The 121,896-nt window shown below is 41.1% G+C and overlaps 1 protein-coding gene across 7 annotated transcripts; it reads left to right on the top strand.

The window, feature by feature from the left end:
- The first annotated feature begins 338 nt into the window (after nt 1–338).
- On the top strand, nt 339–90,751 carry CDK8 (cyclin dependent kinase 8). 7 transcript variants are annotated; one of them, XM_074915092.1, is made up of 13 exons: nt 339–706; nt 29,339–29,414; nt 44,934–45,044; nt 48,159–48,299; nt 67,886–67,943; nt 70,738–70,869; nt 73,000–73,143; nt 75,115–75,184; nt 76,237–76,309; nt 83,026–83,123; nt 84,511–84,589; nt 84,712–84,867; nt 89,495–90,751. In XM_074915092.1, exons 1-13 carry the CDS (start codon nt 579–581, stop codon nt 89,618–89,620), a joined length of 1,392 nt encoding a protein of 463 aa, XP_074771193.1. In that variant the 5' UTR covers nt 339–578; the 3' UTR covers nt 89,621–90,751. The 7 variants fall into 7 exon arrangements, 5 of the variants coding, with proteins under 5 accessions (XP_074771193.1, XP_074771185.1, XP_074771212.1 ...); XM_074915084.1 differs by having other exon boundaries at nt 84,709–84,867; XM_074915111.1 differs by having other exon boundaries at nt 615–656; nt 84,709–84,867.
- The last annotated feature ends 31,145 nt before the right edge of the window (nt 90,752–121,896 follow it).

Here is a 121,896-nt window from a genome sequence, read left to right as displayed (position 1 = left end):
ACCTCGCCGCCTGAGGACTACACCTCCCGGCGTGCCTCGCGCTGGAAAGACTACAACTCCCGGCATGCATCGCGGGGCGCCGCGCCCCGCCCTCCCGGACTCCATCTCCCAGCGTGCTGCGGGGCCAGCAAGGCATGCCGGGACAGGCGGGGGCGGGGCTCCGGTGGAGGTCTCAGCCCGCCGCCTTCCACGTGGTGCGCTGCCCGCCGCGCCCGGGGCCGGGGAGGTGTCCGCTGTTTGCGACGTTTCTTTGCGGCAGTGCGGCCAGGCGCGGCTGCCGTATTCCGCCCGGGAGACCGGCTGTTGTGCCGCTAGCTGGCGGGGCGGGGAGGGAGCAGCCGGAGGACGGGGCTCGGGAGGGAAGGGAGCAGTCCCGCCGCCGCCCGCCCGCCCCTGGATGGTCCGCGGGGCGGCTCGGGGGTCTCCTCCTCCTCCTCCTCCTCCTCCTCCTCCTCCTCCTCCTCCTGCTGCTGCTGCTGCCGCCGCCCGGTCGGGGCGGGGCGGGGCGCGGCGGGGTGCGCGGCTGTCGGGGGCGGCTCGGCGCGGCGCGGCTCGGGGCGGCGCGGCGGGCGCTGAAGATGGACTATGACTTCAAGGTGAAGCTGACCGGGGAGCGCGAGCGGGTGGAGGACCTCTTCGAGTACGAGGGCTGCAAGGTGGGCAGGGGCACCTACGGGCACGTCTACAAAGCCAAGCGGAAGGACGGGTGAGTGAGGAGTGGGGCTCCCCTGGACCCCGCCGCGGGCTCTCCGCGCCCCCCCGGCCCCTCCTGGCCCGCCGCCGGCTCTGCCTGCTCCGGCCGCCCTGCCCTGCGCCCACCGCCTCCTGCCTCACGGGCCCTTGCGTCCCCCTCGGCCCCCCATGTTAATGCCGCCCGTTCTCCGGCCCTGCCCCTATCTTCTTTCTCGGTGTCGTGGCTTCTGCTGCCGCCCGGTTAAGCCCCGTGTTTTGCCGTCCGGACTGTGCTTGGGTCCCCGTAGGGCACTCGGAGCGTTCCCATCCCCTCAGCGAAATGCTGGAGTCTTGTTTCGGTACGGGTAGGTTTTGGAGAAAAAAATATGTAGTGGAGGAAAACGCGTAAGCGAACAGGTTTTCATTTTGATTAAATGAGTAGCCGCTTACAACGTTCAACCCGACCATCAGCGTCGTCTAACAGGGTTTGATTATTTATTTTTTTTAATAACGCTTTTTTGTCTGATTTATTACTTGTAGTCACCATTTTGGGTATTCTTGCTGGCTGCTTCAGGAACCAAAGTCTGCTGGCCCTTTCGGGGCTTTAGAACGCCTTAAAAGAGCTTTACGTGTGACCAGTTCTCGGTAGAGACCTGAGTATATGAATTTCTTTGCATAAATATTTTAAAGAAAGATCTAGCAAACTGTCATTTAGGTTTCCTTCGTTCATGACATGGCATCACTTGCTGAACAGCAGAACAATAGGAAGTAGGGAGCAGAAGGAGGAGAGGCACGGGTTGTTCTTGTAACAGGTCCTAAATTTTAAATTACATCCATTCTTTCTCTTGCAGTCTCCTCATAGTGGTGCTCTGTATGTTGTTGTTCAAATAACATGCATTTTAAAAGTCTGGGTGTTATTTTCACATTTGATAAATAAAAAACTTTTGAAGCAGGCTGTGGTCAGTTATGGCTGAAACATGATCTGGTTCTGTTTACATAAGCTTTAATTTTAGAAATGCTTTAGCCTTTACCTACAGAACGGTGTAATGGGACTGGTCACACCTTAACTTGTCTGTGTTTTAAACATGCTGGTATTAATTGTGGCACAGTTACTTCAGCGTGAATTCTGTCTGCTGGTATGAGTCAGCTAACTACTTCTCAGATTTTACATTTGGATGCTTCAAACTCTTCATAGGAGGAATTCTTATCTTGCCTGAATTATTATTTTTTTTTTCTGTGAGGGGAAGAGGAATATACTGTCATCAGTGTGATAAGCTATTGCCTCAAGTCTCCTTACATGCAGGTAGTAACTTTGCTGGTACAGCCAGCCCTGGTTTCAGTGCTGATACACACCCACAATATGAAAAATAGATTGAGGTACTGAAAGATATGACTACATTTCTAATATTTGTGTCAGGCTCTGCGCAGCTGTTCAGCATGTTGGACTGCAGCAGCGTGTAGGGAGTTCAGCATGTGACACTGGTGGAGTATATATTCAAACACATTTTTGGTGAAATCATCAGGCTGCTTGATGGTGTTCAGGAAAGTGTACTGATGGTAGTGTCATTTTGAGAAATTTCAGAAAAATGGAATCGTGTGGTTTAAAAATAGGTAGTTACTCAAAGGTGACTTTAGAGTAGAATTTCCTCACAGTTCTTGTGTGTATGATTTTAAATCCTCTCTCCTCTTGGTGAGGGCAGAAATCAAGATATGGTATTTGATAAATTTTGAAAGAAAGGGTGAGCAATATATAGTCTCCTTTTTTTCCTTTATTGTTCATTTAATGCCTCCATTCCTTTCCCTTTCCCTAATACTTCTGATTTTCCTTCCAGATTTCTGCAAACTTTATCTTTTAAATATTCTAATTGCCCTTGGACAATCACTAAAATATGTAAAAGGGAACATCTGTAGATGTTCTGGTGGCTTAGAGTACACTTGTACATATGTCATATTAAATTAGATAGAATTAGACTTAAAGGTTCCATTTACCCCTTTATCCAAAGGAATCAATTAAATTGCAAAAGCATATAGTAACGTTTTGTTTTCCTGAAGCTATAGTAATCTATGGCTGAATGTTAATATTTTGCAGTGGGGAGCATATGAAACAGTATCTAATGTTTGTACATTGTAATAGGCAAATATTTAAAAAAAAATTCTTACATTGTTTCAGTGTTCTCCAAATGGTACATACTGATGGATGAATAACCTGCTTCTTGTTTGTAGAATACAGCTCAAACTTTCTTTGCATATTAAGTCGTTTGCTATCTTTTAGTTAATTTTCTTATTTTTTTCCTTGACCTTATAAGTTTATTATTTTAAATGGCACAAATCTTTTAAGTCTATTAATGTACCTCATGATATTTAGAGTACTTTGGAGAATGGGCTGCAGGACTGCAAATGTTTTGTTAAAAATATTGGAGCAGGTTTTTCTTAAATGACATCTTATATATACACGAATGTCTAATGAATAGAAGAAGCACAGAAAAGAATTGGACTTTAATAATTCAGTTTGTGCAAATGTATGTTAAAAAGCCCTTGCTAATAAAAATCCACTTTAAGAGTAGTAGGAGCTAGTGTCCACAGTACAACTGCAATCTTCACCTCTTTTTTCTTGATTGCTTTTACAGCTGCCTCTGAGGTGCAGTATGGCAATTCAAAACTAGATAGCAGTTGTGTGTTGTGACTGTAGGAAGTTAATTGTATTGAACTACACAGGAACGTTTTGGAGGACAGTCTTATAGGAATCTTGATGGAGTGACTGAGAATCCTTCTAGTGAGTGAAAGAGATGTTCTGTAGTATGTGCTTTAGTGACCTGCTGAGGGTGTAAGCTGGATTTCACGCTCTCCTTCAACAAAAAAGCCAGTCCTGCCCTGTGGTGCCTTTTCGCATAAGGTGAGGCTTGGTGTCTCGACTAGACCATCTTAGAGGATCACCCAGTACGGCTCCACGGAGGTTTTCTTACATATTTGCTACCAAACTTGACCCAGCTAATGATCAAATTAGCTGAATAACAATGTCAAGCATTGCAGCTGAACTCTACCTGGTACATTGCCTGTAGCAAAATTGCATTCTATTCTCAGGTTTTTATTTTAATCCCTCTTATTTTTAAGTCTATGATGTCAGTGGTTGAATCTTACTGGCTTTTTATTGAATGGTGCTGTCTTTTTCATCAGTGCAGTACCAGCAGTGGGCTCTAAAATCTGTTTAGAACAAGCTCTGTGTGAATTGATGGGGTTTATTTTTATAGCAGAAAGGTGTACAGTACAAGAAGGCAGTTTAACGGCAGACACTGGGAAGGGAATGCAGGCGTGGCATGTTGAATGTCAGTCTTCAGATAAAGAAATTGTTGCTCATGTCTAGTGGTGGTAGGATAGTTTACCTTTTTTGTCCAGAAAATGTCAGTCATTTCCTGCATAAAAGCTGCTTTGAGTGCCATTTGGGTGTTCCTTTCAGAATGTTGCTCAACCCAGATATTAAACCCACCTATTTGACTTATGCTGGACTTGGAAAATATCCCAGCAGGTTTTAGTTTGTTGGACTAAGGTACAGATTTGATTAAAAAAAAATAATTAAATTGACTGAATCAGGCTCTTTCAAAGCTGATTAGGAACAGAGTGCCAGGTTTGGGCAGAGGGAGATGGCAGGACAGTGGGGGCAACTTGTGCCAGCCTGGCCGCCTGTTTCGTGTAGGACACTAGGTACATGATCCCCTGGAGCTGGCAGCATGTACCGGTTGTATACTGATGCCAGACTGGTACCCAATTTTAATGGGATTGATCCTGTACTGTTTTTTTTGTTTGCTCTCCTCTCCCTTTGTGATACAGCTATAGTCAGAAGTCTGAGAGAAGCCTATTCTGTGGAGCAAGGCTGTCTGTTTCAGTGGCAATTTGGAGTGTTTCCAAATCTTATTTTTTCCTGTGTATCGGATGTGGTTTGGATGAGAATAAGAAACTACTGAATGTCACTCTTAGGCAGTATCTAACTTTTTAATTACGACAGCAAAAAATGATATAATTTAAGATCTCGAGCTATGGTAACATCCCCTGGTGCTTTTTTGGAAGCTGTTCTTAATCTCTCAGAAAGAAGCTTGCATGGTGAGCCTCTGTCGGTGGGGAACCAACAGTAAGCAAGCCAGTGCTCTCCTACTCACTCTCAGGAACAGCTAGAGGTGATGTAGGTCCCAAACACAAGTGCAGTTGGAGGTTATATTTCAGCTACCATAGTTCTGTGTCGGAAGTATTGCTGTAGGTGAAGGGACGGATTGTTTCATTTGGACATACTGACACATAATTGTAATCGTAACAAAATAATTGTGCTTGCATGCTTTAAACAATCTATATCCACTTTTTTCCTGGAGGGTCTGTATGAGTTGCGTAAGAAGCAATGGTGGAAAACTAGTGGATGTCCACTAAACTACTGGTTTATTTATTCTCTAATACAGTATGTGGTAGTTTCTACTTACCAGTTAAAAGATATGGCAAGAATGATGATGAATCTTTCTCAAAAACTTATGAATCAAGAGAAACTGAAGAGATTGAGTATTTCCCTTGGGGGGGGGGGGGCGGGGAAGAGAAGGCAGAATATGTTTAAGTTAGATAAAATAATGGTTTGGGTAATGTATAAGATGCTGGTGATATTCTTGTTTCACTGTATTTGAAGAGGGAGACATGGAGTTTCTTGGGTGAACAATAAGGAACTATTTTAATACCATGTGGATAAACTGCATAACCTGTTGTCAGAGGAAGAAGATAAGTCAAGAGCTTAGTGTCTGTTTTGTAATGTTATCAAAAATAGTCACTTCTGACTAACTTGTAAGAATGCTCTTCAGCTGTAGGAGTTAGGCTGCTCTGTTAGAGATCAGGCCAAGCTCTGCAGTGCATGCAGAAGAGCCTACTTTTGTCTACTTTAGAAATTTTTACTGTTTTTTTTTTTTAAACGCTTGACCCCTTCATAAGGATGTTACCAGGTTAGTTCCAGCTTGTTTGTATTTATGAGTATACATTGATTGAGTTACATCACATCATAGGTAACTTATTTTGTCAGTACTGATTTTTAGTGAGAGGTACATGAAGTTTGGGAGTGCCACAACTAGAAGTGGTGTGTCCAGTGAGAAACTTTACTTGGCAAGAAGTGAAATGACACGTCTGGAAGTTCTGTATCAAGCCTTTGCAGGAATTGTATCATGAACTTCATGCTGTTAGTATTCACTACAAACTTCCAAACAACTCTTGTTATCTCACAGTTTAATTGACATAAGGGTTGGTTGGTTGGTATTTTTTTTTTTTGGCTGAATGTTCGTGTGTGTTGATTTTAACTGTTTTGAACTGAAGCAGTTGGTGCAGATTACAGGCAGGCGGTGAGAGCCGTGGAGTCGTCATGCAAGCCTTTGGCTTCTCACTCCTGTCAACAGTAGTGTGGAATTTCTAAATGCCGCAGACTTTATGTATGTAATATGTGGTATTATCTACTTAAAATATATGCCCTGAGTCTCTTTTGGATCCATTACCATAGTAGTTAGAAAGTTCCTAATTAAACTATCTACATAATGAGGTATGCATGCTGTATTTCATGAAGTCTTGTTCTTTTAAATTTTTCTGGTAAACCACTTATGTAACTGTCTTCCCATCTGCTTCCTTCTCTCCTCACCTGGTTAGGTGGCTCCAAGCTTTATAGTTTTTTAAGGGCATATGATCGAGTGAGTCTTCCTGTGGCCCTTGGACTTCATTTGGTGTGATCTTTTGTTACCGTGTCACAGATGTGTTGATAGCCTGCAGCAAAGATGAGTTACTGTTTCATTCTTACCCGAAGCCTTTGGCAAGTGCAGAGAGGAGGGTGTGAGAATAGTGTGGCAGAACACCAGTGTTTTGTATCTGCTTTTATTCTGGATTTGTAAATTAGAATAAAATATGTAAGTAATAGGGTCATATACTGCTGTGCTTGATTTCTTGTGAGGGAATAGGTTTGAGGGCACTGATAGTAGAGAAAGTGCATGTCATCAGAGGATGCTGCTTTTGGCCAAATGATAGTGAGGTAGTCTGTTTACTCTAGCTCTTGGGTATTCTTTGGTTCTTCTGTTTCCAAAGCTTGGTTGTTTGTTTTTGTTTTTTTTTTTTTTTAAAATCCAACAACCACAAAACAACAGAAAAGTCCTTCATTACCACTGAAATCTGAAGAGCTGTAATTTGCAGGCTGTTGTAGCAGAAACTGAAAAATGTCTTGTTTCTTAAGAATAGACTTTTAGTTATGCTGAAATTTGGAAACTACAGTGGCAATACAACGAAGGTACAGTGGCTTGAATTTGTGTAAGGCAAGTATGCAACAGCAGCCAATGTGATGATATGCACTTTACAAGACCTACAAGTTACAGCTCTGATGTGTCCGTTTTGTCATTAAAGTGTGATTGTTTTGCCAATGAGTACAAAATGATGATAAAAATCTGGCTCTTGATTCAGTTTCCTGACTTTTAAGTCATTCATTGCTGTGCCTGAAATAGTGATAGCAGATCATTCTGAATAGCTAGTTAATACCAAGATGCTGCCATCTTCCACCAAAGTAATTTTCCACAGACAAGCAGTGGGACAATGAGAAGCAGGACATCAGTTGCAAATGTCTGGGTTGTGATTATACAGATTGGAGACTGGGTTGCTGTAGTTAAAGGAACTGAATGTGTGAGGCAGCGCACAGGCTGCTGGTGTGGACTGTGTGTTCCCACCTCTGTCACGGTTAACATTGTTAGGTGCAGCTCCAGTTCCAAAAGGGTATAGTCTCCTTTCATCATCTTTTATTTGATTTTAAACATAAAATTAGTTTAGTGAGAACTAGAAACCAGGATCATGAGTATAGGTCTGAACAACAGACAACCAGTATCTTCTTTTATAGCAGAAATGCTGGGCTCCAGCCCCAAAAGGAGACATCTCATGCATTTCATAGGATTTCCTTTGTTCTGTCCCGACAAAATGAGTGCTATCTTCAGTCTTTACCATTTGTCTGGTGTGCTGCTATTTTTGTCTTAGAATAAAATGCTTGCCATTTCTCTATTTTTGCTGTACAGTCTGTCTTGCAAGCTTGGCTCTGGTTCTTAATTTTAGAGGATAACCCTTTCATTTCAAAGTGTGATGTTAATCTGAATTTTCCTACAAGAGTCTGTAATAAGAGTGATAGGTGGACTTCTCTAGCTTCCTTCCATGACTGCCCTTGAAGCAGCAGAAGTGTGATAGTTACTTGTTGCACTGGTGCTCATTTACAGGGTGCTGACTGGGGGTGGAGGGAGGGAGGATCATAAATAACTGAATGGTCTGGTAGTGTCTTCTGTTTGGAGAGTGTTAAAAATGGTTAAAATTTTTTAAACAGAAGTGGCACAGGTTACAGACAGACAATTGAAGTTTCCCAAATAGTGCTTTTTCTTCTAGACTCCTACATACATAAGAAAACTCCGTATTTGCAGTGTCAAACCTAATGCCATCCTAGTTTTTGCACACATTAAGCTAATATGTAACTGAATATGAAGAGAATAAAATGGCAATGGCTGGTAAACACGAATGGCTTCAGAATGTTGAGACTGAAAGCAAATCATTGGGGAGAGTTGGTACTTGTGTGTGTTTGTCTCCTCTTGTATGTGCTAAACATAGGCTCTCATGCATGTACTTTTCAGTAAGCAAGAGGTTTTTTGATAGGCTGCTGCAATATGCTAGAATTGCTTCATTTTTCAGTCACCTTGGAGACTGATTCCTGTGGGGGTTTGTATCCTGTTTAGGTCCCCAAAGTTCTGAAAAATTCAGAGGAAACTTCACTGCTCCACTTCCTTGCTCACCCACATGAAGGTTGCGTACAGTCAGCAGTGTCCAAAAGTGGGACTTGGGGGTGATAAGTGCACTAGAAGTAAGTGGTGGGAATGAAAGACCAACAGGAGCTATCTCTAAATACCAAGATGTCCAGTGGCATGCCAGAAACAATATACTGTGCTGTCTGCTTCTGGGATGGCAGTGCAGAATAAGCGCAGTTGCTGGGTGCACTAAAAAAAAGTGGTGAATGCTATGGGCTGTGCATTGTTGAGGAGGAGAAGATGAACCTGGAGCTAAACTGTTCTTCAGGGAAAGGTGAGAACAGAGGTGGAGGTGGCTGAGAGGCTCTGCAGGGTTCAGGAGCTGAGATCTTAGGCATAGTACCTGCATGGGAAAGCACCTGTCTGTACAGCTAGGCTAGGCCTGGACTATGACAGTAGATTCTTCCTTGTGTTAACAAAGAGTCTGGAGACAGGGAGAAAAATGACAGAAACTTTTTTTGGGACTCAGATCAGTGATCAGTAGAGTACCGTTGGGTTTCTGTCTCAGGAATTGAGCAGGGAAGGAGAGGTGACTCAGGAAACTGGGTCCTGGAGGCCTCCTGGGCTAGGAGAAGATTTTGCAGCTCTTGTTTCCAACCTTGAGTTTTGATAATCCTAATAGAAATTATGGCAAAACCCTAAACTTGGCCTAGAAGGGAGCCCCTTACATCTGAGGGCAGGAATAAAATAGTAGCATTAAAGGATGAATCTAGTTTTGTCATTTTGTGCATTTGAAGAAAAGTACTTGGAGAACAAAAGTTCAGGTAAATAAGCAAGGAAGTGGTAAGTACGCACAGTGCAGGTAATTTGCAATACAGTAGCAGTTCTTTAGTGAGCAAATTGAAAGCAGATTTTGAGAAAGTATTTCTTCATATCTGGTAGTGGGAGTTTTTTTAACAACAAAAAAGAAGGATGATGGTGGTGTCTCCCTTTTAAGGGTGAATGTGATGAGGTTCTAATACCTTCTGTGCTTCGGCAGGTCCTCTGGCCTCTGCAGATTCTAAAAGAATAGCCTGTAGTGGATGAATATCCAGATGCATTCCTTAACATTTTTGCTGATTCTCAACAATAGTTTGTGGCCTGTGCATGTGATAATTGTTCTGTGGAAAATACAGCTTTCAAATATTTCTGCAGAAACATCAGAAATGTCTTGACCATAAGGGAAAAAATATATATATTTTGTAGCTGCACATACTGATAACCTCTATTTCTGGAACCATTAAAACGCAAAGGATTCTGTGGCTATACAGAGTCGTTGTATAAAGACATCTGCAGTACTAGCTGCTTTTGAGATACTGCAGAATTGAGGATGGACTTGTAGCCTTACTGTCTTAAAGTCACATAGGCTGCACTTGTTTTGGTTGTAACTTTTTGTAGCTTGCACAATAGTTGAGTGAGTAATGACGTTTATGAAACCTGATATTTATTTTTTCTTTCCTCCTCCCCAAGACTGTGCTTTATTGTGGAACTATACACTGTCTAAATGCAAATTCAGATTGGGAGTATAGTTGCAGCTAGGACTGTCTCCTAGGATGAGGTAAAGAGCATATTTTGCAAAAATAACAACTTGCATGTTTTCTGCCAGTTTGCTGCCATGAACAATCTTAGATTTGATCAGCTCAAATGATTTGAGTTAAAAAATGTGCTTTCTGGGCATTTGTTGGGAGAGGAATGGCCGGATCTTAAACTTTGGAAACATGACAAAAGGGTCCATGCTAAAGGGATGTCAAATCTCATTCAAAATTCTCATTTTGAAACTGATTAAAACTATGAAGATTATGTTTAATCAGTATATAGTTGTCTCTCTTTTATGTTTAAAGTATTAACAAAGTAACCCAGCAGTTTGTTTTATAATACTATAAAATATTTGGCATTGTGGATTATGACTTTATGTAGATGGTAGTAATCAGTTCACCCATCTCTGGTAACTTAAGTCTTGGAAATGCTCTTGAAAGTTCAGTACAGACAATTTGTCTAACTTTGTTCAAGTAACATAATGAAGCTGAAGCAGGAGTGTCAAGATACTTAGCTTTGCTGCTAATAAAAGGCTTGCTTTCTGGTATCTTTCCACTGTAAAGCAGTCTTGAGTTTAGAGTAGAGAAGCCCATCTTGTGTGAATGGATGGCAGCATAGTTTCAGTTTCAGGCTTCATTCTGCCAGTGCTTTAACTCTCATGCTCCTCTTCCCCCTTGCTGCCCCCCCCATCTTTTCTTTGCAAGCTTGGCAAGTAATGCTGCGAGTTACTGCTATGTGCAGGCTGATAACCATTCAGGAGGGTTTTGTGTTCTGGCTGGCTAGCCTGCTGTTCTCTCTTGTCTCCTCTGAGGCTCAACAAATGGTTTCTGAGACCTTGTCAAACCCCCATAATAGCACTTTCAGGATTACAGCATAGCTTTATTCATAGCTACAATTTTTTGTTAGGTACAAGGCCACTTGTGAAGTAGTTGCTAACTTCTGTGTTGTAGGCTTCCCATTTGAAAAATAGCTATTTGAATAAACATTGAATTTTGTACAGAAGCATATGAAGTCCTTAGTAGCTTATATAGGAAAGGGATTGGATAGACAATATTCTTTTTTTATGGAGAATTCTACTGATATTGCCCTATTGCATGTGTTTTGTATATCCTAGTGAAAGACTGACTTAAGCATATGAAGATCAGGATGCCAGAGTCCTTGTAAAATTATATGCAATACTTGAGCAAAAAGATACTGCTGTTCAAGCAACAGTTTCTGTTTGATTGCATCTGAACTACCCAGAGTGTGAAGGGATAGTATGGTAAAACATATTTTACAGTCAGTTTAGAATTGCACGAAAAGAACTATAAGCCAGGATTAAAGCTGCAGATATTTTCTTTAAAGAACAAAATGTTCAAGAGAACAGTGATTTTTCTCAACTACAGATGATAGCCTAAACATCCAAAATTAAAATTGGTCTTGAAAAAATGCACGTGTTTTGTGAACAGGGAAGAACACAACTAAAGATCACTGAAACAATCTGCCTGTTTTTCTGGGAAAGCTCTGTGCTGTGAGCTTGTAACACCTTGCATACAAGATGTTGACATTTGAATAAAGGACACTTGAGAGTTCCGCTAAAAAAGAAGACTCAATTCATTATTGTTTGTGTGAATAATACGTGCAGCTGAGAACTTGGAATATAAAAGGATCTGAATTGCAGTAAACTCCTGATTCCACCTTGTGTTTCTGGTCAAGATGTGTGGGAGAGTCATAGCCTTACCCTGTAGGGAAAGCCTTAGCTGCAGGTGTACTTTCAATTACAGTTCGCGTTCAGACACTGGATAATCCCACAATGAAGCCTTGGGAAGTCAGGTTTCATCAACTCTGTTGTTCTCACAGAGCTGCTGTGCAAGGTATGGAGCATAACAAAAGCAACTGGAGCAAGCTCTACCTGAGTGGACTTCAAGACGGCAAATTTGTTTTCGAAGGTAATTTGAATCTTACCTGATTTTTTTGTACTTGAACTGCTTAGCGTTCAAACTCTCTCTTTTCTTTTTGGGTGAATGTCAATCCTGTTTAAGCAGGGTTGAACAAAACAATCCCTCACAAGTAAATGTGCTAACAGTGCCATTCACTGTTCTGTTAGTTCAGTGTTATAAAAGCTCAACTGGAAGCTTATATGACTCTGCCAGATGAGTGTCAGATACCAAAAGACTCAAAAAGAAGAGTAGCTATTGCAGCACTGAAAGCTCTGTGGGTAGAATTCCAGGCACATGTAAGGGGGAAGAATAGCATTAGGACTGCATTTCCATCTGCCTGACTAGTTTGCCGATGCTGTGTGAGATCAGAGGGACTACAAAGCAGAAAATAGAGCTATGAATGGCTCGTTAGCCTCATTTCATTTAGGTGGATGCTGTGTCAGAGGTGGGTGCCAAGACAAAACTTCGGGGCAGTGAGTAGCTACTTACTGAAACAGCTAGTCAGGGCACCCACAACGGGAGAATTGACTCAGGACATGGCCTACAGTAGGATGAAAGAGCAGATTCAAACTTAGTACTGAGGGCGGTCTGTGACAAACATGGTCTGTTCAGCATTCCTGGAGGGATGCTGAATCTATAAAAGATTAAGAAATCTGCTTGAAGTACCACTTAACTTCAGTTAAAAAAGACAAAAAAGGGGGTAGTGATGGGAGGAGATGGGCTCTTAAAGCTAAAGAGAGCCAAGAAGGTAAGATGTTGCAAGCTGCTTGGAAACCATTTTTGAAACTTCACTGAGCTCTCAGTGGGTATGTATCACTCATCAAGACACTGTAAGACTATCAACTAAAAAAATCTGACATGGTGAAATAGTAGAATAAAGGAAGCCCTTGGGAGTGAGGATAAATTCTTCAAAAAAATAAATCTATAAGTGATGAATAGAGAAATAGAAGGTAAGTGATGGTAGGCTAAGTGTAAAACTGTAGTATGAGAGCCTCCCCAGCAACCTCCCCCCATATAAGCCTTCAAACGCGCACACACAAGCTCTTTCCACCTTGAGAAACTACTTGGGAAGGGCATGAAATTAATCTTCCTTTTCCTCCCTCTTTTCCTATATATGAGTAGCACAATGCTGTCTGCAGAACCAGGGCACACTGACCTATAAAAGGAGTGTTTAGAGAAGATGAAATGACAGCAAGAGAGAAAAGCTTTGGTTTTTTTCTGTGCATTATGAAAGAACTTAAAAGAAGTGGAGGCGATGGACTGCATTGGGAGATCTGTCTCAAATTGCCATGTTTGGGGAAGGGGCTATTTGAACAAACTGAACTGTGAAGAGCAGTCTGTTGTTAAGGTGAGATGTGTTTGCACATCTGAATGAGTTCAAGAATGAAATAAGCAAATTATTAAACAAACTATAATCCAGTGCTTTAAATTGTGCCAGTCATGGAAGACTGGAAGGAGGCAGATGTGAGACCAGTTTTTAAAAGGACTTTTTGGAAGAGTGGAAACTAGTAAGCTGACCCAGGAGCAGAGACAGTGGACACGTGAAAGGTGCTGAGGTGAAGAGACAACAGCCTTACAAAACACATTCAGCACCTCCTAAGTCTATTAAAATCCTTTGACAAGAGTTAACGTACAGGTTAAGGCAATACAGTTGATGTAACCTATCTAGTTTTCCAAAAGGCGTTCTGTAAAGTCCCCGACCAAAGACTTAAGCTGAACTTAGAGATGGTCCTTCTCTGGATAGAGAAGCTAGCTAGAGATGTCAATTAATGCTGAGACGTCATTAGTGACATCTCTTGGGAATCTGTGCTGCTCAAAAGTTTTCTTTGGAAATCAGTAGTCATAAATAGTTGGGAAACAGCTTTGCTGATGAGTGAGTGTTACTTGGGATAGTGAAGGGAAGGACTGACTGTGGAAGCTTGGCCCTCAATATCACAAAGTCCTTCTCCAATAATGTATCATGCTCATTGATGTGAAGTGTTGTGTATGTGAAAATGATCCTTTCTTTACTCATACAACATTAGCGTCTGAATTTATTATTATGTAAGAAAAAGATCTTTGGAGTTTATAATGACGGTTTTGTAAAAGTGCCAGCTCAGTGCAAGTAATTGCTAAAAAGCAGAGAGAATCACAAGACTTACTAGCAATGGAGTGGAGCACAAAGCACAGTGTCATTGTTGCTGTAAATCCTATTTTCAGTATTGTAGGCACTTCTAATCCCTTCATCCCAGGCAGGGTATAATAGACCTAAGGAGGGCTAACAAGGATACTCAGAAATGTGGAGCAGCGTCTGTATGAAAACTTCAGTCGTTCCCATAGACAAGGACTCTTCTGTCTGTGAGAGTGAGGGACAGGGAAAGTCTCTGAGATCCTGAGTGTCATTGAGAAGATGGGAAACAGTTTTTCAGTGATTGGTTAAATTTATGAAAGATAAATCTATTAAGGGCTATTAAATAAGAAAATATCATCTGTGGACCTGTAGCTTCTGCAGTAGTATGTTTGTGACTGTTAGGCAAATTTGTGACTTAAAAAGCTTATTATCATAAAAGGTTTTCTTTAAAGTGGCCAGTATATTGTTTCTTCCATGTAAACCAAATAATTTCAGACTTGACTACTGAAGCAAAATTTACCAAAACCAGAGGTTACCCAATGAAATTATGGTCTTCTGAAGTTTAGACCAGTGCTTTAGCCCTGATTGTTGTTTGCTTTTTTAGAACAGATGCTTTGAAATGCTGTGCTGTCTTTATGCAACTTCTAGTTTCTGAAGTGGTACAAATACTGAGGTGACTTAAGAGCAATCTGAGAGAAGGAAAGTGCAAATGAAATACAGCAATCTTTTCCTTTATAGAGGATTTACATAGGTACCTCTGGTATTGCTTTATATAAAAATACTGGTAAGACTGCCATGTCCATTATTAAAGCAGCATGGAGCAGTCTGGAGTAGGATATTGCTGCCGTCAACTAGTCTCCTCATAGGAACAATCTTCATAATTGTGTGGGTTTTAGGCTGTCTGTCAAATTACAGTTTTGTGGGAGAAGGGAGGAGAAGATACTTAAGCAAATTCCGGGGATTCTTGCTTCTGTGGAACTTCTGTGCTGGAGTTAATTGCAGGGCTAGGTGGGGGGCTTGGCTTGTTTTTTGGCTTGGTTTGTTTTTAAACTATGTCTAGCCATACTCCCTGTGGTTTCACCACTGCCAGTAAGCAGGGAGTGAAGTGAGCGGCATGGTGCTTTTTCTCTTCCACCTCTATCTGTCTTCTACCAGTTCCTTCATTGTCTTTTGCTCTTACAACATACTGTAGTGCTGGTTTTGATACTCATCATACCCCACTATAGACTAACAGAATTTGTTAATCCAGGAAAAAAGTGGATAACTTTTTGCCGAATGCAGGAGATGAATCATGTCATGGAGGAGTATGACACAGATCAGAGCTGGTGTAAGGGGAGGGATATTCTGGTTAGGAGCCATAAAGCAGAGATGTCAAGAAAAGGCTTTTCTTTCGACAGCAGCAAATTCTTAGATCAGAAGAACCACATGTATCATTGAATTTACTTGGTTACTTTGAACTTCTTGCCAAACTACATGTTGTGGCAAAAGGTGTTAATTTAAAAAAAAAAAAAAAGTAAAATCAAAGAACAAAAGGAAGTAAGTTAATCGGTAATTACCATTCACCACATAGTGTCAGCTGTCTCAGAAGTCCTGGTGTTTGTTGGCTTGCTGTTGATGTTTTTTTCCTCCAGCTGTGGAAATGACCTTTCCTTTACCCACAAAAAGGTCTGATTTCTGAAGCATTTTTTTTTAAGTAGAAGATATTCTCAGCATAAACCTTGCTATCTGATAAGAATAATGATGCTCTTCTGGCACAGCCATCTTGCCATGTCCTGTAAGTATTCTGGGGATGGAAAAAGCATGAATGTCTAAGTTAGACTCTAACAAATTCAGTTCTGTTAGTGCATCTCCCCCTGCAATAATTTCTTTGTGTTAGCGTTTTGGTGAGTAATGACTTTTTATTTTCACATGACATGTTGTAAATTTAGATTCAAGTCCATGAAACGTGCTTCAGTCACAAACTGTGTTCCTTGTACTCTTCTATCCTTTTGTAAAAGGTTTATTTGTCTTAAAACATATTGTATCTAAAAATTGCATATTAAAGTGTTAACAAGACTTAGTCATGCTGAAGCATTACTTTTCTTTCAGGATAAAATGTATGTTTCTGAGGAGAGGGGCTAATAGCATCAAGAGTGAGCACAAACTGGCTTTTTGTGTCCTCCTTCTGAATATGCTGTCTTTCACCTGTTTGCTTTTTTGTGCATTATGTACATATATTTAAAAGGAAAAAACAAAACCCTAACCATGCAAATTTGTTGAAATAATACCTCAGAGATAAGTCTCTACATTTTTTTCTTCTGCTAGGTTGCTTGGTATTTACATTTAAATATGATCTTTCTATTAGTCCTTTAAGTTAAAATTTAATTCTGCTAGAAATTACTGACAAACTTGAAGATAATTGCTGCCTAGCATTAAGATAGTAATATATTTTTGTTACCTTTCTGGAAGAAAAAGAGGGAAAGGAGAGAACAGCAGGGTAATCAAAATTTAAATACGAAGTTTCTGTCAACTTCTGAATTTTGCCGTTTATTTAAATTTAATGATATGACTATGCAGACGCTTCCTAAGGCTCACCAAAACCTCACATGATCATACAGTGCATTGACTGAAACTTGGATTGATGTAGCTGCAATCTACGGCATGTTTTTATAAAATTAAGGACTGTATTGATTAATGGGAATGCTTGCTCTGGATCATATGAAAGATCTATCCAGCTGTCTTTGACATTTAACTCTAGCAGATCTCTAGTCTAAGAACAAAGGAAAAAGAACCGAAGGAGATAAAGGATGTAATGTGTTTTTTTTCTTACACTGTTTTTTTCTATTTCAGTGTGTCATATTCTCTCTGTGAAGCCAAGCAAGATGTAGCTGGTCTTCCTGATAATAGCTACATACCCATATTGTTTGAGAGCCCCTGCACATCAGTAACACCTGCGAAAATGAGGACATGCTCTTGGGCATGTACCTGTTGAACAAGACAGTGGCTCCTCAGGGGTTGTGCTGCTGTTGTGTGGGTCTAGACCAGCACTGACTCCCGAGGTGGTTAGTGGTGTTGCCAGGGGAGTGTGCTGGCTGCTCCCTCTTCCCAGCCATTGCCTCGGTCCTTCAAAACCTGTGCCCAGCGCAGCTCTGCTCCTGGTTGTGTGTGGAAGCCTGGTACATCAGGGCTGCCCTATTGTTTGCAGGCTCCCAGTCCAGCTCTAGCTGATTCTGGCCAGTTGCTCACTACATATTTTTTTAAACATGCTTCTATGCATTTTTTGATTCATATTTTTCTTGCATGTCTCATGCTTGAAGCCAGAGAAGTAGAACATAACACTTTTGTAGAATTGTACAAATTGTAGAAATATAGAAACAGTCTGAAATTTCCCCTTTGGGAGTGAGCACTGTTAGAAGTGTGTGAAACTAATGCATGTACTGGTGCCGGCAGCCACATTAAAATGGGTGTGAGGTGCTGCTTCTACTGGCAAGCACAAATATCTAAGTCACACTACGTTATGAACTGTATTTATCCTCATCTGCAGATTAACTAGTCCCAACTGTTTTTTATTCTCTTCACCTCTTTCTGGAAAGTTATTGCAGGTAACTTGATAGATGAATATGTGAACTCCTCTTGTTAGCTGAAATCCCTGACAAAGTAGCTTGGACTCCCAGCTTTTTCTGACTGGGTTGTATTATTCATGATTGTGCAGGTTTAAGCCCTGCCGGGACCGGAGAGCACGTTGCTGTTGCCCCCTCCCCCACCCGCAGCCGGTCGGGCTGGAAGTTAAACACAGACCCCGGGCTGAAAGAAGAAGAAATTTAATACAGCAGTGTGGTGAACAATCTGAACAACAACAGTGGCAATGATAACAACAGTAAACAGCAATAACAGCGAACGAGACCAAAGATATACAGAGAAATACCGCAAAATGGTCAGGGAGCAAGCCCGCCATGTGTGTCGCAACCCCCAAAACCAAAAGCGAAAGTAAAAAGGCTCCGCCCCTGGACCTGACTCCAGCATGGTATGAATAACCCGGCTGGAGATCCCTTCCCCCTCTCTCTCTGCTGGGGAAAACTTGACACTATCCTAGTTGAACCAGGACAATGATCCTTTTTCATTTATTAATACCTAAGAGGCTTTCATGGCAGAATCTGGGTTTTTATCTGATTTTTGGCAGATTTCTTCTGTGAAAGGGACAAGCTAGAATCTATGATAGGATAAAGCTGGTTGTAAGTACATTTAAATACTCTGGGCTTGAATAAATCTGTAATTTTTAAAACAGTTGTCCTTGGGTTGTATAGCAGGCAGTTTATAATAGAGATGTTAATCTATTTTCTGTAGGTTTAATGCATATTATAGGATTACCCCATTTTTCAGTGTTTCTAAGTCCAGTCAAATGAAGAAGCAGTAATTTGAGCTAACGTTTATCTTCTGGTCTTGCTTTATCCAATTTGTTTTAGCCAGTATAACTGAAATGTGTTTCTTTAGTTGGTCACAAAACAAAGCTCACAACAAATGGCCCTTGGAAAATAAATTATTTTTAGAATAATCTCTTTTTGGAAATTATATCACAGAATCATAGAATGGTTTGTGTTGGAAGGGACTTTACAGATCACCTAGTTCCACCCCCCTGCCATGGGCAGGGACACCTTCCACTCTCCCAGGTTGCTCAAAGCCCCGTCCAACCTGGCCTTGAACACTGCCAGGGAGGGGGCAGCCACAGCTTCTCTGGGCAACCTGTGCTGGTTTCCACCTTCACGGGAAAGAATTTCTTCCTTATCTCTAATCTAAATCTACCCGCTGTCAGTTTAAAACCATTACACCTTAGCTCAGAATACCTCTACCTCCTCTCCCAGCAGCTCAGGGGCAGGGAATGGGGGTGCGGTCAGTGCTGCCGCTTCTGCCACCTCGGAGCCGGGAAGCCTCTGGCACTGCTCCCCTGTCCCAGCGCGGTTCCCCTCTCACAGGAGAGAGTCCTCCACAAACCGGCTCCAACAGGAGTCACTGCCCCGGGCGTGTGGGTCCCCCCGCGTTGCAATCCTCCCAGCGCTGAGCTACAGCAGCGGGCCCTTCTTCCCTCGGGGTCCGGCCTTCCTCGGGCGCAGCCGCCTGTCCCGGCGCGGGGCCCCCACAGGCCGCAAATCGGCATCTGCTCCACCGGGGACCTCCTGTCGCATCCTAGTTTCTTGGGATGACTCCGATTCGCTGATTCCCAGGTTGGGATTAAGGTGAAACGACACCAAGAATTCTTCAGTTCACACAACTTCATTTTTATTCACTCAACAGATAACTGGCATGAAACTTTGTCAGTAATCTTTGCATCCTCTGCAACAGGCATTAGACTTACACTGACTAATGGCAGATTTTATAACATACCCTGACAAGCCTTAAACATGCCTAAACAAGCCTTGCATTATATGTGGGCATACAGAATAAGAATGGCAGAGAAAAGGGGAAAGAGGATGAGAGAGTGAGAGAAAAAGTCATAAAAGAAAATTTCACCAGTCTTGGTTCCACTTTTAGTCCAGTTCTGGTGGGGTGCAGCCCCTTTTATACACTCTTCTTATATGACAATTCCTTGCCCCTCATCCATGTGGGCACTTGGACTTGTTATCATGTGCTGTTTATGCTTCTAGAATTCTCCTTGCTTTTGGTGCATGTGCACTTTGTACCTTCAGATTCCTCTGGAAATGAGTCGGTGGCTCGGGGGCTGTTGGGAAGTTACTCCCCCCTCCCTGTAGGTATGACTGTTGTTTGATCTTTCATGAAAATGGCTTCTCTGTTGGTTCTTCACAGAGTCACTCAAGATAGGGAAGTTCAGCCTCCAAAAAATGTGGTCTCACCTCTGCGGGACCCCCACCTCTTGCTGCACTTCCCTGCATTACCTGAACAGCCCCAGTGTTTCCATAGAAACACTTTAATTTGCCAGAGTTATTTACCACATGGTTGAGACAGTAACTGTGGTTTCATCAGACCTCACACCTCCATTGGTGGCAGGGGGGGTGGCCCTGCCATCTCACCTTCTGCGGCCTCCCCTCATACAGGGGAGTCTCTGCTCTGGCACACCTCCTCAGTTCATCCTCTGTCCTTCAGCAGACCTTGGTGTCTGCTCAAATCTTCTCCTCACAACTCCCACAACTTCTGCCAGGTTTCCCTTCTTAAATATGTTACTGCAGAGGTGTGGCCGCTGTTCTGTTGCTGATTGGCCTGGTCTTGCTGCAAAGGCACGTCTGACATGGAGCTGGGGGAGCTTAGAGAAGCTTCTCACAGGGGGCCACTGCTGTAGCCCCCTCCTTGCTACCAAAAAATCCTCTGCCTCTCAATCAAACCTGGGCAGATCTAAAATGTGGGAAATTTCTGGGAAGTCGTGCTTATAATGCAATTTCTCAGCCTTTGTACCAAGTTGTTAGTACCTATTTTTTCCTGTACAACTTATTTTCTGTTGATGAATGTCATCTTTGCGATTTGGCTGTTACTTTCTATCATCACGGAACTGTTAACATCTTATTCTGCACAGGTATACTTGTCCAGCTTTGTACCTTTAAATGTATGCAGTGATAACCACTGGATTTCACACATTTAAATGTTTTATAATTTGAAACTTTTTCAGTCTCACCTAATTGAGCTGTGACTGTAAACCCGAGTAAACTTAATACTTTGGTGCGTTCTTCAGTTCTAAAGGCTGTGCATCTTGGATGTGCTTGTTGAGATTTAGCCCCCATAGGCAGCTCAGCCCCTCACAGCCGCTTGCTCCCTGCAGTGGGATGGGAGAGAGAATTGTAAGGGTAAAAGTGCAAAAACTCATGGTCTGAGATGAAGAGAGTTTAATAGGTAAAGCAAAAGCTGCACACACAAGGAAATCAGAATAAACAATTTATTCACTACTTCCCATCAACAGGCAGGTGTTCAGCCATCTCCAGGAATGCAGGGCTTGTGATGGTTATTGGAAAGACAAATCCCTTAACTCCAAATGCCCACCCATCATCCTCCTCCCCACAGCTTTTATTGCCAAGGATAACATTGTATGATAAGGGATACAGTCAGTTGGGGTCAGCTGTCCCAGCTGTGTCCCCTCCCAACTTCTTGTGCACCCCAGCCTACTTGCTGATGGGGCAGTCTGAGGAGCAGAAGAGACTTTGACACTGTGTGAGCGCTGCTCAGCTACAACTAAAATATGGGTGTGTTATCAGTGTGTTTTTGGTCACAAATCCAGAACATAGCCTCATAAGAGCTACTATGAAGAAAACCAACTCCACCCAAGCCGAAATCAGTACAGTGCTCTAGCATCCACACCTAGAATACACAGATCTTGCTAGGGTGCAGTGGTCTTTGGGGACATAAGTCAACTTTCTTTAGGGATGGAGGGGTTTTGTTAGGTCTCCACAGTTTTCTGTGTCAAAGTACGCTGGAAGTTTATGGAATCTATGTGAAAGTCCTTGAAATCCAGTAGGTAGAATGCATTTATTCTTAATTTGTGTGGCATCCTTACAAATAATCTACACGATATACTAAGATTTGGAGGTTCAGATACCAATAATTATACTACTGAGGAAAAATATAATTCTGAAGGCTTGTTCTTTTTCACAAAAATGTAACCTTTGGGTTTGTTTTTTATGCTGCTTACAATTACCAGTATCTATGCATTACTTTAGTTTTACGATGAGCCATAGAATTATTTCCTTTTTTAAGAGGCAGTTGCTATTGCACACATTGCAAATACTGGACAAACTTTAAATATTGAATAAAGGGAGATACTATTCCAGTAAGAGATAAAATTCAAAGTTGTGTCCTTGTGATAATTAAATTACATTGAAAATGAAGTTTTAAATCTCTTTGTAGTAAATGGTCCTCAAAGTTATGTATGTATGCATCCAGAATTGCCCTGTTTCTTTTCTTGTGAAGTTCTGGAACTGCTGTCAGACACAGAAAACAGTATTAGGAATTAGCTGTGTGTCTTGAAAATAAATAATGAATGTACTAGACAGCTGTGAAACTCCTTACAGTCTCACATGAATCATAAACAATGTAGTTTATTTTACAATCCCACGTAGAATACTTCAGGTTGGAAGGGTTCGCTAGAAGGTATCTGGTTCAACCTTTCACTCAAAGCAGGACTAACTTTGAAATTCACTCAGGCTGCTTCAGGGTTTTACCTAGCTGAGTTTTAAATATCTGAGTGTGAAGAACTCTGTCAAATCTCTTCTACTTTTTTACTAACAATGTGGGTTTTTTCTTCATACTATCTAACTGGAGTTTCTCTTTTTGCTACTTGGCTGCTGCCTCTCACCAGTTTGCTGGTCACCTCCAAGAAGAGTCTGACTCCTTCCTGTACTTCCCATTACCTAACTGAAGGCAGCGGTAGAATCCCTCCTTAGCCTTCTCTAAAGGATGAACAGACCTGGCTCTTTCTCCTCTCCTTATCTGTCATGTACTTCAGACTCCTGATGCTCTGCTGGCCTTGCTCATTATGTCAGTGTCTTTCATGTATTGGAAAGCCTAAAACTGAATATAGAACTCCCAGGTGTAGTTTCATAGTGCTGAATACAGGGGAATAGTCACTTCTTTCCACCTGCTGGGTACACTCTTGCTAATACAGCCCAGGATTTGGCTGGTTGCCTTTGCCACAGGGGTACATTGGTGTGTCATGTTCAGCTTGTCCACCAAAATGCTCAGGTCTTACTCTGTAAAGCTGCTTCTGACCTACTTGGCAGTGTGTTCAGTTGCGTGGGGTTATTCCAAACTAGGGACAGGTCTTTGCACTTGTCTTTGAACTTTCTGAGGTTCTTGTCTGTCTATTCTTCCTGTCTGAGGTCTGTCCAGATGGCTGCTTGTTTCCTTGGTACATCAACCATTGTCCCCAGTTTAGCATCATCTGTGGGTTGGCTGAGGATGCCTTTCATCCTGTTTTCCATGTGTAAATGAAGATGTTCTATCTGCCCCTGAGGCAGCCTGTTGGGTTTGTACCATTGATTACAACCAACTAAGTCTGGCAGTCCAATTGATTTTTTCAGCTGTTCTGTAGTTAGACTGTCTAAGCTCTCTAATTTGGCTATGATTATGCTATGAGATCGTGTCACAAGCTTTGCTAAGGCCAAGGTAACATCCAGTATTTTCCGTTGTCCTTAGAGCTAGTCCTCTCATTGTATAGGATAATCAGGTTAATGAGGCACAATTCATTCTTGAAGAATCCTTGCCAGCTGTTCCCAGTCATATCTTTTCTTTCATGGGCCTGAAAATAGCTTCCCAGGAGGGTTCACTGCATAACCTTTTCGAGGACTGAGGTTAGGCTGATTGGACTATAATATCATTGAACCTTTTTGCTCTTCTCAAAGAGGGTCCTGATACTTGCCCTTTTCTAGTTGTCAGGAACCTGCCATGTTCGCCGTGACCTTTTGCAGATGGCTTTGCAATGACATTTGCCAGCTTGGTTAAGCACTCTTGAATGCAGCCAACCGGGTCACATGGACTTATGTTTGTATCCAGTTTGTTGAAGTTGTCCCTAATTTGGTTTTCCTCTACTTCCTTTAACCAGGACTGTGCCACTAGCTTTGGGAACGTGGTAGTTCTGTGAGTGGACTGTGATGTGAAAGTCAGTGCCAAAAAGGCACTGAGAATCTCAGCCTCTTTTGTGTCCTTGGTCACTTGGTTCTCCACCACACCCATTTTCTGGATTGGTAGTTAACAGGTACAAAATGGAAAAATAAATAGAACTTCTGGTATAAATATCTTATTCTGGCAAGACTTTGGTGCCATGAATGTGGTGTTGGAAGAGGAAACAAGTAATTCTATTCTTCCAAGTCATCATTTGAATGAGTACCAGTCTGCCCTCATCTTGATGAGCTTTATAGAAAACAACATATTGTTTTGGTGTGTATTCAGGTGTTTGCTGTGTGTACAGCATTGGCATTTAGTGTAATGGTATAAAATCTTTCAGCTTCACAAATTGTGAATTGGGGCATTCATATGCTTCCAAAGAACTGAATTACTACTTCTTCCAATAGACTTCACTGGATATCGTATGTGACTAGGATGATTTTCATTTATTTAAAAGTCTGATTTAAAAACAAAACCAAAAAGTAACACTGCTGTGACATGGAGGAGGAGGCAGGAGTCGATGTCACAAAGTGAAAATGTCAAGTCTCCTAAATGTTAAAATTTGCTGTCATAAGTGTTTTATTTTCATATTCTAACCTATAGCAGTGTGTTTTGCTAAGTTCTTCCTTCCATCTCAAATCTACATGTGGAGCGTGTCCATGCATTTATTATGAATTTCACTAAAACACATAGGGGAGGAGGGACAAAGAAATCTAACTGGAATGCCAGAGTTTAACTCCATGTTATCTTTCTCTTCAATTGTATTTTAAATCTTTTCTGTTGAACACTTTTCTGATACTTAAACTATAATAAAACCTCAGATTCATCTATTTCCTTGCTTGGCATTCTGGTAGGTAATAAAGATTTAGTGTTTTTTGCTTTACCTGGCACCCTAGCATGTACGGAAGTTTGTGTCCATATTTTGCTGTTAATAGAGATGTGCTACTGTTTGTACAGTTTAGGGCTTGGAGTTACTTGGTGTCCATCTAGGTAAGTAGTTCAAAGCTAAGATGCTCTACAGCACAAATTAGTTTTCTGCTAGTAAAATCAAAATTCCGTATTTAATGCTTTCAGGAATTTTGAGTTAGTACTGCTGTGGCAGAATCACTCCAGTAATACTGAGATAGTTGCGCTTAATCAGGATGTGTTACTTCGACTACTGTTGATGTTAATGGAATTCTCAAGGGTAGAATTAAAAAAAAACCCCATGTGTTTTATTGGTAGGCTTATCTTTTAATTATCAGGGTTTGTATTCTTTAGGGAATAAGAACCATAAACAATTAGCAGATTCCTTAGAGTTTTCTGTAGAAGAGCTGCTGTGTTTATAGTTCCCTGTGGTAGTTGTAAGACTGTAGAGCCTATTTCCCTCAGATGTTTAACCGCAGTCAAGTTTTACATTTCCTTGTTTGTAAAGACAAAACTATTCCTAAATTGTGACCAGTTAATTTTGAATTTGAAATATCTTTGTAACTGTAATGTAAATTTAGAATTATTACCGTTGATTTTAAGTTTTTGGTACTTTATTCTGCTATTTTTATTTCTCAACTGAATTTTAAACTCATCTAGTGATCTGAATAAAGGATATACTATAGCATTGTGCCAGTACTTTTCTGCAAACCGTATGATATGAGATAAAATACCCGTAGAACTGATTTTTTTAAAACTGCCTTTTATGTAATAAGACTCCTTTTTCTTCATGTGTAGGATATTTTCTCCCACTTGCTGAACATATTTGTGCTTAAAGTATCCTTCTAAATAAAGGGTAGAAATACCAGGCGTTTTAATACTAAAGCTTTGCAACGTGCTCGCATTCAGCAGGCATCTGTTCTACTCCTTTTGATTTTTTTTTTTCCAGATAGAGTGAATGTTTCTTATGGTGCCATTGTACTTTCAAATTCAATAGAACTTTAAAAAAACAGTATTTGGAAGCAGCATTATAGTAATAGCTTAATTCTCTTAAAGGTGGCATGTTTATTCAAGCGGTAAGAACAAAACTAGATATGGTCTATTATGGTCTCTTACAGTGATTTTGCAGGTATATTTATTCTTGTCATTAAAGTCTTCTGGAAGTTATGTTGCAGCTATCCCTTTTTTTTCAAGTTTATATCCCTGATGTTAATGTTGTCCCTCTGAGGAAATGACACTTTTACACAAGGTTATGTAGCTTGCATTTGACTACAGTATTTCCAGCAGCCATGTACAAAGTGAGTTTTCTTACTGCTACTGCCCTCACAACTGCCTGTTACTAGTGGGGAGTAGTACTGTGCTGAAGATGCCAGCCTACTTCAGTGCAGGAAAGTATTAATATCTCGGTATTAAAATAAGTTTGCAGATTGACCAGGTTTTCTAAGCCTGCTGGTAGGTGGAGGAGCTGCTGAAGTTACTTAATGTCTCATTCCCAGGCAGCAAAGAAAGTGGATGGGTTTGCCCAACAAAACTTCTCTGTTAGAAGCTTGCATTTTAAGGGCACAGTAAGACTCAGAGCATAATTCGACTAAATTCCTTCCTTCTAAGTGGTCAGTTTTGTCACCCACAGTTGCCTGTGGAAGATATTTATAAACAGAGGGGGTTTTTCCCTTCTTTTTTTCTTGTTGTCTGCTTTTTTCTGTCTGGTCATTGAACATCTTTTCATCTTCAGAGAAGGAGATTGCCCATATCCACAATCACGGGGAAGCAGTTTGGGCTGTGTTGACAATTCTAAGCAGACTATTGGCAAAATGTTTTTGGAAGTTGTGTAAAATAAGCTTGGTCACTCTGGCTTTCCTTTTGGCTTTCAAAACACTTCTGTAAACTCTTACTTCTCTTTAAAAGCTGTTTCCCCTACTTCCCTTGGCTCCCAAGGAATTAGAGTGTTTTGTAAAGAAAACCTCGCTTGGCTCAGAGGTAGGACTTTCTTGCTTCTGTTAGTGGAAAAGCTGGTACTAACGGTATAATGGGTAACCATGGTGTATTACCAGCCTCAGTGTAGAACAGATGTTAGAGAGGGTTAGTAATTGATTTACTGCTTTGTATCTCAACTGTGCATGCCCAAGTCAGAGAATTTAAGTCTTGGAAGGCTTTTTAATTTCTTTTCCTTCTTTTTACTATGCTTATATTTCCTCTCAACCGCATGGGTAGGTTGAGGACAGGGCAGAGGCCACTTGCTCTTGGTTCCTGCATGCAGCACCTGGGCAGAGCAAATGAGTGAGTGGTTAATTCCCTGCAGCCCTGGGTTGCTCTAAGGGCAGAGCAAGGTTGGGCATGGGATCTCTGGGTCTTGACTCTTTTAACAGCCTTTTAATGTGAGGTTAATTTTAAGAGACATCTTTCTTCATCCCTTGTTTTGAGGAGACCAAATGGTACATTCTTAAACCACCCTGTCAAATTTCAGCATTCAAGCAATGATTGTAGAAGAGATAACATACACAACTGAAAGTGTGTTCTTCCAGTTTTGTTCTAGGAAACAGCTGAAGTATTTTTTTTCTAAAAATTTCCAGAGAAAGTCTGCCATCTGGTATGGAAAATTTTTGTCCAGACTTAGTTTGGCAAAAATTTGACCAATTAAAAATAGTTGTACAATCTTAAATGTAAGGCAGGCTTCATTGTAGACAGTGCTACCAGAAATGCTTGTAATAATACCAGTTGTATGGTAGCACTTCTCGTTATACTGAGTTCTCCGTCAAATACTTTGAAATCTAAGCTGATAAGCAACAGGGCAATGAGAATAACCTTTAGTCTGACCCGTTTTGCTTTGTATTCTGTTGGTGGTAAATGCTTCTAACAGTAGTTGTTGTGTGGTAGCACTTCTCATGAAATAGGGACCTCCCCAAACACCTTCAAAACTAAGTAGATGAGCACATAGGGCAATGAGAATAACCTCTAGTCCAATCCATTTTGCTTCATATTGCTATCTAGTAACAGCCGCAAAGCATTGCTAGCTAAGGGAGATAGAGGGTAAAATTATTTTTAGCTGACAAAATTTCCCTGTATCTTTTTCCATCAGCAGCATAGGAGATTTTTGTGCTGGAAAGCAGATTGGGGTTATGTTCAGTAGCTGCTCTTGAACGACTATGTAACTCCCCTGTGTGCCATAAATTTGTGTAATTTGATTTGAAATCTGATCCCTACAATATTCTGGTATCATGAGTTGCACACTTCAATGATATGCTTAATACCATGATGGTTTCTTGTTTTCCTCTAAGGTGAGAAATAGGGAGGACTTGTTTCCTGCCTGCACCTTGTTCTGGCCATGTATGAGTCTGTGCTCAGCACTGGCTCTTTATTTGCCAGGCTGGGAAGTTTTAGGGTTTTATTATATGGAAGCTTTTTAATGCCTTGTGTCGTTGTCCTCCCTACTCTTTTTTTTTTTTTCCTGTTTGTGTCAGATCCTGTATCTTTTCCCCTCTTTTATCTTGCTGAATCCATCTAATTGCCCTCTTACTGAAATCTGCTCTCGCCCACTCGCTGTTTTGTTCTTCCTCCTCATTAACTGTGTTCGGATTTTGTCCATTAATCTCCCACTTTTTCTCTCTTCTCTGTTTTGAAAGGTTATTGCTAACAGTGGGTTGTCTTTGAACCCCATGAAAAATCTCTTGGACAGGACCTGATAATTTGAGAGATTAAATAGGTGGTGATGAATAGGGGAAAGTGTGTATTTCAGGTAGGAATACAGCAATTCAAAGCCTCGCAAATATTTAGTGAGAGCTGGAGGAAACAAGTGCATATGTTTTAAATGCTTAACTATAGTTTTGTTTTACTTGCCTTTAGGAAGTTTGAGTTGCGTTTTTTTCCCAGCTTGGCTCTTCACAGCTGTGAAAGATGGATTCATTAAAAATTAATAAGGATTCTTGTGTAACCTGGAGATTTGGGGCTATATGAATGCTCCAAATACTGAAGGCAGTACTGTTAAGTGCCATGTGCCCCAGGAGTGCTGTGGATGCCAGCCCACGAGTGGGTAAGGTCAAGCACTCCATCTCCAACTCTTGAGTTCTTTGAGACTGAGGTTGGGCAAGAGTTCAGTGTCTTCTTTTGCTGTAGTGTATCTCTTCCTCATTTGCTTTTGGTAGCTGGAGTTACTAATGGGTTTGCATTTTAAATAAGTGACTGTAAGGTACATACTGGTTAAACTATGAGGGAATGGTGGTATTAAGTGTTGCACATGTTTAAAGCTGAACAAATATTTCTTTGGATTCTTCAGATGCAGAGAGACCTTGTGTTTTTTTCATTAATCTTGCTAGTTTTATTACTTTGGTAGGGACAAAATTTTAGGGCACTTTTTGTGGCCTAGAGGAAAGAAAAGATAAGATGTTACTGTGATGTTGTTTCTGGGCTACTCAAGAATTCATTACAACATGGGGAAGACTTACTGTGTCCCAGAGTAATACGTTTATGGGAGATGTAGCCCTAGCTAGACTTATTTCTAGTTTGTACTAAAACGTTTGCTTTTGTTTTCTTCTTAAGAAGAGAAGGAAGGAATGGAAGAAATATTGATCATTGGGTTTAAAAAAAGGATTTTTTTTAAAAACCCTATTCATGTAGTGAGAGCAAATTTATATTTTAGCTTTATCAAGGTGGTTAGTTTATGGTTTAGCTGGGTATCCAGACAATAAACTAGTAAAGTAGCAAAAGAAAATAAGATGCAGAATTTGTATTAATTAGAAACTGTCCTGTGAATGGTGGTGAAAAGCACAATTTGAATTAATGGTGCAATTTTTTAAAAAAAAACTTCTTTTCTTCTTTCACAGGAAAGATGATAAAGATTACGCTTTAAAGCAGATAGAAGGTACTGGAATTTCTATGTCTGCATGCAGAGAAATAGCAGTAAGTAACATTAGTTCATTCTACTAGCAAACAGACATTAAAAGTATTGATTTGAGTGCATGCTGGATTTTGTTTGAATCATGTTATTCTATGCTGGGTGCTGTATTTTTATCACAGAAGTATAAAATCAGTACAAATGTCATGGGAGATTTTGCACACCTGTTACGTTTGCTGTCTAAAAATGATAGTGTTTTTAAATTACAATTTACTGCCTGCCTTGGGTCAGATTAAATGCAGCAGTTTAAGACCATGATTAGAGTCAGTGGCTTAAATTATATATTTGATCTGATTTTTGCATTAGCACTTCAGTTATTTTCCTAAAGAGATTAGTTCTTTTTGGCTCGTAATGATTAAAACTTGCTAGCTTCTATTTAAGTGAAGACTTCAAACTAAACTGGCATTGTTGTTGCCTCATAGGTTGTAATACATCCATGAATATTATTCAAACATTTTCTTAAGTGATTCAGGCTGATATTTGAATATGCCATGTTTTTAGAAACTGATGAATAATGTGCTGTACTTATGGTTTGTGACAAGCTTGCAAAGAAATACTGATAAAACCAGTATTCTGAAGTTTAGCTGTTGTATATTCTTACTGCTGCCTGGGATTATTTTTCTTGTAATGTTTCAACTGAAATTGCTTACTAAAAGGAAATGCATGTAACTTCAGGGGGTGTGTGTGGAAGTGAATGGTTTTATTTTCAGTCCATATTCCTCAGAGTGTAAAACTATACCTATCCTAATTTCACTTTTATTGATTGAGGTGAGTACCAGGCTTTCCTACTTCGTCAACTTCCAGTTGGCTTTGTGATTTCAAAGATCTTAGTCCTTGAAGTGAGAGAGATGCAAAAAAATGAAAGTGCAAAGAATGTTCTTCAGGAGAAGCTCTTCCTATCCCTTGAGGAAAGCTGAGCCTCCCTGCTGTTGTAGACATTTATTCTGAACTAAAGTAGCTGAAAATAGAGTCTTAAATTTTGCTTATTTGAACCATTTTGGCAGAAATTTTTCCAAGTACTGTAACTTCTTCAGGCTGAATGCTTTTGGGAAGTATCACCTACCATTTCAGAGGGATTTTGGAAAGTTTTTTGTTAGTCTTCTTGAAGTGGTTTACCTAAAGAGTTTTGAACAGTTTGTTCTTCTTGAATTTCACAGGAGAAGTTTGGCTGCTGTTAGGGAGGTGCTCTGGATATGATCCTAACTCAGTATCTATCTATTAAAAGAGAATCACTAATTTGGCTAGCAGTCAGGAAGGATTTGGCTTTATTGCATGGCTTGAGGAGTTTGTAGAGTCATTCCTCTTGGGCAGCAGGGTCTGTAGTAGTGATGGAAGAAGAGCAAGAAGTAGGGAGGCTTTCTCCTTGCTCTGAGCTGCTGCAGCATGTGCCCTTTGAAGAGAACAGCAGTACAATGCAGGACCCATGTGGGACAGGGTTGGTGGGGGAAGGAGGGGAATGCATTTGTGCTGGGTTTGTGTGGTGGGGTTTTTAGTAGTGGGGGAGGGGCTGCAGCGGTGTCCCCTGTGAGAAGCTTCTTGAAGCTCCCCCAGCTCCAAGTCAGACCTGCCTCTGGCCAAGACCAGGCCAGTCAGTGACAGTGGCTGTGCCGCTGTGATAACGTAGTTAAGAAAGGGAACCTGGGAGGGAGTTGGGACTTATGAGAGGGAATTATGAGAAGGACACCTATGCGAACACTGGGGTCAGTGGAAGAAAGGAGGAGGAAGGGGGAGAGGTGTGCTGTATCCTGTGGTGAGACCGCAGGGCTGCGCCCCGTGCCACCCGTGGGAGGTCTGCAATGGAGCTGAGGCCGACCTGCGGCCTGTAGAGGACCCCTCACCAGAGCAGATGGCTGTGCTTAAAGGACGATGGGACTCTGAGGGGAGAAGCAGCCCCTGCTCTTGTAGTTTGGTGCTGGGAGGACTGCAGCATGGGGGGGTGACACACCCTGGAGCATCTTGGGAAGAATGCATCCTATGGGAAGGACTCATGCCAGAGAAAGTTCACGGAGGACTGTCTTCTGTGAGGGGGACACCACCCTGGAGCAGGGAAAGAATGCGTGGAGTTCCCCCCTCCCCCCAAGGTGGATGAAGAGGCAAACTGACTGCACACCCCCCCCACCCCCACCCCCCCATTCCCTGCCCCCTGTGCTGCTGGAGGGGAGGAGGTAGAGGAATCCAGAGGGGAGCTGAACCGGGGAAGAAGGGAGGGGTGGGGGGAAGGTGTTTTTAGGCTGTGGTAATAATTCTCACAGTCCTACTCTGTTAAGTGGTGTTGTTAGTGGCTGAATTAAAGTGATGGGTTTTTTTTTCTCCTAACGAGAGTCTTTTGCCTGTGACAGTAATGGGTGAGCCACCCCTCCTTGTCCTTATCTCGATTCCTGAGCCTTTTGCTTCATTTTTTCATTCTGAGTGCTGGGGGAAAAGGGGTGGGTGAGTGGCTGAACGGTGCTCAGTTACCCGCAAGAGTACTGAATACACTGAAGAGGTCAAGAAAACAGGCTTCGAGAGCAAAGCGGGGAGTGGAGCCCAAAAGTAGGCATAGGGGTAGAAAGAGTAACCTGAAGCAGCATTTCTTGAGCTCTTGTTGGCTTTGCTTTCAGCTATGCTTCCAGACTTGCAACTGCTCATACAGTGGTTGAGTTTTCCTGCAGTTGAATTAATTTCACCATGGATTTCTAGGGTTTGAATCTCTTTTCCTTAGTATTCTTTTGATGTTGCTGTTTGCAGTTAACGGGAGAATTTTTTTCCAAAAAATGTGTTCATTTTAATTCTGTTCCATATGATTTTTTTCTCCCCTTTCTATCAAGTAATAATGTCTTAAAAGGAAGAAAAGGAACCTCATGTAGATGGGTCAAATTGAGGATAATAGCCATACTGTTTATATTGATTTTGTGGGTATATGTAATGTATATATCAAAATGCCACTGAGGTAATCATCACTGTTGTACCCTAAAATGTCATCTGTACATCTAATTAAAACTATTTGTTGTCATACTTAAAAAGTCAAGGCTGAATGCTAGACTTAGTTACAGTGTATTCTGGACTACCCCAATTAGGCACTTTACTAGCATGGTGATGTTAAGAGGGACTTGGTTTGCATATAAGGTATATCCATTTCAGTTTCTCTGGAGAGCTGAAGCTTGTGTGTTTTACTCTGTGACTATCTGGGAAGAGTGCAGTTTGATGTAAATTCCAGTGAAACTCTCCCTTGCTTTTGCAACTCTACAGTAGCTTTTGTCTTGCTTATGATGGCTAACTTCAGTTTTGAACTATTGAGTAACTTACATGTTTAAAAATGCCCATAGCCTACTCTTCTAAGACATTTATTTGATGCAGACACCTGAGCTGAAGATCAGTAGCTGATCTTTGGAAAAATAATTATTGAAATAGTTGAATTAAAGGGAAAAGCTTGAACTACTACATCAGAGACCTGCATTGAAATGGCTGACTCAGTTACGGGATGAGCTCAATTTATGTATGTATATGAAAGACTTCCTATGTTTAAGTACTTCCTGCAGCATGAGACCTTAAACCTAATGTTCAAGAACCTAGATAGTCTCTTATTCTGTTGAAATAAGAGGGTTTTTTCAATGTCTTCATGTAAACCATTTGTTTAACTGATAGAATTAACAGTTATTGTGCTAATTACCCCAGTCAAATCATCATCTTCAATATGAAGATACTTGCAGTGGTATATTCTTCCTTATCTTCCCCCATTAATCCACCATGATAAGCATTTGTGAATCCTGCCTCTTCCAGCACCTTAACTGGATGTTTGGCTGCTCATCTCCTCTGCAGACTTATGTACTGCCTGGGATTCTGGGTATCTTTTCTGTGATCTGTGCTTTCACTTCTGAGGATTTAAGCAGGCACTAAAACCTGCATGCTCATCATACCAAGAGAGGGATTTCTGTTGGATGGGAGAGCAGAGGGGGATAGAATGATGAGAAGATTTGCACGGAAATCTACAAAACATACAAGCCCAAACACTTGATTCCTGGTCTTCTGATGTAATCACAAGGAAGAAAGTTGTTAATGGTTATACACCTGGAATAGTGCAGCAAATGCTATTTCACCGTTGGCAAAGCAGAAGAATTCTTCAAGGCTGTAGGAAGCTGGAGCAGTTAGCCAGGTTTTAAACAGAGCTTCAGGATTTTGGGTTGGGCAGTTTCCTATACAGGAGTCTTGGGTTTTAAAGTGATAAAGTGACTTTCTGACATTTTTCTTGTTGATTAGCATTTTTCATTCAGTTTTAGCAGGTTTGCAACTACTTCACTGGCCTGTGCTTCCTTTGGCTAGTGAGAAGTTGCTTGTTTTGTTTTGGTTTTACTTTTTGCAGGACTTCCGTGTAGCTTTGTTTTTTTTGGTGCATGGTATGGTTGACAAATATATCCCTGAAAAGCTTGTTTGTATGTAAAAAAAACATACAGTATTTTTATATGATAGCATTAGTTCTTGACTCTGAAGAGGAAGTACTAGATGCTGTGGCAGGCACTCTTGGTGGTGGAAATGCTGAATGGGACAAAGCAGAGCTGGGGTGGATAATGCTGTACTCTGGCTGTCTCCTGTCGCTGTGGTGTCCCTCAAACACCATAGCCAGCATGTACAAGAAAGGACAGCCTTGAGTTTGCTGGGACAGAAAACTACAGAACAGTAAGTAGCTGACTTCTCTGATCATTCCACGTTTGCCTTGGAGGCATATGGGCATTCCTAGGACTTTGTGGTTTCCTGTTTTAACAAATGCAGGCTGTCAGCATAAAAGCTGATATCCTCTGTGTTGGATCTAGTGATAGTGTGGCTGTAGGATGCAGAAGTTCATCTTCACCAAGGGGAAAATGAACAGTTTTGTTAGTTTTCCGTTGTGTGAGCAAGCTGAGTTGAACCAGACTTTGGTTGCACTGTTGCTTAACGTAACTGATGGGAAATGGTAGGAACCTGCTTGAGTGGTTTGGGTATAACAGAGACTTGTATCCTAATGTTCACAAGTCTGAACATTAACAAAAGAAAAGATAGTATTGATTTTTGTCTCCCTGGCAGGAGACTTAGGGCCCAGCTCTGCTGTTAGAAGCTTGCCTGGGTTTGTAGGGAGCAGGCACACATTACCCAGGTGGTGTGAGAAAAAGCAGGGACCGAGCTGGTTGATGACTGCTCCTCTTACCTGAAAGGGAAAGGGACTCTGCAGCAGTTCTGCTCACCTCTGCAGTGACTCTGTCACCCTGGCTTTCAACTTCTGGGCTGGAACGTGGCAGAGAGATAGAGGCAGAGGTAGAGCAGTAGGCCTGTGCCCTTGGGCAGGTGAGAAGGGAGCTGCCGCTGACTACTGCTCTTGGCCAAGTTGACCTCGACAGAGGCTGCTGTAGAAGTGAATTTGTTCTGTTCACACACTGGGGCTTCCATATCCTGGGTGACAAGAACATGTCTTTACACGATTATCAAGCCTTTTTCCCCCTTGCCAGTGGAGGGGATGGAAGGAGGGTATAAGGGCTCTTTCAGAGCTGGTGTGAGGGTGACTAGATATTCTGAGGCAGCATGCAGCAGCTGGAGAGACCCCATTAAGCAGAAGCTGAAACTGGGTTATACCAGGATTCATTCTCTTCAACATCTTCCCCTGGTAAGGAACAAATGACTGTCCCAGTGAACTTGCTGGAAGAGCTTCCATACCAGCTATGTGATAAGGAACAATATTTGGGTGTAGGTTGCTCAGGTTATGGGGGCTATTATGTCCCTTCCAGACTAACAGTGAAAGCAGTTTCCCACAAGACCAAACACTGAAATCATTTAGATGAGTACAATTTTTGTGTCGGAAGACATGTAATGGTTTCTTAGCAATCTTTCCATATGGTGAAAGGCAACAAGGTATTGAGGAATGGCAGATGTTTGATTTGACTCTTTGGCAAGTCTAATGGCTCTCAAATGCTTTAATAGTGGCATAGTATGTAAAATGTAAGTGTGAGTACTTTATCAAGCTATGTTACAGGCCTAAAATGGTATTCTTGAGAGATTTTGTACAAAATGTAGTATTATTTTTAATTCTGTGAAAGTGGGACAAAGGTACTGATTACGTGTTAGAAATTGGAATCCTTAGGAAGCAAGCAGAATTTGATCACGCCTGACATGCAGTGTCTGTCTAATCTGGATTCTTCATCCACCTCCCTTCTTTCAGAGAACCTTTAATAACACCTCTTCTGTTACTTTGAATGTGTTTGGACATAAGACATGCTAATAAATACTGTCTTCTATGTGTGATCACAGAAGACTCATTTGTTTTGGAAACCACAGAAGTTAAAAATAGCAATGTGTATTTTTTTTCTCTTGACATTTTTTGTTGTCAGGCTTCTTTTGCAATATTTATGACTTTAAAAATGAAAACAAAAGAATAAAATAAAGCAACAATTTCACACAGTTGTATGTCTGAGGAACTGGAGCATCAAAAATGTATTGTCAGCTTCATAAATTCTTAGTGTGAGCAGTGTTATAATTTTTTCTGTTATATTGCCTTTGTAAGCTTTCATTTGAACACTTGAAAGGAAAACAGCATGGACTTTCAGCAGGTATTTTGTTCTCTTTTAGTACTGTGGAATATCTGACTCATGAGAATATAAAACTCAAATCATATTTACATTGAAACAAACAGATCTTGAATCTACTGGATGGCAGCTAAGCCAACTTGGGATTTAAGAACTTACATAATAAAATTTAGGTTTTACTTTAAATAACAACATTAAAATACTTGAGTAGAGCTCTAATGTTTGAGAGGAAACTAAGAATACGGAGTTGACTTTTAAAAATATTCTGTGAATACAGAATTGGATGACACCTCTGGAATCATCATATTCTGCTCCTGCTCTTGCAGACAAGCAAAGTGCACCCTCAAAAATTGAGTGTATAAGTTAAACTTGAAAGGAAAAGAAAAATCTCTGAAGGCAGTTTGTGGGTCTCATTCTAGTAATGACTATAAACATTCAGCCTTTAAGCCAAAATTAATCATTACTAGTTTATGCCCATTTATACATATGATAATGTTGTCAGTTAGTTAGAATAGCTCTTCTCTTCCGCTTTCATTTTAAAGAGAAAGAGAGAGACTGTTTCCTTCTCTGGCTTCATTTTATCAGCTATAAGGATTCTGGCTTAGCTTGCTGGGTTCCTGTTGTGCAGTAGGCTCTCCCTTCCCCTGGGTGTAGGTTTGGGCTTTCTTTGCTCTGTTGCAGTTGGAATTAATCTTCCTTGAATTGGCCAGCATTGCGCATAGTGTTTCAGGTAATGTCTCACTACTGCCTATACTCATATCTGTTGTAGCAGTAGTTACACTGGCATCTTATCTGTTACAGGATGACTAAATCTTTGTCAGTCCTCTTCTGGTTTGAAAACTGCCTGCCTTTCTGCATCGACTGCAATCTGCTTTCAGTTCCAAGTCCCTATTTGCCCATTTTCCGTCTAAGTCCACTATTAATATATGATTTGTTTGTTGCTGGATCACTTGGTGGAATTGATGTGAGCCTTTCTGAAGCATGAGATGATGATCAGATTTTGAATTTATGCCATCAAACTAGCAAGATGACACAACAGTGATTTTTGCTTAAGTGAATGTTTTGCTGAATATTTATGTCTAGCTAGTTTTCTGACTGTCCTGAGCTTTAGGAGAAACGGCAGTGAGAGCAAGGAGTTGCCTTTTCTAAAATAGCTCATGTCCTGAGACAGGACATCAGAGAAACTCCTTCTGGGCCAGGTCACCTGTCCAGTTGCTCTAGCAAATGAGTCTGCTCGATTACAGAGGTAAGCAAGCATGGTAGTACTGCAACACTAAGCAGGTTACATTTCCTGCAGACCACATATAGTAGCAAGCATCAAGAGTGGAGGTGGAATGACATTTGCAGTAAAGCTAGAAATCCTCACTTATGCCAAGAGTGCAGTGTCTTGGCTCATGAGAAGTGTCTGTAGTGGTGAAGAGCTGTATGGGAAGTGTGGGAATATCACTGAAGGAAGATCATGTTCATAAAGACTTGCGCTGAGTTCAGCTCATATTTAATGTGACAGGTAATTATTGTTAGTGTCCCTGTGCGAGAAAAGATTTGCCTTAGTCATGCTGCAGTTTGCCAGGCTGCCTTAATGCTGCTGTTGATTATTTAATAACGTCTTGTCTTACCCTGCTTTGTCCTTGTTTGTGAAGTTATTTAACAATTTTATGCATCGTTAGGACACTTTCATTTACTGTCCCTCAGCTGCCCCATGGCTGCGGAATGAGTATTTCTGCATTGAAGAGGGAGATGGAGGAACCTTAGTGTGAGCCCAGGACTTGCACATAGGGATGCTGTTTCCCTGGCTGTGTCTTGAACAATATTCGTGAAAGGAAGGGGAAGATCAGCCAGGGCCAACATGGGTTTATAATGCTCAAGTCAAACCAGATGGATCAGCATCTCCATCATTTGCTGATTTCTATTTGTTTGAAGGTCAGCTGGTTCTTTCTTCTTTATAAGGGACATTCAGACCAACTGATTTAAGGGAAACCTTTCTGGTTGTAGACATGGATTTGAATCATTATGTGATATGCAGATGAAATGGAAGGTAATTTGCTGAGAGCCAAATGCATAGTTCTTGTCTACTTTCTCTGTGTTCTGTAGAGCTGAACTAGGATAGACAGAAGCAATTATTTATCAGAGTCACTAGGCCAAAAAATGGCCCTTATCATTAACAGGCATTGTACTGATAGTCAAACCATGTTTCTTGCAGTCTACTCTGTCTTCAGTGAACTCTGTCAGCTGCTGGACGTGAGTTGAATCATCTGGTAGGAAAGGCATGTGGCATATGGGCTGGAGAGGCTTGGTTCATGGAGAATGAGGTTGCTGGAAATGCTGTTTACAGCCCATGTGATGTGTTGTTATCTGCATGAGCTCTTTCTGTCCTTCAGACAACATTTGCATTTGTTGCTCTGCATTATTACTGTCCTGGAGCATTTCAGCCTTTCCAAGACTGTGACTCAGGAATCATCTGTCACCACTGCAGCAATCGTTTCCTTATTCTGATGGCTTTGCTGATGTATATTAGCCATCCTATGCACTGGGGTGCTTGTAGCTGTCTAGCATTGACCAAACCCATTGGGTTTTTTAAGCAGACTGAAAGAATACGTAGTTAACAGATATTCAGCATAAAAGGCAAAGGCAAAAACCAGCACACATGATAAACTGAGCACACAGATGCACAAACAGTAATAGCTGCTATCAGTGACAGTAACAAAGACCAGAACTCTTAAAACGTTGGTGATGGGCCACAAAAGGAACCTTTCAGGTGTGTCCCTGAAGAGAGTCGAGTAGGGCTTTGTAACCGATGAGAAAGAAGTAAAGCAGATTGCTATGGATCTTAGAAGAAGATAAAGGTTTTATTAGGTATTTCAGAGGACTGCAAGGATTCTGTAAGGATGTTTAGAGGAAGGATAAAAGGCAGGAAGGGGAGAGATCAGGGTGGACTGGGGAAGAAGCAGCATGAAAAAATGGAGAGGGAATAAAGGGCAGATTTCATGTAAGCAGGCTACTGGGCAGTGGTGCTTGTCGGGCCAAGCTCTGTCTGTGGTCACCACAGTGTCCTGTGCCTGTTCCTGACTGTTCTCTGTGAGAGTGTGCACTCTGTTCTGTGTGTGCCTCTGTGACCCGCTAGCAAATGTGAGGCAGGACTAGGTGGTGAGAACAAGATGAGGTCTGCAGGAGACAGATGCTGGGAATACCACAGGTCTGCAGAAGCTACATACGGGAGAGATGTGGGTCAGATATGAACACTCACACAGCTCTCCCTGGTAGCTTGTGTGTGTGACCTGCTAGTGAACTTCAAACATGCAGAACCAGCAAGCAGGAGGAGGCTGAAATCTGAAGAGACCTGACATCAGAGCTGGAACCTGGATGAAAAGGCACAGTGCCTGGGCTTGGATTCTGAGCAGACGTAAGGTCTGCACTGGAGTCAGAGGGATCTGCGAATACCTGTCTGTGTATACAGACTTTAAGCCTGATTAGCCAGAGTGGAGAAACAGGATCCAGGCCAGTTGTGGTGTTCAAGTTTCATGTAAGTGCAGTTGGTGCTTATGTGAGTGCTTGCAAAGAAGATACTGTTCTCCTGCCTTGATACCTGCATGGCTGGTCATGTCTGTATTGTGTGTGTGCTGTGGGAAGTGCATGCTCAGTTACTTGTGCCTTGCTACTGGCTGGATTTGAAAACAGGGAAGGGCAGCAGCCTGTCACCTAGCAGACTAAGAAGAATGCTGTGAATCTCAAAGTCTGCAGGATTGACTACCCCTAACACAAAGGAGAATTATGTTGCCTTGCTATATAGACAAGGAACTCTTCTGCTGCATCACTCAAAGCTTCTCATCTTTGTGTCGTGTTATGGACCAGCTTTGGTGATGGATTATCTATATGTCCTTCAAGGTGAATCACATTTGGTGTGAAGAGGTTGAGTTTTTTAAAGTGAATGATAGCTGCTACCTGGGGAGTAAGGAGTAGGATGGACTTAAAATGGGACAGGAAGGGATGAAGGGGAAAATTACATTATTTTCTAGATCTCTAGTATCTGCCTCTTCCATTGAGGAATAGTCTTGTTGAGTCTGGTACAGTTGTGTCATCAGGCCACAGGAAATCTGATAAAATTTTGGTATGGACACATAGTTGCTGAACCGTCATGCAATCTTCTGGGTACAGTCAATTAATTAAAATAGCATAAATCTAAGCTGTCAATTTATACGATTTCAACAAAAAGTCCTTTGCTATAAGGACTGGCACAATGTATCCTTAAACCCTATAACCTCATTCGCTATTAAGAGGCTGTCTCCCACCAATAGTCATTGATGCCATACTGGGTCTGCCTGGGATACAGTTAATCTTCTCCATAGCAGCCTGTATGGTGCAGTGGTTTGGATTTGCAATTAAAGCAGTGTTGATAACCCAGCAGTGTTTTGGCTATTGCTGAGTGATGGTTGCACAGCGTACAGGCTTTTTCTCCCACTCTGCCCCTCCTCCCTTCATGGAGGTAGACTTTGTTTGGAGACTGGATGGGCATGGGTCCGCTTGGGGAAGTGGTGAGTAATTGTCTTTGCATTGCTTCTGTTGTTTGATTTTTGTTTTGTTTTTAAATTCCTATTTCCTTCACTTATTAAACTGTCTTATCCTCACCCACAAATTGGCTTGCCTTATTTTGCTCTTCTCACATCTGACTGAGGGGGTTGAGCAAGTGTCTGTGAGGGGCTTAGCCGCTGGCTGGAGTCAACCTGCCATTTACAGAATTCCACACTTCTTGCAGATCCTGCCTTAAAATTTCTCTATGCAGTGCTTTTACAAATCTCTTGCATCTCCTCAAGCTTTTGGGCTATAGGTCCTCTTGCTCAAGGAATGGTCAGTGAGTAGGGATGGGACCTACCTCAAATGAAATAGAAGAGAAGGAAACAAACATATGCAGATATACACTCCCATTTACTATCTCAGTAGCAGCTAAAACGTTATCATGTGTGACAAAAGTATCAGTAGAAAGGAATTAATTTTTTTGTTTCTTTTATTATGTAGCAGAAAAATTATATTTTACTAAAAATAGATTCAATCTCAGAAATAAAATGTTTATTTTCTATTCTACATTCAAATAGTAGTTCAAATTACCCTTGGCTTTTAAAAAACCCTAGCCATTCCTTTTATTAAAGATGTCATAATTTCTGGCAGACTGAGCTGGCAAGAATTCATCTAGTCTTGGGTAGCCATGCTTGACAATAGCTTGCTTAGATAAAATTTTTGTTTCTTCTTAGCAATTATGTGAGTACAGTCTAACTGTAACATGACCAGTATAGCTCAAATAGACTGATGTTGTCTGCATTCAGTTTTAGTGCTATATCTTGGCTCTGTTTTCCTTTTGGTGGTGGTTAAAGCCATAGTTTCTAAAGCAGCTGAGCTGGCTTCATGCCTTACTGCTGCTGAAAGTCGTTCTTGCTCCTAGCTGTGTCCTTTCGCTAGTGCTCGTTCTGCTGTTAGTGCCGCAAGTCATTTCAGCTGAGGAACTCAGCAGAAAATTACTGCCTTCGTGTGTCTGGGTTAGTTTTCTATTGAACTGTGAGCTGTTTTGTGGATGGCTTCTGTGAGTGCTGTAACTGGTGTAATACATGTTGTGGGAGGGAGTTGGACCTTCTTCTGTAGGTGGTGGTGACCTTGTAGATCAGCTGACTCCATCTTACAAACTACATCTTCGTTTAGGTGACTACACTGACAAGGCTCTAAATGAGTCATCCCATTCAGCTTTTGAATGACTGCAACCAAAATGCAGGATTTTCAGATAATTGGGATTCAGGAAAAAATTGGATAACCCAAATGGCTCTACCAAAGATTACAGCCAAAGGGAAACAGTGAATGCCACAGCTGGCTGTTTGCAGAGGTGTCTTGATCCTGGATAATAGTGAGGTTTACATAGACTTCAACTTCTATGTGAAGCCTATGGGCAGAACACCAGCCCATCTGAAGTGCACGTATACCAATGCACACAGCATGGGTAACAAACAGGAGGAGCTTGAAGCCATGATGCAACAGGAAAATGATGATGTAGTGGCTATTACAGAAACATGGTGGGATGTCTCCCGTGACTGGAGTGTGCCAGTTGATGGCAACAAGCTCTTTAGGAGGGACAGACAAGGAAGGAGAGGCGGTGGGGTGCTGCTGTATGTCAGAGACTGTTATGATTGCTTTGAGTGCAAGTGTAGTGAAGACAGGGTGGAGTGTCTTTGCATTAGAATCAGGGGGAAGGCCAACAGGGCAGATGTTGTAGTAGGAGTCTACTATAAGCCACCCACCCGGGACAGAGAGGTGGATGAATATTCTGTAGGCATTTAGGTGAAATCTCACGATCGCTTGCCCTTGTTCTTGTGGGAGACTTTAACTTCCCAGACATCTGCTGGAAATACAACACAGCAGAGCGGGACCAGTCCCGGAGATTCCTGGAATGTGTGGGAGATAACTTCCTGATGCAGCTGGTGAGTGAAACGACCAGAGAAGGTGCCCTGCTGGATCTCCTCTTTGTGAACAGAGAAGGACTAGTGGATGATATGGCGGTTGGAGGCCGACCAGGGCACAGTGATCATAAAATAAGTCACTATTCTTAAGGAAGCTAGGAGAGGGGGCAGCAGAACTGCCATCCCGGACTTCCAAAGGGCTGCCTTTGTCTTGTGTGGGCACCTCCTTGACAGGATCCCTTGGGAGATGGTCCTGAAGGGTATAGGGGTCCAGGAAGGCTGGGCCTTCTTTAAGAAGAAAGTGTTAATGACTCAGGTGGTCCCCAGGTGCTGTAAGAGAAGCCGGAGACAGAGAAGACCACCCTGGCTGAACAGGGAGCTTTGGCTGCAACTCGGGGAGAAAAGGAGAGTTTACAGCTCTTGGAAGAAGGGGCTAGCCACACATAGTGATTACAAAGAGGCTGTGAGGCTATGCAGGGCAGAAATCAGGAGGTCTAAAGCCCAGCTGGAAATTAATCTGGCTTCAGCAATCAAGGACAACAAGAAATATTTCTATAAGTATGTGAGCAGCAAAAGAAAGACCAGGGAGAGCCTCCATCCCCTGCTAGATGCAGGAGGAAACATGGTAACAAGTGATGAGGAAAAGGCTGAGGTGCTTAATGCCTTCTTTGCCTTAGTCTTTAATGGCAAGACTAGTTGTATTGAGGGAATCCAGCCTCCACAGCCAGAAGACAGAGACTGGGAGAACGACTCCCGCGCAATCCAGGAGGAGACAGTGACCTACTGCATCACACAGACACACACCAGGTGTCTATGGGACCGGATGGGATACACTCGAGGGTGCTGAAGGAGCTGGCTGGGGTGCTTGCCAAGCTGCTTTCCGTCATTTACCAGCAGTCCTGGCTGACTGGGGAGGTCCTGACAGATTGGAAATTGGCCAGTGTGATGCTTATATATAAGAAGGGTCGGAAGGGTGATTCGGGAAATTACAGGCCTGTCAGCTTGACTTCGGTACCCGGGAAGCTGATGGAGCAGCTCATCCTAAACACCATCATGCAACACATGAGGGACAACCAGATGCTCAGGCCCAGTCAGCATGGGTTTATGAAAGGCAGGTCCTGCCTGACAAACCTGATCTCCTATGACAGGGCAACCTGCTTATCGGATGAGGGAAAGGCTGTGGATGTTGCCTACCTTGATTTAGCAAGGCCTTTGACACTGTTTCTCACAGCATTCTCCTGACAAAAACGGCTGCTCGTGGCTTGGATGGGCACACGCTTTGCTGGGTAAAAAACTGTCTGGATGGCTGGGCCCGGAGAGTTGTGGTGAACGGAGTTAAATCCAGTTGGCAGCTGGTCACGAGTGGTGTCCCCCAGGGCTCAGTTTTGGGGCCACTCCTGTTTAACATCTTTATTGATGATCTAGACGAGGGGATCGAGTGCACCCTCAGTCAGTTTGCAGATGACACCAAGCTGGGTGGGAGTGTTGATCTGCTCGAGGGTAGGGAGGCTCTGCAGAGAGACCTGGACAGGCTGGAGCCATGGGCTGAGGCCAACTGGAGGAGTTTCAATAAGGCCAAATGCACTTGGGCCACAACAACCTACAGGCTTGGGGAGGAGTGGCTGGAGAGCTGCCAGTCAGAGGGGGACCTGGGGGTGTTGATTGACAGCCGGCTGAACAGGAGCCATCAGTGTGCCCAGGTGGCCAAGAAGGCCAATGGCATCCTGGCTTGTGTCAGCAATAGCGTGGCCAGCAGGGACAGGGAAGGGATCTGACCCCTGTACTCGGCACTGGTGAGGCCGCACCTCGATTCCTGTGTTCAGTTTTGGGCCCCTCCCTACAAAAAGGACATTGAATGACTCGAGTGTGTCCAGAGAAGGGTAACGGAGCTGGTGCAGGGTCTGGAGCACAGGTCGTACGGGGAGCGGCTGAGGGAACTGGGGGTGTTTAGTCTGGAGAAGAGGAGGCTGAGGGGAGACCTCATCGCCCTCTCCAGCTACCTGAGAGGAGGTTGCAGTGAGCTGGGGATGAGCCTCTTTAACCAAGTAGTAAGCGATAGGACAAGAGGGAATGGCCTCAAGCTGTGCCAGGGAAAGTTTTAGACTAAATGTCAGGAAGCATTTCTTTCCAGAAGGGGTTGTCAGGCGTTGGAATGGGCTGCCCAGGGAGGTGGTGGAGTCCCCATCCCTGGAGGTGTTGTAAGAGTCGGGTTGACATAGTGATGAGGGATCTGGGGTAGTTGGGAACTGTCAGTGTTGGGTTAATGGTTGGACTGGATGATCTTCAAGACCTTTTCAAGGTCTAGATAATTCTGTGATTCTAGGAAATTAATAGGAAGTGAATGCCCTAAGGGCCTTATGACCTGCTTTCAGCTTTGGTTTCAAACTAATGACTGGTTCTTTCATTTTTAAAAATGTGCTGTTTTCTGTGACTTGCAGATTTCAACTTTTATTGTTTGCATTGTAGAGTATATAGCAAAGACTATTAAAATATTCATCTTTCCAGCCCTTTCACAGCTCTGGATGTGTGGATATAACTGTTGTGGACTTTCTTTATTTTGCAGTTGCTGCGGGAGCTCAAGCATCCAAATGTTATTTCTCTGCAAAAGGTGTTTCTTTCTCATGCTGACAGGAAAGTGTGGCTTCTCTTTGACTACGCTGAGCATGACCTCTGGGTAAGGTGAATTGTTTGTAGGTACCAGGCTTAGAGTTTTAGAAGTCTAGTTGCAGAAAAGGGACAAGGTCAGGGATTTAAGAACAGTATAGCCTCTTACTCAATGTTTGTTGGAAACATTTTCAGTACTAAAGGAAAAGCAATGGAAAATGTTGGGTAAGCACACTACACAGTTAATCTGTGACCTGTTTAAGAAGATAAAAATCTGCATTCAGCTCTCACTAGCTAGAAACCTAGTTAAATAAATGGAGATATAACCCTCCATTATAGCTGAAGTAGGGTGCAGGAAAATGTAACTGATTATGCAGGTGGATTCCCTTTGAAAAATGAGAAACATACTGGCTGAATGGAAGAGTTTGGAGTTTTGGGTACATTGAGTGTCATCCATGAATACATGAAGTGAGAGTCATGTCATTGTAATATAATTGAAATTTAATTCATGTGTTTCAGTGTGAAGAGATTTTTACTCAGTTCATCTGCTGAGATTTCATGTATTTGGGAGGAAGGATGTTTATTCCTAATTTAGGAATAGTTTTAGAATATAAACATGTTTGAGGCGATGTAAATTTGTTATTATATACCCTTTTCCTTTGTTAACTTAGTATTTGTAAACTTAAGATCCATTTGGAATACTCAAAACTAAGGTATCATTATAAAGAATCCAAAATACCATTCAACCTTTCCCTGAAAAAGGTATGTGTGTGCCTTGACTTAAATGTGACATATGTTTTGAGCATTGCTTTCAATGGAACACAGACTGTAATACTAATCTTAAAAGATACTAAGCAGATTCAGATCAAAGGGTACGGCAGAGGCACTTTGGAATAAGATGGAAATTTTGATGTATGCATTCATGTAACAATTGCTCAGTATGAATCATCAGTTGGTTTTTCCTCACATGCAGTTTAGGCAGACAGCACAAACCAAAGTAAAACTAATTTCTTTTGAAAATGCTGTTCTTTGTAGTTGGGAATAGTTCAGCAGTATTTGCCTAGTAACTAGTTTCTTCAACTAAGCTGAATTGAAGATATTTTCTCCCCATTAAATGTCTTGGAAGTTCTGATACTTGGTATTGAGAATTTGTTACCAAAATAAAATTAAAGAAAAAAAAAAATCACTGAATAGCTGAAATGCTGAGACATTCTAAATGCTGATGTACAAAAAACAAAACGAAAAAGACATGTGAGGAAATGGAGTACAGGGGGTTTTTTTTGATGTGAGAAAAGACCAAGCACATTCTTTTCCACTGCTGCCCCATATTTATGATATGCTAAGCTACAGAAGCTTAGGAATGCTTGAGTTTTTGAGGTTTTCTGTTTCAAAATGTGCTGCAAGGCTTTGTATTTGTTTGGATGATTGTGACTAGTAGTGACCTGCCCTTGTTTGTATTTATACATTTCTGCATTGCTTCATACTTAAGCAGAATCACTGCAGAAGCACTTCTGTTAATGGAACACTGGCTTTTATATAAGTAACTTAGGAATGACCCTCAATTTTGAGCTACATGTTTACATGCACATACCCATATAAACTCCAGAATTCCTCAGCCATACCAGCTCCTGGTTGTTCACTGTATCTGGGTGCAAGAGACTTAGCTGCAGTGACTGGGCTGGCCCCACAGAGCCAGCTATGGACCAAGTCCTCCAGCGCTGAGCATATCTAGCACAGCAGGTCTCAAACAAGACTGGGAAAAGGGCACAGACTGCATTAGAGCAGGAACAAAAAAGGCCACGAGAGCCATCTGTATTTTGATCTGTCTCTGAAGATTTACTTCTCTCTGGCTGCTGCATGAAAAATAACAATTGCTTTGGAAGCAAAGCGACTGTGGAAGTGGGAGGCAAGAGGAGGTGAAACTTGTTGCTCAGGCTGAGGGATGTTTGTGCGTGTAGTTCTTGGCTGACTGGGAAGGGACTGTTAGCTTTCATCAGCGTTTGTCTCTTGTGTGCGGCTCCATTTTTACCTCTGGCAGGGCAGGGATGTGCCTTTTCCTCCCAGGAAAGCCAAGCTCGACCCCTGAAGCAGGCTATATGGAGGTGGGCTGCAGCAAGAGAAGAAACGCAATTTCCCAAAAGGGTTTGAGTAGTTGGGTACCTAATTGGCACCTGGAAAGGTCAGGAGCATAGGAAGAACACATCATAGAAGTTTGGTACCAGATTTTGAATGGACAAGATCAGGGCTGTTTCGATGATCACACAAATGCAAGCCATTACAGACAATAAGTGTGAATGTATGGAAAAGTTTGTTCTAGAAATCACCTCTCAAAAGGAGGCAAACATAGAAATGGTTGCCATGACCATGGTGCACCTTATGCTATTGAAGTTAATGGCACCTGGGACTCGAGTGCATATCCTTTTGGAGTCCTCACTGTTGCTAGATGTCATTGCCTGTGTATACACGTATAATGAAAGGTTTTTTCTGTATCTGACTCTCTTATGGACAGATTTATAGCTTTGCTCTGTCAACAGCTTCTGTTCTGAGAGTACTGTGCTTTAAGGGTATAGTAAATACAGAAGGAATAAATCTGGGCTTCTAATTTAAATGTTTAAAACTCCCAATACAGTTTGCAAGAATTTCTGTCTGGCATTAGGTGTTGAATAGTCCAGTGTCATTATTACTGTAGGAGAAAACCTGTCTACTGTAGGAGAAAACTCCTTATATAGCAGTTAGGTAATGCACTTCTAATGACGTGCAGTGATACACAACATATCAGTTCTGTCTTAACAAAATGAACCCCCAAACAAAAATACCCCTAAAACCTCCAAGATCAGTGAATTGCAAGGGAATTTGCTGAGGAAATTGTGTTGGTTTTGTATTTCTCATCCCGCTGTGAGAGGCTGAGCAAGTGGCTGTGTGGAGCTTATCTGCCTGCCAGGGTTAAGCCACAGCAACAACCGATTTTATTTTTGAGAGATTTCCTTGGAAAGTGATCACTTTACCTCATATAGTATTAATTTTCTAGTACTTAAGATACATGTTTCTAGTTTTGAATATGAATTATGAAAGGTTGAAAAAACCCTAAGAAGTCTGTGTAAGAAATTGCTGTCAATCTTTTTGTGTAATGCTGTACATCAAAATATTACAGTTTTTTATTTTGATTTCTTTTTCCCCTTTGCAGCATATAATCAAGTTTCACAGGGCTTCTAAAGCAAACAAGAAACCAGTTCAGTTACCTCGGGGAATGGTGAAGTCATTGTTATATCAGATCCTAGATGGTATTCACTACCTGCATGCTAACTGGGTGTTACACAGGGATTTGGTAAGTGGATCTGCAATGGGTTTTAGCACTGGGATGATGATTGAGGGCAAAGATTGTTTTTATAAAAAACCACTGGGAAACAAAAACCTTTGTGCTAAGGGCATGTACTAATAAATATGTATTTTTGTACTGCAGTCAGCTTTGACTAGTAGAGCGACTTTTAAAAGCTGGCTGTGATCTGATATGCTTTTGACAGCAAAGTATATCAGATGGCTGTTTTCCTTCTTTTTATTTTTCTAAACTATTTTTAAAAGTGTTCATTTAAATAACAGGCATGTTGAAGTACAGAAAATGCCTCTGGTAGTATCACTGCAGGCAAGATAAATAACTAAATATGGCATGTGTGTAGGTGGGGGAGAGGATGATTGGCTATAAGAACTGCTGAAAAAAAAAACCCTAAAATTACCAGTTTTACTTACGAAGGTAACTTCTGAAGGCTGTTATCTTCTCCTAATACTTATAATCTGTCAGAAATATAGCCATGCCAGCTTCTGAAGACTTCTGCAAATAAAGTGTTTATCCAAACTACAGTATAAGCAAAATGTTTTGAACCTGAGTTAGTGTTTCTTAACCAGCAAATTCTATTAAATGTTTTAAATTGGTGAATCTCACCAATTCTTATATATTTGCATTTGAAATATGCCCATAACTGGCTCGGCTGGTTCTATCTGTTGTCTTAAAATCAGGTAGTTCTCCTGATCCAATTGTCTGTAACACTTAGTTGTAGAAGTAAATTGAAAAAAAAATGCTGTCAAAGTATGAAACTGTACATGATGCTTCTAATTACTCGCATTTCATTAGTGTATGAGAGTATCATTAGTTTGACCTTTCATTCCCATGAGTCAGTATTACCAGTGCTATTCTATGTTTGGTGCAGTAAGTCTGGCTTCCTTATTACTCTTCCAGCGTCACTTTTTGTCTCTGAAATAGCTTTAATAGCGTTCCTGGAAATGTAATCAATGACTAGTTATTTGTTTGCTACTCTCATGCCCAATAAATGCTTTTACAGAGTGCCAGCCTCTGTTTAAATGGATGGGAAAAGATTTATCTTTGATAAATAACATTTTCAGACCTGAAATAAAAGGAAGCTTTGCTTTATTAAAATAATTGTATGGATGTTGTTTCTAATATGCTTCTGGTTTTAGAAATGGAACAAAAGCTTCAGCACTGAGGGAAAACGCCAAAAAGATTGTGGTGACTTTGTCATGACTTGTAAAATAGTGGAACAAAACATAATGTAGAAATATATAGTGCATGTTAGTACTTAGACACACTTTGTTTTAAACCAAAATGTAATATCTTACTTTAACGTTCTGTCTGCAGTAGTGCTCTTCTGTATATTTTTGAGGCATACAGAAAACAAATGACCTGTCATCAAGAATCTATTTTTCTCTGATGTCTTACTTTCTATAGTTTCAGAAAATTTATGAATTTAAGCATAATTGAGTTTAAAAAGAAAACCATGCATGTTGTTAACTGGATGGCTCAGGAGATTGGTAATTTATTACAGAGCCTTTCACATCTAGGTCTGTAGCTCAAATACAGTTTAAGTTGGCAACTGCAAAAAACTATTACCATCTCATTTTCCGACCTATGTGAAATGAGTTGGTGGTCTCAGTCCAGCATGAAGTTTTCTTCCAGCAAAAAAACCACCATCACAATTGGCTATCTTTTGATAATCTGAGGAAGAGACCAAAAGCTTGAGGCAGAGACTGAGAGGTCTTCCCACTGGAACCTTGTCAACCCGTGTTGGTGAGAATCCTACAAAAGCTCTGCAGGGGCTGCTTGTGCTGCCTTGTCTATGGAAACCTTTGGTCTTGTTGTTTTGAAACCATTCAGTTTTAGCTGAATTTAGAAGGCACGTGTTTTCATGTAGGAGAACAGACAGAATTGTATCTGTCAGATACTTTCTTCCTTTTATCAGGGTCCCTGGAAACAGCCTGAGTAACAGAAGGGATTCTACCTAGTGTTTTGTCTTAGCAAGACAGGGGCATATTGGTGCAAAGTTAGGCTTGCAAGCTGGGACTTCAACAGGACGTATGTTCTGGTCCAGAGCAAAATAACTGATGTTAATGCTTGTTCTTCGATGTGGTTTCTATTCCAGGATACCTGTAATATTACCCTTCAGGAATATCAGTGTTAAATCATCAATTTTAACTCCTAATTGGATGGCTGGACAGATATATAATATTTCTCCTACTCTGCCTTTAAAATCATAGCTGTTGCTGTAGTTTCTAAATATTTTGTGTTTCTCTAGATTCAGATGTGTACAGATAAACACACAGAGTTCCTTGCTTTCATTTCATATATTAGCTATTACAAGAGTGATGGTGCTTAGGGGTGATAGGAAGCTAAAGAATATAGTACTCTGGCAGAAAAATCTGGTTTTTGCTACATCTCTTTCAATAGGATAAGGATTTTTTTTAAGGGTAAGAAAACTATCTTGGGAAAATAATTATCTTCCATCTAAGTGCAATTTTCTGGTTTGTTTTTTTTTTAAAGATTTTTTAATGAAGTTATTTTTTAGGTGAGTAATGTTTTGGAGTTTTTGAGATCTTGAGTTCTGTAATCGGAAATAAAATACAGCATAACTCATTTCTTGCTAGTATCCACAAAGCAGACAGTAAAACTTAATGGCTATTAAAATCACATAAACCTAGACTGAAGTTGTCTTCATAATGGTGGGATTGAGGAATCTTAATTCTGTAAGATTTGTATAAAGGGAATACATTCTGTATGAAATAGTAACAACTGTAGGAAGACAGTAATTGTCTATTGTGTTATTTCTAGTTACGGTTTGTCTTTTACAAAAAAAATGCATCCAAATCTCAGCAATAACTTCACTATTTAGTTAACTCTGCTGGTTTTTTCCTTTCACTGGGTACATGAAAGCCAATTCACTATTTCCATCAGAGCAAGGGTAATGTTGATTATATTTGTTATCTTTGAATACTGCTGTGCTTGAGTAGTTAGCTTTTCCATAAATCTTTGAAAAAAGCCAGTAAAATTTTTCAACAAATAAATGTCAGTCTTTTTAAAACTTATTTGACTTGCATATTTTTTCAGCTTTTTTTAATATCATGACTGAGAGCAATTGAAAGCAGATTGTTTATTCATGCTCTGACTGTAGCAGGAAGGAAATAAGAACACTTCATGTAATTACCACAAAATGCGTCAATTACAATTTTAATAATATTTTGAATTTAGTTATCAAGCATGCTTGAAACATACTGTATTTTGCTGCCTTCTTTTCCTAGTATTTTTTTTACTTTGATATGCAGCTATTGGACTTCATCCTTTACTCGAAGTTCTTACTCCACACTAAAAATAAGCATAAGCAGAGGACTGGCTATAGATCTGTTTCATCAATCTGCAGCCTCAACAGCAAGAGAAAAGGAAAGATGGACTTTGCAGCACACTTGGAAGATTTCAAGTAATGGGGTTAAAATAGAGGTCCCTTAGCATGGTACAGCAACTTCTATGCAATTCCTGTTAGCATTTAGAAGTGCATCATTAGTATCAGTTTGCAGGATCCTCTGTCAGCTAAGTGATTTGGTAACATCACCCCTCCACAGGTTTTGTGTGGTGACAGTAAGACTAGTCTGCAATTTAAATTAAAAATAAATTTTGCACTGAAACTATTTGAAGTGCTCGTGTGGTGCAGCAATGCTTACAAACATACCACCACCCCATTAAAAAAAAAACCAAACCCACAAAAAACCCCACCCCCAAACAAAAAAAAACAAAAAAAGAGGAAATCTCACAGCTGTTCCTTGTAGTACTGCAACTGAGACACTGTGATGAAACATTTTTTGTTCCCAAATTTTCAGACTAAATTCCCTGGCCTGTCTCTTTGTGCGTGGTGTGAGTGAGTGCTGAACAGATGAATTGTGATTTGGCAAGCCAGGTATGGAAGTGGGTAACACAGTGCTGGGCTCCTGCTTCCCATTTCTCTCCTGTCTCTTGCCGAAGAAATTACAATCTCTTAGCCTTTGTCAATAACATCCATGTCCTAGTTAGTCTGGGATTGTGTTGCTGTGTATGTGACTGATTGCAAATTAGCGCTAGCACAGGATACTGCAGTCTAATGTGTTTCTAGCGTGCAGCTCAGCTAAACTGCTGCTGTGGGATGAGCACTTGTTTTAATAAGCTTTCAGGTGGACAAGCTTTAACAGTTGGAATGTTGCTTCCTGGGACCTGGACTGTTCCCAAGGATACCTGCTGCTATGTTTGGGATTAGTTGGAACATTAAAGATGCTCTTTTAACAATAAATGAGGAGTAACCACTGCCAGGGTGTTTTTTTGTTGACGACATCTTAGTCACTTTCCAGGCTCTGGCTGTGAATCACTTAAGTACGTGCATTAGGCGAAGTTAACTATATGGAACTTTTACCCTGGTAATTTACCATTTTCTATATTAGTGCTCTTGAATCAAAAAATGTATGCCTTGCCAATACTCAAGAATTACTTCAGAAATACAGAAATGCCCTTTGATCCTGCTCTAGTGTTGACAAAACTGTGGTCATTTGAAGGAATGAACGTAAATGCTTAAATGGTAGGAAAAGCTCTGCATAATACCAGAAAAGTTAGCAGCTTTAAAAAGCAGGGTGCCCTTCTACACTGTTTAAGGATATGAACAGATAATAGGCATTATTTCCCAAAAAATACTGACATGACTTACTGGTCATTTACTTTCAAAGGAGAAAAAAAACCTCAATCCAAACCCAATCACTGTTTTGGTTGTCAGCAGCTGTAGTTGCATTTCCCAAGATTTTTGTTTCCAAGGCGTTTTTCATTATGTAAGTGTGTGATTTCATGAGATCACAAAAGAACAGTGTGTCTGGCAGAACCTTGTTTTCTTGCATAGGCTGTTATGACATGCTTTCCTGTGAATTGTAATTTACTATAATTCTAAATATTCTATAGTTAACATTATGTATTGTTTCTTAATGCTCCTGTTTACAGGGAACATGGCTACTCCCTTGCCTGCCTTTCTGAGCATTTTCTTTGTCTTGAAAGTTTAATTTAACCTAGTATCTAATCAAAGTGCAGAAATGATCAGAAGAGACCGCAAAACTCAGTATTTGTTGCTCACGCCAGTGACTTTTCAAAAAAAAAAAAAACCAAAATAACCCAGAAAAGCAACCAAAAAAATCCAGAGAAACTTTCATGTTTTTTTAAGAACTGCTGTGCAAATGAGAATCCATTTGGCTTGCTTTCTTCTCGGACATTGTTGCTGGCAGTGGCCTGTTAGGTCAAGCTCTCGATTGAGTAACGTCTGTCAACTTTGTACAAATGCAGATTTGAAGCTAGAAATACAGAGTATATTGCTGCAGTACTACCAGCTTTCCAATCAGAAATGTAGAAGGCATACTGCTTAGAGATCTCTGAATTCACTGTAGAGAAGCCTATAGAGATATATAAAATCATGTGCTTCATATAAGCAAATCATTATGAGGCCACTCTCTCCCTCTCTTTAAAAGGTCATAGCAATCAGGGGAGGTTCCTGCGGGGAAAAAAGCAAATGTCACTCCAATCTTCAGGAAGGGCAAGAAGGAGGATCAGGGAAATTACATGCCAGTCACTCTTGCCTTGATCACTTTGAAGATGATGGATCAAATTCTCCTGGAAGCCATTTCCATACATTTGAAATACATGAAGGTGATTTGGAGTAGTCAGCATGGATTTATGAAGGGGAAATCATGCTTAGCCAACCTGAAAGCCTTCAATGACTAGCTTGATGGATGCGGGAAGAGCAGTGGATATTCCTACTTTAGTAAGGCTTTCAACACTGCATCCCATAACATCCTTGTAGATGAAGTGATGAAGTACAGATTAGGTGAGTACATGGCAAAGTGAGATGGACCAAACACTGACTGAGTTGATGGGCTACAAGTATTGTGATCAATGCCACAGAGTTGAGCTGGACAGTCACTAGTGCAGTGTCCCAAGGGCTGATATTGGTTCAGTGCTGTTTAACGTCATCATTAGTAACCTGGACTGTGGGACAGAGCACACCTTCAGTGAATTGGCAGATGATTTCCAGAGATGCCTTCCAACTTCAGTCATTCTGTGAATGTTTTATATCTTCATCATTTGATCTGTCTTGAAAAATTCAGTTACTGTTTTTACAAAATCTAAAATCCAGCTCATAACAAATCAATAGAAGAGAAGCTGGAGGGGGGTGGGGGATGTGGGTGCAGGTGTGAGTAAGAAGAATCTGAAAGATCAAATAGCTCATGTGGAATAAGGAATGATATGAAGAAAGCAGTGAAATACAAAGCCTTTGCAGTGAAGGAAGACATTTTTGCAATGAATCTTGACTGCAGCATGATGAGAAGGAGGACATGGTGCCATTTTCTTTTCATGAGGAAAAAAAAATTATGTATACCTGGAAGTTTTTTTGAAAGTGGTGTGTTCATAAAATGAAAGCTATATTTCTACTGGATCATCAAATTGTAACCAGCTTTGGGTATGAAATGCTTCTGTGACCACATCTCTAGAAAAAGATACCTGAGTCTTGAGAGATTAAAAAACTTGTCAGTTCTACAGGATTAAACTGTATGGAGATATGTATTTTTAAACCTTCATTTGGTTAGTCCTGCATCTCTTATTCTTAGCTGGATTACTATTTCTGTTGTGCTAGAGCGCCGAAATCAAATGGAAAAGATAAACCATAATATTGTATTCAGTCTACTACTTCTCCAGTTGTAGTTGGGTCTTCATCTCAAGACTTCCCAGTGATTTTGTAAATTGGCCATATTTAAAGATATTGAACAGATTTTTTTAATTAATAGGCCACTTCCATTCAAGCAATGCTTGAATATTAATGTAATCTTTTATAGCTTTTTACAGGTTGATCATTTTTAATCACAGCTCTTATAAGCAAGTGCAAGGTCATTTAACAAGTTTTAAGTAAGGATTGTAAAAGGATATAGTAAAACTCCAGGATCTGTGATAACAAATGAAATCTAGAGAGACACCTGAACGTAATTTTTATCGAAGCAACCAGTGTTTAGCAATAATGGGAAACCAATCCTAAAAGTTCTTGATAATCTTTTATCATATAATACTGTTACATTCCTCTTTATAGTAAGATGGAGGTGCTGAGTAGGGAACGTTTGGTAGATGGTTTGCAAGTAACTTACAAGTAGAAAGCTTGTTTGTAAACTTGCTTCAAATGAAAACAGAGGTGCAAGGAAGGATCAGAAATCTCAGTATTTCAAGAACATTTTACAAATCCATCTCTCTTAGACCAATGCTTTTATTCAGAGCCCCATTTACTTGCTTGTCAAGTCCAACCTTATCTGAGTATCATAAAGATGAGAAAGTTTTTTTAGCCTTTCATTATCTGCTGCAGGTGTTTCCAAAAGGTCTGACTACCAGTTTGTCTGGTGTACTGTGTTTTGCTTCTTAGAACCTGAACGTGGTTTATCAGTAACTTTCTTCTTCGCTCAGTATTTCTTTTTCATAAGTAATTCTCAAAATAATTAATCCTCTGCAGTGATAAAGGCCAAGTCCCATGACCTTGTCTTTTACAACCAGCAGTGATACTGGCAACACTTTTTTTTCTCTGTTCATGAACATATCTTGTTTTGAAACCTCAGTAAACACAATCTTTGTCCGAAGTTTAAACGAAGGTCAAGGTGGAACAATGTATGTATTATTAGAAGAGCTTTGCTAATTTACCTAGCCAATAATGTGACCAAACCTAGGCAGACTTGCTCTTAGACTGTTATTGTCTAGAAGAAATGTAGATAAGTTTCTGAATTTGGAGTTCCATAGGCAGTGAAGGCTTCTGCATCAAAGAAGTACGAGGTACAAAAAAGAAATTGAAAAAGTAGGGCTGCTTATTTAACCACCAGATGCCCTAGGGACAAATGAGTACAACACAGATGAGTATTTGGAGACATGAAATTATATTACATGATTATTGATATTGATAGTGAGATATTTAGTGAGAACTGTCAGACATGAGAAGCAATGGAAACAATTTTTTTTTTCTGACATTTCTATGTCAGTATAAAAAATAATTTTTAAACTGTGATCTCAGACCAGTTAACAGTGAAAAACTGTTGCTAAAGGGAAACTGCAAATTTTAGGCTGAAAGTAACTTGTAGTTTTTTTCTTCATATGGGCATAAATGCTGTTGTGAAGACTGCTGCTTTTGTTTTTCTTTCTCCTCCTTCTAGACCCCTTCATGCTAGACAGAATGATTCGGGACTGATCTTTATAACAATTTACATCTTTACCTTACAGGGTATCAAATCAAAGCAGGCCTTTTCAGTGACTTTCACCAAGAATTAATGTAATTGTAGTGACTTTTGAGAAGTTTGTTGTTATTTGGTGGAACATATATTTAATAACAGTACCAGAAACATGTGTGTCCACGTATTGCTTACTAACTTCTAAATTGAAAAAGATGGTGCTTTTGAGTTTTAGATAGGAGAAATACCATTGTTACTACAGTCTCTAGGAAAAATAGCTGAAAAAATGCAAATGGTGTTACATGTTCCACAAGAAAAAACCTTTACGTTGGTCTACTGATACTGTGTGGTCATAGCCTGGCTGCTTAAGGAGACAAAGCTTACCTGGCTATGTCTGTTTGTTGCTAGTTCCCCCAAGTAACCTTTATATCTGTTAGCAAATTTCAGATATATTTGGTAAAATGATATGGTATCAAACCAGTCATATTCTTTCAAATTACATGAACAGCAGATGCCAAATAGAGGATGATGTGTGTTCTGAGAGAAACGCATTGAGAGTTACACCAGGGCCATTTCAGTTTGACTTGTCTGCTCTCTAAAGATACTGGTTCACTGATCAGTCATAGTGCGTGCTGCTCTCCACTGGCCCTGTATGCTTGGTCATCAGAACAGATAGCAGGTAGGAAAGGAGCTTGAGGATCCTGGATATGGGAAAGAAAGGCATAGGAGGGAGCTGGAATATGTGCAGTGAGAAATGCAAGAGGAGGATCTAGGATTTAGTTGCTGAGGACTTGAGCTTCAAGAGCTGCAGCCATCAGAGAACACCTTGTCTTGTTACGATACTCCAGACTGAAAGATTCCATGATGAGAAAGAGTGAATTAATACATGAAATGTGTGAAAGATTTTTTAAAATAGATATTTGTTGTTTTTCAGTGAAGGCTTTTAACAAAAGATTTCATATCTTTGTTTTCTATTGAAATTATTGAAACCTCACCAAGTGCCCTTTATCCTTTCCCTAAAAGAGAATAAGGGCTGATCAGACTGTGGTATCTTGATGCCTATAAGATTAAAGTTGCCAAACTTACTAATAACTCCTGTTACCTATAAAGAATGCTCAAAAAGTTACTGCCTATTTAAAATTGTATTCTATGTATCCCTTCTGCATGATCTCTAAATGTATGGAGAGTAGTGATTTCACTGGAGGCAGGAGATATATGTAGCAAAGTGGAAAGCTGAATAATTGGAAATTTTTTTGTAGGAAAATTACATGTCATATAAAAGCATTTAGAAGAACGCATAGGTGTTGCCCAAGTAACACCAGAAAATGTCAAGGATTTTTGTGATGAAAGTTTTAATAAGAATGTGTCAAATAAAGAAAATAATAGAGTCATGGAATGGTTTGGGTTGGAAGGGACCTTCAAGATCATCTAGTTCCATCCCCCTGCCGTGGGCAGGGACACCTTCCACTAGACCAGGTTGCTCAAAGCCCCGTCCAACCTGGCCTTGAACACTGCCAGGGAGGGGGCAGCCACGGCTTCTCTGGGCAACCTGTGCCAGTGTCTCATCACCCTGACAGTAAGAATTTCTTCCTTATATCTAATCTAAATCTACCTTCTGTCAGTTTAAAACTGTTACCCCTTGTCCTATTACTACATGCCCTTGTAAAGAGTCCCTCTCCATCTTTCCTGTAGGCCCCCTTTAGGTACTGGTAGGCTGCTATAAGGTCTTCCCAGAGCCTTCTCTTCTCCAGACTGAACAACACCCCAACTCTCTCAGCCTGTCTTCATAGGAGAGGTGCTCCAGCCCCCGATCATCTTTGTGGCCTCCTCTGGACCAGCTCCAACAGTTCCATGTCCTTCTTATGTTGGGGGCCCAGAGCTGAACCCAGTGAAGTAAGGGTTTTTTTCTGATATGGAGAAGTGGTTTTGGTGGGATATTATTGATACACATATTGCTTACAAAAGGAATACCACTTAAGTTTCATGTCAGTGTATATGGTGGTTTGTTATTTCTGACTATATGAGGAAAATTGGACTGTTGGGCGATTCTGAAAGTTTTACTCAAATACATTACTTGTGAAGTTGTAGGAGCTCCTTATGAAAGCTACCTTCATTGTTTAATTGTCCAGAAGACTTGATGTTTCCTTTAATGGTTCTTTATCAAGCAACTTTCAGAAGAAAGTGTTCAGAGATGTGGTGCTTTGAAAATCTTTAGTCAGCTACCCAAAATTGTCTGACAGCTGAGGAATCCCATCACTTCATATGTGCTGAACTTAGCATTTTTAGTCAGTCAAAAATTTATTTAATAGTTGTTACCACAGCAATCTCAAAGTCCATTTATACTGCCCTTGCAAAAGCTTCAGAAGAGAAACTAAGCTGTTTGCAAAAGGAATGTGGATTAACACCTGTGTGAACTTCATTCTGTTGTAAAGTACAAAAAAACGGGAGAGAAGGGGAGGAGGAACAGCAACAGGCTGTGGCCGTTGGTATGTACAGAAAGATGGTCAGATGACCACTGTCTTCATAATAAAAATGAAGGTTTAGAAGTCTTCTGTATTTCTATTTTTTATTGAAATATTTAAAAATATCCTGCTTTCTTCTGGTTTCAGTAGCTGAGGATTTTTGAATACTGCAAAGGAGATACTTTCCTAGCAAATGTAGTTATTCTTATCATTCTGTCCTGAACTGCACTTTTCAGAAAGCAGGATGCCCCCGTGTAGAACTAACATTCTTTATATAAGGAGGGCTTATTCCTTAAGGTGCTGTTTTGTGAAATTTGGACTTGGTAAAATACTTTTGCTGTTCCTTTTTTCAAGCTTAGAAATATTTTGACTTTTTGAAATTCCTTGGTGTTTAAGTAGATTGATAACTGAAGTAGAATGATGTAATGAGAATTATATGGGTGTAATATAAGCAGTATATTGAGGAATAGGATTCTTATATAGATACCTGATACATAGGTAATTTTTTTATCTATATCTGTGTATATATATGAGGATTTTTGAAGTAGTTTGTATCTGTTTTTATCTTTTTAATAGCAGGAGTCCTGCCTGAATTAGGTGAAACTTTGGGGATGCAAATAAATCTGTAGCTTTAATCTTGTTCTTTTGTTACTAGCCTGTTTTTTCATTTGCTGGCTTTCCAAGATGGTCAGATATCTGATTATGGTGCTGGAAAGAGAGTAATGTGAGTAATGTAAGTAATCCTTCAGTGTTTGAAGGCTAGCTCAGTCATCTCAGTCCATTGCCACACAGTAATGATAGGTAAACTGGCTGAGTCATATCCAGATATAGAAATACAAATAGAGGTTAAGACTTCTACAGAGGAAAGGCATTCTAGAAACTTCAGATCTACTGCCTATTGTAAAGGTAATGAGCTGTACTAGCCAGATGGAAAAAGTATGAGCATAACTTTTGGTTCTGACATGAAAGGTGTGGAGGACTAGAAACTCTTTGATCACAAATATACCTTTGAAGTAAGATTAGTCAATAAAAACCCTGCAGTAGGATTTAATAAAAATGCTAGAGTATGATTTTAGAAACAAGTAGGTATAGTTTGCAGTTTAGTTTTGTTTTTTTAATACTAAATACCTTACGTTTTTGGTAAAGTTATGACTGTGTAAAATGCTGTGGAACATAGGAATATAAACTGCTCAAAATACAGGAACTAGCCATAATAATTGTTTTGTCTGCATCCTCCTGTAGAAAGAAAATGCATTGATCTGTATGAATTATCTATACTTATAGAGGAAAAGTTGAAAAGATGAGAAAACAGTCCTTTGATTAACACTAAATCTGAGCTGTTTCAAAGTAGCTGGTGAAAAATTCGCCTTATAAACAGGGCAGACTTACCCATATAAAAGTTTGCTCTGTATGGACTCCCAACTTTATCCAGCTTGCTCTGAACATGAGTGACACAAAACATAATCTTTGGAGCATTGTTTGAAATACTGTTTGTTACGTACACAAAGGTGCTTTAAGAAGTAAGCATGAGCAAAGCCCAGGCAACCTCTGAAAAGTGCATAGTAATAAGTTTCATAGGCTTTTCACCTTTTTTATTTTTTCTTCACCCTGAACAGAAGGAGTTATTAGTCAATATAAGTAGGATGATATGAAAGTGAAAAGAGTACTATCTAAATGAAAAACAAAAATAAAATAGGGCCGTTAAGGAAGATGGCATGGGCCACCTACCACAACTGCATGCACACCAAAGAGTAAATAAGGGCGTTTTCTTCCTCTGTGTGAAGGTATTAGAAAGTATGAGATTACAGTACTGCTGCATGCCTGTCAACCTGCAGAAGCTGCTCCAACAAAGTGAGTGAGCAGAAATGGTACTCGCTGTTTTTGATAACCATTCAAAATCCTCACTTGTGAGGCAGAACTCTAAAATGAAACTAAAAAAGAGTTTCAGTGCATACTCTCCCCTTGCATTATGATCCTGCTCTGGTATGTCTGCAGCACTCAGAGTCATCCTGACGTAGGGGCGGAGTAATTGCTCGTGTAGCAAAACCCACAGGAAATATATTTCTGTAAGACTATTTGTTTTAATTTATTGTTTTCTATTACTCTTTTAAATGATGTTTTAATGATATTTGATGTGTTAGATTTTTCTGCTGTAATAATGCTTTTGCCTATGATATCCACCTTTCCTTCCTTGGAGACTTAGTACAGAAAGTCACACCTTGCAGCTTGTCCTGATGTATGTTTTTAGGGAGTGTGAGATTTGGCCTGGAAAACGTAATTAATTTTTTTCTTTCAACTTTAATTCCATCCAACAAAAGTGATAGAAGAGCCTGTGTATTAGGCTGTGTACAGACTTTGGTAAGTTACATTGCCCCAAGTTGGCAGTAACTGAGTGATAGCAGTGGAAGAAAATTTTTGGAGTGTGTTCAGAGCATCAAAATGTAATAGTGAGGCCAACAGCTTTCATCATGCTGAAACAGAGATAAAATATGGTGACAGTAACTAGCAGAAGGCCTCCCTGGCATAGATATGGCATCTCTCTATCTTCTATCATACCCAAATACTTTCTGTACTTCTAAAATTTTTGAGCTGTGCGTGCTTTGGTAATTTAGGGTTTTGGTTTTGACTGTTACTGGTAATTTTAATGGTTCCTGGTTTTAAGAAAAAATGTATTTACATGCTTGATTTACTTTTTTAAACAGCTCTAAGATGGTCTTTGTAAGATAATTAACAGGAAGTATTAAATTAAATTAGATTTTCCTTAATTTTCCAGTGCTCTTCATAATTAATGTGTTTTTTAATTAAAAAGAATACTTTAATATTTAGATTTAATACACGTTGAGTTCCGTGGAGCCATTGTTTTCACCAGTGTTTGTGGTGGTCTTTTGGTGATAATTTTTTTAAAGCCTCAAATCAGTTAATAAACACAGCTGAAATTATCTTAACTGTGAATGCACATCTTTGAATTCAAGGAAATAAATTAACTTCAGAAAAGTGCTGATACTATCGTTTCAGTATGGTTGTATTGACACTTCCATTGTGCTAGAGTACTATTTAGCATTGAAGTAGTCAGTTATTTGTTCAAAGTGGAAACAGAAGTGAATTATTTTCTTTAACGATAAAATGTTCAAAATAAAGTCAAATCTCTAAGAAGGCAATAGGGAAGCATCCCACTTTGATAATAAGGAAATGTTTTGGGTGTATGTTATGATTACTTGAAGATCAAGACAAAGGTACCTTAAGAAGCATAAATGTTTTGTGGGTCATAGATCCTGAGATGGGGTACCAATTTTGCAAGTCTAGCTGAAGGCTTGTAGGTTTTTGCTGCACAGTTTTTCTTGTCAGAGGACCTAACTGCGAAGTGATAAACCACATCAGTATATTAAGATTTCTGCCGCTGTGTCATAAAAGTGTTCTTCCAAGCAGTCTACAACTTGGTAAGCAAGTTGCAGTTGTCCTTCAAAACCTTTTTGATTTTTATTTTTTCCATGCAATTGAATTACAAACCTCACAGCAAGACGTTTTTAACTTATTTGTGTTTCATGCTTTTTAGGCACTTTCTCACACACAGCTGAAGAAGTTGATTTTTTTTTGTATGATTGTGGGGTTGTGCATTTGAATCTGTTCCTGTATTGTTTAATATAATACTTTGAAGTCTAAAACTTAAAAAGTCATTCATTCTAAATCTTAATAGAATCACTGTTGGGCTCATGATTGCAAAAGCAAAATAATTTAGGGATGAAAGCACTTTGCTTAGTATTGTTCTTTTAAACTGCTTTTTAAAAATGAAAAACAATGTTATACTTTTTTTTCAGTTGTCTTGGCTTATCACCGGTAGAAATGGTGGGATGGCCAGTTCTGAAAATTGGTGGCACAGCCATTAACAATGCACAAATACTAGTGGTTAACAGAAGTCACTGGTGTGACTCACCCCATCACTGTGAATCCTCTCCTGAGTAATGTTTTAGGAGCCAAACTATTAAGTATGGTATCATCGAAATGAAAATTGATTAGGATGGTACTAAAACCTTATTAAAAGGTCCATTAAAATGCAGGTATAAAGAGGGTGAGTGTGTTCATGAATATACATGCGTCTACTGCAGACATTTAAGTGGGGGGAAAAAGGTACCATTTACATTATAATACCATAGTTCAAAGGAATTCTGGTTACTCATTGATAGGTATGTTTAAAATCATCCTTTGAAAACTAATGACTTCAGAAACAGCCTAGTAGCAAAAACTATGCGGAATAGTAGTTCCTACAGACCTGGTTTGATGTTAAAAGTACTATCAAAGGACACAATGGCTAAGTTGTCCAAAAATGTCAGGTTTTTTCCTCACTGCTTTGGTGAGTAAAACTTAGTAGAAGAGCATGAGAAAATGTCCTGTGATTTCCAGATACCACGTATGTGGATATAGAGTAAGTAATGGTCTCCTGCTCCTATGAATGACTTGCTGTGAATAACAGGAGTGCTGTCTTTGATTTGATCACATCTCATCAAGACATAGATTTGTCTAATTTTCATGTTGTTTGCATTTTTGTCTTCAAAATAGAAAAACAGATAAGTTCTAAAGTCTGAGTTTCCCCTCTGAATGAACACAAACATTTTCAGTGTATGTTAAGAAGCAGTATGTGACTGCAGTGTTTCTTGAAATGGAACACTGATTTTAAAAAAAGAAAAAAAAAAAAAAAAGTATCAGTCCTGCAGAAAAGGTGTGAAGAAAATGCATGGCTTGTAACCTTCACATGAATCAATAGCCTTACACAGTGAGGCAAATCAAGATACCATAGTGGGATTGTGTAAAGTAGAAGATGCTATACAAGGCATGTAAAACAGTCCCTCCTCTATATTTAGCATTAGTGAAGCCTCAGCAGGAGCAGTGTGTAATTTGGGCCACTAACATTCAAACAAATAAGTGGCTCAAGTTAGAGCAGCTAGAAGGAAGGAAGACGACTGGTTGTGCATCCAGAAAAAATCACTGACTTGGCAACAGTGAGCAGAAGAGAGAGTCCTTTTAGTCTAGGTGATAGGACTGAAAAGAGATGTAGAACTTCAGAAGCGTAACAAGCCTTTGCAGTGAAGGAGTGGTTGTCTCTTCTTTCTGCTGATGTGTAAGAGAAGAGGCAGTGGGAGTAACCTCCATTTGTTGTGTTAGAAGAAAAGAAAAAACACTGCAATAGAGAAGAGTGAGAGAGTGGATTGCCTGGGAAATAGTGCAGCCTTCATGATAAGAGACTTTAGGATTAAGGTAAACAGAGCAGCATCACGTGTCTGGTCAGGCAGATGGATGAAGGTGACTGCCTGAAGTTCTTTGTAGATCTATGAACCTGTCAGTATAGCCTTTGGTTTTTTAGCTCCTTTTTTTTGAAATTAACCTGCTGCTTAGAATTTCTGTTTGCACTTTGCAAATAATGATTAAATTAGAAGTACCTAAAAATATTTCAGTGAGGATCTTTATTCTCTCTTCAGTAGTAATAGTGATTAAATGCACAAGATTAGGATTTGTCTAGGAATCACACGAGGAGTCCTACAAAGCCAGATTTAGGACAAGATAAGGTTTAGTGCTGTGCCATGGTCACAAGGCAATTCTTCCATGAGAATAAATTATTTCCCTGCTGCTGAGGTGGTTGTGGAGGAGGGTGATTCTTCTTAAATTTTGTTCTATGGGGCTGTCAAAAAGTTGTTTTCTTGGTCTCTGAAGTACTCAGCTGTACATGGCTGCATGGCTCTTCACATTTGGTTTAGGATCATAACAGCTTTCTCATTTGCATTTGTCTGGCATGAGCAAATTATTTTACTTGACAGCAAAAGTAAATATGTCTCTATTAGAACAAAAACGAGTGACTAAAGTCAATCATTTGTAGTTATAAAAAAAAGAGCTTTTTCCAAGTAACGTGTTTTCAGAACACTATAAAAATTGCCGAAAGATTTTTTTTTTTCTTCACTTGCTCAGTCCAGGTGATTTGAATAAGCACTTTAAACTTTCATTTTTGCTGGACAATTAAAATTAAATCATAATTTAACAAATTTAACTGAACTTTGTAAAAATTTCTCCCTTCTATTTGTAATTACTGCTTATTTTACTTTGTGAATAAATTTCTAATGCCCAAAGAGACAAATCTGGAGAGTTGGTGGTTGTTTTTTTGATGGGGTTTTTTTCAGATGGTGGACTTGAGTCAAAGATACCTAACAAGAATTGCTGACCCATGTTTTGACTTTTGTTAGAGGACTTGAATGTTTTTCAGTGAGTCCTCAAAATCCTTATGGTTTAGGAACACCAATACTGCCCCTATATTGCTTTCTGGTAGGTAGCCCCCCATTGAATTTAAATACTGATTAATGGTCTTGTTTGGAAATTTCTTTCAACTAATGTTGTTCCAGGCTGCTAACGCAATGATTTAGGAATGGGAACCTTCAGAATAAGACCTCAGATTTTAAATTTAGGGGTTTTTAATCTTTAACTGTTATGATGTATCTTTGCAGTGATGTGACTATATAAGTATTTTTGTCTGTAGTAAGAATTTTCTTTTTCACAGCTATTTCAGTGAAGGGCCTTTGACTCTAGGAAGAGGTGAACTGTGAATGGTTATTCCAGATTGATTTAGAATTTTATTTTGTGGCTTTAGAAGACTCCTACACGGATTTCTAAATTGTATTTTAAAATGTTTTCTGTAAATCCTGAGAGGAAAAAAAATCTGAGTGTGAATCAAGCTGTTGCTACTTATTTTGCTAACCAGTACTGTCTCATCTCTTTGTGCTTTCTCTTCTCATCTGTACCTACCTTGATTTTAGGGTAGAAGATTTGGGGGGCAGGAATTGTTAGCCAGTGATGTGCTGATTAATCATCTGGCATAATGGAGTCTGTGTGTGAATATGGCTCCTTGTCCCTATCAAAATCCAAATAGTAAAATATTTTAATGTAGAAACATCCTGAGGATGTTACAAGCATTTTTGTAGAGTATTATCAACCTGTAAAGATGGGGGGGGGGGGGAATTATACTTCAGGTCAATGTATTATTTATCTGAAAAAATTTAGTTCCTGTGTAATTTATCATTAACTCTACTAAAAAAAAAAATATTAATTAGGCATGTAGCTTATTAACACCCCAGATACACTGAAGCAGCTTTTGTAGAATATCTGCATATTTTCTCCTTGAGTTGCAGTGTAGCAATAGAGAGGTTTATGTGGTGAAATATGTGTTTTCTTACCTGGCAGTTTGAATTGCTTTAAACTTCAACATTAACTCTGAATTTAAAGATTTATGCTGCTTGTTTATTTCTAGGACTTTTCTAGAAACAATCAAAATTGACTGCTTTGTGAGCTGTGTGCCCACATACTGCACGTTATTTTATGTTGAAGCAGTGCTTACCTGGAGTGTATGCCTTTATTAAAAGAACAAAAAACAGAAACAAAACACTAAAATAAAAAGAGGTGGTGGTGGGGGAGACACAACTTCTTCTGCATATCACTGAGATAATGCAACAGAAGTTGGATTTGTTGTTATTGCTGTTGGAAAGATAATGGGATATATCTTTTTGATCACAGTAACATTTTCTTCTGTCTTTAACTTGCTCTCAGAGAAGAGATGCAACACCTCAAATTCCTTTTGCATGTTTTGTACATGGATTGTACGGTTTCAGAAACCCATGTTGGAACCTTTCATAAGCAGTAGTAATTAAGTTTCCCAAGGAAATTTTTTTCTGGGTTAATAATTTTTTGCACCTTGTTTTACACAGTATGAATTACTGCTAGATCAATATCAAATCATGGTCTTTTGTGTCTTTGAATGTGTTTACATCAGAGTCTGATAGATTCAGGAAGACCTGAGAATTTCCTAGGATACGTGTTTGATAAATCACACTAAAATATTGGGATTTATTATATCAACTTTTAGGTAGCCTAAGCCGTCTTGCTGGGGTACTTTTTTCTTCAGATCGATTTAAACTGGGAAAGCAAAGCAAGAGCTATAACTCAGCCTTATTGTAATTCTTACAGTTCACAACTGAATAGGAGCCCCAGTTTTGTCCAGGATATTTACAGTATGAATGGGTTTCTAAATCACTGCATTTCAAAACAAGTCTGGTATACATTTTCAGCTTCAGTTGTGAGTTTCCTGACTTTTTTCCCTCAAAGTAAGCACTGCAGGTTTGATTTATATAAAGTGTTAGTATTTGAGGAATATTCTGACTGCAGATACGAAGACTGGATTCTGAGAAACAGTATGGCAGAAAATGTAGGATTAAGAACTGAGTGGTTATGTTTCTAACCAGCTGAACTCTGGCTCAGTTCTCTCTCTCCCTAGCAAAAGAAAGAAAGGGAAGATGGAGAGAAAAATAATGTAAAGGCAATGCTTTCCAGTTTTGCAGCTGTCTGAAATAGTATACACTTGTAAATAGGAATAATTTAGATTTTTTCTTTCTCTCCAATATGAAGTGATATGTTAATGTTTAATCTGTATTTCACTCAGGTATTTTTTATGTAAAATGTGTCTGCAAATGTGCCTAATGACCCTGGGCAAAACATGTTGTAGAGCTGGCTTCCCATCCTGTGCTGGGAGTGCAGGTGGTGGGCAGCAACAGGACTGCCTCCTACCAAAAAGATCTAGGGCAATTTTGGTAGAAATCTCAATGGCTCGGTGAGTGCCAGCTCATGCAGGTAGAGGACAGACAGCAGGGTGTCAGTTAGGGAGTGTGGTGCTGGAGCATGGAAACGCTGAAAGAAAACAAGGAAAATGCAGACAGGGAGAGCTTGTGTCTGGGTCCTTGTAGAGCTTTACTGTGACAGAGAAACTTGTCATTTTTGTCAAAACAAAGTTGGTTTAAAACTGGCAAAACAAAGCTTAACTAACTTTTCAGAGACTAATGTTTAGGTTTATCGTGGTATATGTATTGTATATTTATTTTTTTTTCCACAGAAACCTGCTAATATTTTAGTTATGGGTGAAGGTCCTGAGCGAGGAAGAGTAAAAATTGGTATGTTTATATCTTTGATAAGTCCCAGTGTAGCATTTAAGTTAGAATGTTCTGAAGGTGTAGTTGTACCACCTAAAGTAGTCACTGTAATACTAGTATGTGCCTGGGCACATTGCCTAAATGCTGTTTTCTGAGTGACTGGCTTCTTGATATTAGCCCCATGCACCAGTTCTGACGATGAAATGCTGTAGCCTCATCAATGAAAAGTGGAAAATGTCATTATATTTTGTTTACATGGGTGTTTGTGTGGGGTGGGGGATTTTGATATGGGGATAAAGTTGAGAGCTAGCTAGGGGAAAGGAGGAGAAAGAAACGGGATTTTTAGATTTCCTCCATTTACCCCTGTATGCCATGACATTATCTTGCTGCTGCTTATAAAACCTAAATAGGGAACTACTCATTACTGCAAAACTTAAATTTTATAATGGAATCAAAGGTGGCATTTAGCCTACAAAATGTTCGGGAAAGAGTAGACAGGTCCCTTGGAGGTGAATGCAAGGGACCTTAAAGTCCAGAAAACACAGTAATGCAGCCAAAATGCTTAGTGAGAACTACTGCTAAATGCTCAAACTGTGGTGTACCCAGGTAGGAAGGACCCAACACTTTCCCCACTATTGTAACATTTTCTGGTGGGAGTTACAGTTCACAGTGACAGGATAATTTGTAGAACTTCAATTGTTTTAAATTAAAGTAAATAAATAAATTAAAATTAACTGTAGTCTAACAGTAATAAGCTATACAGGGCTGTGCATTAGTGTGGCAGTGCTTTGATAGCAGACTGCTAATGCACAGCCAACTTAGATTTGTTATGGTAACAGCCCTTTTTGGAAGGTTTTTTTTTTTTTTAAAGCTAGTTCATCCTTTTCACTTCCCTCTGGCTTTCTTTTATGAGATTATTCTTCTGCATTGTTACTCTGTACTCTTACTGTTTTGTTTATCTGAACTATATTGTTAATCACTAGTATGATTTGGTATAGGATTTTCCTGGAGCGTTCAGTGCTGCTCTAGTCCTTCCCTTGCCCTTTGAAATCCAAGAGGCAGATGGGCCAGGGCTGAACACTTCTGCAGATCCTACCCTGAAAGTTTTTAATGCCCTTCCGAGGTTTAAGGTTCACAGTAGAGATAGAGGTCTTCTCTGTACAAAACAGGTACAGCATGGACAGCAGAAGGGACCATTTCTTCTTATTACCTTATTCTTCATGGAGCGGTTGCTTCCAAAATTGAGAATCTAGGTCATCCTCTGGGCACATTCACTTTCAACTGTGGTGGTGATACTTGCTGTACACAACTACTGGCTAGTAATTGCACATAGACCACCCATTTATTTCTTAATTTATAGTTTTGAATTAATTTGGGAATAACCTAGAACACAAATAAATTTAGTCATACTCTGTTAATGGACAGGTGAAAGATTCTGTATCGGACCACCAGTCCTCTGAGCCATCCATTCCCAGCAGGGGAAGAGTGGGGGGGGGACCCTGGATTTCTAAGTGTGTTATCAAAATGTAGATTTTTTTGTTTTTTTCCTTACTTTCTTAAGATATTACTACAGCAGGAAAGAATGCAGAAGTTATACCCATACCAAGGGCTTCCACTTTTCCAGTGTAATTAATTTTTCTAAAAAATACATAACTGGTATTTAACTTAAAATAATTTTATAGGCTTTTTGTGTCATTTTGAGTCATAAATTCACTTTCTGCCAACAATTTTCCTTATTTTTCAGAGTTACTAGTGACTTGATCATATCTTGAGTAATCGATATTTTAATGTAGAAAACTGTAAAATGTTTCTCTTTTTAAACGCAATAAACCAACCATAAATAGGAATGCATATGATAAAAAATTATTAAGGATTGTGTAGTCAAGTTAGAGACCCATATCTACAGTGCAGTTTTCCCTCAACCAGTGAGCTATAGCGTGTAGGTCCTTTTCCCTCAGAACGGCTACTCATCTCATTTCATTCAAGTCTTTCTCAGCATGTGTATATCCCTGCACCACAGAGTCCCTCTGTCTTGGGATTTGGGGAATGGTGGGTTGGGAAAACAGTTTGGTGGGAGCAGTTGTATATTCTAGTCTCTGCCCAGTTTTTTCTGTATCACTTATATTCGTAGTTCAGACAACTCTCTAGGCAGCTACATTATACCAATTCTAAAATGCAGTTTTTAATGATATAATGCCCCCCAAAAGAGTTTTAAAATCACAACCTAAATGGTATTTAGTACTGCTGTCTTGATACTGGAAATACGTCTTGACAGAAAATTAGCAGGGATGCAGATGCAGTAGGCTTAGTTGCTGGTTTTGTGTGAAGGAAATCTTGCTACAATTAACTTCATGAGGAGGGAGCTTTTGTGATGTGCACGTATGTATTATAAATCATTCTAACCTTTGCAGAACCTGCATTTTGCTCACATTTAAAATGCTGTTTCTTGAAACGTCATCCTGTAATAACACAATGTTTTACTGGAGAATATAGGTAAAATGAGTCAGGATTTACCAGTGTCCTGAGAAGTGAGTTGATGCGCTTTTTCAGAACAATGGTTAATTCTTTGTTCTAAATGGCTCGTGTTAGTAATGATTTATAATGATATACCTTATAGGGGATGACATCCAGTAACTTCTACAAAAGCTTTAAGACAATCTGCTCACAGAATTCATATCTGCTACAGTCTGCGTTTGCATTTTATTTAGCAGTGATGGTAGCCTAACAAGTAAACTCAGTTTGTTTAAAAAAAAAAAAAAAAAAAATTTTGGTAGTTTTCCTCAAATTTTAAAGCACCTCTCTTTGAATTTTGCAGCTGACATGGGCTTTGCCCGATTATTTAATTCACCTCTGAAGCCTTTAGCAGACTTGGATCCAGTAGTTGTAACATTCTGGTATCGAGCTCCAGAGTTGCTTCTTGGAGCAAGACATTATACCAAAGCTATTGGTGAGTAAATTGGATGAAAACTTCCTGTTTTGTTCTTTATATAAAGTCTACCCAAATACTGAAGCATTGATAAGTAGCACAAAGGACAGTAGCTAAGGTAAAGGTACGTTACTGATTTATTGAAGAAATATTAAACTTTGACACATTGTTTAGTTTACTATGGTCTCTGGCTATATATATAGGAATATTTCTTGGTTTTGGCTCCAAATGCCCTGTGATGTAATATAAGTTTATGTGGCTTTCACACAAGACTTTCATAAATGCTGTTAGAGGCAATACAAAATACAGATGCATCTTTGAACTATTAGTATAATCTATATTATGATGACAATGAGACACAGTGCATGAATTTTATAGCAGAAGTTTTTACCTAGTATAATAAATACAAGAAATAAGGAATGTACAGAATGGAGAATATATTTGCTGCACTGAAACTAAACTGTAAATATAAGCTGCATTTTAGCCTCTCTCTGTGGCTTTTTCAAAGCACAAGTGTGAATAGGAATTGCTTGTGGTAGTGAGATGTGGTCATTGTCATGTAACAGGCTAGGCTCTGATGCTGCATCGGGCATATCCAGAAAAAAACAAACCTTAGAAAATGCAGATGCTGCGAGGATGGCATTAGTTACATCACCTTAATGCTGCATCCTCCTCGCCACTTAATTCATACTTGCCAGTCTGAGTTTTAACAGCTTTGGTATGGGGTGGCTGACTTCGCTCTGCCAGTCTCTGCTCTTGCCAGTTCATGGGTAAGGGACCACTGGTAGCAGGAGGCGGTGTGTGCTGTGGCTGTAGGACAGGGGAATAGAATAGCCCAGTAGCAGGCCGGGGTGAGGTTCACCTTTTGTGGATGTGAAGAGCTTTGCAGTGGGAGGGAGACTGTCGGGAAGAGGACTGGGAAGCTTTTCCTCTTGCAGCTAGTTTAGAAGATATGTTAAAGCCTGGTAACCATTTTTGGGGTAATAAATTCCCCTGCAACATTCCATTTACTTTACACAAACATGGAGGTTGTATATCAGCACACATGTTGTTGCTGTAACCTGAAAATCTTTCCTCAGACCATAGCTATTGTTGTTTTAAGATCATGTCAGTGTTTTTGTCAGAAATTGTATAAAGTTTGACTTAAATGTATTTTCATTTACTTTTCCATTAATACTGTTTCTTTTATAGATTAAATAAAATAAATTTATTTATCTGTTCCTTTAAACTGCTTTTTTTGGTTGCGTTTGCATGTTCCTTCACTTTCCTGGCATTTTCTTCTGCGTGCAGCATGTGAAACTGCATGGACAGTCATAGCCTTTAGTACATAATTTTTTTCAGCATAGATGAAAACTGACTGTATAGAAACACTGAGTAATGGGGTTATGCTCTCTGCATCATTTGCTTTTGTCCTTGTTCATGACCTTTTCTTGTTCATTCAAGGTTCAGTGTAGCATTACTTTATGTAAGTTAAAAATTGCCTTTTTATATATGAGAAAAAAATCAGGAAAACAACTGGGAAAATTCAGGCTATCTGATTTTGCAGATTGGGACATAACAGTTAAAGGGTTTTGGTTTGGTTTTTCTAAATTGATTTTATCAAACAAAGGGGTGAGGTATGTGGGCATGAAGCAATTTTCTTGTTACTTCTTTCCCTGAGGTTTTATAGATAGCACCGGGCTTATTCCAGTATCACTGCTTTTCAACTTGTATTTTTTGGGTCACTTAATACTTGTTAAACCCAGTGGCTGATCAGAGAGGGCACATTTCTTGGTGGAAACAGTATGGCAGTGAATGGGTAAGATGTTGGTTGGCCTTTCCTCATTTGTATTTTATGTGTGGACAGTTACCCAAATAGTTTCCTCTGTTTTTTTTCTTAATCAAATTCTTTTTTTTTATAGCAATAAATGGTAACTACATTTTAAAAACACAACAAAAACTTGTATGATATTCTGTCAGCTCCTGTGTAGTTACTAAATTGTGTACCTCTATCTGAAGCTAGAAGGAAAAGTCGAAGTGTTGCACTTTTACAAGAGGAACTTAAAATTTTTGGTGCAGGGACCTTATCTCTGATAAACTAAAAACTAACATTCTACCTCACCAAGATCCTTTTGGAAAGATTAATTTTATTTCTGTTCTCCTTTTTTAAAGATATTTGGGCCATAGGGTGTATATTTGCAGAGCTGCTAACATCAGAGCCAATATTCCATTGTCGACAAGAAGATATCAAAACTAGTAATCCTTATCATCATGACCAGCTGGACAGAATATTCAATGTAATGGGATTTCCTGCAGGTACATACCATATTTTTTTAATCACTGCTGTTCAAAGAAAGATATCTTTATTGCTTTCTTTGCATAGGAAAGTGGCAGCTGATCAAAGCAAGAAAGCTGTTCAAACACAATCTTTTATTTCATGAGTTATAACTCTAGAATCTAATGGTCATATTAGATATTTTACCTATTATTAATGATAGGATTATCTGTACGTATACATGTACCAACGTTTTATAGTTTTAAAAGATCATGTTTAATGGTGGTTGATTATAAACCAGAAGGAATATTTCTGCATTTCTTCAGTACCAATGGTAGATTTGGAAAGTTACTGATTGTATGAAATCAAACAAAATCTATACATTGAGTGCATATTATGCAGATGTTTAACTCATGCTAAATTAAACATAGCATTTGGAAGTAGGGGAGGGTATTTCAGGGGTTTTTTTTCCCTTGTAGAAAGCTTGTGATATAGAGAAAATTTCTTTATTCCAAACCAGAACAAAGAACAGGTTGCATGAACCAAAAAAATGGCAATGTGGATATCACTTGTTGCATTTTCCCCTCAGTGTTGTTCATATCTTGTTTTTCTACAGGCTGTCTTGCATCTTTTCAGTTAATGCTTTGTCTCCTAGTGTTTTCATGATCACAGATGTCAGAATAACGGGGGCCTTACTTTTACTTTTTGGTCATCTTTCTCCTCACTGCTTGTGTTTCCCTCTTGTTGTCCACTGACTTCTAATAATCTTTCTTTACTGTTCTGGTGGACTGTTTTCTTCCTATCATATGGATTTTGTGATCTTTATGTTTGTGTGGTTCTAGAATTTTGTTACTAAAGTCACTCTGGTGTTTCCCTTTGACTTTTTTTGTCCTGTATGTACTTCATTGCTTCCATACTGCTGTGTGAGATTCCTGGATGTGTTGCCTTTCTGCTTTTAGCCTAGAATTTTACCCTTTTCTTATGCTTTTCTTCCTTTGGGTTTCATATTGTCTTTATGTAGTTTACATAAATACTCTCATTACTGTTTCGTGATTGGTTTCAATAATCCTTTCTAATGGTCTGCACTTGATTTTTTTTTTAACATCTTTGGTTCTTACCAAGAAATATTATTTTTAATTGCAGCAGATTTTTTACTTTTTAATTGACACTTGCCATATTCCAAAGTTTCATGTCTTTGGGATAGGGAAAGAGAATCTTTTATTTAAATAAATAATAATTAACTTCTATTTATTCACTTAATATTTTTAAGCTCCCAGTGTTTGCAGTTGTGATAAGACTTACTAAAGATTTGACTTGAATCGAAGTACTTGCTTTCAGAGCCATTTCAGGAGTTACAAAGCATAATATATTTGAGGCTAGGTGCTGTTAGTGATTGATTTTATTTTTAAATACATTTCAGGCTTTGTCTACACAGAGAAGTTGAGATGAAATATTCTTTAATTTGAGTGTGCAAATGTTACTTTTTCTCAATCTTTTCTTGGCTAATAGTATTTCTTTCATGTTGAGACAGAAATTTACACAGTACCTCTGGGCGTTTTCCTGTAACTGAAGACAGTGCTGTCAGAATGGAAAATCCTGTAGAAGGAGACAGCGTTTGCAGGAGTCTTGTGTACTCCTGTCCTGAGATCATGACTGTGCCTGAATAAATTAAATAACAGTCCTGAAAGATGCAAGCCCAATGGCTGACATGTTTTTCTTCTGTGTTGTCTTTTGGGCATATGGTGATCTTCACTGTAGCTGGCAGCTGTTTTTTTAAGTTCTTGAGTTAATCAACTCACAGCAACCTCTTAGGTGTTGGTATTGTGAAGATTTATTGTGAAGAGGTGATGAAGGAATATGAGCCAAGGAGTACAAAAGAAATAAGTAGCTGCAAGGTTAGAGAATAGAGAAGCAGAAGAAAGAAGAAATCAGGGCTGTGGAGATAGTTGGAAAGTTTTTGTTTTACTTGGAGGGGAGAAGAAAAAAATTACTAATAAATACTGATTTTGCAGATAAAGATTGGGAAGACATAAAGAAGATGCCTGAACATTCAACTTTAATGAAAGATTTCCGGAGAAACACGTAAGTCTGCTTTGAGTTGCACTTTGAGAAACCATATTTTACTTCTCCCACCCACCTTAAATTCCTTGTAGCATGGGTTATTTTCCATGTAGATGCCAAACAAGAACTATGAAGAGGTTATGACTTAGATTGGGGGGGGGGGGAAAAAAATCAAGTTGTTTCACAATGATGAACTTGGCCTGTTGAGGTGGTGTGAATCGGAAGAGTATCCAGAGACAAACTGTAAATGGTAAAGGTGGCAGGTGTGAAATGGGTGATGCCAGTAAGACCCCACACAGCTCTGAAGATTGCTAAGCACAGTTAGTCACAGCTGTTTCCAAATCTGTGGTACTGGAAATTACTTTTCTGTGATAGCTGCATAAAAGTAATCTGGTAACCTTCTACTGTTTCCAGTAAACAATGGGTATAATTGCCAAGTTTGGTGTCTAGGGTAGCTTATGAAGTCTAAAGAAAAGAATAGCTTTTAGTTTTTCTGTCACATTGCTAGAGTCTAATACCTGCACTTAAGACCCTACCCTGTTGCCTTGTTTCCACACCAAGGGATTTGGGGCTGCACTGTTACATACATTTCTTGCATCTGCCATGATATTGTAACCATTCAGAAACCTTCTTTCTGAGCTTCTCTTCAAAAAAGTAAATTCACAGATGTTCTTGTAGCAACCTGCACATTGCAGGAGAGTGTTAAGATGGGATTAATATTTATCTTCATGTTTACTGGCATTAGCAATACACAGAATGAAACTATATAGTATTAAAATTGTTAAAAGGCAGTTTAAATCCAAGTGATATTTTGCTGTCTGCATGTGATTAAAAAGTGTGCTTTTTGTGTGGATGCAGTGTGTTTTTACAAGGAAGTGAGGGAGAGAGAGATGCGTTTCTCTCGTGTCTGAATGATTTTTAAGCAATCTCTGGTGTTGGTAGTTTTGGTTTTTTCCTGCTTAATGGATTAGCAATGGAGACTAAACTGTTCTTACTATGTTTTGTGGCTACTAAGAAAGCTCTGAGTATCAGTGATTTGCATATTATAAATGTCACTTTTTTCCCTTTTCTAGGTATACCAACTGCAGCCTTATCAAATATATGGAAAAACATAAAGTTAAACCAGATAGTAAGGCATTCCACTTGGTAAGTTCCTGCATGCTTAAAAAAAATCAACCTCCTCATAAGTTGCACTTGTTCAAAGTGAGAGTTGAGCTGGTGTCAAGTACACTGTGATTAACTTTATTTTATAAATATTATACCTTTTTTTTTAAATAAAGGTAGGAATAACCCACACTCTGCAATCTGAGAACTGCAAAACAACTTTATCTTCTCACATTGATAAAATTATTCTGCGAGTTGTTCACTGCATTACATTCTGTATCTAGTATATCAGAAGTTTTCAGTCTTTTAAGTCATGTTTAGTTTCTAATTATATTTGCAGTGTGGCTGCAACTCTTAGCCATCTTGCTGCTTTACATATGTTTAATATAGCCTATTTTTTATTTAAAAAAAAAAGGCCTAAATGTCTAATTTTTTACATACTCATTATTAAGCTTACAGATTTAAAACAAAAAAAAAACCCCTTGAGATGTGAACATGTAGTTTGGAAAATTTTAGTATATCTTCCTGGTGCACTAATCCTTTGTAGCTTTCTTATGAAAACTTTTTAGTACTCTTGCAACAATGATTTTCTGTCTCAAACGTGTAACTTTTTTTTATGCAAACTGCAGTTAAAATTATAAACTTGCTCAGCCTTGGAACTGCCTGTGTTACGTTGTTTCAGAAGTTACTATATTGGGCCTTTTTTCCTGTGTTTTAAGGAACATTCAAGTTTCTAAAATAAAATATTTATATATATATATATATATATATACACAGAGAAGAAAGAATTTAAGTATATCTAGTCTCTCTGAAAGGACATTCTCCTTATCTTGATGTTTCCAACTCAGATTAAATGTTTTCAGGCTAGAATTACAAGGTCAGTATATTATTGGAGAGGCTGGAGTGTGGGAAGAAAATAGGAGCTTTTTTGCTCTTGGAGATGAGAGGAATGGTTTGGAGGAAAGGGAGGATGGTTAAAAAGGCCTGGGTGTCTGAGGACATGTAGCTTTTGTTCAAGTCACTGGAAGCCGTACCTTCTCTGATAATCAGACCCAGGGGTTTTTAAGCTGCCATCTTTTTTCTGTTCAGTACTTTTTCCTCCATATACATTTTGGAATTTATCCTTCAGTCAGAGCAGCTCTGGGGCGATATTCTTCGTGTGGCATACCGCATAAGCATTTTTGAATGGGGGTTTCCAAGCAGATGAGTTATACTGAAACTGGTCTAAAATAGAATGTATATTCAAGGTTCATGTTAAAAACAAACACAAGTATAATCAGGTGAATCAAGTAATCGTTGCAGGAAGTTACCTGGTGGTTGTACCGTTATGCGTCATTTACTGTGAAGTGTTTCTGCTCTCTGAAGGTGAAAGTTGGTGAAATACTAGTGATGTTTACATGGGCAAGAAAACTAATTCTCTCCGGTTGAGATTTTGGTTTTTTAATGGATTTTTGTATGTTTCAGCATAAAAATACACACTTTAAAAAAGATACATTTGATATAGCAAGTAAATAATAACAAAATTTTAAGAAATATTTAGGCTTTGATAGAATAGGATAGATATAAGTAATTCAACAAGCAAAAACCAATGACATGTCCACTGAATAAGATGTTTTGCGTAGGATGGTGTTTGGATGTGAAAACTCATCCTTGGGCTTCAAGTGAAACACATTGAATGAATTTGCAGATCTTTCTCATCCGCTACTCTAGGCAGGTGTTCCACAAAATTATGGAAATGCATACATCAGTACCTATCTCCCTAATTCCACTTTCTTTGAGAACAAGCATGATGCTTGTCATGTACAGGTTTGACTTTTGACATATCTGGAGCCTAAAGCTTTCAAGATTAGGCTCGTGTTGCTGTACCAAAATCTGAAAGCGGCTATCACTAGTGATGAGTAGCTGAGAAAAGTCAATTCTGCCTGCTAAAATCAATCACACTAGATTTTCATGTCATACCTAGACAATCTGAGCTAAAAACCTTTGCCATGCAACAACCTGCGTAATGTGGCCGGTCACTTCATCAAGTAATACAAGTGCTTTTCCCCTCTCTCAATCTCTCAACTATTTCTTTCTCACTGCTCTCTGATCTGATCATTTAACACAAAGCTCAGGTAAAATTGAGTAGTTCAGGCTGTGCTGTACATCTTGGCAGTCCATAAAAAAGACTTTCTCTAAATGAACTATCCTCTATTAAGAGCTGTGAGTGCTCTGGCCAAATTGACCAGAAATTTCTCATCCACCCTCCTAGTCTTGTGATTTTAGAAATTATCTTAAATAGAACAATGAAGTTAGAGCAATCACATGAGAATAGCTTAAAACACATACTACAGTGTTTTTTCTTCTGCCTATGGCATCATAACAGACTGGTAACTGTTTGAATGTCTTCAACATTTTTATTCAGCATGTTTGTATTTATACCAAAAATCAGTGGTTATATTAAAATGCAATATCAAGGAATGGTGTCCTTTACCAGGCTACTACTAATCCTCCATCCTTGGCCATATCTGTTAACACTGGACAAGAGGACCAGGAGGTGAGTTTGAGCATCGACCCCTGAGTGAACATGCTACTCAACTCTCACCCACTTGCTTGGTTTGGGCTTCTACCCACCTTCCCTTCAGCAAAACTGGTAGTGAGAGAGAGACCACTCGGTGCACTTTGGATGGTGTCAGTGTCAAACAAGCTAAAAAGCAGAGTACTTAGTAGTGTAGACAGAGCCATATTCATTTGTACCTCCCATAGGTACAGATTGCAAGCTGAGTACTGTGAAGTTGGTCATTCATTAGCTCCAAGAGGATCCTCTCATTTTTCTGCTAACAGCTGTCTATCAGAACAATGAAAATCAGATACCATTTAAAAACCTTGGCTTTTCCTAAGTAACATTGTAAAACTCTGTCCAGGGACTGCCAAAATCAGAAGGTGTCTTAGGTTTGTGCTCTCACTGAAGCTAGGCTGAACTGCAGGTGAATGCTTTAGGCCCCTCCACCACAGCCCAAACAAGTTCAGCAAATCTTTTAGTACCAGTTCTTCCAGTGATACTCCAGGATCCTACTCTTACACAAGCTGTCTCACAGCCCTTTTACTCTGCATCAGAACAGATAAACTGTTTACATCTATTGTAAAATATGCCAGAATTAATAATTCCAGGAGTAGTAAATTCAGAGTTTGTTGTCACTGCCAAAAATGAAATTTTTTTATTTCCCAGCTTGAATTAGCCAGATTTTTTCCCTCTTTACTGACATTCATGCACATGGTCCCTTTTCACATGCAGAACTGATGTGTTACATGAGACAACTTTGGTTGCTTTTGCAGCTTATGTTCTTTTCCACTTCCCTGATTTATTATTTAAAATGGGTATGTGACTGCTGCTTCTGGTTAATTGAGTGATGCTTCATCTTTCATAGGGTTATGGTGGTCCATATCCACGGCAGTGATTGTACCATTCGTTGCTGATGGATAGCTTACTGAATTTTTCTTATGTCATTCAGCTGGGTAATCTTAACTGAAAAGTTTTTAAAATAGAAAATATTTGTAATAATAGGTGAAAGAATCACTTCTATGCTGGCACCTGAACAAGGGGGTAAAATAGAAGTTTTTGATCCCTGGTGTGATAATGGTTGCACAATCATTAAATTTCTCTTCTGGTTTCTGGTGCTGATTATGACCAAGTTTGCTCACATCTTGTCAGCATGCAGTGGACAGCTTTGTAATCTAATTGCCAGAAATGGTGCCAGAATTTTGCAATGTTTTTTGATTGTGATGTTTTTCAGTATGTTGGCAATTCATTCTCATTTTTTGCCTTCCCTTTTTCTGGGCATTTCAAGAATTGTTCTGTTCAAACCAATATCATGCAAAGACTACATGCAGACTCAAAGAGCTGAAATAACTTATTGTCAGTTGTTGTTGATGATGTGAAAAACAAAACTGGACTGATGGTGGCAATACATATTTATTATGTTCTTAATGATGATATTAAAACTGAAGGCTGAGGAGAGGAAATACTTTCCTAATGTTAGCTGTCTGCAGTGGGAAGGTCTGCCCTGTGGTTATGTATGCTCACTTAATAGCTAGTGAAAGGAGATGACCATAGATCATGACACTGGATCTTTATAAAAAAGGTGACTTAAATCCCATGAATAGCAAATGTAAAATTAGTATCATCTGCCCATGAGGTTTCTGCATATTGTTAGATCCATGATTAAAAAAAGGTTGAAAGTGTAACATTTCTTTTAAAGGTCACTTTCTTTGATAACACATCGTGGTGTAGTTTTGCCTTGGACATTGTATTCTATGGTGAAACATGAATCACTATTTTCTTTTTTTTATGTAGTATCTGGAGGTTATCTCATTCAGCCTATGTATGGTGCTTGTCCAGCACAGCTGTATTCCACAAAACTGCTGGGTGGATGGAGAGAATTATGTGCATGTACACCAGACCTTTTGAATAAGAATCTCTTTTAAAATGCATCACTGCAATTCAGTGCTAGAGTTAAATAAAATCACTCTGGTCTACTATTCCTGAAACAGAAAAATCTTCAGACCTGTGGTGACAATGTGATGTTTCAAATGTTTTTTTTAATTGGAAATCGCTGTTGAGATGCTGCAGTGACAAAGGTATGAAGTCCAGACAGCTTTTGAAATGTTTGCATAGGTGTAAAATGAAACCAGAAGAGTAAAACCAGTACAAACGGTTTTTAGAATTACTTTTCAGTCGATAACGTTTTGTTGACTTTAGATTTCATGTCTGTTACTAGTATTTGAAGTTACTCAGGAGGAGTTCCTGGGTATCTATCCTAAGCATTTCTCATAGCATGTTCATCTAAGTAGCAAGTTTGTTACTGTTTATACAGATCTCTTGCTTTGCTTTGGTTAGGTCAGTTTTGGTTTTTTAAATTTTCATTTGTATATCACCTTAGGATTTTTGCTCTGCTGTTACTAAAATGTCTTGTATGCCTTTTTTTTTTTTTTTTTTTTTTTTTTTAAAGATGGGCATCAGGCAGCAAATAGCCTAATATTCTTCTAGTCCTCTGTTAACAGTTCCCAATGAGAGTAAGAGGTACTTTCTCAAAGTGTAAGGTTTTGCTGGACTTTTAATTGAACTGAGTTCAGCTATTTTGTAAAAATATTATACTTTGCCTTGTGTTCTGCATTTTTATATTTTGTGATTGTCTTCATTGTCTTTAACCAACACAGGCATTTTGGAAAGAATTTTTTTGTCAGGTAGCTGATGCCCAAGCCATCAGTTGTTACAAAGGTAAAGACTGAGGTCTTAACAGTGATAGTGCAACAGCACGAGAGCTCAGACATGCTGTGTGCATGGAGGAAGCAGCTTATTGGACTTTTCTAGAGTATTTTGCATCATGTCATGCAAAAAAAATCAACTAAAATTCAAGATTTTGCACAACTGCTCTTTTGAGCAGCATGTAGTACACAGATGTGTCTGAGTCCATATTTGTCAGAATAAAAATTGGAGTGGGTGATAAAAAGTTATCTGGCCAGGTGGGTGTTTTGAACATGCTGATTATTCCGTTCTTTTACAGCATAAAGATTTTCTGAGGAGTAACTTCATATAATATCTTTAAAATACTGTGGATGACAGTGGAGATGTACTAATATGACAATACTAAATAATAAGCAATAATGGACATGGAATCACTTGTTTATTAATTGCAAAGAATTATTTGAATTTAGATGGATGTGATGTTGTTTCCTGTTAAGTGCAGTGTAGTTGAAGAAACCAGGATAAATATGTGCATGTTACATCTTCTTGTGGGAAGTGAACTGACCATTAAAGAGAGAAGGACTTGGAGGTGCTGGTGGATGAAAAGCTGGACATGAGCTGGCAATGTGTGCTCACAGCCCAGAAAGCCAACCGTGTCCTGGGTTGCATCAAAAGAAGTGTGGCCAGCAGGTTGAGGGAGGTGGTTTTCCTCTACTCTGCTCTCGTGAGACCCCACTTGCAGTGCTGTGTCCAGCTCTGGGGCCCTCAACATAAGAAGGACATGGACCTGCTCGAGTAGGTCTTGAGGAGGGTCATGATGATGATGAGGAGGCTGGAGCACCTCACCTACGAGGACAGGCTGAGAGAGTTAGGGTTTTTCTGCCTGGAGAAGAGAAGGCTCCAGGAAGACCTTATAGGGACCTTTCAGTACCCAAGGGAGTTTGTAAGAAAGATGGGGACAGACTTTTTAGCATGGTCTGTAGCAATAGGAGAAGGGGTGATAGTTTTAAACTAAAAGAGGGTAGACTTAAGACTGGATATAAGAAATTTTTTAACATTGAGGGTGGTAAAGCACTGGTACAGGTTGCCCGGAGAGGTGGTAGATGCCCCATCCCTGGAAACATGGAAGGTCAGGTTGGACAGGGCTCTGAACAACCTGATCTAGTTGAAAATGTCCCTGCTTATTGCAGGTTGGTTAGACTAGATAACCTTTAAAGGTCCCTTCCAACCCAAACTATTCCATAATTCCATGATTAAAGCTGCTGGTATGTTGTGGAAAGTCTTTGAATGTTTTTTTTAAGATTTGTGACTGGCAGGATTTGTGAGTGTCCTGGTCTTTGCAAGTTAAAGTAGTTGTTCTTCAATGGGAAATGAAGTTACTGTTTTAACAAGAGAGAAGAATGTGATTATGCCATTTATGGTTAGGGTTTTGAATTCAGACACATTTGTATCAGCTTTTCTTTCAGGAATAAAACAGTGAAGTTTCTCTTAACAGTTTTAGTAATGCAGAGCTTTTTATTTTTTATTTTGGCAGCTTCAAAAATTGCTCACTATGGATCCAATAAAGAGAATTACCTCAGAACAGGCTATGCAGGATCCCTATTTCTTAGAAGATCCTCTTCCCACATCCGAGTAAGTGGTCGGTTTATGAACCTATCAGTACGTCCAGAGATGCTTTAGAAATGTGTGCTTTCTCTCTGCTGTAAATATGTTTAAGCTAAACACTTGCTGTCTAACAACTGAAGAAAGCTATAACCACTAAAATGCCATTTGTGGTTTTTAAAATTAAGTAGCATTCTTATTAATCTCTTGCTTTATAGAACTTTGATCCTATTAGTTGCAGAACTAATCTTGTTATTCACTGACAGGTTGATTATGCATGCTACAGATCTTTGCAGACAACTGCTAAGTGCCCGCAGGTCCACTTCTCTGCTCCAGAATGCCAGATGACACTCTCTAATTAGTTTACATTTTTCTGTCTTAGCCGTTGTTGTAAATTCAGTGGGTGGGGGAAGTTAACTCTATGTTTCTGTGCTGTCATCCTTAAACAAATTAAATCCATTTTCTTTAGACACTCCTCTTTTCTGTTTGTACAGGGAGATTTACAAAAGGAAGAAAATTTAGGGGACAGTGAATGATTTAATTAAAAATTAAGTCTCCCTCCCTAAAGACTAGCCAGAGAACATGCTTGTACACCTTTTTAGGAAAGCTATTAGTGCATCCTGCGTATGATTCTCTACCATTATCTAGGGAAGAATTTATAAAATATGGTATGTATATTTATAAGCAATTAATTAAAAATGAAATTATTTCACTAAAACCTACTGGTTTATTTATAAGAGCTGTCTCGGTGATTTAATGTTGTCATGTGCATGATTCACTCCTGCAGAAAATGCCTTTAGGACAGTGTTGGCTTCTTTCTCAACTTTAGGTTGGCATTTTAATGTGAATACACAATGAGTAATGCTAACAGGTGTACAGAGACTTTATTAAAAATAATTCTACTGATTAAAGACAGGTAAATATTAGCTTGCACTAGCAGTAGCAAATTCACGTGGACCATGAGATATGAATTGACAGATGAAATTTCTAGTTATTTTTAAACTTTGTTCCAGGTGGTTTTATTAAAAGTTAGTGGAGTTTCCAGGAGTAGTTTTAGGTGGTCCTGAGATTGTGAATTACAGGATAGCTGGATTAAGATAGCTCTTTGTGCCCTTGCAGATATCTAACAGATGGTGTACCTTTCCAGCCACCAGTTTGGTCCAGTTACCAGAAACCATGAAAACTATTATAATAGGAGTTTAAATAATTATATAAGAGGCAACTGAAGATTAAAAATAAATGTGAATAGGTTTACTAAGTTTCAGAACATGATGAAAGTAAGACAGGGGAAACTTCTCCATTAGTTACAAGTATTAGGCTATGGCTCAGGCAACTTGAAACTAGCGTGGGTGAAGTATGAATGTTACAGGTCTAACACTTGTGTTCTTATACAGTGATAGACTTTTTTGGGGGGCAGTGTTTTTGCAGGTTGTCAAATCCCTTACCCAAAACGAGAATTTTTAACAGAAGAAGAACCAGATGATAAAGGAGACAAAGTAAGTACTAGAAGAACAGTATCATCATGCTTCACTGGCTTTCACACTATTTCCTGTTTTCATGTTATTTCATGTACTGCTTTTGAGTTGAAATTTTTCTTTGTGTTTAAACAATTGAGAAGAACCAGCAGCAGCAGCAGGGCAATAACCATACTAATGGAACTGGTCATCCAGGGAACCAAGACAACAGTCACACACAGGGACCCCCACTGAAAAAAGTGAGAGTTGTTCCTCCTACCACTACCTCAGGTGGACTTATTATGACCTCAGACTATCAGGTATTTGTTTTATTCATATCTTGTGTCTTTGGTTCTCATGTTTACAGCAGTGTTTCTTTAAGCTAAAAAAGTAGGTTTTTTAAATGTCACTGTATTGACTGGTATTTTTTGGCATCTTTCAGATGCTTTTTCAGACGCATTTAGTTGATGGTTTGCCTGTGAATTGATATGCTGGTTCTCCTTAGGTTAGCAGTAAGGAAATTAGGATCAGAGATTATTACAGTTATTAATTTATTATCTTCATATTAGGGAATGCTGATTGTCGACCAGGAGCCTAGCATGCTGCACTCTGTATCACCTAAAAACACTGTTCCTTATTTGAACAAGCCTGTAATGGTAGGAGGCAAAGAATATTGCAGTAAACAAGGTGTGACATAACAATCTGAGCAAGAGTTTTAGTTGGGCAAATGTATAGGAAAGAAGTATTTTGGATGACAGACAGAAAGACCTGACACGATGCTGTCATAATGTCTGTTTTGAAGGCTGAGGAAGATTCCAGGTTGAGTAAGCCCAGTATTATAGATCTGAAGAGGCAGGTGAGTTGGTGAACAAGTGAGTGAGGAAGTTGAGGAGTGTAGGAAAAGCTTGAGGAAGACTTGAAAACTGTGTTCTAGCCTTCCTGCATTTGAGATTGTGGTCAGACATTAGGAAATCAGAAGAGTCTGGAGCAGAAGAGTATCTGTAAGTCATCCCAGGGAATGATACCTGAATTTGTGAGTTTGAATGAGGTTATTCCTGGAGACTGGGGAGAAGAGAGTTAAAGACAGAACCTTTAGTTAATGCGAGCTAAGAAGTACAGAAGAGGAGCAAGAAAGACTTCAAATGATATGCATAGTAGCAGTTAGAGAAGTGGCAGATTTTGGAAGCCTAGGGAATAGAAGATTTCAAGAGGAGGCATGCTGGTGGAAATGTTAGCCTGCAAGGAACTGATAAATACTGGTTCATGTGGAATGTATAGCACAGAAGGCCAATTGGAAGAGAGTCTTGGATGAAATAAAAAGATGGAGAAGTCAGAAACTACTGTCACTGTTTTCAGTTAAAGATTAATATCTAAATCTGAGATCCTAATATTGGAAACCCACTTAGCTATGCTTATATTCTGTAGCAAAACTTAGGGAGAGTTAAAGAATGGTTTCGGTAAAACTGCTGCTGCCAACCTACTTTTCACAGTTTGATACTGTTTCTCCATAAACAGTAATGGGCTTTGAAATCTTGTATTTCAGAGTTTGCTCCTGAGAGTACCAGGTAGTCTCAAAGGCTGTCTGGGTGCATTACCCTCATCCTTATATAAATCTGTATATTTCCAGCATTGGGCAAAACTCAAAAGTACTAAAAAATGTATAGCAAGGTATTTTCAGGAGTTCTATTGAGACCCTTCATATAGTCCCCAAGTGCCTTTGCTCAGCTTATTCCAGGACATCAAGAGCATATCAGTTTTCAAGTTATTCTCCTTGAATGATGTAAATTTTTAGAGTTGTTTGACCACTGTTTCGAAAGTTTCAGCCTTAACTACACTGCTGCAGTGTGGGGTGCCTCTGAGTATAAACATCATCTGTCTTTTAGTTGGATTCCACATCCCAGAGCACTCTTACAGGAGATTTATCCCTTTCAGTTTGTCAAGCTGCAGTTGGTTGCTATTTTGGCCTTTTAGCTGGCTCTTTCTACCACTTCTGTGTGTATTTTGAAGAAGGCAAACACAGCTGTAAGTCTCTTAATCTTCCCCTTATGTTGAGTCATATATCTGAGGAGATTGATGCAGAGGTTGCATGTCCTGTGTCAGGGAGCACCATTCACATGTCCTATTTACACGCCTTTCACCTCATTTTGCTGCTGCAGCTTGGCATTTTGAACAAACTTCAGCTTCCACTTTGGTGAGCAAGAGCTGAGGTTTGCTAGTTGAGAAGTCAGAAGACTCGAATTGCCTTGGTAGGAGTTGACGTTTTTGTTTTCAGCTCATGCTCATCAATACTTTTGTACTCTCAGATACCCAACCCAGGATTATAGCTGGGGGCAGCCCCTGTCAACAAATGTAATTTCAAAGTAGTTTTGCCTTGAGATAGTGGCAACTGCTAATTTGCTATCTCAGGAGCTCTTATTCATAACTTGACTGCTCCTGACTAATCTTTTTGCTATCGCTCTAGGAGGCAAAACACCTGGTTTAAAAAAAAAAAAATCTCCCCCCTCCATCCCCAGTCTTGCAAGAATTCAATGGGTAGACTTGTTCTGATTAAAGCATCTGGAAGACATGATAGTCAAAGGGAGGAGACCCTGAACTTGCTGGCACTAGAACAGAAGCAGTTAAAAGCTGCCTGTTGGTGGTTTCAGGTCTCCCTGAAAAAAAATTCCTCACATTTTTTGTGTCTGATCCTGCAACTTGAGGAGACAGCAAACAAATATTACAATACAGCCCTCTGTTTTAATCAAACACCTGTTCCTTTGTTCTTCATTTAATTTGCTCAAATTCCCCATATAAAGCTTGTGAAGAAGGATTGCCATCTCCTGGGCAAGGCACACTAAGACAGTTTCTCCATCCACTCAGAAGTCAAATTACTCTCTGCAGAGCAAGTTGACCTTGGATCCTTTTGTAATAGTAGTTACATGTCACACAGACTTCCTTGCCTTCTCATTCAAGTCTGCAGTGTGGTACTTCCAAATGCAATGTGATGAAACAGGCTGGAATGATTCCTCTATTCTGAGCTTTTCCTTGTGATAACCCTCTTGGTGCTTAATGGTATTTGCTGGATAATTAGGCTGGGTGTCATGAAAGAATCTGATGATTTTTAATTGCCTCCGTCTTAAAGTAAGATCTGGTTTAAAGTCAGGATGCAGAAAGTGTTTACAACTGCCATGAATGGTCATTTTTAAAAATGGTTAAACTTGTGATAGTTTCCTGCATAGAGGAGCCAGGCTCGGGCAAAAAGAATATTCAGGGATTTTTGCTCTCTGAAGTACATCCTGTATTGATTACATGGAGAAGGGTGACCCAGAGCTCTGATGCTTCTGTTGACAAAGTGACTTAGTCCATCTCTCAAGACTGAAGGCAAACATCACAAAAGTTCAGTCCCTGTGTTAACGGTGCAGTTCAGCAGTGCTGGCATTAAGTGCCAGTCAAGCCATTTCTTCCCCTTTGCGCTATCCACCCCTAGAGAATTAGCTCAGTCCTGTGAGCGTATGTTAACTGGTAGAGTTTGCCTTTTCATTTCTGCTGCCATCTCAGCATCCTGATTATAGCTTCTGTTCTAAATGCTGAACGGCAGGAAAAAATTGAGTTGTTTTTTATGATTTATGTTGCAACTTACAAAATCTGTAAAGCTATTTTAATATTTTACTTTTTCAGGATGTTGATTCACCATAGTTTTGCATATTCAGGTCTCAGTAGCAATACCTTAGTCCTGGAATATTCACCTTAGAGAAGTTTCCAGACCTTTACTAGAACAGCTTTTTCTAACAATCCTAATACATCTTGAAATATCAAGAGTTCAGAAGCTACACAGCAGATTCTAAATGCTGCAGAATTTCTGTGTGTGTAAACTTTAACATAAATGTAAAACAGCACAGTAATGTACTGAAATTGTGTTAATTTAACAGAATGTTAAATGCTGCTAAGTGGTCATATGCTTAGATTGAAGATCTTGTGTGCAGTCCTTTTTTCCTGTATAACGCGTGATGTGTAAATAACTAACTTTTTTAGGTTAAGATTGATGTAGGCAGTTGTTGGTTTGCTTAGAGCTTCTTGCAGTGATTAATGCTCCACTCAATAAATAATGGTAGAAATGCTGGATGAAAGGGGCCGCTGGAGACCATCTAGATCAGTCTCCCACTTTAGCAACAGTCCTGCTTCATGCTAAATCTGGTCCGCCATGGCTTTGCTTAGCTGAGCTTAAAAACCTTTGTAGATGAAGACTTCACAGCTTCTCTGGGCAGGTTCTTCTAGTGCTATACTGGTCTCTTAGTGATATTTTAATTATTTTTTTCCCCTAATGTCTAACTGGAACCTCCTAATCCACAATCTATGACCATTTCCCCGAGATGTCTGGTTCCACTGAGAAATGTGTGGCTGTTGTCTTTAACTCTCCTTCAGGTATTTTTAAGGCCACTGCTACATGACACCTTAGCCTAAATAAACACAGAGCTCCCGGCCTTTGCTCCTAGTCACACAAAAGGGTGGCAAGCATATCCTTTGTATAGGGAAATCTCCAGAATAATGCAGAGTGGCTCATCAACAGTAAAATGCACTGTTTGGACCTCCACCCCAACATACCTTCTGGGCAGGGGAAGAGAGCAAGTGGAGGGTACCACTGCCGTGAGTGAGGGTAGCCTTGTGTGACATGCAGGTGTACCGTAGGCATCTAGAGGGTTGGCTGGAGGTTTGACTGATGGGTGTAGATTCACAGGAGGTAATGAGAATGGATAACTGAAGGGTGGTAACTGTCACTTTCTAATGTCATATTCCTGATGTTCAGTCCTGCACCTGCTGTAATCAGAGTAAGTGAAAAAAAGCCTGGAAGTGCAGCTGCTTTGAGACTGTGTGTGCTTGGTGCTTGAAGAAGTAAATCAGTAGGTGAAACTGTCTTGCTAACTGTCTGTTACAAAGGATTGCATTTCCTCTGCTTTTACCCCTCTGCAGCGTTCCAACCCCCATGCTGCCTACCCCAACCCCGGACCAAGCACATCACAGCCACAGAGCAGCATGGGGTATTCAACTACCTCCCAGCAGCCACCACAGTACTCGCATCAGACACATCGGTACTGAGCTGCATCCCAATAACGTCAATGCACTGTTGCTAATGCTGCAGGACTGGCCGCACAGCTGCCTGCCTGGAACCCGGCTTGGGCCACGAGAATGTACTGTAAAACCACACCTCCAACCTGTCCGATCGCCACGATCCACCCCCTTCCACAGAGCGGAGTAGTGGCTCCCAAATTGTACCTGTTTTTGGGGTTAGACTTGAAAAGAAAGTGCTAGCACAGTTTGTGTTGTGGATATGCTACTTCCATAGTTTACTTGACATGGTTCAGACTGACCGATGCATTTTTTTCAGTGACAGTCTGTAGCAGTTGAAGCTGTGAAATGTGCTAGGGGCAAGCATTTTTGTTGTCGTATGTGGTGAATTCTCTTGATGTAACAACTTTATCTGACCAATAGTACACAACATCTTTGAACTGGTACTTGAAGCATACAGTATATGTTACCATGGCAAAAAAGCAAACTAACCGTGACTCCAATTGAGACAATTTTGATAGACATTTATTTTTAGTGACTTTTGTGGGTTGGTTCATTTTTCACCTAGATCAGTGGTTTATGGCTGACATGATTGCTACAACGAGATTTTTTTTTTTTAAGAACATGAAAACATTTACATTTTTTTCCAACCATTACAAATGTCCCAAAGATTAATTTGCAACATAAGTTTTTGGTTTTGTTTTTAAATCTATGACTTGACTGGTATTAAAGCTGCTATTTGATAGTAAAATAAGTATGTTGTCATTGATATAAACATGTTTGGTTCAGCAAACAAACTGATTGTCATAGACAGTGTTTTATTTTTTTTTTCCTGTTGGTGTTAATGATTTGTGAGCATGCTTTGGGATTAAAAAAGCATGAATGATATTTCCTAAAAAGGTGCGGCATACATTCAGATATTTCATCATGATTTTTGAGAACCAGCTTGGTGTAGTGTATTTTAAATTTTGTTCAGTTAATTATTTTTTTAAATGTTCGCACGTTGTTTAGGGGTGCCATTCCTACAGCAGAGGATCAAGGTGTTAGGAGAGCCTTAGAATTTATGAGGAAAAAACTTACATACAATGTACTGTATCAAACTATTTTACATGAATGACACAAGTATTCTGAATTTAAAAAAAAAAATCAAACATTGTTAAAACAAGGTGTTATGTAATAAATTTATTTTTCATAAATCTGCATATGGCCTTTGCCTGTATTCCTTTTTATCAGCAACAACACTACTCTCCCCCATCGTACATCTATATCTGGTTGTGTCCTGAGAAAGAGTATCTGACAGGAATTTTTCTTGCAAGTGGACAGGCTTCCATTAACTGCTGAGAAGGGTTTTTCTTTTGAAATAACAGAAAAAAATACAGTGCCTTTGTAAAATGTCATTACCCCTGTTGCGTACATGTAGCTGATCAGCTGGAGGTGCACTGAATGTGAGTTTATTACTAGCTACATTTCATAGATCAGACAGCTCCTTTTCATCTACAAAACCGAGAGACGTTCCTGTCTGAATAGTTGTTCTAAGGTTTCTGTAACTCATTCTTATCTTGGTATCTAATGCTACTCCATGATTTTATGGCATAAATATATGCAATATATGTAGGACTTTTTTTTTTTTTTTTTTTTTTTTCAAGTGCTTCATGTAGTGTGAATATCAACTAGTGTGATCCGTTCACATGCACTGAGCTGCTGATGGGGGGGCAAGAGAACCACCAAATCGGTAGCCAGCCCAAAATGCAAACCATGTTTGAGGTAAAGATTAAACTATCTGAGTAGGGTAGATGTTTAAGTACTCGGGAGACTTTAAAGAAAAAAGCTGAGGGCAGTTTATGCTGCTTTAGTAACACTGTGTGATAACTCTCTTCATTTTGACATCAGTGTTGTCAAAATCTGGCTTTCCTCAGTTTCTGGAATAAATATAAATATGTAGGTGGGAGTGCCTTAAACTGCTTTTTGATTTGTTTTTCAAATTCAAGCCTTTTTTCATCCTTTCTTTAACTTATATCTAGGCTTTGATATTGCCTGTTTAGTATCTCTAGACTCTTACCAGGCACCAAAATGGCAACAAGAGTAACTTTTCTTTGGCTAAAGTACCACTGGCCTGGATTTTTTTTCTTTTCTTATTGATGCATATTCATATTAATGCATAATCGTTAATATCATATTAATGCAAATGATCTGGATGATCTTCAAGGTCTTTTCCAACCTAGACAATTCTGTGCAAACCTTATTTGATAGCAGTATATTGTGATGTCTCCAATGCTTTGTTTAGAAGTAGCAGCCTGGCTTGAATTGCATCCATGCAAAGGGGAATGGATCCAACTGACAAAAAGGCCTCTTGTCATTAGTTTGCACTTGAATTTAATTTTCCTGTTGAGAAGAAGGTGTTTGAGATGAAGATGCAGCTTATCAACTAATTATAATAAAACTGTATTATACTCTACATTTAGTTCTCAGTAGTTTGCTACACTAATTCATTCTTACTCCATTTTTCAGTTTACTAGTTGGCACATTACCTGAACAAACGTAAATCCTACAGGGAAGTAAAATCTCAATATTTGACTTGTTCTGGTGTATTTTCGCTGGTCATTTTGAACAAGGAATTTGAGGTTTCTTTCTCTAAAACTGTGGAAAGAAAAGCTTTTTCAGTGCTTGGTATAATCTCTGATACCTTCAAGATGTGGTATATTTCTATTACAAATAAGGTTAATCTTGTCATATTCATGACAACTATAAATGATGTTCTGTATTAAAGAAGTATTTTTTAATACTGGTTTTAGGAATACTGAGAGCAAAAAAAAGTTAACCCCATCCCTGTTCTGGTCTGGGGGGCTTTTTATGTGAGGGTTACAGAAAAGGGAGGAAGAAGAAAGCACCTTTGAGAACATTTAATAGCAGAGTTGCAAATTCCTGTGAAGGAGATGGCAGCTCGGCATGCAGCAGCCGGTGTGTGAGCCATGATGCCTCTTTCCTCTCCTAGCTCAGCCTTTGTCACTAGGTTCAAGAACTTCAAAGCTTTTCATTTTTCACCAACAATTATCGGGACCAATCTGAATCTGTTTCAGATAGTGGGAGCCTGTCTTTGTTGCTCTGATTGAAGAACAAATTGTTTTTCTGGAGTAGGCTTATGTTGGAAATGCACTACAATCTTAACTTGATTGTGAGGATAAATATGCTATTGCACCTTCACCTTGGCACTCCCAGCAAGCCTATCTTTTGGCAAATCTGAATTTATCATATCTGCTAAGGACCCAGCTTCTTAGAGAATAAATAAATAATTTTTGCAATGATCCCTTTTAAAGAGAGTTTCAGCATTTAGTGGTGGGAGGAGCAGTCTGCAGGAGGAAACAGGAGACCAGTTCTATCCCATCCTTTCCTGTGTGTATATATAAATTGGAAAATGAACTCACTGAATTGCCTGTGGCAGTGCCCAAACACTGCCCAGCTGAGGGACAGGCCAGTGTTAGTTCAGGTTTTCTTTCAGCTTCCTTTTTCCTTCATTCTGAAGCCACTGCTGGGCAGTATCTCTTCTGGGTCTGGGGTGATTCCCCTGTGGGTGGCCAACTCCTCAGGCAGCTTAGTGCGGTAAGCCTGGGTGGGAGTGGAGTGAGCAAACATGTCTCTCCAAATTCCTTTTCACTTTCTGTGCACAGTGCTTAATTTTTATGGGATTTCTGTTTCTATGCTTTGCTTTCTCAGAGGAGATACTTGATGCAGGTGGCAGGTATGTGCTATTGACTGTTCAACCATTATTGCAGTCCCTGGCATCTCATTTCTGCTAGATGGGCCCCTCCAAAAGGAAAGAGCAAGTTCCTCTGGTTTTTTGCTGAGGTCCGTCAGCAGCCCAAGTCCCAGGTGTCTCATTGGCTACAGCATCCATGGTAGCTTTTCACAAAGCTTTCCCCACGGTGTGGAGCAGCACAGTTCTGTGAGACTGATCATTAGGATGTTATTTTATAGGAAGTGGTGTCAACTCTCCTTTGCCAACTGAAATGAGAAGACAACAGCAAAGCTTGAGTGGAGTGTGAGTGAAGCATGCAGGAGTTAGCCAGATCATGTGAAGCTTTGTCAAAAAGGATGTTGGAAGCTGTTCCTATCGTTTTCACCTTGTTGTCTCTTGTCCATTCAGACCCCAACAGAGGACAAGGGTTGGAGTCAGTTCTTATGCAAAGAAATGATTTGTGCTCTTCCCCCGTGTCCATTGGTTTCTTTCTAAAATTGCTCTTTGCACAACAAACAGCTCCTCTTGCATCTCCCCCAAGGCCATCCTGGCTTCACTGAAAGGTGAGCTGTGATCTCTGCCTTTCATGTATGGTGGCTGTTGATGATTTTATGGGCACAGTTAGGCAGTTTGTCACCCAGTGGGATAATGGAGGTGAGATAGAGCCTCCAGGATCTTATACTGGTTATTGTGGATCTGAAAGGAAAGGCATAGATTATTGCTTGGACCCAGTAGTGAAGTTGCAGACCTGCCATTTGGACTAAACGTTGTTGCCATTGTAAGTTGAGCCTATTTTCTACAGAAGGACTGAGTAATGTGGTGCTCCTTGCACGCTATTTTAGTTACAGCCCTGACTAGAGCATCCCTTTTTTGTTGGGTAGCACAGCTGTCTCGGCATCTTCCTGTAAGCTGAGTGGTGACAGTGCTTCAGGATGCTGGTTCTGAGACAGTTTAATAGCCTGCATCCCTTGAGACCAAGGTAGATGAGCTTAATTCAGTGTAATTTGCTTGTCACAGCTATGGATAAAGAGCACTTTGTGAAATAATATGTCAGACATCTGAATGATGGGACGTATGAAGTGCTCTAACAGCAGGAGAGTTAAAGGTGCTTACCATTTGAAAGCAAAACAGAAACAAAAGTGCTTCTTTCACCAGGACTCTTGCAGTAAGTTCCACCCCTCCTTGAGGATTTTATGCAGGCTTCATCCTGGCAGTTGGCTTCAGCAATGGCAGAAGGGAGCTGTCTCCAGAGGACTGTCTTCAGTTAAAGGGATCCTGTGCTGTAGAGCTTGGCACCAGCACTGATGTTAAGGAAGCCATTGCCCTGGGGTGATGCATACCGGCTCCAGTGCAGGATGGGAATATGGACAAGCTCCATCACTGTTCTGAAAGCTCCCACATCACAAAATACTGAAAAGTACTTTTCAGCCTGCTAGGATTGGGGTGTCTTTCTGGCCTTCACACTGAGTTTAACAATCTCTTTGCATTTCTGGTCCTAGTTGGGTGGGCTGGGTACTCCACCTGAGCCAGGGGAGGTGGAGGAAGGACTGGTGCAGGAGTGCTTGTTATTTAAGCAGCGCAGCACATCTTGGCACGTAACCCCACGCCCACAGAAACACCAAGGATAGCCTTTACAGCATGCACTCTTGAGAAATATTTGTTTCCTTAGCCTGGGATGTGGGAGAACTATTAAGCAAGCCCTTGCTTAATATTTGTGGGAGCTTTGGATTTGTACACTCTGGCTTCACCCACAGTGTCTGAGGAGCAGCGGCCTCTCTGCCACTCCACCAGCCACATAAGAAATGCATCCAGCTGACTGAGGAAGGGAGGGAGATGAAGTAGGGATTTGTCTAAAAAGAGTGCCTACAGGAGTGCCGAGATGAGAGTTGAAAAGCTCTGAGCAGATGCTTGTGAAAGGCCTGTTAATGCTTTTCCCAAAGGTGCTCTATGAGAAGGCAAAGAGGTATTGTCTTACCCTGTCGTTCCTTCTCTGAGTCACTGTGCTGCAATCTGACCATGTCCTACAGTTGTGTTTCCAGTTTATGCAGGGTCACCTTTAGTATTCACTGGCTGGTCTTCCCACAAGATGCTGGCAGGGTGTGTATAGAGCTATTCTTACCAATCAACTTTTTAAATTAAAAGTCTTTTGCTGTTTATAGTGTTTCTCAAATATACACAGGGACTCTAAGGCTTCCTACACCAGCCAAGCTCTACCTTAGTGAGTTCTTCCCTTTAACTGGGTAGGGAAGACAACAGAATAAATTGTTTCGCGTGCTTCACACCTACTTCAGCTGTGTGCTCCTGTAGATCAGAACATAGAGATACCCAGCAAGCTGTGGAGAATGATTCTTTGGGGATAAATTCTGAGTTTGGTTGCTAGGAATGATCACTGCGGTGGCTGTGTGCTTTGAGGTGTGCTCGTGTCAGTGCAGACAGCTTGTATGAGTATATAGTTGGGCACTCCTGAAGTCCTCTGTGCACAGGCTTCAGGCTTTGCCCTGGCTCTCTGCCCTATCTTACCTTCAGAAGATCAGGAAAAGGTGAGCAGGATATGAAGTCCCAGCCCAGGAACTTAGAAACCCGTATATAAGCTCCCAATACATGTTCCACTACCACCAGCCATGCAGGTATGTAAGATATCCATGCAATTTATTTTCATGCTGGACAAAACCAGCCGATTTGAAAATCCCTCCCCAGTTGCCTTGGAGGCTCTGCTGGGAGAGCACTGCCGGGGCTTCTGATGCAGAGAGCAGCCTGTGCCTCCTGAGCGATGGGCAGTCGGTGCCTGGGGCCAATGAGCAGCTGTTTGATCAGATCCCATCCAACCCTCGCTCGGTGGGTGAAGAGGTGAGGCCGTCATTTGCAATCACATGCTTCTCCAGCTCCCTGGGAGGCACTGGCATTGCTGGTGGGGCCTCAGGGGAGGAGGAAAGGTAGCAGCCACAGATGGCGAGGTGCTGGGCAGTCACACTGGCTGATCTGCACCCTGGGGCTCAGTGGGATGGTGATGGCTCAAAATGCTGCTGCGGGGACCCACTGTCAGAAGAGCCAATCTGCCAGAAAACCTACTTTTCCCCAACTGAAAAGTTGAAGAACACGTGGATGCTCAAACACAGATCAAATTGTCCAAAGGGGGACTAAAGGAGGAGACCCCCTGACAGTCACCTCACAGAGCACCTGGTCGCTCGTGTTGCTTGAAGTTAAGTGTTTGCTGGGAGCTGCAATCCTGTTCCCAGCCCCCACAGGGATTTATTGCTGTGCCCTTGCCTGGCAAATTCTAATGAGTGCAGCACCCCAAAGGTGCCTACAGTCAGATGCAGTCACTGGGGAAACTGGTGATACTGGTGCCAAACTGCTGCTCTGACAAACTACGAGCTGATTCATGTTTGCATAAGATGGACGATTTTGGTTTAAATATTGCAGAGTGGGAGATGGCTCTAAGAGTGATTTTAGCTTCCACCAGGAGAGAAAACAGTGGAAATGGATCAACATAAAAAACAGGCATGAAAGAGTGTCTGTCATATTCGTCTCTGGGTTTTTTTTAACAGAAATTTGTAAGTATGAAATCCAATTCACTGGGAATGAGAAGAAATGGTATGTCTTTTAATTAAGTAACCCGTGGTGTCTGTAGAGGTTTGCCTTTTAATGAAGTAACCTGTAGTGTCTGTAAAGCAAAAAACCTCAATGGAAGGGAGAAAGTCCAAGCTGGAATCTGGGTTTGGAAAAGAAAAAGGTATAATGTGTCATAAACCTGCAGTCTGAACAAAAAGTCCATGAAAGGGGAGCTCCCACCCCGTTTTGTTTTCAGCACATTGTACACGCGTGTCCACAGGCAGTGGCTGTGTATGGCCCAGGGCTGCTGCAGCCAGAAATGCTGCTCATGGGGTTCACTGCATTTGAGGGGGGTCCTGAAGGGTGCAGAGGCACAGGCAGGACAAGAGGCAGTGCAGATTTTGTTTTCACTGCAGTCTTTTGCAGAACAAAGCAGGAAAGCCCATTTGGTGGACAGAGGACACTAAATACCGTTTATAGATGTCATCACTGTTACCAAATTTGCAGTTTGTTCCTTAATTAAAGGCATTTCCAGGAAAAAAAAAAAAAAAAGTTAAATATCCACAATGAAAACCATTTTCACTGGCTGTAAGCCTAATTAATTGATTGTAAAAATTATTTTCCTCGAGGGAGGCAACGTACTTAATAGCAGTATTTAAATAGGGTCGTTTATGCTCCCTGAGGTTACAAATACACCTGTGTGGATTCTTAACAATCCTTGTGCAATCCTTAACAATGTCAGGATTTAAAATATTGATTATGCTAATTATTTGTAAAATTTTAATTAATATCCAAGAGCTATTCAGAACAAAATCCTATGTATAAGGAATGAGGATCCAGAAGTGCTCCAGTGAATGTGCCTGTTCCTGAAAGGTTTCTAATCTTCATGGTGATGTATCAGGGCAGATTACTGTATATATGTATTTTTTTTCCCTTCTGTGTATTTCAGTGAATCTTTTAATCTGAAAATAATTCAAACCTTGGCTCTACTGAAAATAATAGAAAATAGGAGCATTTATCAAAAGAGGTTTTCTGGAGAGATTATGGCCATTTTTCATCTGGCTGAACAACAGTCTGAAAACATCAGCCCTCATCTCTAATTGCAGGAGCAATGCCAGAGGCCACTGATGGTTCCCCTCAAGTTCTGTACCTGGACAGAAATGCACAAAAGGGAAGGTCATTTTGCATCACTTTCCCTGCAGAAGGCTAACATCTGCAGGAGAGATTCTGCACACCCCCAGTGAAGTGTCAAGAAGACATTTTGTGCCTTCAACTCATGGACCTCGGGCTGAAGCTCAGCCAGTGATCTCACAGCATCAATGGTTTGGAGTCAGTAGATGCCATTTGGGAGCAGGATTCCCCAGATAAACCATCACCAAGCCTCCTCAGGCTTCTGATTTGGACAGGGTGATGCAAGAGAGAAAAAAAATACACTACAAACCCAAGACCTGTTAGACCACAAGGCAGGGAAGGAAATATGTGGATAAGATGCGGCCTGTGAAAATACCAAAGGTGAGGCCATGGTAAGAGATGTTAAAATGAGTGCCAGAATGAGAAGTAACTAGAGTGGTCTGGTGATGCTGTGGAGGTGCATGAGTCCAAGGATGCCGCAGGGCGAGCGAGGAGGCAGCACTGTTTGGGGCTGGGCAGCACCAGGACCTGCTGCTCCCCACCGTGCTGGGGGCTGAGCATGCAGCCGAGTCCCCTTCGCATCCCCAAATGGCATCCTCGTTTCCCAGTGCTGCCCCCTGCCAAGTCAAGCTCAAATATCTCACGAAGACAAAAATATCTCTCACACCTGGTGATTTGTGGGGGCAAAGCTGATGCCTGGCAGGCGCACGTCGGTAAGTGGCCCCAGGGAGGGCATTGCCCCTCCCGTGCCGGGGGCTGGGCAGAGGCAGGTGTCAGGGACCAGAGGTGACTCGCTGCAGCGTGGTACCTCACGATGGCCAGCACACATCCCTGTTTAGTACTGCACCACATGAAAGAGAATCTGATAGGAGCAAATGTAGCTCAAACTCCATCTCAAGCTCTTATCGCTCAAGCCTCACACAGAGGATGTTATTTCTAATAAATATTTTAGGCAGTAAAGCTTCCTTCAGAGAGGGCTGCTGCATTCCCATCGTGTGCCTTCTTGCTGGGAAAAGCCAGTGTTAGCTACTTCAAGTATTCAAACGCTTGATATATAGTATCTGTTCTATGGAAAAATGCCTCAGGGTGAAATGTGTTTAATAGAGAGAGGCTAATATGTGAGTGATTTATCTCATTTTGGTAAGTTCATGCCTGTAATTCAATAACCCCATGAGCTACACTTAACTGTATTCAGTAAAGATGATCTAAAGGAGATGTTTGTGCCGGTGAAGGATTCAAGAACTGGAGGAAAGGATGTTATAAATAAGTGGGTTCGAAGTAAACAGGGAGCTCAGGCAGAACCCTTCCCCGGGATAAATGTCTTGAGCATCATTAAATCAGCACAAATGGCTCTGTGAGCTGTGGAGATTTCTTCCTCTGAAAGAAAAAAGCTGTGAGACAGGCTTTCATTAGGGAGAAAATGCCACCTTACGCTCCAGTCGTGACCCAAATCCTGCAGCAATCTTTTGTGAGCTGTCATCTTGGGGAGCATTCCTGGCAGAGCGTGCCAGACCATCTTGAAATAAGGCAGTGTTACGAAGGGCGCAGGAAGGTGGATTTACAAGTAGACAGAGGAAAGAGGTGTGACAGCCCAGGGCTTTATTCTCCACCTGCTTTGGAAAACCTTTAGACATTTCCCTGGGTGTGCAAAGCACTTCTTTACAGACAATGCCATGTGTAAAATATATTACAGCATGACAAGGAAATATGGTCTCTAAATAGCCATTCAGGTCTGTAATCGCCCAGTTCGAATTTGCCCAGGGAGGTGGTGGAATCACCATCCCTGGGTGTGTTTAAGGGTCGTTTGGATGAGATGCTGGGGGATATGGTGGAGAGAACTTTGTAGAGTAGGGCTGATGGTTGGGCTCGATGATCCCAAGGGTCTTTTCCAACCTGAATGATTCTGTGATTCTATGAATGTAAAAGTAAAGTAAATAGCACTGGCAGCTGAGTCACCCAATTGCAGACCTGAAGCACTTTGAAGTTAGGTCTAAAAATATCTTGTGTGCTTCTAAGTTACTGGCTGTATGGAGAAGAAAAGGGCACTGAAAAAAAATGCATTGCAGCACTGACAGTGACTGCACAAAGGGCTTTGGGATAAGGTGTGAGCGTTTCCCCTGGCCTGGTGCTAGTGGCTCTCATGGTCTGGCGGCAGTCCGGCACCAGTGGGTTACTGCGGGCAGCCGGAGGCGCCAGCCTGGGGCAGGTACGGGCTCTCAGCCTCTGCACCAACAGGGAGGTGTCAGAGCCTGACCCATAAAGCCAGAAAGCTTTATGGAATTACATTATCTTAAACCCATAGTGTCCTACTTCAGGCCGTGTGTGTGCCAGGCTCCTGTGCTGCGTTGCTTTACTGACACAAGGGCACCCAGCAGCTCAGAGGTGTTGCCATGAAATGCATCCATAGCAATCTCCTGCCCAGCACCTTGGGCAAGTGGCAGCAGGTACCCTCTGGCTTGCTTAGCACTGGGGTTTGCCATGCCGTGCCATGCCTGCGGGGAAGCCGCTCAGGGACAGTTTTCTTCCCTGATGCTCATCGTAGCACTATGAAGAGCCACAGCGTGCCTGCAGCTGGCTGCTGCATGATGTTCTGCTCCCCCTCACCCTCAGCAAAGAGGAGAAGGGGCAGGGGTGGGTGCAGGGGTAGTTGAAGTTATAGAGTGGTTGCAATATCGGGAAAAAAGACAGGGATTTTCAGCCCAGCTGAAGGAAGAGGTGATAGAAGAGGCCGGGGGACAGCAAATAGGCCCATGGCTGTTGAGCACCTTTTCCCAGCCAACACCTTGGAGGCATGGAGAAAAAGCAGGAACTTCAAAATGGAGATGTGCTTTCACACAGAAGGTAGTTACACAGTGGAGCTCTGCCACCGGAGGCTGTCGGATCTGGCCACAGCTTCAAAACGTGGCAGGAAAAAATAATTTAAAGGAAAAGAATTTAAAAGCTATTGCCTAAAGAAACATTGAATCTGGCCCAGGATGTACCTTGGGTCCCCAGAGGTGGGGAGGAGAGGTTGGGGAAGTGCTCCACTGGGTCTGTCCTCACCCTCCTCCCATGGCATCTGCTGCTGGCAGGGACAAGCCATGGGGTCAGCTGGAGATTTGGTCTGACCAAGGGTGACCGCTCCTCTATGACACATGGTTTCACATGGTCGAGGGCAGCTGTCCCTGACCCACCATGTGAAGGTCACCCTGCGGCTGCAACCTGGCAAACCCACGTGCAGAGAAACACACTGTGCTCATCCCCCCCAGTCCCGCAGCGCAGCAGCTCGCCCAGCACAGCTGGATGGAGACTTTTGATGTGAGATCCATTTGCCTGCTCATTACCCTGACAGTCAAAGCCCCAAATCTTCAAAAATCGAAAAATCAACACTGGAGCAAAGTGAGTGAGAAGAGACACCGAGCTGGCAGTGTTAGAGGAGGGGACAAGAGAGGCAAAGGCGTCAGAGTCCCTGGGGCACCTGCTGCTGCTACCACGGCTCCTGCTGCTGGTCCCACCAAGAGCATGGGCAATCGCTGGAGGGAGCGGGAAGGGGCTGGGGAGCTGTGTCAGGAGTTGGCAGGAGCAGAAAGGAGATAAGATGGAGAAGAGGACAAATATGAGCAGTGGGAGCAGCCCAACCTGTGCAACCCAGCATGGGTTCTGTTTCCTCCTTCTCTCCCCAGTATCCCACAGTCCCTGTGTGGAGGTCCTGGTGTTTCTGGTGCCCACAGCCTTCTCAAAGACCCAGCAGCCGGTGCTGGAAGTCGTGCTGAGGAAGCTATAGGTCCTGTTTCAGCACATCACTGCCACAGATGGGACTGGTATCAAAAGCCTGGGATGAGGCACAGCCAGATAAGATGCTCAGCTTGTCTGGGATGGAGTTCATGATGAGTGGAGCACTGGAAGGGATTTTCCAAAGCACATGGCACAAAGCTGACATTTTTTGCTTTTCCTGCTGCTTCCAGAAGGGACTTTCCTTGGTAATGAACTCATCTGTTTGTAAGGATCAGCAAGGGCAGCCAAATTGCTCACGCGATGTGGGCTGGACACGGCCTCCCAGCAACTCGCTTGGTCCTCTCCAGGGCTGAAGGAGGAGATGCCTGGCCCTGGCATTTTACGCCTCCCACTCCAGCCAGTCTAATGGGCTGAGCAGCTCAGCAAGAAGCCCAAATATACTCAAGTCAGTGGGGTGAAAGTGTAGTTTGGAGGCACATGTTAAAGCACTGCAGCTAAATCTGAAGGAATAAATCTGTCTGAGCCCTGAGCCCAGGACAACCTCCAAGGGTTTCTTTAGGTCATTTTTGTGCCTTTCCAAATGTTTTAGAAAGTACATTTTTTCCAGCTGATTCAAACAAAGACTAGTGTCAATGTTTTTCCAAAAGCTTTCCACATAGGTTTTTGAGCAATGCTGTACAGGCCAGGAGGGGGAATAATAAGGGTGCGCAAAAGCCCTGGAGGGCAGAAAATTTCTGTGTTGCATTTGTTCCTCAATCTTTCCAGAAAGTAGCTCCTTGAGTGTTTTGGGTTTTTTTTACCCTTTGGTTGTCATTCTTTTTGGTTGTTGAAATCTTTGTAGCTGCCATTTATGTAAAACATCCTTCTAACATTTGTCCCAGCTGCCTTTTCACTCGAAATTCACAGAATTATTAAATATTGTATCAAGCACTGATCTACCGCCTCGATGAACTTCCTCCTTCGGATACTTTGCAGTTGTCTCTTTAGCATCTCTGCTATTTTGCTTGCTCATGCTGTGACTACTTTGCACCCCATTTGCCCTCAGCAGTGGTACCCTGGTCGCCTGCACTGGTACAGTACAGAGCAAGGGAAAAACCTGTGGTAATATGAAAAACACAGTAAAAATGGCAAATCTCTCTCTCTCAACGGATCTGAGTAAACCAACCCTTATAAATATGCAGAGTAATAAAACCCTTAATGCCGCGTGATTAAAAAGTTATGGTTCCCCCAGCAACCCGAACTCAGCTGCATCGTGCACGCCAAGGGTCTGAGATGACTGGCTTTGCAGTTAAATTTATGCCTTCATCTGCCTCGGTGCGATGCAGCCGGGTTAGGGTTGCCATGGGAATGGGAGGTCAGGTTTTGTGCTGGTGTGAATGTAGAGAAACTAGCTGGTCCCCTGCCCTCCTCTGCTCTCTGGTGCCTTGGTGGCTGGCAGCTGCCTCCTTCCCCTGCCTGCACCCAGCACAGGGGCTGAAAGCATCTTACTGGCTTTCAGTCCAGTTCTACATCTGGCACAGGTGGCATCTGTCCCTCCTCCTGGCACCTCCCTTTCAAACCCCTTTTCATCTCACCTGCAACACTTGTGCTTCCTAAAATGTGCCTTTTTTTTTTTTTTTTTTTTTGCTATTTTTGGTCCTCAGTTCCTGGTGAGGCTTGGCAAAGTTCCTCCAGTTTTCTCCTGAATCAGCCCTGGGTCAACCCTCTCACTCATCTCACCCTCTCCTTGCTTTTCCCTGTACACCCTTACTGGGAGCACAAGCACCCTCTGACTCCTTTTAGATGAGGACTCAGCAAATCATTTGTATAAAATATATTTGATGAATGTCCTGAATATTTTGGTACTTCCAAAACCTGCAGGTGATCTCATGCCCCTACTTGTTTGCTGAGGGTGATTTGTGAGTTTAATCCCCAAACAGCAGTGGGTACCACAAAATATCCAGTTTGGTTTTTGCAGGGGAGCTTTGTGAGTAATGCAGGTAAGGAACCCCGTGGAGAGGAGCAAACTCAAAGCGAGAATACGGTATGAATTCTGAGAGAGTAATTAGCCTTTAGGAGATCTCAGCCAGGATATATGAGCGCTCTGTCACATTGGGATTTTAATCAAGACAGAGTGTCTTTCTCACAGACTCACTCCTGCTCAGGCAGAAATTGCTGGGCTGGATGCAGGAGTTCCCGGCTGCGGTTTTATGGCTGGTGTTATACAGGAGGTCAGAGCGGCTGATGGTAATGGCCCCCCTGGCCTTCCAATTTATGACTCTATGAATTTCAAACTGTTCATTCACTTGTAACATTTGTAATTTATACTGAACAAAATGTCACCCAGTCAGTGACCAGAAGCAATGCCACGTGACTGCTGCCATGGCCTGAAGCAGCCGTCGCTGGGAGAGACACCAAAGCTGCTGCAAGCAGCTTCCATCGCTGCAGCCCATTAAAAGCCCACTTTGGAGGAGTCAGTCACACAAAGAAATATTAATGGTCTAAACGCTTCTCCCAGGTGGGACAGGAACCTTCTGTGACATCTGTGCACTGGGAGTGTGGACAAGACATTGAGTGAATTTCACTACTTGGTGGATTTCACAAATCTCTACAGGTATTTTTCCTCCCTCTCCATCACCACCTTCCCTAGCAGTAGGTAACCTTCTTGCTCCTCTGTTAAGCTTTTTTTCCTGTACTTTCCATGTTAAATTACAATTTCAGTAGGATGTGTCTACCTCTGCTTGCTGTACCATGACTATCCATTCAATTCCATAATCTTTGTTTTATTTTCAACCGTTGCATCTATAGGTAACATTACTCAGAGACTGTTATTCTAAAATAGCACATAAATTATCAGATTTTTTTTCCTCCCCATTTTCCCTATAATATGAATGTCAGTAGAGATGTACCATGTTAAACCAAATAGGTGAGAAGCTAAGTGAGAAGTCCTGTTTAAACTCCACCTGAAGGGCAGGCAAGGAGCAGTAGGTGGCAAGGGGCCACCTCCTTCTGCGGGACGCATCGTGCGTTGAATGCTGGTGTTTTACCGAGCAGGACGGGGAACCTGGAGAATTCCTTGCAAATTAGGGTCCAGGATTTACAGACACCTATCTCATGCTTTCTGCCTTGGGTTTGTGGTGACTAATGGGTCTCTGGGTCCAGGGATTTCATCTAGAGAGCAGCACGGCTGATGCAGCAGGGCTAACCAAGTGCAGTTCCTCCTGGCAGCGCTAGAGGGAAGGGACCTGAGAGTTTGGAAGTTATTTTCTCCCAACCCATTCCCGGGGTTAGTGGGAAGTCGGGAGCTAGGCTGCTTTTCCTAGCCCATAAATTCATGCCATTACATGAGAACTGCAGGTTCCATTTTTGCAAAAAGGGAAATATTTAGGGAATAGAAGATCTCATATATTGAGATATTCTTTGAAATTCATTAGCTTTATTGCTGATTCCTTGAGCAATGTCAGGCACCTTCACGCTGTAAGGATGTAACCCAACAAAATGAACAGCATTGGAGCACTCAGCCACTCTTCAGATTGAGATTGTGAAGGGATGAGCATAACCAAAATATATGGCTTATATTCTGCCAATATAAGAGATTTTCCTCTTCACTGCTGCTGCAGTGCGTCAAAGTGATTTAATATGGGGGCAAAATTCACAGACGAGGACTGGGCATGGGAGCAGCTCACAAAGTCTGGCTCCAGCCAGCAGCACTGCTTGGAAGCAGAAGCAAACCCCTGGATAACTCCCAGGTCCATCTCAAGGGATGGGCACCTGACCATTAGTGTGTTTAATTAGCTGTCATGTTAGCTGAGCTGCAGGAGATCTGGTTGGGAGGTGGGAAGTAGAGAGGAGCTCTGTGGAGGGGCAGTACCTCTGCTATGAGCTGTGAAGGGGATGCACCCCATGTGTGTGAGGCCCCTGCACCTGCCTGTGCCCCTAGGCTGCTGCTGAGCACTGCTCTCACACCAACTTTTTGGATGCTGCTGGTGTTAACTGAACACAAATAGTCTAACTTAAAATTGATCAGACAAGCACTTGTGAGGTATATGAAAATCATGAAGTGTGAAGAGCAAAAAGGAGATAGCTTGGTGGTTTAAATTAATGTAGCCAGTTTCACTGGGAACTCTTGTTAATCTGGGTTGCTCTTCTCTCTGAATATTTATCATGAAGTGAGGCCTCCACAGTTGCTCTGAGCTCTTTGAATAACAGTCATTTAAACACAGGGAAGCTCCTGCATTCCTCTTTTAAGACTGATACATGGACATAGCAGGAATTTCTCCATGAAGGTTTCCCATTTATCATTTTAATGATGAAAACTAGGATCGGCCTCTGCACAGGACTGGTCTGGGATTGCTGTGCTGGAGGCTCTGGGCATGCACCATCAGAGCACATTGGCAGCCCTGTCTTTCAGGCAAGGGGCCCTGGGCAGGACGCAGGCACACGCCAGCGTCCCTCCCAGCTGGGAGCTGCAGTGCTTCCCAGGCAGGCAGTTGGGTCTCCATGGAGCGATGCATGCCCCAGCAGGCCAGCGTTGACCCAGCCTTCTGTATGTTTCCTGCAGCCCTAAGGATTGTTTTGGCAAGTTTGGTTGACAGCTTCTTCCCTGAGCAGACATCAGGTGGAGATCTACAAGGTCTACTGTGGTGATCATAACCAGGTAGAGCTGGGCTGCAAGCTGGGACTAAGGGCAGGGAACCTGCCCTGCTCTTGCCATCCCTCCTCCCCAGCTGCAGCCTCCCTTGCCATAAAACCAAGCTCAGACTCCGATGAGAAGAGGCGTATGGAATTGTTAAGAGTTAGACAAAGCGGTGAAGGCAACACCTCCAGCCTTAGCAGAGTCCTGCCAGGTTAGTGCTCACCTGTCCGATGGGCAAACAGGCCTGTGCCGCTCACACCCCCGGCATCCCTCTCCCGGAGGAGGGACTGCATGGCACTGTCAGCACAGCTTCAGGGCAAAGGAGTATTTTTGGATTTGGTGTGTAAAGGAGCGGCTGGGAGCTCTGCCTCACTGGTTCCAGTCCTCAGCAGCCATAGGGGATCGCCTCCTCCAATTTCACTCATAAACTGAAAAACCTTGTCTTCACCTTCCTGCCCTCATTTTCCTCTGATAACAGTTATACTCTCTTCTTAATTTCCAGCCCATCCCCTTTTTAGACCCCCTCATTCTTGTAATGGTTTAGTTGACATGTTCTCCACCTGCCCCCCTGCCTACCCCCAGAGGCAGGCGAGCTGCCACCTCCAAGCACCCGTTGGAGCAGCAAATGCTGAGGACCTCGGCAAGGAGCACCCAAGTGTAGTACGGGGTCACACCATAAGAGGGAGATGATTCCCTGTGGATTTTCTGGGGCACCGGTAGCCCTGTCCTGAGCAATGGGTGCCAGTAGAAAAGGTGGGCAATGGTGGGCGCAGAGTTCTGGCAGAGAAAAGTAGAAGGGGACATCTCAGGACCCCTCATCTCAGGAGAGTGATGTTCTTTCCGTGGGTTTATCCCAGCAGGTTGTCAGTGGGTCTAGGAAAGGCTGCTACACTTTAAGGAGAATTTCAGGTATTCCAGTGCATTGTAATACAAACAGGGCTGCAATTACTTCCAACCAAGCTACTTTAAATATTATTCTCTGTAAAGCTAGTTTCTAACAGCCCCACAGAAGAAAAAAATTAATTTTGTCACAAAACCAGGCTTCCTCCTCCAAGGGGAGGAACATTTTTCCCAAGGTCTTAAGTGCATACTTGCACCTTTTGAAACATGTTTCTTGAACTTCAACAAAAGAAGGGGAAAAGCAGACCAACCAAAAAATATGTGCCAGTGCAGATATCTTGCATTATCATCCCCCGCTGTCTTGAACAACGGCACCGTGCTCCTCAGTGTTAATTTCTGGAAGAAAATTGAATTCAGGGAAAAAGTGTGAGACATTTTGAAAAGTTTTCATTAAAATGCTGAGCTACTTCCACCTCCTCCTCCTCTTCCAATCACATTTTTTTTTCATCTCTCCAAGCCTTGTCGCAGGAGGTTAAGGAGCAAAATTACATCAACTGCCTTTTTCTTCCAGTCCACATCAATCTCCCGAGCTGCAGACATTGTTTTTGCCAAGACTGTTTGAAGCTGGAAAGGGCCTGAACTTGGCCAAGTTCACAATTTTCTGCAACAGCCTGAGAACAGACGGAAGTGTCCAACATGGGGCAGCCACCTCTGCTCCCCCTGCACTCTGGCACTTGCAGCAAATACTTAAAGCCACAAAAACACTTGCTTGAGCCTGCTTGGCTCAGCGTGGTGTGCATGGCTTCCCAAGCCATGAGGGAGAGGAAAGAAGAGCAGGTATGAGAGGCTTCAGTGGAAACCCCTCAGCATCGCTGCTGGACAAGAGTTTGGGGCTGCCAGGCCTTTGGGGGAGGGAGAAGGGTAACACAGACTCAAGAGATGTTAAAGTCAACAGGCAGGTACCAAGCAAGAAAATCTCTCACCAGGGTAGAGCCTACAGGCTGGTCTCCAGCAAAATGGATGGGAGTGGGGAAGCATTCGTGTGGGACTGGGAAGAGAGGGTGGAGCAGGTCTCTGGTGGGTTTGCTCTCCCCCCATGTTCCTGTCTCAAGGGAACTTGTGTCAGTAGGTTGCAGTGTGCAGCAGCTCCTGGACAATGAGAGATGAGGCAGCAATAATATTGCAGCCCTTCAGCCTAACACCAAGTGCTGGCAGAAGAGGGGAGGGAGGGATTTCTTCTTCCAGCTCTCTGAGGGTATCACATCAAAGCATGAAGTGGAGATTGCTGCACCATAGCTGTTGGCAAGTTTGCTCAGGGTGATGAAGACAAACTTAGAGATTTCTTCCAGGGGCTTCACATGACTCTGCAGCTCCTACATGACATAATAGAAGTGGCAGCAGGCCAGAGACACCAGGATGTCACTCACAGCACTTCACAACTCATCTGTTACACATTAAAAAAGAACAATGAAGAAAAACAGCAGAGGCCAACTGGGGCAGCAGGACAGATGGAAATAACCAGCAGTGACAGTGTGGACTCTGCTTTCTCTTTCTATGAGGTAAGAGTGAGACAAGACTAATCTCTCCTGAGAGAGCCATCAGCCTGAGCTTTGGCTGTTAAAGTCTGTGACCCCTTGGGAAAGGTAAGTAGTTCAGTATTCATTGACTTGTCAGTCAAGGCAGACTTTTGCACAGTTCTCCAGTGCTGTTCCATCTCCCTTGCTTCTGCAAGACCAGGAAAAGAGCAGCTCCAGGATGGGTCCAGGGACAACTACTCTCCAGGAAGGACATTAGATGGGACATCTGGAGCAGCAGGAGAGTGACTGGCAGTTTCCCCTGGCTCTTTCCCAAGGCAGGACAAGAGCACAGGAACTGTAATTATATTTTGTCAAATAATGGGATTCTAGGCAGGATCCTTCAAAGATTCTCAAAGAGAAGAAGCATACCAGGGCAATTCCTTGTCCTCTGCAGAATGTCCCGTTAGTCAGTTCAGTTAACCAGATTGCTCTACAGATGGTTGTCATCTCCCTGTAGGAGTCTTACTAAGTCACAAGAAGCTTCTACTTAATCACATCAGGAACAAATGAAGAAAAGAAAGGGCTGAACTTGTCTTCCCATTATGGCCAGAAAGTCAGCGTTGTGAGCACTTGTTCTCTAGAGCTAAAAGCCATCATCACTGAGGCAGCTCTCACTAGTGGTTAACTGATCAACCTACCAGAAAGTTTATCAAAAAGTAGAATCACCCTGTTCTCTAGTAAGCACCTGCCTAGGTCAGAACTCCTTTATGTTTTTCTACTTTAACTTTTATCTCCTTTAACTCCTTTATACCTCGCTTTTCCAAAGACCTGGTGGTTCCTCTAGGCAAGACAAAGTGATGGAAGGAAAAAGCCCCGCACTGCAAACACTGTTTCCAGACTTCCTTAGATGTACTCCAGTACTACTGTAGCCAGTGCACTGTCTTCCCTGGGCTCCTCCAGGATGGTCCTGGGGCAGATCACAAGTCCTGCCCCGCACAGATTATCTCAGGAACCAGTGATGAAGTGGTATCCAGTAGTTTGAGTGAATTTAATTTCTTTCTGGAAGGAAAAATTAACAACTGTCCCCTCTTTAGACAGTAGACACATACAGAAGAAGGAGACCGGACACCAGAATTTATTAGTCCCATGGCTCACACAATTCCTTGATTTAGGTGGCTCGAAAAATCTTCTTAGCACTCGATGACCTGGCTGGATTAGGTTACAAATTTTTAGTTCATACTGACTTCACATTTATGTTCCATTTCCATGGCCAGTTGAGAAAATCCTTTTTCTTTTTTTTTTAAATTCAGCAGGACATGTTCATTATGATGACATGGAATAAGATCTTGTATCAGTTGGAGTGTAGTATCATATTCTACTTTCTTCTTGTATTTCTTTTTGCATTTCTTTCTAGGGTCCCTTCTGAAAGAAGAAGAAAAAACAATCCCAAACCACCCTAAACTTCATTAAGTGCTGTAGGAATATCAAACAAATACTTGCTCCCCATGCTAAGGTGCTTGCAGTCTGTGTATGTGAGAAGCAACAACGCATGGATGTGTTCAAGGGGCTCACTGAAAAGCCAGGAGGATGTGGGCCATAGCTAGGGCTCTCTGGGAGCTGATAGCAGTGCCATGTTTCTCTCTCAGAAACACATCATTTCCCAAGGCACACAGCCAAGATGGAATTACTGGTCCAAAACCCAGAGAGGACCGACCCAGAGCAGCATGCTTCAGTGAGAGGCAGCAGAGCCTGCTTCGGTCAGGCAGTGCTTTGCCATTTTGCAGAAAGTTGAATCCAGTGAGACCAGTGATGAGTGACATTCCTCGGGGGTCAGTATTGGGACTGGCACGGTTCAATATCTTTGTTGGTGAAGTGGAGAGTGGGATTGAGTGCACCCTCAGTGAGTCTTCCGATGACACCAAGCTGTGTGCTGCAGTTGACACGCTGGAGGGAAGGGATGTGCCATCCAGAGGGACCTTGACAGGCTTGAGAGGTGGGCCCGTGGAAACCTCATGAAGTTCAACAAGGCCAAGTGCAAGGTCCTGCACATGGATCGGGGCAATCCCAAGCACAGATACAGGCTGGGCAGAGAATGGATTTAGAGCAGCCCTGAGGAGAAGGACTTAGAGGTATTAGTGGATGGAAAACTGAATATGATCCAGCAATGTGTGCTTGCAGCCCAGAAAGCCAACCATATCCTGGGCTGCATCAAGAGAGTGTGGTCATAAGATCAAGGGAGATGATTCTTCCCCTCCAATCCTGCTCTTGTGAGACCCCCACCTGGAGTACTGTGTTCAGCTCTGGGGTCCCCAACACAACAAGAACAAGGTCCAGTTTCAGTGGGTCCAGAAGAAGCCATGAAGATGATCAGGGGGCTGGATCACCCTTCCTATGATGACAGGCTGAGAGAGTTTGGGTTGTTCAGTCTGGAGAAGAGAAGGCTCTGGGGAGACATTATAGTGGCCTTCCAGTACTTAAAGGGGGCTACAGGGACTATTTACAAGGGTATGTAGGGATAGGACAATGGGTAATGGCTTTAAACTGAAAGAGGGTAGATTTAGATTGGATATATGGAGGAAGTTCTTCACTGTGAGCATGGTGAGACACTGGCACAGGTTGCCCACAGAAGCTGTGGCTGCCCCCTGCCTGGCAGTGTTCAAGGCCAGGTTGGACGGGGCTTTGAGCAACCTGGGAGAGTGGAAGGTGTCCCTGCCCATGGCAGGGGGGTGGAACTAGATGATCTTTAAGGTCCCTTCCAACCCAAACCATTCCATGATTCTGATCATTTTGATGGAGGAAACGAGGGCGACTGACCCTTTGGTTCATGCAGGCAGAGCACTCATGTAGAGCTCCAGCAAAGAGGGAGAAGGAGGACCTCCCCAACATCCACACAGATAAAAAAAATCTAAAATTCAACATCCATTGCCTTTTGAGATTGAATTTATTGGATGTAGATTAATTTCCAGTGATGTTTTGAACACAAATAATTTATTTTTCTTCTCATAAAATTATTTTAATTTTAATTTCTAGAGGAATATCCACTGAAACTATCTGTATTCCACCAAAAAATAGGGTGGGGTAACAAATTTCTACCCACAAATAAAAGGGAACGAGAAATCAATACTTCCTCACCAAGCTGCACTGTTCAAATCGAATTCTTCTTCCCAGCTGTGCCCTTGGCCCAGTTAAGGAATGATGGGAGCTGCTCAATAGCCTGTCAGCTGGATCAGCGCTCTGGTGACCCTGGCCTTCCTCTCATCTCTGAGGAAACAGTCAGCTCTGCACGTGCTCTAGAACCATGGGCTGCACATGGGCTTAAATCTAACCTCACCTCATCTGCCACTGCCACCCTGGTCCAGGTTCTCCTTTATTGTCATGGTCAGACTTCACTGATTAGACTTCAGGACTGTTGCTCAGGAAGAACTAAGTGTGCCTCCTTTGGCAGTGAAACAGCTGCTTTGACAAGCTTGGAAATTTGGCAGTTGTTTGATTGCCTGAAGCTGTCCTAAAATATGGAGGAAGATGCTGGGAGGAGTATATAGGCTGTTCTCAGTATCCATGGTAAGCTCTGTGGAGCTGAGCAGGAGAATCTCTTCTAAAGCTCACTTGTGATCCAAACTGAAACAATAGTGTAGACACGTCCTTTGCAACTGCCAAGCATCCAACCCAGCTAAGTTAATGTCTACCTTAAGAGGAGTAATATTGTCCTCAAGAGCCACACTGTCTTTATTATAAAGGCAGAGCAGGCATCTTGCTCACAGGTGGACCCTTGCAGGGGAACACCCAGACACCATGGTCCTCCACCGTCCTGCACACACCAGCACACTCTGTGTCCCTGCATACACCTGGGCCCAGCTGTGCTTTCATCTTTTTGTGCACCCACAGCTTTCACACAGAATACATTGAAGTTATGTGTCCGCAAGGATGCAAGATCAGAATGAAACATACTCTTCAACCCTCTGAATGGGGTGCCTGTGCAAGGCTCTGGACTCCTTCCAGGTGAGCTGAGCTCTCCAGGATGGCTTTTCTTGCCTCCATTCTCCTCACTCCCCACGGGAAAGGACATTCTTCTAAATGAAGCTGTTTGAGCCTTTCACAGCCTCAGACTGTGTCTGTGATCTAGACAATAGCTAGGTCCATATCTCCTCTGGACAGTGTCAGCTTCTCTTGATACTGTCTCTCTGGGGAGAGCCATGAAGATACAAATTGGTCTATGTCCCCAAAACATCAAGAGATGCTGCTCACTACCGATGATGGCCACGTAGCCCAGTTAAGTAGGGTAGCCCCATGCTGAGGAGCATGTCAGAGGCTTTTGTAGTAACTGAACAATGGCCAAGTCTGGAGGAGCCATAATCTGCCTGCAGATTATTGTGTTCATTGTTAGACAACTGATGTTACAGTTAAACAAGCGAAGTGACCATCGCCATTGTCATTTGAGCTTTAGCTTCGCTTTGTGCAAATGTGTGTATAACATCTAGTGTTCGATGACTGATACATCCCCATCATTAACAGACAGGAACACCAGGTTGTTACTCTGTGCCAAGTGAATGCCCTATTACCCTATTTGGCTGTACAGCTATTTTACTCTATGTATATGCAGGGTGTTTGTCTCCATAGCAAATGCAATGCAGAACGGGTCCCTAAAAGAGAGTTCAGGTCAGTGATAGAAAAGTCTTAATTTAAATGTGTTTGTAGACAAAGACAAACGAAGAAGACTCTCTGGAGTCCATTAATTAACATCATTATGTCGTCTATAAGACTGCAGTAGATCAGCACTGTCCAAGTTTTCTCAGCATTACAGCCTCTGCACACTCTAGTTTTGCTTTGGTTAAGAAAAAGCTGTTTTTCTAGGGTTGCTGTCTGTTAATAAGGCTACTGCTACTGCACAAAATTGGGTGATCTCATTATGCATGCCTTTTGTTTGAAAGTTTATGTAACTAGCAAGTCAGAATTTCTTTTCAGAGTGTTTGAATGGTATCTCTTCAAGAGGTTAAGGGAGGAAACTTGAGATAATAGAGCAAAAAACAAATCAGAATCAGCTGCTTTCAAGTGCATCCAGGGGTTACGGTAGCTTGAGCATGATTTGGGAACCAAGGAATTTCTCAGTAGCCTGAAACCACTGTAATAAAAGAGGCAAAGATAGAGGATGGAGCTTATGAATACAAACAATAGGTGCTGCAGTGGCTGCTGATAACATCTTCGCAGAATTAGGACTTTATTCTTCCTGGTGCTCAAAGCTGTTTTTTGCTGGAGAAGCTATTCAGTGTATTTATTCACTTAAGGTTACAGCCTTGCTGATGGACTGGGCTTTCTTGTATCCCTCTAGCTGCATCAAGGAGTACAACATTCTTTATAGCCCATGTAGCCTTTCTTTATCTAACTAAAATAGGGATAAACACACGAGTGCTTTTAAACTGTGGATGCAGCATACAAACTGAGAGCTGTGAGGGAATTTCACAGCCATTAGCCAGCCTACAGAAACCAAAGCAGTAAAACTTACCCAGGTACTCAGAGCCTGTAATCCTCTGAGCGGCATGTTATCCAAGGGAGTTTATACACATTTAGCTGGGAGGTGTCAGTCAGGAAATTTATCATGTCTTTTAAAACCAGCCTTTTTAAAACATGATTATTCTTCTCTGTCGACTGTGCAGAGAACTGGGTGCTGCAGGAGCTCACCATCGCTGCAACAATGCTCTGCTCCCTTCTGCCTCCTCTCCACTGCCCCCTCCTCCCTGAGGACAGTTGTCTCCATCCTTGTCAAAGGCTCCAGCACTCCCCTGTGCCCTCCCTGAGCCCATTAACCCCCTGGGTTAGCAGGAAAATATTCTCTGCTTGCTTTGTCTGTGAAGACTGACTTTAGAGCCTGAAAAACAGGAGGAGCCGAGGTCTGGATGTCTGACCCATTTCACACTGTCTTTTCAGCCAAAGTGACCTAGAGATTTCACCCTGAGGTGTTAGCCAAAGCCGACCCATATTTATTCAACTGGGTTAATTCTCCTGCCTAGTGAAGCTTTATAGCCACAATCCATTGATATTATTTGGGCTGCTTCATGCTATCAGAGGAAAACAAGACCTTCAGAAGCGCTGCTATGCTGATTGTCACATTTGCTGGAAGGAGGACAGAAATAAGGCAATATTTAAATAGGTATCTGAGCTGCAAATACGCAGCAAGCCATATGATCTTCAGAATCTTTTTTGTTAAGCAATTACAGGAAAAGTATATAACAGCAATGTATTACGTTATCTCGTCTAGAGACCAGAGGAAATACGGTCTGTAGATATTTACGGTGGTTCCCAGTTCCAGTCTGACTCCTTGAATATTCTCCTCAGCATTTGTCTTTTTACCTCTGACTCCAGTCCTATAAACCAGCAACATGTTGGGGAAGAAGTCTCTGCTTCTGGATAGCAGAGAGGATGACACCCTGATGTCAGGATGGTGCCTTCAGCCCTTTCTTCTGAGAGCAGAGGTATGTCCTAGGTGAGAGAGTCTAAGCCGAGACACACGGTGTTGCAGGGCTGAGTTTAAAAATGTATTTATGCTTTGCTGGCAATTTAGTTTGCACTCTTCTAACAGAAACCTGACCTTATCTCTTGGTGAGTAAATGGGTTTTTGTCTTACCAGCAGTGTCTGTGTTTACTCTTGAGGTGGGCTCAGACTAGTCTGGCAACACGAGGGCGAGGTGCTAATCTGCAGGTATACAAATACTTAACAAAGAGAGGAAAGATGTGAGGGAGCCTTCACCCTGAGATGTGATCAGGTTCCTAAGGACTCACAAAGTCATCTGGAAAAGGCTATTCTTAGGGCTGGTATCTCTTAATGCTGAGTTTTGGTGGAAATCTGTCCTCAGCAAGCAGAAGCAACATCTTTCCCAGCCTCTCTTCTCTAGGGACTAGTAGTTGAAATGTCTCCCACTGTTCACAGCAATCCTGAAGTATCACCCCATCTAACCAGGTCACACCACGTTCTCAGTCATGCTCCCACAGTCAGCAGCCCTGCGAAGCAAGACCTTCCGCAAACTCTCTCACATGCAGCCCAATCTCAGAAATGGGCATGGTGCCATTCTGGGGGTCAGTCTGTGTTCCACTGAGAGCTCATGTCTCATTTTACAGCTGCAATCTGCATGCAACTGGTGTTTGATGTGTGGTTCAAACAGGTTCCATGATGTCTTCTGGGGGTCCCTGCTGCTATGGACCTCTTTGCTGAGGAAAGCTGGAAAATAGCTAGAATATAGGGGCTGCCAAAACAGACCTCGCTGCCCAAAGATGCCTCATACCTACATGGCTGCATGTGCAACAAATCCCTGAAAATTACAGCCACCATTCCCTGAAGAAACCTAAGAAAAAGTTCTATTTTAGGATATGGTAGAAGTAGAATAAAGCATATTGTATTTATGAAATTACTTTAAGATATAAATATTAGTAATAAAAAGGAAAAAAATTCACACAAATGACACTCCTTACTTCTGTTACATTGCAATGAGATAGGGCCTGTATAACACTTCTGCTAGACTTACTCCTGACCAGTCACACAAAAAATAATGACAAAGGCTACAGATTTCTTTAAGAAGAAATCAGAAAGCAAAGCAAGCATTTTCTGTTAGTAGATTTTTTTAAGCACTCTCACAAAGCAGTCTTGTAGCAGTTCCTCTCTTTTGTGCAGTTGAACTTCTCATCTTGGCAGAACAAGATAGCAATTCATTTTGAAAAAAAAATTCAGTCAAAGAATTGCTTTGAAAATATGACCAATTTTATTTGTATTTTAATTTAAAACTATATATGATGATCTACTCACCAAAACATTTAGAGAATCTTATAATATTGATTAACTATGAACAACCTTCTAATTATATGACCTCTATACTTAACATCACTAAGGTCACCTTACCAAAATTGTTCTTGAAAAATAAATCCAAATTCACAAACGCCACATCAACTTGACTGTATAGTCAACTTCATTCCGCTTAAAGAAATTATCAGATCACAAGCCTTTATTGTTCAATTAAACATAGCTAATGATTGCTATGAAAAAGGTAGATCATTCATACTCCTGTTTCTGTTTTACCACCTGAAGCAGAGTCTACCGTGATGGCCTCCCAGGAGCCCTGTTCCTTTTGATATATATATTACCAGGGTTAGAAAAATGTTTATCTGCTGAACAGAGGCCACATTTAAGAGTACAACCCATTAGCTACCAGTGTGGGTCAGTTCTCCATGAAGCAGATGAGCTATCTAGACTTCATGGCTCCCTCTTTCTCATCATACTAAAGTTAGAAGAAAGACATGGTATATAAGGCTTTGGACTTTGGGCTACAGTATAAAGTGGGGTTATAAACCCTGAGGGTAAAATCATATTTTAGGGTAAAACAGAGACTCTTCAAAAAGGAAGTAGTGTACTTCCACAGCACAAGAAAATTTTGAGGCACAGATATTATTTCTTTAAAGGAAAGGTGTATCCCAGTTGGAGAAAGAAACAAGCATACTGGAACACAGAAGAGGAAAAGCTTAATCATTTAAATATAACACTCCAGAGGACACAATGGGTACTGATAGGATGCAGAAGTACCAGAATAATCTGGCAGCCAAGTACAGCGTCACAGATCTTGAGAAATTGCATGTGGTCTGTGAATAACAGCTCTGCAGCAGAGCTGAGCACTCCCCCTTCCTCAGGAGGCCCTTTGTGACACTAAATAATGTTTTTCAGAGGAGTCATTGATGGGAAAACTCAACAAGACTAATATCATAAATGATTTTTTTTTTTAAAAAAAAGGAACAGACAAAACCCTTGGATTTCACAAATCTGAATCGTAGGTGGGTTTGACCAGTATCATAATTAGAAGCAGACCTCAGCCTTTAGCCTAAAGAAATGGCAGATCTGTCTGCTTGGAATCCTGCATGTGTGATTCTGCACGGTGATTCTCTGTACACAACCCCATCCCTCCTTAGAAGTAAGAGATGATGCATATCTTGCCTGGGAAAGCAGTGAAGTACAAATTCTTTAGTAGAGAAATGGCCTATTGTTGGGTGAGGGTACACTTTCCCAGTCCATGCAGGGCTGACACAGATTATACACTTTAACTGAGCCTCAGACTGCTTTGGGTAAAGCCCATCCATTTAATCCAAATCACTTTCAGACAGTGTTATCAGGAAAAAGATCTGAGATCTGGAATGGAAAAGTGCATTTTGAAACAATAAGTTGCAGGTCTGTTTTGCTTGCTAAAGCTATTTATATTGTTACTTGAAAGATGGCATACAACAGGTTTGAGTCATTGCTGAACAGCTGAATTATAAAATTACTAATCTAAGGGCTAATTGCACTGAGGGTTTATTATGTCAAGTTCTATTAGAGATGTGGGGTTTATTTGTTGCCTGATACAAACAAGAATGATTTTTTCCTGGCACTACCCACTCATACCTTGTACTTACTGCCACTAGGGACTTACAAAAATTAGATGCAGTAATAAAATTTTAAAGATTCTTACTGTAATCTCTTGCTTGAGGGGCTAATGCTGCTAAACACAGAAGGCTTGGTAAAGCGTTGTGTGTAATGAAGGATGAGCTACAAGAACGGAATTGAAGGAACAATACCATTATCACAAATTGCAAACTTCTTCAGTGTGATGTTTGGCAGTAAATTACAGGCTGTCTGTGACTTCCTTTCTGCAGCTGTGAGATGTTTACTATTGGAACATGCAACCTTAAATTAGAGGGCAGAGAGGAAGTTGGGAAACATAAGGAAAATGCATTTACATTATAAGGCCATATACACTGTGCTTAGGGGATTGCTCTCCCATCCCGAACAACTGCCCTTTCCTCACTCAAATTCCTCTTTAATTCACTTCTTCTGCAAAGAATTTAGGGGCTAATCTGCCAGTGAAACCTTTTTTTTTTACATATTCATAGCCCCACTTTTTTTTCCAAAGCAACCTAAAAATCTGTACAGTAGCCAGATTGGGCATCCTCTTCTCCAGGGTGTACCACATCTCTCAGAGAGTTAGTCTTCCATTTCATTCACCAATATACTCTCCAGTTTGTGTGTAGCTGGACTTTCAGAGGCACTGAATTCCCACCAGAGCTCCTGATATTGAGTGAGACTTGCAGGTAACAACTTTGGAAATTCAGTGGATTATCTTGATGATTATAGAAGAAAATGCTGGCATTTCATCTCCTAAATTCAGAAGAGTTCTGGAAACTTCTGAGCAAATGTTGGAAGTGCTGAAATAACCAGGGGAAAAGCAACTTCAAGTAGTTGGTAGTAGAGGGAGGAGTATCCCAAGGAGTGTGGGGTAGTTTTGGCAAGGCTGTACTTCCATCTAGATGCTCAGTTCTCTTTGAAACTCCAGGTCACTGGCCTCATTTCTTGGTGATGCTGCACATACTTTAAATTGCTCTCCTCAGGCAAAATGACCATAAAACCAGCCTAGTTAAGAGCTGACTGCCTCTTTAAGCAAGAAACTGGTGTAATGGATCCTACATGTCCAACATCAGCTGGGGCTTTTTTCTGCTCTGCGATGTTTGGCTGAAGACAGTCTTAACAGAGTGCTACAGCCCCTTGGCCACAGTGCAGAAACAAAGATGCTGGGGACATTCTCACGTTTTTTGGGACCTCATTCTGTCATACTCAGAATAGCAGGGAGAGCACATTAAAACATATAGCATAGACCTGCCAGGAGCTGGTGGGAATTATCCTGCATGCACTGAGGTATCATGTGGAAGAGTAATGTTTCTTACAGGAATTAGAAATCCTTTATATCAGGGCAGTTATGCAGGGCCCCAGTGAAGCTGCTACTCCAGCTGAGTGGCTATAATGGATGCTCTGCAACTGCTGAGTGTCTCTTTCCTGCTCTTACTCACATTGCTCTGGGAGAATGGTGAGAATGTTAGTGCCTTCAGGTGTCTGGTGGGTGTACCCTTTAACAGAGAGAGAAATCAGAAATTGCCTCAGTCCCCAAAGCATTGGGGATTTATTGAATGTGTTAAGCTCAAAATCTTGTTATGGACAAAAAGGAAACACACTTTATATGTAGAGCTAAGAATCTGCTGTTAGCATAATTGAAATCTAAATTATTTAATAAAAGAATTTTTATTAATCCAGATCTAAGTATTATAGAAAAAGAATTTTTTTAAAAAAAGCAAAGAAAATTACTATAGAAAAAGTTTCAATAATAACAACACAGCTAAAATTGTTACATCCAATCCTGGTGTCTGATCCTTTTTCCAGTGTTTTGTGATCCCTTCCACTCTCCTTTTGGGGGCTCAGATTGATGTCTCAGACTGGGGGAATGGTGGGGGACATCAGCACCCCTGAGTCCCTCACCAGGCTGACGGTTTCTTCCTCCTTCGTGTAGGAGCCCATTGGGATCATTTCTATAAGTGTGCTAATATGGTTCACACCTTGATGTGCCACCCTGCATTGCAACCAAATCTGCATATATGCTACCTTTTACTTATGTTAGATTCTTTGCTCTGTTTGCTACCCCTGAAACATATTTTGTCCAGCTCCCTGGTCTTCATTTCTTTAACTGACTATTGGTGAGTTGTTTACAGCCCTGGGCTCTGCCATGTCAGCCTCTGCCCTTTTTCTTATCATGCCATGCCTGTACGCTGTGTCCCGACGTTCAAGGGCCCTGCTGTCGTGACCAGCCTGTCTTCCTCTACACCACCTTGTTGTGTTAGGCGTGAAGGTTGCATTCTGCATGGAAGAGCCATTTGTTGCTGCCGTCAATGTAAACATTATGGTTAGAGCATACAAAAATAAGCAAAAGGAAAGCAAATCAAGCATAGCTGCCCAGTGATTAGAAAAAAAGCAAATCAAGCATAGCTGCAGATACAGCTAACCAGGCTTAAAACAAAGCTCTGGGCAGGTTAAAACAAGTTCAGACAAAAAAAGCCTGATGGACCTCAGTTCTGAGACCTTGCAAACTCAGCACTGCACATAACGGCCCGTTACAAGCAGTGGCAGTGCTGTAGTTACAAGGCTACGGGTTCTGGTATTTGAAATGCTTAAGCCTCTCAGAAAGCTTAGCACTTGTGTCTCATTCTTCATCCTCAGCTTCATCATGCTTTGTGACAAACAGGCAAGACCTTAACTCCTCACCACATGGACACCTGCTTTCTGCCTGCTGCCTCCACCCTCACTGGAAAGGCAATTTTTCCTTTGGTGATACCAGACTCACTTCCTTGGCTATACTTTGTACTCAGGTGGGCTCCATGCTGCTGGCTCACCAATGTCTCCTTGCTGATGCCAGCCTCTGCTCCCTGTGGTGGCCCTGAATTCCCAAAATGTGTGCTGTGATGACTACAGATATTTGCATGTGACCTGCATCCACAGCCATCCCAAACCTAGGTTCCTTTGAGGGACAAGCAAAGAAAAGAAAAGATCACATTTGGAGTTGAAAGACCCCCTTACTTCTTGCAGATATATGGGATATAGACTAGGAGGTGGGGCTACAACTTCAGAGTAGAACGGCCCTTGCAGATTTTGGCTATGAAAAGCCAGAGGAGAAAATAAAAATGGGTGTTGAGCTACTTTGACATCATACTTTCACACCGTGTTGACGTCTCCCCAACAGAAGCTAACCATCAGGACCAGCTAGGACCAGTGCACAAACAGCTGTACCTCACATAGATATATATATAATAACAGCCAGCTAACAATAACATACTAATGAGAAAGAATCTTGTGGTTAGACACAGAAGAACCTAGGAAATCTTTCTGAGATAAAAATGTGTTACCAATATATAAAAAACATCCGAAGAGGAAGAAGTAAGAAGTAGACTAATCATTAAATGCTGAAGGTGTAAAAAAGGCGAGGGAAAAAAGCAGATATTTTACAAACAGAAAAAATTGTTAAGGAACACAAACAGGAAAAGATTATTATCTTCTCATCCACTGATTTGCATTTCTGAAGCAGCTAGCTCAACAATTTCTCAGTGCTTGGATGTAGGAGTGAGGACAGCACCACTGGAGATCTGGAAGTGGAAGTACAAGTGCCCAAGAGGTCTAGACACCAGCGGAACAGTAAATAAAGAAGTAAAGGTCTCCAGGACAATCTCAAAGAGCTCAGGTCAGACTAGCTCTTCTGCAACATGTAAAGAAATGACAGCAAAGGAGGTTAAAAAAATTCTGAGCCAAATACAGCATTTAAAAATGCACAGGATCTTCAGCACTGGCTGAGAACAGATGTTATGCAGGTGAAAAAAGACT

The sequence above is a fragment of the Athene noctua genome, chromosome 1 (genome assembly GCF_965140245.1).
Source record: "Athene noctua chromosome 1, bAthNoc1.hap1.1, whole genome shotgun sequence".
NCBI lineage: Eukaryota > Metazoa > Chordata > Aves > Strigiformes > Strigidae > Athene > Athene noctua.
The sequence above is the reverse complement of the archived record's forward strand: the minus strand, read 5'-3'. Positions and strand labels throughout refer to the sequence as shown.

Bases quoted from the DNA above. Each gene is read 5' to 3' on its own strand.
- CDK8 (XM_074915084.1), top strand. From the start codon at position 579: ATGGACTATGACTTCAAGGTGAAGCTGACCGGGGAGCGCGAGCGGGTG. The intron at 45,045-48,158 runs GTAAGGTGAATT...TCCCCTTTGCAG, and splicing joins ACGCTGAGCATGACCTCTGG to CATATAATCAAGTTTCACAG. The intron at 83,124-84,510 runs GTAAGTGGTCGG...TTTGGGGGGCAG, and splicing joins GATCCTCTTCCCACATCCGA to TGTTTTTGCAGGTTGTCAAA.